The following is a 141,811-nucleotide window of genomic DNA, read 5'->3' on the forward strand; positions in this document are numbered from 1 at the left end:
AAAAAATGAGGTTTCGACACAGAAACCTGTAGGAAACCGAAGTGGGTCAACGCTTTCCAAGGACGCAGTTGTGTAGGATGAAAGCAATATATTTTAATACTAGGTAACTTGAAGAGCTTAAATCTTTAGTACTAATACACATGCATAGACATGGTAAGTATGGTGATTTGGGAAGATTTTGGTATATGCGCCTAACATGTACAGAAAGCTACATATTTTATCTGACAAGGTCGATGGTTAACTATAATCAATTCATCTCATGGGGATCAACTGGTCTATGTCCAAGCTGGGCGTACATCCTGTTAAAAAAAAAAACTAGTCTATGTCCAACCTCTCAATAACCATAAAAAAGGTTATTTGATTCTTCATGGTTTTAGCTTTCTTTGGAGCAATCAATTTTGCTTAATCTGTACATTTTTGGCGTGGTTGTGGTTGTGATGGTTGTGATGTTTGTTGAGAAGTCAACATCATTTCATCCTTTGTTGTTGTATTAAATGAGTCTTTTCCCCCCATTTTTGCAGCCCGTAGGCGTTGTTGGTGCAATTGCACCCTGGAATTTTCCCTTGGCAATGATTACTCGAAAGGTGGGTTATTTCGGATTTCTTACCTTCCATAATTGTCCAGTGGTGCATGATATATAGCATTTTGGAAGTAAACAACCTGTTTGATGCATGTCTCTGTGACTTTTTCCCCTCCACCATTGTAACAGGTTGGTCCTGCCCTTGCTTGTGGCTGTACTGTGGTCGTAAAGCCCTCTGAACTTACACCCCTGACTGCTCTAGCGGCAGCTGAGCTCTCCCTTCAAGCTGGAATACCACCGGTAATCCTCTATATAAGCATGACAAATGTATGTGTCCCGATGCATTGGTATGCATGCATGAATGTATTGGCATTGGAAGAGTTCATTTTTTTTCTTCTTTTGGTGAATAAGAGATGGAATGATCACAAGTATACCAAATGGATAAGACTAAGCCCACCCATGGTGAGTGGTTGTATAAATCAAGGAATATTCAACAATACTTGTCAAGTCTAGCTCACCCATATCGAGTGGCTACATTGGAACTTGGAAGAGTTCATTGTTCATCACTTTGTATTACCAACTATATCCTTTTGAGGGAGAATGGGATTTGATTTTGAACTTCTCGTTCTACAAATATCACACCATTTTAAATAGGGAATGTGAACTGACATTATGCGATTCTAATATGGAGGGCTGATATCTCCTTTAATAGCGTGTACTGTTCCTGAACTTTATCATAACGATTATAAAGGAAATGAGAAATCACACCAACTATCTCCCTCTTGTGGATTCTCTGTACTTATCATTTAATAGTTTCTGTTTTCTGCCAAACATGACAATATGTTAAAGTTAATAACTTAATAGCCAGGATAAGCATGGGATTTTATTACTGCAGTTCCACAGTGATTGACCCTCCATATCAATATATTCTGTTTTACTGGGGCCCATAAAAAGCAGCTAGAAAAGAGGAAACCAAGTTGTGGAAATTGATGGGTGGACCGACCCCCTTATATTGTTTTTCTGTTGTCTTAAATTCCTTTATTTTGTCAGCACATTGTTTGTTAAGTTAATCTGATGGTTTGACAGACAATGCCCATCTCATACAAGGTTGCTCTCTTTTCCAATTTGCTAGAAGTAATCTTGCTGAATATGCATCATGTCATTGCTGAGCTAAAGAAGCATAATATCATATTAATCCTGAAATAAATACAGATGCATCTGTATTGTGTGTGGAAGCAAATCGTGGGGTATATTTCTTGTTATATCTGGAAATGCTTTTGAATCATTGTTAACAGCTGTAAATTCAAACTTGTTATTTTGTATTTTCCGTCTGTCTGTGGTACTTACTGTGTGTCATGACCTATTTGTACGGTAACCATTTGACGTCAAAAGAATTAGTACGTCAGAGGAAGGCAACATCCATGAGTAGTTTGATGATTAGGGGTGGTCGATGCACCTGACCGATGATGTTATTGTATGTTGCTGAAGTAGAGGAATGATGTTTCAGTTCTTCTCGCTACTGCTGTTGTATCATATTGATCAGTGGTGTTGATTTGTTTTCTCTAATGGTGTTCTGTGCAAAAAAATGTAATAGGGTGCTGTCAATGTTGTCATGGGAAATGCTTCTGCTATTGGGGATGCTTTGCTTGCAAGTCCAGAGGTTTCTACTTTATGTATCTGTGTCCTTTCTTTGTGTGGCATTTTTATGATTCTTTTTATTATTTGTAATTACATATGGCAAAACAGTTGTTACTTGTTCTGTCTTAAAACTTAGGTAAGGAAGATTACATTCACTGGTTCAACCGCTGTTGGGAAGAAATTGATGGCAGGTGCTGCTGGGACCGTTAAGAAGGTATGCACAAGAAACTAAGTGACTGCAACATGGATTCAGAATTTAAGATGACATATCTATCATACCCCTAAATACGTTTAGCCTGACTTTGTTAGATTTCACTGGAACTTGGTGGGAATGCTCCTTGCATAATCTTTGACGATGCAGACCTGGATGTCGCAATAAAAGGAACCGTAAGTCAGGACCTGTCTAAACAGAATGATTGTGATGTGATATTATTCAGTCACTAATGATGACTGTCATGTGTAATTGGGTTGACTGTGTACCAACTGATGTGTCTGATTTTGAAAAAGCAAGGGTGTAGAAAATGATGTGACGTGATCATCCTCAGGGTCCTTTCTATTGTTTGGAAGATTATCATACCTGTTAACCCCCCCCCCCCCCTCTCTGATGGAAAAGGTTTATTATTGTCCCTGGACATCCTAATCTTTTTTGGTGTGACTCTGATTTGTGAGCCTGTTTAGTCCCACACTGGAGCTGTTTGAATAGATATTGCATTGCATATGGAAGTGGAAAGAATGAGCACATTTAATATTAGCTCTTTAGGGGAAGGACTTCGGGTTATTCACAATATCCTGGTTAAAACATTCAAACGGTGATATGGGCTGGGGAATCCATAGCATGAGGTCACTCTGTAGCCTGTTGTTCATGTCCAGTGGGCCTTGACTAGGCTTAAGAGTTTGCCGAGTCCCGAAGTTGGAATGTGGGAGGAGGTGTTAGGTATATATGTGGCTGTAAAAACATTCAAAACACCATATGTTTGCTTGGTTGCTGGGTAGATGTGAGGTACTCTTTTTTGGTGCCATTCTGTTTATGGCTATAGTTCTTTTGCGGTGTTTCAATTTAAATTCCTTGTTTTTTTTTTTTGGAGAAACAGCTGGAAATGTAATAGCTGGGGATTAGTTGGTTTGAGATCTTTTGAGCTAGAAATGTAGTAAGATTATAGTAGTAACTTTTGTACAGAATTGAAGCCATTGTTTTAACTGGAACATTTAAAGCCGTCATAGCACGAAGGTTCCATTCTGTTACGCTCAACCTTGGACAGAATTTACCCACAGAATGAGTCCTGAACAATGTGACTGCAGTAAATCTGAAGTCCACAGTGTGAAAGAACATAGCCTTGCTCTTGGAAGCTAAGGTCTCTTGGTGAATCTTTCCAACATGCCGAAAAGAGGTTTGGAACTGAAATGTGCAGATCCCTTCTAGTTGAATTTTATTAGCAGATATGGTTGTACAGCTGTGAAACTGCAAATGTCTGGTTCTTGATATAGTATGAATCATTGGAAGCTTCTGCTTTGTTAAGGTTTGATAGAGGTAAAAGTTATTGACCAGAAGTTCCAGGACTCTTCAGCTCCTGCCAGATTCTAACAATTTACTTTTGGATGTTTGTTATTAATGTGGAAGTATACCAATGCAATCTTTTGAAGTTTGTGGACAAATCCATGATCATCAACCAGTTGGCTAGATGGTCTTCCCAGATCCTTGATGGCGTCTTCTTAGTTTACCGCTAGATTAGATGATACCTGTCCAACTTCATTGAAAGCATATGTATTGGCTGCTCTTCTGTGACGTAATTTTCTGAACCATAGAGTCGCAGTATTCTTTGCAATGCAAGTAATGGCTAATCAATACATCATCACACAAAACAGAATCCTCATAGCCGTAACTGTTCTGATAGAAGCTGTTTCATCCTTTGTTCATAAATTTAGTGTAATTAGTTCTTGAAAGACTCTTTCGCAGCGTGATTACTAGTTTGAGGAGGTCCACCAGGTTTTGGGATGAATTTTATTTTAGCTACTGCTGCCAAGTAATTCTCTGTACTTCTTGCTGCAACTTTAAGTTTTCCTCTGGAAATAGTTGTGCATTACTATTTCTTTTTTCCCAAGCATGTGGATTTCCCAGGGTAGCCGGTAGTGGGACTCATGTGGAAGAAGAGAAGTGGCTTCTCTTTTATCTCCCTGTTATGTTTCTCCTAGCACTCGCATACTGCCGTGTTCAAGTGCTTTGTGATTTTTTAGCAAAAGTTCTCTGTTTTGTTAGCTTTCTGTTTTTGTTTGAGTGAACTGTTTACATCTAATTTTTCGATGCAGTTGGCAACAAAGTTCCGCAATAGTGGACAAACATGCGTCTGTGCTAATAGAATAATTGTGCAAGAAGGTATAAGTCAGTACACTCAGCCTATTTCTTTTGAATTTTTGTTCTACAGATCCAGATATTATGCCATTCACATCAGACACATTGTTTTGGCAATTCATCTTAACATGATGGAAAACCAAAATACATGGACCAAGGGAGTATCCTTGAGAGTCCAGCACAAAATAAGCGAGTGCACAACAGAAACAAAAACAAAAACAAGAGAGAAAAGCCCAACGAACGGCAGGACAAACACCTCCACCCCCTACACACCCAATTCTCTAGACAAGAAAACAACTCCAGCACCAGAACTAGGAATGAGGAAACAAAAACACCAAAACCAGAAAACAGAAACAGAAAATCAGTGTCTTAAGCATGCTGCAGATACTCCCCATACTGCAAGAATATGCCGAGAGTTGTTGGTACTAAATCAGTGGATAAATGCTGGTATTAAGATGGCTTTTTTCAGAGTCTATATGGAATATTATGCGGACAAATGTTTTAGGACAATGGTCAAGAGAGAAATGAACAATGTGAGCGATACCTGTGAACATTACTTTTAATGCAATTTGTTGAATGTTCAAGCACTGACATGGGGATTGAGCTTGTTGTAACAGGGAGTGTTTGTACTGTTAAAAGAAGTATAATTGATATGGTAATGGAGTTTAAGGTCCTCAAGGAACACAAAATTATGGACAAGAACGAGAAGAAAAAGAAAATTATTGGTATCAGACCTAGATTTCATTAGTGTCATAACTGGGTTTGAAATGCACCATACAAAACGAAAGCTTGAAATGTTATATTATTAATGAATTAGAGAGGATTAGATTTGTACTTTCATAGGGTTGTAAAATGAGCCAATCTACTGGATCTTGACTACTATTCAGCTCACTTAAAACCTTGGTGTAATACAACCTATCAAGTAAACAACCATGCTTGAATACATTTTGGAAACTAGCTTTTAAGCTTGAAAACTACATAATAAACCAAGATATGAAGCTTGGCTTGTGAACTAGTCAATTCAAGTTGTGTTAAGGTTGGTTTAAAAGATGAACTAGTTGGATGCTTTGCCACATGTTTTAAGCTCATTCCTTGACAATCCGAGCTTGAACCTTGTACCACTTGTCTTGGCTCAACTCGTTTGTAGCCTTATACTATTAGCTTTTTGAGACTCTGAGAACTCTTGTACTAAGATTCTTGTCTGGAAAAGTAAACTTTGGCATCCTTAACTTTGAATTTTAAACCAAATAAGACCCACAATTAAAAACCAATTATGGCTCGTAGAATGATCCATGCCCTCTACGACATATCTCCAAAATAGTAGATTAAACAAACCAACAAGAAGACTCTACTAAGACTAGTAGCTTGACTATTTGTGGTTCTTATTACAAAAATTACTTTTAAATCTTGTCAACTTCCATATACCTCTGCATATTAGATGTACGTTTCCTTTGAAAAAATGGCTTTTCAATTTGTTGGAATTTGTCCCCACATGGCGGCCTCTCCCTTTATTGCCAATTGGTTCTGAGTTAGATGTTTTAACATGGTATCAGAGCTAGGTTTTCGGAGGCTTTTCCTTTTGTTTGTACCATAGTTGCACTTTGTTTCGTTTTGATCTGAATGTTTTGACCTCTCCACGTGCGAGTTGGGGTTGCACATGTGGGTGAGTGTTAGAATTTGTCCCACATCGGTTAATTATCACCTCGAAGACTAGTATATGAGCCTAGGCGGCCTCTCCTCTCGTTGCCAATTGGTTCTGAGTTGGATGCTTTAACACAATCCCTAGGTTTTTTTGAACTGCTGCCTCTGTAGTCAATTTTGATCTACTCATGCCCTTATTGCTACCATCTACCAACAACCATATCACTCCTAGTACCAACAACCATATCACTCCTAGTACCTCATCGACCAATCTATGACAGGCATTTCCAAACCACCTTAATCTATTCTCGCTTATCTTCTATGGTCCTAGTTGCTTCCTTTTTCTTCTTTTCTTTATTTTGGTATTTGATGGAATGAACTGGTCTACAGGTATTTACGATAAATTTGCAAGTGCTTTATCAAATGCTGTCCAGAAAATGCAAGTCGGGGATGGTTTTCATGAAGGTGTATTACAGGTAATCAGTTGTGCACCATATGTTACCCTCGTTTTTCCTGGAAGAATAGATGGTACTATTGTCATCTTTGAGACACTTGTTTTAGATTTATTCGTATCAAGTTATGATGGGATCAATGTCGAGTGGAGCCCAAAACCTGTACTGTAGGATCAAATTTGTTTGGCTTTGGGCTTTACTCTTGGGGGTTAATGGTTGAAAATCTAGATTGGGGTTGGTTCCAAATAAGTCATTGCTTTCAGATCAAATTTCTTCCCCACATTTCCAAAAAGATATCCTGTTCCAATCAACTTCATTTTAAGGCAACTTCTCCATTCCAGATACAAGAGAACAAGTCTACTTGACAAACTTGGTTAGAAGTTAAATCATTTGTTTGTTGCAGGGCCCACTAATCAATGAAGCTGCAATGCAAAAGGTACATTTTACTTTGCTGTTTCATGAAGCAATGACCTATGATGCTGCAATTTCTAACATCTATTTTGGTACTTTTTGACCCTTTTGGCTTTGTCTTGCAGGTTGAATCTTTTCTGGAAGATGCTACGTCAAAGGTTTGTTTATCAATTATGTCAATGAAACTATTAAATGTTGATTTAGATAAACATCATGAGTCAACACTAGTGCACTAGCAAGTAGCAAAGGTGGATAGCCCTCCAACTTCCCACAACCCTCTGATCCCAGGTGAAGACAACATTAGTCTTGTTGAAGCTTGTTAGAATAGTTAGTCTTTGTCCCACATCGGATAGTTGGAGTTATGTAATAATTCACTAAGTAATATAAATAAAAGCTCTCTCTTGTGTTAGGGTTAATTAACACCCTAAAACACTTTTCTCTTTCTCAATCATCATGGTATCAGAGCGTAACCCACCATAGAGACTAACCGTAACCCTGATATCATCACCCACCACTCTAGCAGTCGTGAACAGTAACCACACAGCTGTGAATAGTGTTTTCTGCAAACCCTAGATCCAAATCCCTCATCTTTACGCCTTAAAACCCAAACCCATTCACCGGCTACCCTCGCCGGACGTCGCCCAGTCAACGGCGACCATTGCCGGCCATCGCCAATCACCGGCAACTCTCCGGCGACCCTTGTCTGTACCAAACCTGCAGTCCTATGACTCCGAAAACCCTTGAAATCCCTCAAAATTACTAAACCAGTGCTCAAAATCCCTCGTCTGTACCGGCGCTTGAAATCCCTTGTCTGCTGATATTTTTTTTGTGATTTCCAGTCGTGTTTATGGCTCTCTGGCTCGTAGATGTTCAGATCTGTTACTAGTTCCCTGTTCAGATCTGTTCAAGTCATGTTATTGGCTTCTTCGCACTCTCCTGTGATAGTTCTTGTATCCTGGTAATTGTTTCTCATGCTATTGGCTGTTGTTATGTCTGCTTTGTTAATCACATGTGGTCCTTGCAGCTGTTGATGGAGTTATTGTTGGGTTTATCGTTCTCTATGGTGTTGGTGATTGATAGGTGTTGTTATTAATACTCCACTATTGTTGATTTCGTTGTTTCTTGGTGGTTGTTAATTCGGTGTAATGACTGAAACCGATAAGCTTGTGTCTGCTTCTAGCTCCACTATTGTTGGTAGTTCTGCTCGTTCTTCTCGGTTTCGGGAGAGGCTGTCTATTACCTCTACACTCTTGAATGGCAAAAATTATGCTCTTTGGGCCAAAGCAGTTGAGGTCTATTATTTGGGTGAGACACTGTATTATTTTTTGATTGATGACCCCCCCGCAGTGACTGCTGCCACATATGGGGCATGGGTGCCTGAGGATATGCCCGGATTCGATCTGAGCTATGGAATAGTATGGAAGACCATATTTCTAGCACATTGGTCTTCTTACCTACAGCCAAGCAAGTATGGACACAGGCTCAGGAGATGTATTTTGGTGTTAACAATCTCCGTCGCACATATGATCTTCATCAGTCCTTCTTTTCTATCGCACAGGGTGATTTATCCTTGGAGTCTTATTATTCCAAGTTTCGCGGTATTTGTGAGGAGCTCAATATTTGTGAGCCTATTTCTGCTGATGTTCAGGTTATGAAGCGCCAACGTGAGCGTATGCAGGTGACTCGGTTTATATCTGGCGTGTCATCGACTACTTATGGTCCTGTCTGTAATCAGCTTTTGGGGTCTCGAGATTTACCTTCTCTTAGCGAAGTTTTTAGTTGACTTCGTTAGTCTTCTGTATCTGTGCCTGTGCCATCTCCTGATCGTTCAGCATTAGCTTCCGCTGTATTTGGTGGTTCTAGCTCTTCCTTCAGTCGCGGCCGTGATTCTGGGTTTAGTGGTCGTGATTCTGGGTTCAGTGGGGATAGTGGCCGTGGTTTCGGTCGTGGTTCCGGTGGTCGCGACTCTGGTTTTGGTACTCGTGGTGGTCGCATATCCGGGGGAGGTAGCCGTGGTCACGGCCGTGATTCCAGGTTTTGTACTCATTGTCAAGGAACCAATCATACGGTGGAGTTCTGTTATGACCTTCACGGTTTCCCTCAGGCTCATCAGGTTGCTATCTCTCATGATGCTGGCCAACTTACTCATTTTTCTGCCGACAATGTGGTGACTATCTCTGCGGAGGAGTACCAGCGCCTTATGTCATTTTAGTCTCCTGCTGCGGGTTCTTCCTCCAATGCTACGCTTGCTCAGAAAGGTCCATCCGCTGCTTGTGTTGCATCTTCCTCCACTCCTACTCCTTGGGTTATCGATTCTGGTGCCTCTGATTATATGACTGGTACTTCTACTCTGTTTTCTCACCGCCAGTCTGTTGGTAAACCATCTCATGTTACCTTAGCAGATGGTTCTACCACAAAACTTATTGGTTTGGGTTCTGTTCCTGTCACTTCATCTCTTACTTTGGACTCTGTGTTACATGTTCCTAGTTTTCCTTTTAATCTTACGTTTGTTACTAAACTTACAAAGTCCTTAAACTGCTCTGTCACATTTCTTCCTCATGGTTGCGTGTTTCAGGATCTGAAGACGGGGAGGCAGATTGGTGGGGGTACTGAACGTGGAGGCCTATATTACTTTGCCAATGACATCTATCCTGCATTTGCTGCCCTTCGGTCATCAGTATCACCATATCAACAACACTGTCGTTTGGGTCATCCTTCTCTTTCCAATTTGAAGCGTCTAGTTCCATCATGTAGCAATATTAAAGATTTGCAATGTGAGGTCTGTGAGTTTAGTAAACACCGTCGAGTGTCTTTTTATCCTAGGATTGAGCGTCGTGTGTCGCGTCCTTTTCAGTTAGTACATTCGGATATTTGGGGTCCTATTCATGTTCCCACTATCACTGGTTTTCAGTATTATGTTATTTTCGATTTTTCTTGTGTTACATTTCTTTATCTTATGAAAACGAGATCAGAATTGTCTTCTGTTTTTAAGTCATTTTATACCGAAATAAAGATTCGGTTTGATACTTGCATCCGTATACTTCGTTCAGATAATGCACGAGAATATTTTCATAATGCTCTTTCTCGCTTTTTTGATGATCATGGGATACTTCACCAATCTTCTTGCGCTCGGACTCCACAACAAAATGGGGTCACTGAACGTAAGATCAGACACATATCTAAGATTATGCGTGCCATGTTCATACAGATGCAAGTCCCTAAATCTTATTGGAGTGATGCTGTTCTTACAGCTTGTTACTTGATTAACCGTATGCCCTCCACTGTTCTTGGTGGTCAGATACCACACAAAGTTTTATTTCCTGGTCGTCCTCTCCACTCATTACCCCTCGAGTATTCGGGTGCACATGTTATGTTCATGCGCTTGATCCTGATCGGGACAAACTTGACCCCCGGTCGATCCGGTGTGTCTTTCTTGGTTATTCGCGCACTCAAAAAGGGTATAAGTGTTACTCACCTTCTCTTCATCGTCACTTTGTGTGTGCTGATGTCACCCTTAATGAGTCATTGCCTTTATTCTCGAGTACGCCTGAGTCTGAGTATGTTATTCCTATCGATATTCCTCCTATTCCTGTGCCACCTATGCAGGTATATGTTCGTCGGCAGCATGTGTTAACAGCCCCACCGGTGCCTACCACTGCGCCTCCTTCGTCCCAAGATCCGGTTCCTTCACCGCCGCCGCCACCACCACCACCACCTCCTATCGCTCTTCGCAAAGGTATTCGGTCTTGCACTCCTCATCCTATTGCTCGGTTTGTTTCCTATGATCATCTGTCTCTATCTCTTCATGCTTTTACTACTTCTGTTTTGTCCATTTCTGTTCCTCACACTGTTCCAGAGGCCTTATCTGTTTCTGAGTGGCGGACAACAATGGAGGCTGAGATGTCTGCTCTTCATGACAATGGCACTTGGGACCTGGTTCCTCTTCCGCCAGGAAAGTCTCCCGTTGGATGTCGATGGGTCTTTACCGTCAAGTATAATCCGGATGGCATAGTCGAATGGTACAAGGCCCGTCTTGTGGCCAAAGGCTATACCCAGACGTATGGCATTGATTATGCAGAGACTTTTTCTCCAGTGGCCAAAATTTCCTCTGTTCGGGTTCTTATTTCTATGGCCGCAAATCTTGGTTGGCCCTTACTTCAGTTGGATGTCAAGAATGCGTTTCTCCATGGTGATCTGCTCGAAGAGGTATATATGGAGCAACCTCCTGGATTCATTGCTCAGGGGGAGCGTTCTCAGGTGTGTCGCTTTCGCAAAGCTCTTTATGGTCTTAAGCAGTCACCTCGAGCTTGGTTTGGCAGGTTTAGTGATGCTGTGTTGTAGTTTGGTATGCGTCGCTCTCATTCTGATCATTCTGTTTTTTCCATTCAGTCCGATCGGGGAAAAGTAGTGTTGATTGTGTATGTGGATGATATCATTATTACTGGGGATGATCAGAAAGGTATTGATGAGCTAAAACACTTTCTACAACGTCAGTTTCACACCAAAGATTTGGGTAAGCTGCGATATTTCTTGGGTATTGAGGTAGCAAGATCCAAGGAGGGGATTAGTCTATCCCAAAGAAAGTATACATTGGATATTCTAGAGGAGACTGGTTTATTGGGAGCAAAACCCGTGGAGACTCCAATGGATCCAAACATCAAACTGTGTGTCGATCAGGGGGAGATATTTCCTCATCCAGACCGTTATTGTCGCTTGGTAGGCAAATTGAATTATCTCACCAATACATGGCCTGATATCTCATTTGCTGTCAATATGATAAGTCAGTTCATGTCAGCCCCTCGTCTTCCTCATTGGGAAGCTTGTCTTCGTGTTGTGAAGTATCTCAAGGCTAATCCTGGACGTGGTCTATTCTATCGTTCAAATGGTCATTTGCGTGTTGAGGCCTTTACCGATGCTGATTGGGCAGGATCACCGTCTGATAGACGGTCAACAACTGGATACTGTACTTTTGTTGGTGGAAATCTAGTTACCTGGAAGAGCAAGAAACAAACTGTTGTTGCTCGGTCCAGTGCTGAAGCAGAATATCGTGCCATGGCTCATACTACATGCGAGGTTGTATGGTTGAGAGCTTTGCTCGAGGAGTTGGGGTTTAGCGTACAATTACCTATTCCTATGTATTGTGATAATCAGGCAGCAATACATATCGCTTCGAATCCGGTATTTCATGAGAGAACCAAACATATCGAAGTAGATTGTCATATTGTTTGGGAGAAGATAGACAATGGCGTGTTGGCTACCCCTTTTGTGTCTACAGGGCTCAATTGGCAGATATTTTTACCAAACCGTTATTTAAATCACGTTTAGAGTTATTATGTAACAAGCTGGGATTCTGTGATATTTATTCTCTAGCTTGAGGGGGAGTGTTAGAATAGTTAGTCTTTGTCCCACATCGGATAGTTGGAGTTATGTAATAAGTCACTAAGTAATATAAATAAAAACTCTCTCTTGTGTTAGGGTTAATTAACACCCTAAAACACTTTTCTCTTTCTCAATCATCAAAGCTGTCAAAGAAGACAATGTATTTTAACCTTGTGTCTGTGAGGGTACTACTTTCTGAAACAGAAGGTAAGCATGTGGCCGTTACTTTGTTACGGACTCCGTCTGACTTGTCAAAGTCAGTGAGACTTTTAGGATTGTATTCTCAAGATTTCACAACTTCGTCTCGTGGCATAACCTGTCGAAGTTGCCATTTCTAGCTCTCGAGCCACAAGTCCAAAGTCCACGGTATGTGCTAATGACTTCAGCATACATTGGCTCTGCCATTTGGGTGCTGGGTCCCTTGGGTTTTCTCTTTGGTTGGCATCTTGCCAATCAAGGGATTGGGTCTTGGATGGGCATTTGTTGCCCTTCTCCTTGCTCCCTTTGGTCTTTGTATCCACATTCAAAGATTAATAAAAAAAAATTCGCCGTTCAAAAAAAAATACATAGGCTCTGCCTCTTGGCATAGATAGGTAAGTGTCGTGGTTGGAATAATATGATGAGCCATGTGGTATGTTCACCATGATGATCAGGCATATAATTATGACACTGCTGTCATGAAATTGTCTTGACTTCAAACTTCAACAGGATGTCAGTTTGGGAAGAAAATTACGAGATGCTTGCGGATCATCTGATCCGCACAGTAAGGACTGAACATTTCTAAAATGTAATACAGTTCTAACTTCCTCGAAAAGTGCAGATGTCTCCAATTTGGTTGCACCTAAACCAACTATGCACTTGAAAACTAGTTTGAGCCAGGAAATATACAATAGGACTGAATAAGAACACTCAAACAACTAGAATAATCGTAGCCAAAAGAGCAATTTGATCAATCATAGAGGACCTTATACCTGGTTCTCCTTGGTACACAACAACAACTAGCCTCACCTCTCAACTGAGCTCGGCGGCTTATTCGGTTTGTATCGGGCAGGCTCTCGGCCGGCCCACTCGTTACGTGTACTAAGTGGTTTTGCATTCAACCATAATATATCGAATTCGATAGAGGTTAATGATAAATCACAATTGCAATAAAGATACCATGGGATCGAATGACATACGTCATCAAATGGGGTACAAAATGGGAATACCGAAGAAGATACTCTGGAGATTTGAGCGTATTTTATAGAATCTAGTTTGCCTCAAATGATAATGGTGACCGTTTGACATAAAGATTCAACAACCCCCGGTTTGACGGTGGAAATTATCAACTAATTGTAGAGAGAAGTTATGATTCTCAAATCATAATTTTGCATTCAGAGGTAAAATTAACTTCAAAATGAATTCAGCATGGCAAAGAACATAGGGTAAGGTCATTCATGTGTTCAAGGGCTCTTCCGATAAAGCTCGATCGCATTAGAGTGCCTATAGCTAACGTTGATGTGACCACACTGGATCACATCCCTGCTCCACCTTATTCTAGCAATTAGACAACGATACAGAGAGAGCAAAACTCTCCCTTCTCCTCTCAATACCTAGCCATTAATGGGTACATAAGTACAAACTTTGCTTTTATTCCTCCGTTATCGTAATTTCCAACCAATATTTTGCACCCATAGCATACGCTATCGACCAATTATCACTAATGTGCTAAGTGCTGACACAATCAACACTATTGCAAGTCTATCAGAAATAATACCAACACTTGAGAATGATAATTCACTACTTTGCAATCCATGATTTAATCAAAAGCCAAATAAATAGTCGTATATCCACAATCAAGCTACCAAGACCTGCCCAAATTTAGCCCTCCAATGCACCATAACCCCTATCTACCTCTCCACCGACTACCTCACCCATGCCTCCTGCTTTATTTTATCCTTTTCCTTAAACTATAGCCCAAACGAACAATATAAACGTCTTCATGGATTTAGTTTCTCCCATATTCTAACTATCAAAAATTAGGTTTTTACATGTGGACTAGACATGTGCCACTTGAAGGCTGATACGTCTAGGTTCTTTTATGAATATGAAAGGCACATCTTTGTGTGAGTGCCGCGCACCAAACAAAAGAGATGCAAAGACGGTTGACCACCTTCTTATTCATTGCCCGGTGGCTTGGGAATTCTGGACTATGGTATTTCCGTGGTTTGGGATATAGTGGGCTATGTCGAAGAACATTATGGAACTCTTAATTGCTTGGAGAGGTGTTAGAGTGGGAAAGAGAAAGAAGCGAGTTGGGGCTTTGATTCTGCTTTGTTTGATGTAGATATTATGGCGGGAAAGAAACTGGAGATGTTTTGAAGGGGTCAAAAAGTCCTTGATTAGAATTAAAAGTTTTTTGATGAATAGCTTGTATAGTAGGGACAAGAGAGAATGTAATCCTTCGATTGCCCAATTTTTAGAATGGTTTGAACTTCTCCTTCCTTAGGAGAGTGTATAGGGCCTTTTAGTCTTGTGGCATTTCTTGTATACTGGCGGCATTTCCTTTTTGCCTTTTTGTTAATAAATTACGTAACAAAAAAAAAAACAAACAAACAAAAAACCCATGTGCAGAGGGGTAGTCCAAAGTCCGCGATGCAGTAGGATTTAGGGGCGTTTGTGTCTATTTACCGTCCTTAGTATTGTTAGGGTCTTGAGTCTATATATAGGTAAGTTGTCTTTAATTTTGGTAGCTTTTTATTATTAAAAATATTGAATATATTGATTGAGACATAGTCTCTCTCTACCCTTTGGGGGTTTATCCCTTTGAATGAGATTTTTCTCATTTCTTACGATCTTGGATTCCCTTCGAAATTTTGATTGCATCATTTGGTATCAGAGCTTCTAGGCTTGATCTCCACCGTTCTTCTCGCCGGAATTTTCCGAAGCTCATCAATGATATCTTGGTGTATAGTCGGTGTTTTGAAGATCACTCATCCCACCTCCAACAAGTCTTTGAAATCTTGAGAAGAGAGAAATTTTATGGGAACTTGAAGAAATGTAGTTTTGCCGTTGATATTGTGGTATTTTTGGGATATGTGGTGTCTTCAAAAGGGGTTCACATGGATGAAGACAAGATTAAGGCCATTGTGGAATGGCCAACGCCTACAAGTGTTCATGAGGTGAGGAGTTTTCATTCTCAAGGAAAGTCATGAAACTGGGTATGTTCTAGTGTTGGTTCCTATGGCGGATATGGCTGTGTCGGATGTTCCCGAGGCGATTTCTAAACTTTTGAAGGAGTATGTTGATGTGTTTCCTCAAGAGTTGCCTCCCGAATTGCCTCCTTTGCTAGATATTCAACATTGCATCGACTTGGTAGCCGGGGCGCCCCTTCCGAACAAGCCCGCATATAAAATGTCTCCAAGGGAGAGGGAAGAGATTCAAAGGCAAGTTAAGGATCTTTTAGAGAAAGACTACATAAGGGCAAGCCTTAGCCCTTGTTCGGTGCCGACTCTTTTGACTCTGAAGAAGGATGGTTCGTGGAGGATGTGTGGATAGTAGAGCTATCCACAAGATCACTACCAAGTACCGCTTTCCCATTCCGAGGCTAGATGATATGTTGGATTGCCTTGCCGGTTCAAAGGTCTTCTCAAAGATTGATCTAAGAAGTGGTTATCATCAAATTCGAGTTCGCCCGGCAGATGAATGGAAAACGGCTTTCAAGACCCCTCATGGCCTCTTTGAATGGCTTATGATGCCTTTTGGTCTTACCAATGCTCTAAGCACTTTTATGTGGGTAATGACTCAAATGCTTCAACCTCTATTGGGTATATGTGTAGTTGTGTACTTTGATGATATCTTGGTATATAGTCGGTGTTTTGAAGATCACTTATCCCGCCTCCAACAAGTCTTTGAAATCTTGAGAATAGAGAAATTTTATGGGAACTTGAAGAAATGTAGTTTTGCCGTTGATAAGGTGGTATTTTTGAGGTATGTGGTGTCTTCAAAAGGGGTTCATATGGATGAAGACAAGATTAAGGCCAGTGTGGAATGGCCAATGCCTACAAGTGTTCATGAAGTGAGGAGTTTTTATGGGTTTTGCCAACTTTAGTAGTATCGCGGCTCCTCTTACCGATTGCCTCAAGCAAAGGGGGTTCATATGGTCCGAAGAAGTTGCCGAGAGTTTCAAATTGTTGAAGTCCAAGCTCACTGAAGCTCCTATCTTGGCCTTACCCGACTTTGACAAAACTTTTGAGCTTGATTGTGATGCTTCGGGAGTGAGAATTGGTGGAGTCTTAAGCCAAGGTGGTCAACCTATTTCTTTCTTTAGCGAGAAGTTGAACGGTGCTAAACTCAAGTACTCTACTGATGACTTGGAATTCTATGCCATTGTCCAAGCCATCAAGTATTGGAGTTATTATCTTGCCTACAAGGAATTTGTTCTCAACACCGATCATGAAGGCCTTAAGTACATCAATAGCCAACAACGCCTTAATAAACGGCATGCAAAGTGGGTGGCTTATCTACAACAATTCACATTCCCTTTGAGGCACAAATCGGAGATTCTCAACAAAGTGGCTGATGGTTTGAGTAGAAGAGTGGCTCTCTTGGTGGAAATGAAGAACAAGGTTGTTGGGTTTGAAGAATTTCGCATTTTCTATGTCGAAGATCCTTACTTTAGTAAGATAATCGATGCTTTGCAAAGGGGTGATAAGGTTATCGATTCATGTTTCATGTTGAAGGATGGATTTATCTTCAAAGAACTCAAGTTGTGTGTCCCTACATGCTATTTAAAGGAGCAATTGTTGGCCGAAAGTCACAAGTTGGTTCATTTTGGCAAGGATAAGACTCTAGCGTTGCTTCAAGATGTATACTATTGGCCAGGGATGAGTAAAGATGTGGGGGGCTATGTGCAAAAGTGCCAAACTTTCCAACGGAGTAAGGGGACAGCAACTAATGTGGGGTTGTGTTTGCCTTTACCGGTGCCGAAAAGTCCTTGGAAGTGCGTGAGTATGGATTTTGTCTTGGGGCTTCCTCCTAGGCAAAGGCGGAGTGATTCTATCATGGTGGTAGTGGATCGGTTCTCAAAAATGGCTCATTTCATACCTTGTAAGAAGACTATGGATGCGACTAACATTGCCAATCTCTATTTCAAGGAGGTCTACAAGTTGCATGGCGTCCCTACTTCTTTTGTCTTCGATAGAAATGCTAAGTTCCTTGCCTACTTTTGGAGGACCTTGTGGAGGAAGATTGGCACCAACTTATGTTTTAGTACTTCTTTTCACCCTCAAACCGATGGCCAAACGGAAGTGGTAAATCGGAGTCTGAGGAATTTGTTGCGATGCTTAGTTGGTGAACATCCGAAAAGTTGGGATGTAATTCTTCCCTTGGCGGAGTTTGCTTACAATTCTTCTCTAAACTGCACCATCCACACTTCCCCATTTGAAGTGGTTTACGGGTTGAAACCTTCTAGTGTGGTTGACCTCGTTCTTTTGCCAACCCCTAAGAAGGGATACTCCAAGGCGGAAGATATGGCTACGTTTATGAAGAATATCTACTCTCAAGTTAAGCTCAACATTGAGAAGTCTAATGCGAAGTATAAGGCGGTCGTTGATGCACACAACATGGAAGTTTTGTTCAAAGAAGGGGATCTTGTTTGGGTTATCTTGAGCAAGGATAGACATCCTCACTGTGCTCACATGAAGTACGATCGGAAAGTGGGTCCTTGTGAAGTTTTGCGCAAGATCAATGACAACGCTTATCAAGTCCGCTTACCCTCTCATTTGAGCATCTCCAACACATTCAACGTGCAACACTTGGTACCCTATTTGCCGGAGGACACTACCGTAACTTGAGGGCAAGTTTCTTTTTAATAGGGGAGTATGATGTAGTATGTAGTAAGGGTATTTATGTCTTTTGTATTGGGTCTATATATAAGTGTTGGAGTCCTTTCTTTTGGTAAGTGTTGGAGTTCTTTCTTTTGGTAGCTTTTATCATTTTGAACAAATATTATCAAGAGCTAGTCTCTTTTGTATTCGATTTGAGAGTTTCTCTCTTTCCACCGCTCTGATACCAAATGATAATTGGTCAAAGTATATTTTGGGAGTATGTGCTCAGAGATCTTTTGATAGTGTTTTGTTGTACCGAAGACATGCCAAATGGATTGCTTATTTACACCTAAGTATGGCCACAGTGGATGTATACAAGAAGCAGCTCATATTGAAGATTGGTTGTGCTGAGGGTGATGCGGTGATCAAGGAATGCAGCCACGCGTCTAATTCGGGGCTGCAGGATAATCACTTCTATGTTTTCTTTATTTAGTTGTCTTGTGTCCAACTTGAGGACAAGTTATTTTCTTTAGAGGGGGTGTATGATGCAGTAGAATTTAGGGGCGTTTGTTTCTTTTTACTGTCCTTAGTATTGTTAGGTCTTGCGTTTATAAATAGGTAAGTTGTCTTTCATTTTGATAGCTTTTGATTGTTAAGAATATTGAATATATTGATTGAGACATAGTTTCTCTCTCTACCCTTTGGGGTTTATCCCCTTGAATGGGATTTTGCTCATTTCTTTCAATCTTGGATACCCTTTGATATTTTGATTGCATTATTTGGTATTAGAGCTTCTAGCCTCGATCTTCACCATTCATCTCGCAGAAATTTTTGCCGGAATCTTAAAATGGCGCTAGAAAACTCGCCGAAGCCCCTATTTCCCTCAAAACCCACATATCTACCCATTTCACACTCGATCCAATCTTATCTAACCATATTCACCCTTAAATCGAACCCAAAACCAACTGTATGAACCTAAATCAACCTGTATAGCCTCGAAACCCTGCAAATCGACCTTGTCAAGCTTCGATCAAAGCTGTCGAGCACCATACAGCACTCGGTTTAGCATTTCGGAAGAGACCCAGTCATTTTCGAGCCTTAATATAACAATACGAGCCTAGATCTACCTTCGAACCTCAACAGGTGATTTCGCCCTGACATAGCCTTATTCGAACTCGATTCAGCCATTTTTGAGCTCGGATTAGTTACCTAGACCTGCGAAATGCCTCTATAGTGTTCAAACCCTTCGATTAAGGCTCGAACAGCCTTCGACTGAGCTTGAAACAGTCGATTGGTCCATTTTGACCCACGAAACAGAGGTAAAAGCTTTCGAACTGCTCTTTTGGCACTTGAATCTGTGTTTTCGTGTTCAATTTCAGCTGGGTTTGTCTCGTTTGTTGCTATTTGCTTCGATTTCTTGCGGTTTGTTGTTGGGTTGTCACTATTTGTGTCAATTTTGGTTGAGTTAATTGGGTTTGATTAATTTTGGTTGAGTTGGTTGAGTTTTTGCACGGAGTTGACTAAGTTTGGGTCTAAAATCACTGAGTTGACTGGGTGCATGTTCTTTGGGGTTAATTTACTTGTTGGGAGTTGATTGTTGGTGTTGTAATGGCTCAAAGAGGCAGAGGAAGAAGAGGCAGAGGTAGAGATGTTATGGGAGATTTTGGTGATGAAATTGATACTTATGGCAATTCAAATGAAAATAGGAATGAGATTAAAGAGTTGAGTGAACAAGTTGCTACCTTGTATGATAAGGTGCAACTAATGTTATTGAAAAGAGAAGTTGCTACTTTAGAGAAAAAGTTGTGACGTTTGTTTGTTTCATTCAAGAATATTGATGGTTACTATGATTCCAAGTCCTATGAAAATCTCAAACCGGATGTGCTAGAGGAAGAGACGAGCCTTAACCCGGATGCATTTGAGAAGGACGAGGAGCAATGTTATTGTGATGAGTTCTCACATGATATTCCTATCTTTGATGAGCTCTCATGTGAAGAGCTTGGAGCTGATTTTGAAGATGGTGGTTTCGAAGTCCTTCCCGTCTTTGATGAGTTCCCAAATGAGGAACTTAGAAATTATCTTGAAGGCGACTCCATATTGGAGATTGGAGAAGATCTTAAGGTTGATAATGCCTACGAGATTAGAAGTAATTTTGAAGATGATCTCGTCTTTAAGAGTGGTGAACCGGAAGATGTTCCCATCTGACAAGTTTGAAGAAGAGTATTGTGTTGACAGTGAAGAGGGAACACTTATTGATATGCTCAAGGAAAGTTTCCTTAGGCCTAGACAAGATGGAGACGAACTTTTGGGGGAGGGTTATGGAGAAGAAGGAAGTCGCGACCTTGAGATTGAATATTGCTCTCAAGAATTGAGTTTCAAGTTGCCTTTGGTACAAGACACTCAACTTGAAGAGTATGGGAATGATATGAAAGGTCCTATATTTGATGAAGAGTTGGTTGAACCAAAGGTCGAGGGTTGCTTCCAAGTGTTGCCTTATGAGGTGCCTCAATTGCAAGTGTTCAAGTTTGTGGTACATTGGTGGCCCAAGTCAACACTTCTTTCTACACTCATCCTATGGACTTCACCAAAAGAAGTGGAAGCACTCGTGGGACAATTTGAAGACCCCTTGGGTATGATGTTCACTCGAGCGAGTCTTAGGTATGATGTGGTGCACGTTCTTAAATCTTTGAATGATGATTGGTCAAAGTATATTTTGGGAGTTTGTGCTCAGAGATCTTTTGATAGTGTTTTGTTGTACTGAAGACATGCCAAATGGATTACTTATTCACACCTAAGTATGGCCGCAGTGGATGTATACAAGAAAAAGCTCATATTGAAGATTGGTTGTGCTGAGGGTGATGCATTGATCAAGGAATGCAGCCACACGTCTAATTCAAAGTTGCATGATAATCACTTCTATGTTTTCTTTATTTAGTTGTCTTGTGTCCAACTTGAGGACAAGTTATTTTCTTTAGAGGGGGTGTATGATGCAGTAGGATTTAGGGGTGTTTGTGTCTTTTTACTATCCTTAGTATTGTTTGGGTCTTGAGTCTATAAATACGTAAGTCTTTCATTTTGGTACCTTTTGATTATTAAGAATATTGAATATATTGATTGAGACATAGTTTCTCTCTCTACCCTTTGGGGTTTATCCCCTTGAATGAGATTTTGCTCATTTCTTTCAATCTTGGATTCCTTTTGATATTTTGATTGCATCAGTCCGGATTCTGCGTGTATGACTTTGCTATGATGCACCCATGGTTTTGGATTACTCAATTGTCCTAGCTTCATCAGTTGGCACTTCAATAGAAAGGCAATAGATATCACGATCATTATTTTGAGTTACTAAGGTCCTAATATTGGGTGGTTTATTCTTGTGTTGTCCTCTGTCTTGATTTTAGGGGTATCGATTACTTGTTCAAAAATACTGTTGAGTGATTTTAGGGGTTTTGGTCACAACAAGAAAGCGATGGCATTAGGAATTTGGTAAGATTCTCACTCTTTTGAGTTATTTGGGTGGACTAGAGTGCAAAAGTTGTTTTATGACAAGTTCGAGGACATCGAGTCATTATGAGATAGACTGGCACGATATGAAGCACCGACACCTTTAGGGGTCGACGTTTCACAGTGTCTGGACACGGGGACACGTATGGGACACACTACGTGGCGTGTCCCATAATTTAATATAAGTTTTTGAGGGGGACACGGCAGGGGTCAAAGTGTAATTTTTAAAAAATTTAGGGTCAAATTGTAATTTTTAAAATTTTGGAGGTCGAACTGTAATTTTTTTTTTTAAAATTCAGGGGTTAAACTGTAATTTTTCAATAGGGTTTTATTGAACTTATGAATGTCTTGTTTTGTTTAAATGGTATTGGAACTATGGAATTTTCGTTTTATCCACATTTTGCCATTAAATTTGGAAAAAAATTGAAAAATAAATAAATAAATAAATAAATAAATAAATATACACATGGCATGTACCCCGCCGTGTCCATGTTCCCATTTTTTTAGAATTCCAGTGTCAGTGTCCGTGCATCATAACGGCACTTGTTATCTTTTTATGAAGGGGATACCACTTTAATTTTTTCTTGCTTTTTGTAGAGATTGGAGTACGAGGTGTTAAACAGGGATCCTGTCAAATAGGGACAGAGCCTGTGTGGACCAGACCCAAAAGAATTGATAACACCTAGGAGGTTTCGAACGTGAGATGTCATAGTCTTATCTCGTCTTCCCCTTCATTTCTGTTTAATAAATTACATTTTTGTGGTTGAGAAAAGAAATAATGATCATGATATTTGGTGAGAGTGGTAGGAATTTTTCCTTATCACAAACTCACAATGATGTTGGCTGTTAGCTATTTTAGTAAGGTTATTTATTTTTTGTTCTCTCATGTTGCTTTGATGCAACATGTGCCCATGGAAGGTTTGTGTGGACATGTGTGTGTCTATCTTGGTCGTTGTTATGTGCTGGTTTGATAAAGTCAGAAACTACAATTTAGTTTATTACAATGTTTCTTGCTAAATTATTCTGCATAATTGTGAATCCTTATTTTGTCACGTGAAGGGAGCGAAAGTCCTTCTCGGGGGAAAGAGACACAGCCTTGGAATGAATTTTTTTGAGCCTACTGTAATAGCTGATGTCAATAGTGAGATGCTCATGTCAAGGTAAAGCTCTAGAAGCGAAACAATAATTCCTTAAAAATGTTTGCTGTTAAACTTTGATCTCTTGAGAATAAGATTCAAAACTTTGTACATTGTTATTTTGGAGAGTTGGGACATTCTCATGTATGATTCAAACCTTGTTATGTTATGTTGGCGTGTTGTAATGCTCTCATGTATGTGTAATTTCAAAGTGTTGGTACACTCGTTATGTTTTTCCTATGTAGTTGCATGAGAGAATTGTGAACAACGCACATTAGAAACTTGTTGGAAGATATTGGTTGCTATTTGGTGCATGTTCGCGGTTTATACATTGGATGATGACTTGCTAGAGACACTCATTTCTAACTATGTATATGTTGCACGATCAAGGAAAGTTGAGTTGGCAAGCTGGTGTTGGTTGATTTGGAGTTTCTTGTTAAAGCCCGAGAACCTTAGAGATGGTCCTCGTTGATTGGGGGTGCTTTGAAAAGGGTAGACTAGTTACAGGTCTGACTGAAGGCAAGGTTTCAATGACATTGTCATGCTCATTTTGAACTCGTTACGTCAACTTTTAGAACTGCACCAAGCAATAGCCCTAGAATAGAGTTATTTTGATCACTTAGAGTTTGTGAAATGTTTTTTCTTTGAATGTCAATGTCTCACAACTACTATGGCAGATACATGTCAATTGATATTAATAGGGTGAAGTAAACGTATGAAAAGTGGACTATACTATTGTGGAAAAATGTGTACATGACTTTATGTGCCCATGGGATCAGAAGCACATTGTATAGGTCAAATTTAAGGTCAATGCTTTGTTAGGTTTCCTTTCTCTGTTCCAAGAGTCAGCTATAAATCAGAATGGTAGCATATGGCCATTGGCGGTTAATATAGCTTACATCTGCTATAATTTGAGAAAACATGCAGTTGTATGGCAATTTGTTGTTTAGTGGTTCTCAAGGTAGGTGCTGCTTGATAAACCAAAAAGTGGAAGCTGAAATTAAGTGTTGAAAACTAAATTTTGAATATTTTAAGTTGACAAGCTATTTGATTAAAAAAAGATTAAACTGAATTAAAAAATAGAACGATTCATAGAACAATAAATTTTGAGTGTATTATTTTTATTGTTCTCTTTTGAATTTGTTATTGCTCACCATGTGTTGGTGGTAGTGGTGAAAAGATGGTGACTGCATGTTATGGTGCGATGGAGAGATAGTGGTCATAGTGGCCTGGGTGGTGAAGAGGTTGTAGAAGAGGTGGTGGCTGCATGGAGCCATGGAGTGCTCTGGTTGAAGTAGATGGTTGGCATGGTGGCTGGTGGTGGAGAGGTAGAGAGGTGGGAGACTGCACGAGGTGGTTTGGTTGAGAGAAGGCGTTGATGATGCTAGACAGGGGGTGGTGGTTGTACAGAGTAGGTGGTGGCAACAGAGAGTGTTGCTGGTGATGACAATGGTGACTGGCTGTACCGTCGTGGTAGTAAAGAGGTGGGTGGTTGTAGTGGTGGAAGGTGGTGATCATTGTGAATGGTGGTGGTGTGTTGGTGGTGGAGAGTGGTAGTGGTTGTAGCAGCGGTAGTGGTGGTGGAAGGATGGTGTTGACGTGAAGTGGTGCTGACGATGATGACGACAATGAGGAGTGGTTGGTAGTCATAGTGGTGAAGACTTGGGGTAGTTGTAGCGGTGGAAGGTGGTGGAGAGATGGCGTTTTTTGTATTGGTGGTGGTGGAATGATGTTAGTAGTGCAGTGGTGGAGGGTGGTTGTGGTTGGAGTGGTGGAGAAATTGTGCGGAAGTGGAGTGGTTGAGGTCGCGGGTGGGTGGTGGTGGAGAGGTAGACTGACAGCGATGGTGGTAGTTGTGATATTGATGGTGGCAATGGTAGTGGAGACAAAGAAAAGACGTGGTATACAAATATTGGTAAATTCAGTCAGAATTAAGTAAGCACTAGTGGCTACTTAGTTTTTATATAGATTTAAGCCTGCATTTTAGGAGGCACTTAAAATTTTAGGTATTGTGAAATATGGTTATCATATCTACTTCATAGATTATTGCTTAATACATTCTGTTTCAAGTGCTAAATTGGGTTATCAAACAATCCCCAGTTGAGCTATGATTTCTCTTGTTGGGGGAAAAAGTTCATGCGCTTCTACATTTAAGCTTGAATGTTTTAGGTGACATCACCCAAGACATATTTACACTATGAGTACCTGATGGCTGATATCTAATGCTCTGTTGATGTAGTTTCCTCATAGCTTGCATTTGCTATCATTCCATGCCATTTTTGGCACCAAGGGAAGTTTATTTTTGAGGGCCAAAATGATCCTCTACAGGGCACTTTACAAAAATGATCTTCCACAATCATTTAGTGACTGTTTTCTGCACTATATTTCCTTGCGTAATTGATTTTTCATAGCACAATACTTGAGACGGAGATAATTGGCCTGGACATTTAGATTGACTGTTGGTATCGTGGTCATTAAAATGGAGCATTGTCCTCTTTCTTCACTATATAGTTTCATGGTCACTGGTAAAGTATATCTTTCTCTCTTCTTCTTTTTTTTATCCCTTTTTACTTTTTTTTGAATGGCTTTCTCTTTTTACTTGTGTCGTCAGTACTGCCTATTTTGAAATTGCTTCGGTGAGTACTGCCGGGGATTGGTTTAGCCATTGCCGCTGTTAGCTTTTAGGTTATTAGTTATCCATTGATACTTTTGTCTGACTATTTTGATCCGATTGTGATTGGTTTTTCATCTTTGATGCATGAAATATATTACTCTTTTTTAGTCTTCTTTTATGCTTAACCATTGTTGCTAATCGTGTCTCTCCAGGGAGGAAGTATTTGGACCTGTTGCACCCCTTATGAGATTTAAAACTGAGGAGGAAGCTATTCGCATTGCTAATGACACAAATGCAGGTTTGTGTTCCAAGTAGTCTAGATTTTTTAGGGTTGATACTACTCGATGGACATATAGTACATTGTAGGGCAATTTTCTTAGAACTTAAGCTTTCAAAACTATAGGTGACCTAACATTGTAGATAAGCTTTGAATCCTGGGAGGCCTTGGGTTCGTATCTCTCTATTTGCATTGGTTAACCATGCATTCTGTTTTGTACATGTATGGGCCTTTGCATTTCCATATGCATGATCGGATTGTTAGTGAGGTGAGAGCATTGGATAGCTTTTTAAACATCGTAAGGTTCATTTAATCAGGTACCATGGGGACACGTTAGGAGGTAAGTATGCATTATGCAATTTCAAAAAGTTGAGGTATGGTCAGAATTGCCATGCTCGCCTAGTTCTTGAATACTTATTGAATTGTTGTCTTTTTTATGTCTTCACAATGTTAATTTTACCTGTTATTCTATGTTCCTAATTTGATAGTAGAGTTTTTTTTTAATTTTTTTTTATCCCCTAAACTATGCACATTTTTCCTACTTCGTCCCTAAACTACCAGTTTAACGATTTCATCCCCTCAACTATCATATTATTACCTACTTTGTCCATTTGGTCGGGAAAGGTCCAAATTTTAGTCGGGATTCCTGATTTTTAATAATTTTCTCACTACTCATCCTAGGATACTAATTTTTTCATGGAGTAGAAAAAAAATGCATAGTTTAGCAGATAAAAGCAAAAAAAAAAACTCTTGATAGTAACAATGTTTTAATTTCTTATTTGGACTCTTGACATTTCCCTAATGCGTGGCCAATGTGTCCGTAACCTGAATTTGAAACGTGTTCATGTTTCCCTGCCCATGTGTCCGTGCCCCGTGTCCATGTATATGCTTCTCAGTATAGAATATCTGAACCACACAGTTTTTTTTTTATCAGCCACACAGTTGTTTATTGCATGTTTGCTTTAGTTGAATATGGAAATAAATTCAAAGTTTTTAGTAGTTAACAAAACCAGAAATCTCCTTGAGTTAACTCTCACAGACATTTATTTCATAACCTCTTAAACTGCTTTCTCGAATCTTTTCTGCATATAGATCTCTGTGGATTCATTTAAAAGACGACAAGGTAGGGGATTCTCCTGTACATTTTATTATCTGTACTTGCAGGATTAGCTGCTTATTTATTCACGACAAATATGCAACGTTCCTGGCGTGTTTCTGAAGCTCTTGAGTATGGAATCGTTGGAGTCAATGAAGGACTTGTTTCGACTGAGGTAGGTCTAATGCTGCATTTGCAATGGGCTTACAACTGGGAGGAAAAGGTGTTATGGACTGCATTTAGAGCTTGTTTGCTTTCTTTGCAGGTGGCTCCATTTGGAGGTGTTAAGCAGTCTGGTCTTGGACGGGAAGGTTCCAAATATGGAATGGATGAATACTTGGAGGTAAAATTATTGAAAAGACTTACTTTTCCCTGTTTATAAAAGTGGGAAAAAAGATAAGAGAAGAGTGGGACGTTTGCTTTGTCCCAATATATTCATTGTACTCCTTTGCCTTAACTACTTGTGTGAAAGCATCTAACTAAGTAGGTGTTGTTTTACCTATGTGGAACAAGCTCTAGCATCATTATTTATGGATTCTAAGTTGTATTCTTTTGCAGATTAAGTACGTGTGTTTGGGAAACATGAGCAGTAACTGACTTTAAAGGTTTATATTTCAAACCTAAGCAAGGTTCCCACACCAGGTGATGAAAAATCAAGACGATCTTGTGACTCTGCCTTACGATTTTGAAGTGGAAAGTGGTGTTGAGTTACAGGTGCAGGGTTCTGCCGTTCTCAAGCCTCATATAAAATGAGTCCAAATAAGTGTCAGAGCACCTTTCAGCGTCAAAATTTAACTGTTACATGATTTTGTGGTGGAAACCTCTTGTTTTTGTTAACCTTTCTGTAAATGGTTTGGACGATTGCCTTTCTTGTGCAAACCGAGAGAATCGTCGTTGAATTTCTCTGAGAATCCTTCCCATCTAAAACCATGTCTGTTGTTTGCATATCCTTTTTCGTGTTACTTTGGAAAAACGTAGTTCTGTGCTGATGATACCGGTAGAAGGGAAATATCAGACGTACAGCACCAAAATATTCAACAACTTAAAAAGAATTTTGTTGTGGAAATGTTTTTTGCCTCCACTTTTTGAAGAAGGCACTTCATTTCATGTCTTTTAATAAAACTTTTCTATGCAATTTGTTACTACACAAGAAATTGAGTGCATTCATCAAAAAAGGGGAGTGAGCGGCAATCATTACCCTTTTGTTTTCCTCACGACAGAAGAACATTTACTTAGAGAAGAAAATGGATGCCTTCGGTAGCAATACTGTACGGAGTTGGAAGGTATGAGGGTCGGGCTTAGATATTAGGCCGGGCTCTTGTCTGTGAGGTGTGAGGTTTGATTTTTGAATCATATGTTATTGTGGGCTCGTGCCAATGGAAAATATCCGAATGAAATGAAAGAAACTGGCCCTATTACTTGACTTCACATACTCCCCTAAACGTTGCATGCAATGGTAATAAGTAAAAACCACATGAGAACTAAAAGCGCGCATGCACACACACGAAATCGGAACTCCAACTTGAAATTGCCCAGACCCAAATTCACTTGCAAAAGTTATTATTAGCAAATCTTTGCAGTGGCATTTCTTGGTCCAACAACGACCCACTCGGCTTAGAGCATCTGCAATGGGAATAATCAAAATCAATAACTAAAATGTGTCACGTCAGCATTTGATTATCCGTTTAGTTCATAATCAAACTTAACAAACTTTACCTCCACATTAGTTATTTTTGCATCCCTATAAAAAAAAACCCCCCACAATATGCAATGCACATATGTCCAATTGCAAACGAGTTTTAATCACGCACCCGACCACACTAAATGATTCGTCTTGATGAGACGATTCTAATGTGGGGTGTTTTTTAATTTTTTAGTTTTGAGTTGGGTTATTGGGTTTGGTTATTGAGTTTTGGTTATTGGTAAAAGTTGTTAAGTTTGGTTATGGAATGGATGGAATTTGATTATTTGCTAAAAGACTTGTAACTTTGCTTATTACAATGTGAGGTGTTTTTTTAGCATTGTTAAATTTGCTTATCCTTACCAATTTGCTTATTACAATGTGGATGCTCGGCTTAGGAGTGATACTCTTGTTGGTTGGCTACCTACAAGGGAGGACTTTGTCAAACTCAATAGTGATGGCTCCTTTGATCCGGCATCGGGTACAGCATGTACAGGGGGCTTTTAGCGATCACTTTGGCCGTTGGTTGGGGGGTTTCCATAGAAATATGACAGCAAATTCTAGTCTGATGGTGGAGCTTTGGGCCTTGCGAGATGGACTTAGTCTTGCTAAGGCCGAGAACGCAAGGAAATTGGAAATAGAGGTGGATGCTCTGGGGGTGGTTCAACTACTCAATGAGCAAACTAAAAATCATCCTATGGGTAATATTCTTCTTGATTGTAGGTAACTAATGGTGGAGCATGAGGCGGTTTCTATCAAGCATGTTTACTGTGAAGAAAATTATTGTGCAGATGCATTAGCAAATGACGCACCGATTTCGGTGAAAGATTTATATATCTACCCTTGTTTTCCTAATTGTATTTCTAATATTTTTTATGTGGATTTGATTGGGGTTGTAAACCCCTGGCCCGGTTTGTAAACTCTATGTAGTTGTTTAATGCATCATGTTTTACAAAAAAAAGAAAAAAGAAAAGAAAAGAATAGAAAAGAAAGAAGAAGAGTAGAGAGAATCAGATTCTTGCTGTCAACTAGTTATGAGCCGACTCGGTTATCATTTGCATCCCAATTTGCTCTCTTCCACGCTTGAGAACCCTTAAATTGTCAGGTGACATTGGTAATTAGGAGTACTAAAACTAGACACCATTTACAATATCAAAAGAAAAGGAAGAAGCTGGCTAAGTCTTGTAAAAAAATATTCTACTCTCTTTGTACAAAGATGATGGATAGGTCCCACTGGCACACCATCAAAAGGAGGAATATATTCATTTCTGAGAATTTATTCTCTAAAGAAAGGATATAAAGATGCTTGAGATTTAAGCAATCATACATGCCCTTAAGCATAAGCCAACTATATACCTATCCTATCACTTTTGTACTCCTTCTGGTTAGTTTATTGTTTACAAGTTGGGATTACGAACTAAAGGTTAAACACAAGCTTTTCCTAATTTTGCTTTTATTCATAGATCTACCACTAGTATATCTATCTATAATTTCTATATTATAGAACATTATGCATATAAACGAAAGCATGCAACTTCTACAACTGTTAGATTTCTTCACGTTAAATTTTTATCCTTATATCGTTTCTTTTTTAAAAAGATACAAAAAATATTATTCACATAAATCTATCTTTCTCTATCCTTTCTTTTTAGGCAATGTATCTCTATATAAATGTTGTCTTTAATGATCAAATAGGAAAATATCTCAAAATGATAATTGACGCTTTATAGAGATTACGTTTATTGCGTATAAAAATTGGATAAAACAAATAATTTATTTAAGTTGAAATTATGTTACATTCTGTCGTGCCTTGGGGCACGAGCATCCGCTAGTAATATAATAATATATATAAGACGTTATTATATGTTATAACAGCTTAACTCTTATCGATGATCCCCTAGGGAATCTTGATCAATATTAATATTTTCTTTTCTTGCTAATGGATGAAGAGCCAAAGATATGAAGGGTCGCTTGAATATCTTCGTGGCATGCAGGCATTGGTAACGAGAGAGAGAGAGAGAGAGAGAGAGAGAGAGAGAGAGAGAGAGAGAGAGAGAGAGAGAGAGAGAGAATGGAAATGGAAATGGAAATGGCAATGGCAATGGTGGGGACCAAATCTCTCGTATGATGGTGATGATTGGAAATCAACACATCCAACTTAGAAATCAAAAATGCAATGCATATGATTATGTGAATTAATTTTGGCACTCCAAATATTGATAATTATATTTTAATATTTTTATTTTAGTGTTTATGTGATGTGTATTTTGAACATAAAATACAAATATTGGAGTGTGGTTATCAAAAAATAGAGTGCCAAAATCAATTACCCATGATTATTCATATAAATACCACAAATACCACAATTTACAGGTCTTTAATGTAAAGCCTCAAGTATACCACTGTCTTAATACCTTGATTTTGATCCACTAACCACACCACTTGGCCCAAAAGCTTAAGCCCAAGGTACTAGTTGTAGCCCACAAGGATTGTTACATGCCTAAGATCATCCATGTAGACTTTCGATGTGGGACGGGGTGTTACAATCTTCCCAATTTTATAACCTCGCGCCATCGCAAGGGGTTGAGCACTATAATCACCGATACTAATCAAACCAACAACTAAATCCAACCAAACTTCAAGGCCCACATGGTCGTGTAAATGGATTACTCTGATACCACTTGTGTATGGATAGCCTCTGAAACCTCTTGTAGATTAACGTACTAACTCACCTTTAACCCCGAATATATATATATATATATATATATATATATATATATATATATATATATATAACCCCTTTAACAAGTAGATCTTTGTAGTTTAATTATACATTTTGGAAGAGAATCTTCCTTTGATTGTCCAAAAAGAAAGCATTTATTCCTTCCAAGATTCGGGTGATCAAATAGGAGAATACCAGTTTTCCCTCTTTAGATTTGGTGTTCAGCATTTGAATTTTCAGTGAGAAACCCGTTACATGACAAATAAGCTCAATTCAAATCTTTACTCACCAGAGAGAGAGAGAGAGATGTAAATATATACGTACCTTTATAATGTTCTTTTTTTTTTAATTTTTTGTCCGCCCTTTATAATGTTCTCACTCATCCTCGATACTACTTTTACAAGCGATGTCATGTTTTGGGTTTGACCCCTTTTTCCAAGTTGCTTTGTTTGTCTTTGATGAGCTGGAGATCTGCCACGATATAGGGATCCCGCATTTTAAAATGCGGGACTCCCCTTCCCGATTGAATTTCGATGATCCGAGCCGCTCAAAGTGATCAGAACGTGATTTTAAGGGTCCTCGCGAGAAATCAGCAAAAAAAATGACCGGGAAGGGCTTCATCCGAGCAGTTTTCATTGAACGGTTCAAAAAAAACTGCTCGGATGAAGCTCTTCCCGGTTATTTTTTTCGCTGATTTCTCACGGAGACCCTTAAAATCACGTTTTGCACACATTGAACGGTTCGGATTTTCAAAATTTGATCGGGAAATGAAAGTCCCGCATTTTAACAAAGTGAGGGATCCCTCACTTGATAATTTGTGTTTGTGTGTATATATATATGCACACGCATAAATTACTCCATATACTGGGATACATACGGGAGCGGAGTAAGTGCAATTTTGTTCACCTTGCAATAACATTTTTGGGTAAGTATGATATCATTTTGTGGTGGGATTCACACCATTTCAACCAATAGGAAGAAGGGTAATGTTCACCATCTTAAGTGGAGGGTGAACAAAACTCAACTCGAGCAGAGCTATGTTGAGCTTGGCCCCCGGCTCCCCAAGCATCCGAGTTTTAAATTTTTTATTTTATATATTTTTAAATTAAATATTATTAATAAATATTCATGTATAACTACTTATAATCTTAATAATTTGGTTTGATTTGATAAAAAAATCAGTTATCTTACATTCTCATTTCTCAATTTCTTTTATAAATAAAAAATAAGCACGTGACAGTTGAAGTAGCTTAAAGAAAAAAATTAAATGATTGGTATATTTTAATTGTATTAGACTAGAATCATTTTAATGTATAAATGTAATACTAATGTATTGGAAAGCAAAACCTTATTATATATAATAAGTATATATTTTGATAAAAAAAATTACTCCTATATGTCTATTAAGCTAACCCCAGGTTTAAAGTCATGGCTCCTGTATTGAATACATATATGTAAGTAATTAACGCATGCATATATGCATGCATGCATTGGGAGAGGGGGCCAGCTAGCTAGCTATTAGTAGAAGACAATCTTCTATTCCACAAAAGTAGTAGTACTGGCATAAGATCAGGATGGTTAAGAGCCACGGGTAGCTAGCAAGTAGCAAGTACCAAGCTTTTGAACAAAAAGAGAGGTCCCCTCCCACCTTCCATGCCATGAAAAGCTTCACAATTGGAACCACCTTTTTTTTTTTTTACTTTGGTCTTCACGTCCTCACCTCGCCCTTATATAACACCAACAACAGAATCTAAAGTTATGTAAGTTGTCTTTTTTGTTTTGTCCTTTTTAATAACTCAGGGTACGTGCCAGGGCAACGCACCAGACATCCAGTAATCTTTAAGGGACTAACTCCATGGCTTCCACCATTTTCTAGCAGCGAATTCGATTAAAGTCAGGACAAAAACTCTTGCTTTACCGAGGAATTAGTTTCAAAACTAAGACCTTGAGAGAGTAAACCCCTTGCAAATTGCAATTGTTTTGGTCTGTTTCTTCTATGTAGATCTTGGAGGCTTGTTTTGGTCTTCTTTTTTTTTTTTTTTTGTGTGTTGTTTTTTTTTATGTAATTTGTTTCCTTGATTAATTGGTTGGATTCTTGCCAACCGGTTTTCTTTGTTTCCTTGAAGTCTTGGGTGACATATGATTGTGTTTTTTTTTGTTTGGCGGTGACATATGATTGTTGGGGCCGTGAATGCCAACCTTGTTGGGATGCTTGTTCCTAGTAGTGTAGTAATACCGTCATGCCCTTGCTCCATTAAATCCTTGGAACTCTTATCCAAGATTAATAAAATTCCCTTTTTTTTTTTGAATAAAAAAAACCCTTGCGGTATTGTTCCCTAGTGCTTTAACATTTTCCTTTTTATTTTCTTAATTTCAGTTTTTCTTTTTTGGTATAAAACAACGTCATGATCAAAGTTTGCAGCCACTTCTGATGAATTGTCTTCAAAGACTATTTATGCACTAAAAATTCCTTTACTTTTTTTTTCCCGAGTGAACGTCCTTGGTTGATTAGTAATGAAATGCACGTAGTGGCATCCCTTGTAGGATATGTGGAATGGTTCAAATTAAAGGGTAAATAATAACTGAAGAATCCAAGGCAGAGCTACATGTGTTGTTGGAATTGATTTAGAATTGCTAATTATGTTAGATACGTCGTTAATAGAGATTCGTGCGTACCTGAACGGTCAAGAGTCATTTATTAGTTCAAGAGTCGATCATTGGTGTTTTTATGTACGAAGTAAAGAGCCCATTCTAGAAAGGGAAAAAAATCTTTATTTTTTAAGAAGACAATTTCAAGCTAAAAAATTATGAGTTTATTAAAATCTAAAAATATGCAATATAAATCTTGTTTGAAAGATCTCATCGAGATCTTTTATACGATGCAAAAAAAATTGAAAAATTATTTTTCATTTACATTATTTTTGAGTTTGAAAATGTGAAATAAACTGCTCATTTTTTAAGAAGGTTTTTGGAACGGGCTGGTCATACATGGACTTATTTATTGTCTAGGTTTGCACACTTGACTAAATATGTGATAGGGAGTCCTATAAATAGTTCGACAATTGTTTGAGTTAGTTCGTAATATATCAGTTAATTTCAGAAAATATATAAGGAGAATTGTTGAGTTTTTAGGCACGCGTGCTCTTTGAGAGCTCTATGTACAACGTGCGGGTTGTACACTTCCATTAGATTCGTTGTTATCTCCTACACACACACACACACACACACACACACACACACACATATATATATATATATATATATATATATATATATATGATTGTTTGAGTTGGTTAGAGCCCGTTCCAGAATGCCTTTTTAAAAAATAAGTATTTTTTTCACATTTTTAAACTAAAAAATAATGCAAATGAAAAATAATTTTTCAATTTTTTTTTGCACCGTATTAAAGATCTCAATGAGATCTTTCAAATAAGATCCATATTGCATATTTTTATATTTCAATAAACTTATCATTTTTTAGCTTGAAATTACCTTATTAAAAAATAAAAGTGCTACACACACAACGGTTGTGTAAAACACAACACACAACCAATCTCTAACCATCCATGGCTGTAATGAATGGTTAGAATTCGCTCAAACTCTTCCCCATAAAAGTTAAACTTATCCTTGAAAGAGTTTTTTTAAAATCTAGACCGTCCAAATACATTTGGATGGTCAGAATTACACATACAACCAACATAACGGTTGTGCAAGTAGCATTTTAAAAAAAATAAGTACTTATTTCGCATTGCGAAATGGGTATTGAGTATTCCAACGTACGTATTTGGCTGTGCTTCCCAAACATAGCAAATGTGCATGCATGTGACAAATCCTTCAGTATTTGTTTCATGGAAAATGCAAATTAACTAAATGGGCATTGAATAATAACTAACAAAAAGGTGTATTGATATCTGCAAATTAAAATGCATATATGTATCTGCCAAACTACATTGATATCTATGAAAACTATATTAGAGTTAATTCTGGAGTAATTGTTTTGTCTTTTTGTGTGTATTATCCGTGCCTAATGGATTCATGTTAGCTAGACTTTTTACATACTCCCTCCGTCCCAAAATGGATGACAATTTTTGAAACTCGTGTCATTTTTCATCGCTTATATCTTTCAATCTATAATATTTTTCATGAGTTTGAAAATTTCGTATAATAGAACTAATCAAGAACTATCAAACAAGATCCATATTGCATATATTTTGAGATCCATATTGAAATATATAAGTAATTGAAATTGGCACAGATATCAAAAATTGACATCCAATTTGGGACGGAGGGAGTACTATTTTTTGCTCGGCTCTACGTACTATTGTTTCCTAGCTAGCTAACAAAAAACACCAATAATTATATTTTCTTTTTCTTTTATCGGCAACACTAAGGAGTATATTGTTACCAAGTAGTACGTTAATATGAAAACGAAACATACGAATTAACTTGTGTAGGATAGGTCCGATTTCTGAGTGGACAAATATCCCTTAGGATAGATGTACCGGAGAGGTTAGAATAGTCTATGGAAAAGAATGAGAGGAGTGATCTAGAAGGGTGAAGAAGAAGAGCAGGGGTAAACAGAGAGGGTAGGCAGTGGAGACTCAAACCCAGAGATCCCCAAGAGGAAAGACAATAGAGCCCCTGAAAGAGGATAAAACCTTCTTTAAAATCATTGCTCACCAACTTTCTCTCTCTAGGGAATGTTCACAATGTGCTCTATCTCTGTGGAATTCAATGAAGAGACGTTTCATATTTATAGACCACACGAGCTAATGCTTGGGCACCAAGTGACGCACTGATAAAATGACACGTGTCCCTTCTGTCCCCCCTGACCGCCGAGGTGTCGCTACCCTCGCGATGACCACGAGTATGACGGTATGCGTATCCTCTTATTCGCGGAGATCCTCTTCTTCTTTTACAGCCATCGAGCCACTAGATCCCCTTCATTCCCGTAGGGCAAGGTCGTGACCTACTCGGTCGCGCCAATACCGCTGCCAAGCCTCAAGGGGCCCCTCGGGTCCTGCCTAAAGACCGGAGCAGACATAAGAGTCTGGGCAAATCATTGGTGTCTTGGTTAAACTGCGTTATCGTCTCCATTAGATCGGGACCACGCCAAGCATCCACCTGAATAAATATAATTCTCTCCTTAAGGGAGGAATGTAAGCTTACGACCCTTACATGGACGCTGCAAAGCTATGGGTAGCCCACGCGCGGGGCCACATGTCGCGCGACTGAGGGGCCACGTGGCAAGCTAGGGTTCGTTAGTCAAATTGTCAATCCCGCGAGGACGAGTACAAGGGTTGCATGCTCATTGACAAGTCAAACGGTCAACGGTCGCGCCTATTGACCTTTCTTACAACTTGCATATTTACGAACAAATTGAGCTTATCGGGGAACATGATTGACTGGGGAGTATATGTAACCATTGCATATCCCAAATCGAGGTATATAAGGAGGACCTTACGCCTAAAGGCTATGTCTGGAATTTCTATAAAAGATGCAGATTTCTTTCTTGATTCGCTTTGACAAGATAAATAAAAAAATAAAAAAACATGGCATAAACATTAAGAAAATCATCTAAGGAAAGAAACTCGTTTGTTTATGGTTTTTATTTTATTTTATTTTATTTTCAAATTTAATTTACTTTCACTTTCATGTACTCTCTAGTTGAGACAAACTGAAACAGAATTTTTTTTTTATACCAAAAGTAACAATGGGATTTCATAAAAAAAAAAGTTTCGGCGTCATCGATCGCATGTCCTTTCACCCTTCATTCCACTAGCTAGGCTTACGAGTACAAGTCCTCCATGCCCATTGCAGTGGACGCGCGGACCCTCTTGACCAAGGTGGCTTTTTTGAGAATCTGGTCTATGGGATTAACCGATTGCGTCAATTTATAAATTAACCTTGTGTTCGGCCTACTACAACTACTGCGCTTCTAGGGTATTCAAAATACACAAATGGGGTGTAATTGAGTTCTTATAGCTTATGTTTACATACTTTTATAACTTGAGGTTGCAAAGCATTAAAATTCATCTAATTTTTAGCATATTGTAAGGCCAAGGCCGGCTCATGAGGTAAGTCAGGGAAGCGGTCACTTTCGGCCCCCGAATTTTGGTTAAAAATTGAGGTCCCACTGTAATGTAATTTATATATTAATATTAGAATGTTTTTAAATAAAAATACAATTGCATATTATTTTCTTCAAAAACTCTTGCAATAATATATTTTTACATTTATATTGTCATAATTGTATCCTTTTAGTTTTTTTTTTTTTTTGTTATTTTTGTACTTTTATCATTTTAAATAAAATCATGAATATATAAGGGTCTCAATATAAGAAATTCGCTTCAAGCCTCCAAAATATATGAACCGGCCATGTGCAAGGGTAAACAAAATTTCCCATTGGTGGGATTGTCCTGCTTCACCATTACGTCCATCACTGTTTACATACGATATGCAAAGTTGGGCATGGTAGTGCGGTCCCAATAAAGAAGCTAGAAGGATCACAAGCTCATCCTGACCACACATAGATTCCACGCAAAATTTGTGTCAAATGTTGTGTCAAATGTAGTGTGAGGGGAACCGGCCCCTATATATATGTGTGTGTGTGTGTGTGTGTGTGTGTGTGTGTTTTGTATGTATCTGTGTATGTAAGAACGTGAATGAATGATTGGGAGTCGTCTCCTCTGTAATGAGTTTGTTAACTAGTGTGTATTAACACTTAGCAAACAAAAATGTATTTTTTGTGTCACAATGCTTATTTGCTAGAGTATGCTAAATGTAGTAGTGTGTTAGTATGTGTGTCAAATTTGGCAAAGATGCTAACATATAATAAATGGGTTCAATCGTTATATAGTAAAACTCCAACTATAAACATAAAGGCCCACAACTCCTTTTTTTTTTTTTAAACTTTCCGTTGCTTGTATTACCGTTGCATTTTTTGATATGTTTTTTTTTTTATATGCGTTGATCACCAAAGGGCTACAATCCACCTCTTCCATCAATGGAAATAATTGAAATCATCATTAATAGGATTATATGCAATGAAAAAGGCAGAAGCTATCAGAATTTGGGCAAAATAGAGAAGGCACTAGAGTTTCATGCAAGAAATTACTACAAAAATGAGCTCGTGGAGTGGAAGGAGAACATGACCGTTGCTTTTGACATTATTTTAAAGAGTTAATATTAAAAAAATAATACGCTCCTAACTAATCCATTGAGGTACTCATATATATATATATATATATATATATATATATACACACACACACACTAACACACTTCTAAGTTAACAATATCTAACACACACCTGTGAGATTCATTTTTTATCTTAATACACACTTTAACACATAAATATAACAAACCCCACTGCGGATGCTTAGTCTTAGTGATCATATCTTAATATAACCCAAAAGGACTTCACAGTGTACTTTGAAGAAGAATAACGCTACCACTGCTTTAATTTAGTTCTCTCTCTCTCTCTCTCCCTCTCTCTCTCTCTCTCTCTCTCTCTCTCTCTCTCTCTCCCTGCGCGTAATTAGAGGTGGCGGTGTGTTTACCAATTTTTCCCTCGATCGAAATCGACGGAGATTTTAGGAAACAAAGCCAACAACAAAAATAAAGGCGAATTCGGCTTGTCTCCACAAACGGATTTGAGGTTCCTTGCCGTATTTCAGGACTTCACCGGAAAAGAAATGGCGAATGAATCAAATGCTATTTTTTGGTGGTGATGAATTGACTCGTAAAAGAAGACCGTCACCCGCCAATCTTCAAGAACGGAATCGACCCATCGATTGGGCAGAGTGGATTGATGGTTTAGTGAAGTGGGGTGGAGCGGAAGAAAAATAACAAATGGACTTTGTTATTTTTCCAAGGTAGATTTACAATCAAAAAGGACGGATCCCCATTGAAAGTAAGAGAGTTAAGTTAATCCTACTCCTAGGAAGACAAAAATAAGAACAAAGTGAAGACTTTGATTTGTTTGAAGGAGTTTACAATGAAGCCAAAAGAGGCTATTTATAGGAAATACAATGTGTAGGAAATAACTTCCTAACTTCTCACTACTCTTCATCATCTTCCAAGTGTCAAATAACTTTCCACAAACTCCAAAGTGTGTAAGAGCATGCCACTTGTCCAAATAACTTCTCTTCAACTTCAAAGTGTGTGGGACAATGACAAGTATCTTTTTAACTTCCAAATGTATAGGAGCATGTCAAGTGTCCTGCACTTTATTAAAATACAAACAAATAAAAACTAGTTATATTATTAATACAAAATAATAAAATAGGAATCATTCCCATAAACGCCACCTTTCAGTCGATCGACAGGCAGTGAAATATGATACAAACACGGTGTGTAAGTGGTTTAGGAAGGTTTTTTTACAATGCGTACGAATTACCATGGTACTGTCTTTGTTATTTGTAATTAGAGGTGGCGGTGTGTAAGTGGTTTAGGAAGTTTTTTTTACAATGCGTACGAATTACCATGGGACTGTCTTTGTTATTTGTGGGGAGAGAGAGAGAGAGAGAGAGAGAGAGAGAGAGAGAGAGAGAGAGAGAGAGACTATCTTTAGGGAAAGAAAGGGAACTAGGGCCGCATAGAAGAGTCGGTTCACTTTATTCTTTTGAGCAACAAGAAATTTCTTTTCTCTAATTTCTTTGAAATTTTAGTTAGAGGGGTTTCCTTGTCCCGCATGCCGTGCTTTCTTGTGTGTAAGTAAGTAGTATTTGAGGAACCAAAGAGGCATCTTCTCTTCTTGCAAAATTAAAACGCACCCTATTCTCTTCTTCCCCCTATTCGATCGCATTTGTTCTACTTGAATCTCTTCCTAGAATTCCAGATAGAACACACACACACTCTTGTGTGTGAGAGAGAGAGAGAGAGAGATCTAGAGAGAGAGAGAGAATGTTCCAATCCAAGAAGCCCGCGAGTATGAATAATAATAGTAATCATAATCATGAAAGAGTAGTAGTACCTCCTATGTGCGTTCAAGGAGACTCCGGACTTGTACTCACCACAGACCCAAAACCACGCCTCCGCTGGACCGTTGAGCTTCATGAGCGCTTTGTCGATGCTGTTACTCAGCTCGGTGGACCAGATAGTTACTACTCCAGTCTCCTACTCCTACCACTACTTGTTCATGATTTTAATTCCTTGCTAGCTAGCTAGGTTTTAATTGGTTTCTATATATATTAATTGCTTTCCTATATATATTTTCCGGTCTTAGTATTTTTCTATCTGTTTGCAGAGGCGACCCCAAAGACTATCATGAGAGTTATGGGTGTCAAGGGTCTCACTCTTTACCATCTCAAGAGCCACCTTCAGGTTTCTTCTATCTGTGCTCGGCTGTTTCTAGTATCTTTTCCTCCTTATTTTGTCTCCTTTTAAAATAACGAACTATGATATCTGATTTCCAGAAATTTAGGCTGGGAAAGCAACCTCACAAGGAATTCAATGATCACTCTACCGCCAAAGATGGTGAGAGACTAGGTGACTTTCCTAATTATACTACTTTCTTTTTTAAATTAATTTCCCTACCTTAACCAATTTCGATAGGTTATTAATAACTATGGCCTGTCCACACAAGTACTTTCATTACATACAATTTTGATTATATTTATCTCAATGATCTCCATGGCCGCTTCAGCTCTAGAACTCCAAAGAAATACAGCATCTGGCTCTGGGATTATCGGCCGTAGCATGAACGAGTACGTAATTCCTAGCTCAAATTCTTTTGGACTTTGGTCATGTGCGTGTGTGTTGTGCGAGCGAGCATGTGTGTCAGTGGGGTGCCACGGTGAATAAAACTCTTAAGAATAATTTGTGCGCTGCTTCTTCTTCTTTTTGTTTTTTGTTTTACTTTTGTATTTTCCTTCTTACGTACGTTTTGGGGGGTTTTGATTTTTCTTGTGAAACTATCATATCAATCGGTACCCAGTAACGTTCACTTCATGACTGATGGAATTAGGATGCAAATGGAGGTGCAGAGAAGGCTGCATGAACAATTAGAGGTAAGCAATTAATTAATTAAAAATGATTTTAATGTTTTCGGCATACATATATGTGGATGTCTAATGCAAGTACGCAACTCATTTGGTAAAAAATAGTTCTCATAAAAGAGAGAGCCAAGCGTGCATCAAAATGGAGCTCCCATTTTGCTTTCGGGTTCTTTTTGGGTTATTTCTTTGTGTTTGGGTGACAAGAATGAATGTCAATATATGTAAATGTGTGTATGTGTGCAGGTGCAGAGACACCTTCAATTGCGGATAGAGGCTCAAGGGAAGTACATGCAAACTATACTGGAGAAAGCCTGTCAAACACTTGCGGGAGAAAACATGGCCGCCGCTTCAGCAACACCTGGAGGAGGAAGCAGCAACAACTACAATAATAAACAAGGAGGAGGAGGAGTACATCTACTTCCAGGGGACGTGAAGGATTTTGGTTCTCCACTTGTCAACTTCCCTTCAATTCAAGACCTAAACATATATGGAGGAAGTGATCACGATCATGATGATCAGCATCATCATCATGTTCAACACAACATGGACAAATCTCCGCTTGATGATCATGGATTTCACATGATGCCAAATACTAGTACTCATCATCATGAAAGTACCATGAATTGTCCTCCTCCTCCGGCTCCAGGAAAGAACAAGAGGCCAAATCCATATGGTAGTACTGGTACTTCTAGTACCAGTACAAGTATTACTGCTGCAGGCAAAAGCCCCTTAATGTGGTCAGATGATTTCCGTTTGCAAGAATTGGCAACAGGTGGTGGATCTTCTAGTACTCTCGGCTCTCAAGATCTACATGATCACGATCCTTTCAAAGCTGCTGATCATCATCATCATATGATTCAAGAGTCCTCTAATTTCTCACCAGCTGAAATGTTTGAAACAAAGCCAGTCCTCTCTGGAGATATTCATCATCATCATGAAAAGAAGTTTGACGCAACATCTTCTTCAAGGCTTGAAAGGCCCTCTCCACGAAGAGCACCAGTTTCGTCTGATCATCATCATCTTCCTCATAGGACAATTAACCCCCCTCCTCATCTCATTACTACTACTACTACTACTACCGGTTCTACTGCTGCCATGGCACAAGGAAGAAATTCTCCGTTTTGTTGAATTTAGCTGCAGTCGTTCTCTTCCCTTACACACAGTTAGTTGATGATTAGCATAGAGCTCACTATTAAGTATCATTGCATGCATCTATGGTTTTGGATCTTAAATTAGAGTAATGCCATCTACATAATTTCCATTCCTCAGCCTCATTTTGTTCCCAGTAGTACTTTAGACACAAGGTGGATCCTTTTTGGTTACTGGATATGAGACCCTGATAATTATACTTGCGCTTGTATTAAGAGTACTGAGAAAACGTATTGAGAAATTGGAATCTGGTTTAGCATGCGATTTTCCTTTAAAATAAAGTAAGAGGCACACATTGAAGCTTGCGCTTACGTACGTGTGACATATGCCAATGCATGTTTGAAGTTATATCCTAGCCTCACTACAACAAAATAGGGATTTAGGGCCTTTTTTGTTGTAGTGCCTTTAACTGGCGTATACATATTTTTACTTCAAAGTGCTTATGCCTGTAAGTCCTGAATCCTGATGATGCTTCTTCTTGAAATGCTTAAACTCAATGTGTGAATAGTACCCCAGGTGCTTATTCATATTGAAATGGGATTGTATTAATTCAAGTCATGTTGCGAGTTTGTACGTACTACGTATGCTACTGCTGCATTTTAAGCTTATGGTGGGGTTTATCTTCATCCTAGAATAATGCCATCTTTGGGTAAAAAATGCCTGGCCCTTTTTAGTTAGTTACCATAATTAATATGGCATTCTTATTGGTATTGCATAAACTTACTTCTTGAACCTCGTGCTTCTAAGATACTCCCATATCAATTACCCAATCATTGAGAGTACTAGCTAGTCTTAATAATTTTGAGTAATTTTTTTTATATGCAACAAGATTTTATTAAAAACTCGACAACTGGTACACCGAGGTGAGACCAACTACTAGCCATCGAGGAGAGGCATAGTAAAAGGCCAAGGAAAAAAGCAAAAGAAGAGAAAATTACATCCAATGGGAAAATTGAATGAGCTATGTTAATTATTAATCATTAACTCTTCTAAAAGATTAAGCGTTAGAGATCGAGAAAGAGGTAACTTTTATTATTTGCCAAGCTCTCCTCCATATGCGGGCTAAAGCCCAAACACATGCAAATATCAAATGAATATAAAGTAGAAGGCGTGGTTCGAATACATGATCCATTGCCTGCTTTGATACCATATTAAGTTGTTTACCAATAACTCATCTAAAAACTTAAGCCGTTAGATAGCGGTATCTTTATATGAACAATAATCAAGGACCGATAGATGATTTCTAAGTACAAGAGAAGCCGACAGGAAGTATATAACTTTGTTATCCTTTACCTTCTTTACTCCATATTCCTTGGGCATACTGGCTGGAAACTCAGCCGCTAGCTCTTTCTCAAAGCCATTTCCAATTTAGGAGTATTTATTTATTTATGTTTTTTTTTGCAGACCTTTCTTTAATTTCTTATGACTTATCTCTGGGGCTATTATCAAAGTTATGGGACAGGTCCAGCAAAAGACTGACTTAGTTATGTCTTCTGTATTGAAATTCTCCTGTGAATTGTTGATTTGTTTTTTTATGATGATCTTCCCTTCTATTAAAAAACAAAAAACAAAAAACTCCAGCTGTTTTTTTCTTAACCACTTGAATACTAACTGGCGTATTTTTCGTTATCAGTTTCCTTGGCTGTCTAGTCTTAGTTAACATCAAATGGCATAAAATAGCTATCTCACAATTTGCAAAATTAAGACCATGTAGTGGCATGCATTTGCATATATATCCAATCTCTCTCTCTCTCTCCAGATATACACAATGATTCATGCATGTATGCTTCATCGACAAGCTAGAGGATGATTTTGCAAAAGCATTTTCATATGAAAAACGTGTCGAGATCGAATGATATACGTGTGTCATGTTTGAAATGAATAATCGCAATGGTATCTATATTCGATATTTAATTTACTGAAACGCATGCAAAAGTTCATATTCAACATGAAAAGTAAATTTCGATCGGTACAAATTTCTAATTTCTAGTCTATGCTATAAGATATTGATTTATGATTTGGGGATATGGACCATGATCTGTTATGGTACGGTTACTTAGCTTTGATGAGCGGCCAATTATTAGCTAGGTCCTATATGCATAATGATTCGTGGGCACGTAGTTTTTACTCTTTCTATCTTTCTCTCCTTCTATGTTTCTATCACATGATCAATTATACTATATGCAACGAAGGGGGTATGTACGTTGGTTTTGTGAGGAACATGCCAGTCCTGAGGCAAGGCGAGCAAGGCCTAGGTTTTGAGGCCCCAAAACTGGGGAGCGGGGGCAAATCTCTTAGAGCATCTCCAACAGGAGTGGTCAAAAGTGGAGATGTCAAATTATTTTGAAGGCTTATGTGGCAATTTGACATCTTTAATTTGACATCACACTCCCCCTCTCCAACCTTTATGTCAAATTATTAAAAGCTTATGGTCAATTTTTGAAAATTGACAGTCTAGAGGTTGATGTCAAAGTTGACAAGTTGGGACTTCCCTTCAAAACCACGTCACCTCCCTTCAAAGCCACGTCACTTTTGGCATGATAGAAGGCATCATGGTTGGATGGCGACTTAATGTCAAAACTAGCCGTTTGATTGTCCACCTCAGCTTTGACATCTCCCATTGAAGATGCTCTTAGTGTTATACCAAAAATATAGTAAAATTGTTTTACTTTCAGTAAGTCCATAAATAAACAAGGAGAGAAACTTATTCATGGAGCGGCGCAATCGCAGCCATTTATTCGCGCAATCAATAACTGATATTCATTTTTAATTTTGACCGGTCACAATTAATTATTACCGGTTACAATTGATTTTCAATCCGGACCGTCCAAAAATACTTTGAACTTGTGCAATTGGCCCCCATAAAGCCTTCTTTACGGAATGGTCCGTGTTGAAAGTATAAATGATAAAGTTGCCCCTCTCTATAATAGTTTAAACTTTTAAATGAGTTGATAGTTAACAATCTAATATGGTAGAGCGGGCAATAGATCTACCATATTGCTTAGGTTTTTGTGGTACTTTTAGGTTTTTGTAATAATCACTATTTTTTGGAAATTAGGCTGTCTTTCTTTTTTTTTTCTTTTTTAGGATAAATTCCTTACACCGATAGCGGAAATTATGGATTTTCCTCCACCATAATTTTGGACTCTACGGCATGTTAATTACCGATCTGAACCGTTCATCTTATATGGTCCAGAGAGTACTATTCTCATTCAAAAAATTATCTTCATCGGACATCGATAGGTGTATAAAAATTTAAATTTCGGTTTATAAAATGGATGGCCATAGACAGTTTAACTCGACAGAATCATACCGTCCATTTTATAAACTAAAATTCAACTTTAGATTTATCTATCGATATTCAATTAAGCTGATTTTTTGCGTGAACATACTATACTATGGGTCCTATAAGATGAACGGTCAGATTATAATAATAAATGCATGGTGGGATCCACAATGGGCGGTGGTGGAAAATCCACCGTTTCCACCGCCAGCGGAAAGAATTTAATTTCTTCCCTTTTTGCTAAAAAAAATCAACTTTGTTAGTTGTAGTTAGCACTCCACGCGTTGGAAAGGAAAGGTTATCTCTAGATGAATGAGCTTTTGATTTTTTAAGTACATGAGGTCCTCTAGTTTGAAGTTCGCATCGGGCTCCCAAATTATTAGGGATGAGTGAGGAAAAGATGGTGGACAGTGGCGTAGCCAGGAATGTGTATTAGTGATGGCACTATGTCACAAGAACTTCAACGACAGTTAAGCTCCGACAACAGCCGACACACTCATGATTTAATGGTTTTTAGAGATGCAAAGGTAGCTTGCGTCTTGCGGTGTGAGAAATGAAGGGGAGCTTTAGGCTTGTGTAAAGTGTTATTTTTTGTAAAAATTACTCAAATTTGCATAGTCCACCTTTGATTTTTTATTTGATATTAAAAAACATCTATTGCAGGGCTAGCTTGATTTTTAAACTATTCAAGAAAAAATTAGTTAATCCCTATATCTGTTACTAGTTGATTGAATAACATGTGTCTTGCTTTCAAATTATGGTTTAGATTTTCGACAAATTTTTTTTGTAGAATTTGCTCAAACATTTATGAATGTGCAATTCATATGATATTTCTGAGGATTGATCAAAGGATTAATAAGGCTTACAAAATGAACAATTTAGATCATTTGAATGGGACCAAATATGAATGCCAAATAACTAATGTTCATCCTACTTTTTAGTCGGGGAACAAAATATCCTATTGGATATGTGCGTATTTGTACGAAAAATAGTTATTACTTTAATTAAAAACTAAAACTCAAATTTTATTTTCTTCCCTCCCCCGCCAATGGTGGGGGATTCACTTTAACTACGAACCCTTTATTGATTGAGCCAGATATATCTTCATCCACACTCACACACACACACACAGAGAGAGAGAGAGAACGCACTCCCATTGGGTGCAAACACCAAGGAAGCTTCTGACTTTATGCTGGCAAAGTTGAGCCTGCATATATATACACATTTACATATATATGCCATCAAAAGCTGACGGGCCCTGGCTACTCATTTGACACTTTACATTACATGCAGCTAGCTAGCATATGTATGAATGGTATAATGACTATATTTTAGTACTAAAAATGTACTGACTGACTAGAGTACTAGTTATTATATATTAACGGAATAACGGTAACGGAGAGCCATGTTATAAAAGTTGAGAGTACGAAATTCTACTGATTTGGCGCGTTCTTTAATGTTAATTAAGTACGTATTGATTTGGATCTATAAGGAGCTATATAGCCCCGACCAATAATGTCCTAGGAACAACTCTAGGGCTGAAAACGAGCCGAGCCGAGTCGAACTTTACAGTGTTCAAGCTTATTTATTAAAATTTTAACGAATTCGAGCTCGAGTTCGAGCTCAGTAAAAACTTAACAAGTCGAGCTCGAGCTGAGCAGGCTTTGGCTTGACTTGAGCTCGAGTTTGTTCACGAGTTTCAACGGACCAACGAAAAATGTATATATATCCTCGCATAGGCCTAATATAACCAAAAATATTTTGAATGTGAAGGTATATATCTTTTATTTTCCTATGGAGCGGGAGTGTATTAGTGTGCGTGTATCGTCCCCTCTCTTGGTTGACTGGAAAGTGAAAACGGAAAGAACAAATTATGAAATAACAATAAAAATCTTAAATTTAAGTATATATAGCCCGGCTTGCGAGCCGACTCGAGCCGAGCTTATCCTTGCTCGAGTTCGGCTCGTTTACAAAACGAGCTGAAAAAATCAGTTCAAGCTCGTCCGTTTAACTTCCGAACTGAACTTAAACGAGCTACTAACGAGCCGAGTTATGAGCCACTCTCGTTTGCAGCCCTAAACAACTCTAGTCTAGACATACATATAGTAGTAAATTTTGTGAGCACATTGGATTCTGTTTCTTTGTTTTTTTATTCATCGTCATTTCTTTAGCAGTTTGCAGGGCTAGCTTTTGTTTTCCGAAAGAAATTCTCTTTCTTAAAAGTACATGCACTCAATCAGAAGCTTCTTTTGTTCCTCCAGGCCTCTTCACATACACACTCTCTCCCTCTCTCTCTCTCTCTCTCTCTCAGATTTTCCCCTTCACACATAGTACTAATTAACTTTTTGGGTTCTGACTTGGCAACATGACAACTGTGTCAACTGTCATGTACTTCGTCATGCATGAGCAATTATTCATAGTTATCATTCACTTTAGTTGAATAATCATTATAAGACAAGGAGTCACGATTTTTTATTTGCGAGTACTATCACGTGGTTATGTCACATGATATTTCGGAAGTACTCAATAATTGACAGTCATACATGCCTCTTATCAATTGCCGAATTGGATGATATGAAAACGATTTAACCCCGGTCAATAAACCAATTCTATCGTAGATGATTACTTATCAAATTTGAAAGACTATTCTCAGTGTACTCACAAGTCAACAGGAGAGGGTGGAGGAGCCTAAGGAAATCCAGAAAAGAAAATTTGGGGTATTACCAACAAGGGTGGAGACAGTGAATGAGCGGGGGTCACGTGCCCCTCTTGGATTTTTATCACCGACAGCATATTTGTTTTACACCCAGTACAGATTCACATTTCCACCTATCCAATATTAGACACGTGTATGCTAAATGTCTTCATGGAACAACGTTTTAGGGTGGAGGCCTGTATATTCCAGTAATATATGAGCTACCATTGGCCCCTGTTGAATTAGCTACAGGCCTAGTGCTTGACCGATTTCTAAACCTAAAATAATGGGTTGCCCTAAGCGTAGGGCTGAGACCGATGTAGCACAATATCCGGTAAGACCGGAGTCAAATCCACAAAGACGGTGATGTGTGCTGACTAAAAACTCGGATTGTTACTAATTAAACTGGCTCTTAGGTAGCCACCCCTTGTTGTTTTGATTTAGATGAATTAAAACCTAAGAAAGTGATTGTTCTTTACAAATAATTATAAAGAGGTACTGCCATAGGGTTTATAGTACTCGTAACCAGATCGGATTAACCTGCTCCATTCGGTATTCTTAAAAACGTTCAACTTTGGATTGAAAAAGATACCCCGCAAGATGCGAAACCCTATGGTGGCCATTTACCCATGCGCAGCGGAGAATGAGTTTTGAACCCCCATTCTCCCGTTCACATGGGCTCCGACAATGCCCGGGTTGGTCTGCGGGAAGTATTTTTTTTCAATCTAAAATTATCTTTTTCAATGTTTGAAAATAGGAGCAGTGCCCGAACTAGCCACGGCGTGCTAATCACCCCGCGACCCTACCTGAACGACTACTCACTAATCATTACGCAAGAAACGAAAGAAACCCTAATTTAAAATATGCTTCCGAATACGAATTAAACAGAAGAAATAGATTAACAAGTTCCAACGAACAACTTTAATAAATGATGAAAATTAATACGAATTACCGGAGCGCAAATAATTGAATAATACTTTAAATAACTTGAAGGAAAAAGTAGGAAGAAAAATACACAATATTCAGAATCAAAGCTTCACAGCCCCCGTTCTTTATTTTCTGTCGATTTCCCATTCTTATCCACGGCAGCCGCTTCCTTTCTTTCTCTGAAGTCAGTACCATTGACTTTATAGGAGTAGGGTTTTAACTTTTAATCCCCTAATAACATAAAAACCCCTTGAACTTCACATTTATAACACATTAGTCATTCAACTTCGAAGGACTTTGCATTTTGATCCAAAACTTCTATAAATTCTTTTCTTTACCCAAAGTCTCGGACAACAGGCCCGAACAACCTATAAACATAAAACCACACAATAAAAATCAGTTAAAAAAATAAAGAACTAATAAATATAGATTGAAGGGTCAAAATATGTATATTTTGTCACTTATTACCTAGTATTAGGGACAGATGCATATGTAGGAGTATATAATAGTTACAAGCCTAATATTTTTTTTGATGTATTATGGAACTCCTGTAACATATATAGTTACTATTTAATATATTCATTAAAAATACTTGGTAACAGTTAAATACACATATAAAAAATAGTCCCATAAATCAATTTTGAATATATTTTAATAAAAATAGATTTTACCGTTATTTTTTTAGTTTACTTGTGAAAATTGCCCCATCTGAATGGTATTTCTGGCTCCGCCACTGATTATCAGAGTTTGTTGAGAAAATGTTTTAAAACGAAGAAAATGCCAAAGTTGACTTACTTATCCATGGCCATTAAGACTTTAAGAATAAGGTCCCCCAGACCCAAAATGCCAAAGCTAATGGTTTGATCAACCTTGTTACTGATCTGGAGATTGTGTATGTATTTATGTTTGTATAAATTTTTTTGTTTGCTTGCCTTTTTATTTAAATAGAGCAACACATTTTGGATCATGAGGTAAAAAAAGAAGCCATGGAACTCGTACGTATCGCATAAGCCAAACATAAGGCATTAGGGAATGGGCCCGCTACAGTACCTCATAAGCCCATGTCTACCAAAAAAACCAAGACATCTCAAAACTTCTTGTTAACAAGAAGTCTCTTTCTAGTTGATGGGAGATGGTTCCAAGTTAATTTTCCTTTCAACAACATGACAGTTGGCCATGTGAACCCAAACTCCACCCATAAGCTTCAGCAGTAAGAGTGAAATTTGGCAGTGCCAAGCGAACCCATTGATGGGCTTCATGCACAGTGTTAGAACATGTATGAATGTGAAGTCCCACATCCGACAAACTCCAAATAAGTGGTATTAGAGCCGATGGCTAGTAATCTATAGGAAGACTCTCAGCACACAATAAATGGGCTTGCACGGAGAACACCCAGTCCCAATATTTAGCCCAAAAAAACACCCAGTCCCAATGCAGTGGGAAAAATCCAAGGTGACCCCCGATGAAGCAAGGTGGCTCGATGTTAGAGTGTTTGTAGATATCTCTCAAACGGGGCATCGCCATACAGATATCCTCTAATACTTGTTTCCCTTCCAACTTGTTAAAATCATGGATATTTTCATGGTTAGGAACATTTCCATATGGTGACAACCTATACTAAAGAGTGGCCACTTAGTTTATTAAAACTAAGAAAACACGACAGAGATTTCGGGTACGGAAGCCAAAAGTACAACGAGAGGAAGGTGTTAGGCACTCCTCTTTGCCCGGTCGAGAGACCGGCCCTTAATTATTCAACATACAATTAACATTTGCTTTATTTAATTCTAAACAAATAATCTGATTTTATCCTTTAAACAGTTAATATGGTGAGCCAGGACAATAGGTAAAACATGCATCAGAATAAGCAGGAAACAACACGCTGTCCCAACAAATGGATTCCACAGTCGGTGAATGGATTTCATGGCCGTGGGTAGGGCTGCAAATGAACCGAGCCTCTCGCGAGCGGCTCGCAGCTCGGTTCGGTAGTAGCTCGTTCCAGCTCGGCTTGGAAGTTAAACGAACAAGCTTGAGCCGATTTTTTCAGCTCGTTTGGTAAACGAGCCGAGCTCGAGTTAAGATAAGCTGGGGCTCGAGTCGGCTCGCGAGCCGGGGTATATATACTTAAGTTTAGAATTTTTATTGTTATTTCATAATTTATTCTTTCCGTTTTCACTTTCCAATCAACCAAGGGAAGCTAGAGCACATGCATACCAATACACCCCTGCTCCATAGGAAAATGAAAAATATATACCTTCACAATCAAAATATTTTTGATTGTATTAGGCCTATGCGAGGATATATATACATTTTTCGTTGGTTCGTTGAGGCTCGTGAACAAACTCGAACTCGAGTCAAGCCAAGGCCGGCTCGGCTCGAGCTCGACTCGTTAAGTTTTCATTGAGCTCGAGCTCGAACTTGTGTTCGTTAAAAACTTAATAAACAAGTTTGAATATTGTAAAGCTCAGCTCGACACGGCTCGTCTGCAGCCCTAGCCGTGGGATCCCGCTGGGTTGATATACCGGTTGCGGGAACGATGTCACAGCTGATGTTCTTCCTCACACCAGAATACGAACAGTTGATTTACCGGTTGCGGGAATGATGTCACAGCTGATGTTCTTCCTCACACCATAATACGAACAGTTAATCAGAAAACTATGATTAAAACATGGAAACAGAAAATAAATCGAACCATAGGCCCTTGATCCCTCTGTAGCTTGATTGCTTCGGATTGAGGGTGACGGACTAATTTGCTTCTCGCAACCCTAGGTTTACAACTTTTATAGAGAGAATGTGGGAGATGATTTCTACAGAGTATTGTGGCTAAAGATGGTGTATTCAATTGTTTATTTCAGAACCTTATGGCCTCTTTATATAGGCATGGGGTGACTCACTCCGACCAATCAAATGACGTGAATCGAAATGGAATTATAGGGTTAGAAGATCTCTGCTCGGAATCTATTTCGTAGCCCCGAAGAATCGAAAAAAGGCTACTAGGGTTTTGGTGCGTCGATCAAACGAATGACAGAACATTCCAGAATTGTGGAAAAAGACGATCTGGCGGCCGAGGAATGCATCTCACGGGCGAGGAATTGATCTCTCTGAGAGAATTTCAAACACCATATGCCACGGGTGAAAGAAAGATGTGGGGGCCGTGAGATAGATCTTGTGGCCAATAGATGTATTTTCCTAAGATGCTGTATTTTTGTCTGAAAGACTGTTTGACTCTGAATTAGGGCTGTTACTCGAAACCGGAAAATCGATCGAAACCGAAAAAATCGGACCGGACCGGATTTTTTAAACCGGTTGAATAATTTCGATCCGGTTCCGGTTTATAAAATTTTATAAACCGAAAAAATAATTTCGATCCGGTTTATGTGTTTTAAAAACCGGTTGAAACCGGACCGGTTATATATATGTATAATATATACATATATATATATATACATATATATATATACATATATATATATATATATAAACATAGAGGAGGGGTTGAATTATGGATTTTTGGTTGATATTTTGTGGTGTATATTGGTCTAATAAATATATTTATTATATAAAAACTATTTTTATGGGCTTAATTATGTTTTTATGGGATTTTTTTTAATGTATTGAGCTAAAAATTGATCCTTTTTTGTTGGGGCCCAAAAAAAAGGGGTTAAATTATAGATTTTTGGTTGATATTTTATGGGTTGAATTGTAAATTTTTTGATATGTTGAGCAAAAAATATGGCCCATGAATGAAAACCGGATAAACCGGACCGAAACCAGTTGAGCCGGTCGAAACCGGACCGGTTTTATCTCAACCGGTTCCGATTTCTAAAAATCTCAAACCGGATATCCGGTTTCGATCGAAAAATACACCCAAACCGGTCGAAACCGGACCGGTATCACCCCTACTTTGAATTGGGTCCTCTAAGTAGCTAAAAGTACTTACCAAAGTCTATGGACTTATGAGAAGTCGATCAACAATCACTTTATCCATTTATCATCGAGACAGTCTCCAAGATGGGATTTGAAATAATCGTTAGGCCAAATTGGAGTGTCTACAGTATTGTATTGGATGACTCATTATCGATGGAGTGGGTATCCCAAGTGACTCCTGATGAAGCAAGATGACTCGATGATGGAGTGTTGTGATGGGTGGCTCCAAATCGATGGAGTGTTGTAGTGGTTGGCTCATTATCAATGCAGCGTTGTGATAATGGAGTGTTGTGGTAGGGTTAGAGAGTAGTAGATCAAAATCAATGGGAAGTTTGGATGCAAAGAGAGAGATCAAGGTTCAATGGACGGTTTACACATGGGGGGATTTGTTATAACATGTGTGAATGTTAAGTTCCACATCAAATAAATAGAAAAATGGTTGGACCTTAGTATGCGGATTGGGTATTAAGCACGTAATAATAGGTCGATGCATCGTACAAACTCCCAACAAACAACTTGCCAAAAGCATGATGATTGAGTATCAATAGAGATATGAACCAAATACATTTTGTCTTGAAAAAATTTAACGGCTACCGTAAATTTGATAGTATAAAATTTCTACATTTCATCATTTTACAAAGCAAACCTGAGAGTCTTTTAGCTTTTTGTTTCTTTAATGGGCTCCAAATCAAAATGAAGGAAAGAACGAACATCCCAAAGTTAAATGGTGAAGTGAATGTAGCCTGTTCTGTTTATGCTCGATTTGTTGGCATGAGGATATATACATATATATGCAGTGCTGATGCGTATATATGATGGAGGGATCTAGCTAGGAGATGCATGGCTGAGTGACCATCATCAGAATTACTCCAATAATCATACTAGTACAATATCGGAAGGAGGGATGAAGGAATCGAGGGAGAGACCAGGGACGTTGAAGACCACATCGTCTATTCTCCAAATCTCTTCCATTCGAGTCCTACTATAGTGGTAGTACTGTTCCGTTGAGGCAGAGGGAGTGGCAGTGGCAGAGGAGGATTGCTCCCCAAAGCGGAAAATGGTAGCAATTGTCCTACCCCCGTGAGCTATCAACACTCCATCCACCTCTCTGTAGTCTCCAATGGTACTCCCGATCGTCGTCTCCCAATACACCGTCCTCGTCTCCTTATTATGACTACTACTAGTATTGCTTTTGCTATTCTTGTTAAAGTTTGCTGCTTCATCTGGTGGTGTAATTGGTTGGACTCTAGTGAGGTGAGAGTCCTCCAGATATATTAGAAGCCCAGTCTTTTGGGAGAAGTAGCCATAGAGAACGTGCCTAATCACTTCCGCAGGGCCCTCGTTCCTCTCCATCACAGCCGTCCGATCAGCTGCCACTCTTAGGACAAAGCAATCTTCCTCTCCTATTCTTTTCTCCCCCAAGCATTGTGCTTCCCCAAATAGATTTGCTGTGCTCTTCGGATCTAGTCCCTGCATGCAGCTTAATTGGTTCAAAATAAATAAATAAACCACCTAGCTCGATCTTATCTTAGGATGGAAAACAAAAAATGATCGGTACTTAAACAGATTACTTTTGAACCCTAGCTAGGACATGCATGGTTATCATTGGAGTTCACGTAGACTATCTACGAGTTTAAATAAACAAACTTACAGGCAGGATTGGACATTTGTGGTCATAAAACCTACACATGCAGACGTATTATCCCAAAAAGGTGTTGAAGAAACGGCCCTCAGCAATGATCGAGAAACTTCTCCATGTCTTTTAATTCTTTATATACGGCTGTACTCGTCTTAGTAGTCCAGCTATTGTAATGTGTTTGTGAATGTTCAATTTGTGAAGAGATTTTGTCCAAAAAGAGATTGGATATATTTGTTTGTTTCCTTTACAAATTCAATATCCAAACACAACCTATAAATGTCATAGGATTCTAAACCTAAGTAACAGACTGCATTGAACGCAACTCTCTTCCCTTCTTTAATTAAGGAGTATAATTTATTAAGTTCTGATTTCATAAACCAGAATTGGTAAGATCATTTTACTCTCTTTCCTTTTCTCTTTTTTCTGCTAATAAGTACGTTTTGGATCGGTGGGAGCATTCAGAAAGGCAAAAAGACGAAACCAACACATACAAGATGAAAAGAAGAAATAACTTCAGAAAAGAAAAAAAAAAAGATGACAAGGAAGAATGACATTCATCAATTTATGGAATTCGGGATAGTACTGGAAATGAAGAGAGGAAGTTTAAAAGAAACAAAGTAAGAGGAGCTACTGTGGAATCACTTCACGGTAAAATTCATGTACAAAGCACAGCTTGCATTTGGTGCAAAATTATTATTCATGCATTCTTGAAAAAATTAAAAAAAAACAATCTTATATATAGCTGTTGTTCGAGATCAAGAAGAGAACGGAAAATCACCTGAATAACTAAAAGTACTCCAACAATTGGCAGAGTACGCAAGGGATGGTAATCTTAAATTACTAATTAATACTCCAAAATAATTGATGGATGTGTTGATCGATCCCCTTCGGGCTAACGTCAAATAGTCTTGGCCACATAACAACAGAAAAGGAGATAACGACTAGTGGCCATAATAGGGTGCAGAAGAAGTATAGGGTGCTGTTTGTTTGACAAAAGTATAAGGCGCTGTTTGTTTGACAAAGATATATATATATATATATATATATATATATATATATATATATATATACGAGTCCTCTTCTAATAAGGACCACCTCATTTTAATAAAATGCAGACCTCCCTTTCCCGATCGAATTTCGACAATCCGAGCCGCTCAATGTGTTCAGAACGTAATTTTAAGGACACATTCTAAGAATCAGCAAAAAAAAAGACCGGGAAGGGCTTCATCCGAGCAGTTTTTGTTTGTTTTTTATCGAACGGTTCAAATAAAAACTGCTCAAATCAAGCCCTTCCCGGTCATTTTTTTTTGCCGATTTCTCGCGAGTACCCTTAAAATCACGTTCTGAACACATTGAGCGCCTCGGATCATCGAAATCCGATCGGGAAAGGCGAAAAATGAGGAGGTCCGCATATAAGGTCCGCATTTTAAAATTCTTACCTGAAGATTTCTATATATATATATATATCTTTCATTTCCCGATCAAATTTTGAAAATCCGAACCGTTCAATGTGTGCAGAACGTAATTTTAAGGGTCCCCGCGGGAAATTAGCAAAAAAAATGACCGGAAAGGGCGTCATTCGAGCAGTTTTTTTTGAACCGTTCAATGAAAACTGCTCGGATGATGCACTTTCCGGTCATTTTTTTTGCTGATTTCTCACGGGGACTCTTAAAATCACGTTCTGATCACTTTGAGCGGCTCGGATCATTGAAATTCAATCGGGAAGGAGAGTCCCGCATTTTAATAAAATGAGGGATCCCTCACCGGAACCTAACTATATATATATATATATATATGTATATATATATATGCGGACCTTATATGCGGACCTCCTTATTTTTCGCCTTTTCCAATCGGATTTCGATGATCCGAGGCGCTCAATGTATTCAGAACGTGATTTTAAGGGTACTCGCGAGAAATCGGTAAAAAAATGACCGGGAAGGGTTTGATTTGAGCAGTTTTTATTTGAACCGTTCAATAAAAAAACAAACAAAAACTGCTCGGATGAAGCCCTTCCGGGTCTTTTTTTTTGCTGATTTCTTGCGTATACCCTTAAAATCAGGTTTTGAACACATTGAGCGGCTCGGATCATCGAAATTCAATAAGAAAAGGGAGGTCCGCATTTTATTAAAATAAGGTGATCCTTATAAGAAGGGGACTCTATATTGTGTGTGTGTATATATATATATATATATATATATATATATATATATATATATATATATATATATATATATATATATGCGCCTCGGATGGATTAGACACATATTCATTAATGTTTAATTAACTCTTTACAATTAATTAATAAATTCCTTTTTGCAGTTAAAAAGAAGTAGGTTTTAATTTCACAATATGTGATATATACACTAGGTTGGAGTGTATCAATTTATGAAGTTTCATATATACTAGTATAAAACTATATCTGAATTCCCGATTGACCGAGGAAAAAAAAAAACTAGATCTGTCTTTAACATTTGTCCCGTTAAAGGTGCGATCCTTAAGTTGTGTTTTTCGTGATAAAGCTGGAGGCCGGGGGGTGGGAAAATAGAGAAAGGGAAAAGTAAAAGGGACCCCAACATGATAGGAAGATCCAAATTACTACTTCTAGTTACTATTAGCAGCCTTTGTGAGGTGGCAAATCCCAAGAAGGGCATGCAGTACTGAATATTGGTCTTAAAGTAAACTCGTTTATCAAAGAAGGTAAGGGATGCCTGGGAAAGTAGGGGACAAAGCATGCGCCTTTTAATAATTTCATTGCAATTAAACAAGAGGTAATTAATTACAGATTGCCAATCTTCCCATCCACTTAATTAAGAGTGCTAGGGATAAAGAAAATAAGCAAAAAATTTGACCCTTAAAGTATTCATTTTCTTTGTACTTAGTATTTCTCACTTAATTATTACCCAATTAAGCTTCTTGGGCATGGGGTTTTGTGTATGTGTTACTACTACTGCATGTGTTAATTCGATCGTTTGACAACGGTTGTTTAATTTCCTTTTTCAGGTAGAAATTTATCCATGCCCACCTAGCTACTTGTATAATCCTTAAATATTTCAAGCATTCGGAAAACCCAAAATCATATCATCGTAATTTGTCATATAGAATGAGAATCTCTAATTCTACTGTACCTAACATTGTTATAGTGACATACTTTTTGTATTTCAAGTAAAGGGATCACATAATTAATTATTCTCCCCCGTAATATTTTTACATCGATCCATTTGTAATTGGATGCAAGTTTTTGATCGATGTGGTTACTACTATTAATAATTTTGTGGCGCAAATGACAGTAGTTGAACCTAACTAACCTGGATAATACGGCGTAAAGGACGATGCGGACCTTTTGCAGCATGAGTGCCGAGCCAAGGGGTATGCCTCCAAACGATCTTGCCGTTGCTTCCGGCGATGACTTTTTCTCTACCACCAACGGTACCATTTCCTAAAACCAGCTCCAGTGACCACATCCCTGGACTCATCTGCCACAGCACAAAGCATCCATTCTCCCCTCTTGATCTGGTCCCAATACTCTTCACTCTTCCTCCTCCCGCCTTCCCACTACTAGTAGAACTAGAAGAAGACGGAGATGATGATGATGATGATGATGATGACAACAACGACGACGATGATATTTCTGTCTCGCAACATATCATCTTCACAGTCCCTGTCGTGTACATATTCTTTATCATCATCATACTCTCACCACCACTACTACTACGCTGCTGCTGCTTTATACATCCCGTCGCCGCCAAGTATTGTTCTATTATATAATGCGCGGTAGAAGTCTCCTGAATATAGTTCATTAACACAAACACACAAACAGTTTCCATTTTCTCATTCGCCCCCCAAATTAAAAGGAAAAGTTGGAATATATCTCAAGTTACAAACAAACATCTCTGTATGTGGAGAACAGAAGTAATGAAAAAAAGTACAGTAATCAAAGTCAGCTAGCTTACAATGGGAATGTCCTTAATAATTTGTGGACGGTGAAGAATTGGGAAATTGGTGGTGATAGACTTGAGAGGAATGGGAGCGAGAGGACAGCCCAATACCCCAAGCAGAAGCCTCAAATCCTGCCTTTTGGCCCGAATGTGGGGGATACCACCGCCGCCACCACCGTAGTACATTAATGCTGACATTATTGAGAAGCCATTGCCATTGCCATTTGGGGGGCGGACGTTGTTGTTGTTGTTGTTCTTGTGCACTCGAAACCATTCCCTTAACACTTCCCATGACGACGATGATGAAGCATTATTGTTATTGGAAGAAGAAGAAGAAGAAGTGGTGGTGGTGGTGATCATTAATGTCTCCTCCTTGTTGCTTATAAATTCATCTTGCATTATTAATTCAAGATCCGGCCCTTCCATCAGAGGCTTCAGAGGTTGCACCCACCAATATCCCCCGTTCTCCGCCCTCCTTCGACCTCCTCCTCCTCCACCTCTCGACCCCATTTTGTGTGTATAGATGTGATTAACAAATTAATGCTCCCAAATTTAAGGAGATACTAGTAAAAAGACAAGCCAGTAGTCCGATCGAAATTGGAAAGAAGAGTGATAGTACTCAGGGGTAGTAGCTAGCTAGTGAGGATTGTAATTAACATGAAATAACTTAGGAGTGCTTGTGATCGATCATGTGAAATTAAGAAGACACGTACGTACGGTTGTGGATTCAAATGGGCGATCGATCGAGAATAATGAGGCAAAGACAGAGAGATACATATATACAGTAAATATACTCATTCACAGACGACGTGTGCCGTGCCTGCAGCAGGGAGATCCATCGATCTAATTATTAAGAACCCGGCAATTAATACCAGCCAGTAATCTGAAGAAGCATAATACTAAGGCATAGGTAGGGGTGGGGGACGGAGAGGTAATACAGTACTAACTTTAATTAAGAGGCCGGGAACCAGCTGCAGCCAGAATTGGATTGGATGATTTGTTTTGTGTAGAGAGAGAGAGAGGGGCCAGGAGCTTAAGGGAGAATTAAAACAAAAAAAAAAGGGGCAACCTACTCCATCCGTCCAACGGCACTCCTCCAACTTTTTGTTTTTTCATTTATATATAATAGTACTACTAATAATACTAACAATAATATAAAATGTACTGATATTTTTATGTTTAATTTGTTGGTCTAATAAGTGAATATATATCACATACCCACCTACTAGATACCATCCCACAGTAAGCATAATTTTCTTGGTCCAAGTAATCACCTAATTGATAGGAACGTGATATCTTGGATATGAGCGTCTAAGTAGGGAGATTTAGCGCATTAGAGGCGTGTTTTATTCCATTTTTCACTTGATGCCGTGTTTTGCTTTGGTTTTGTGTTTTTATTATTTTCACAGGTAATAGGGCGGATTTAATGCCAAGGTTGGAATGAGTGGCTTTGAGGCCGGTTCATACGTTGTCGGGATGCCAAAGCGGAGTCATGAATGTCGGGTGATGTCGTTAACATGTCGGGTGGCCAAATCCTATGCAAGGCTCGGGAAATGGCCGTTGACGTGTGCGGTATCGATACTTTCATTTCCTGTATCAATACAATGAAGTATAAAATTGGTCCAAGAAAGAACAGAACAACGGGTATCGATACTTCAATTTACTGTATCGATACCGAAGGCTCCACGGGGGAATTTTGGTCTTCGTTGTTTTTATTTTTATTATTCTTTATTCCATTATAATTGGGGTTTGGTATAAATACCCCCGGAACTCCGTTTTTAGGGTTAGTTCTTTTTATTAGCAGCTTTCTTTTTACGTTCTTTGCTTTTGAGAGCTCTTTTCTTTGAAGTCTTCAAGTTTTGTTCAAGAACACATCTTCCGGTAACTTATTTTACGTTTCGTTCTTAATTAAAGTTGCTCGTGGATCTCAATTTAGTTTTAATCTTTTGTTTAAATTAGATTTCAAGCATGATCGATGCAAGTTAAGGTTTATTTTGCTTTTTGTTTAATAATCTGTGAGTAGTCTTATAGGTAGGGTCGCGGGGTGCGTAGCACACCGTGGCTAATTCGGACACTGCTCCTTTCATCAAACTATTAAATTAAACGATTTTCGATTGGAAAACACTTCCTGCGGACGAACCCAGGCATCGTCGGAGCCTATGTGAACGGGGGAATGGGGGTCCAAAACTCATTCTTCGCTGCGCATGGGTATACGGCGACCATAGGATCTCGCATCTTGCGGGGTATCTTTTTCAATCTAAAATTAAACGTTTTTAAGAACTCCAAACAGAGCAGGTTAATCCGGATTAGTTACAAGTGCTATGAACCCTACGATTTGACCTCCTTTTAATTTTCTAAAAAAAAGCACATTCAATTTTCTTGTTTTAGTTAATCTCTCAATCAAACCGGCAAAGGGTGGCTACCTAAGAGTCCATTAAACTAGTTAAGCCCGAATTTTTAGTTAGCACACATTACCATCTCTGTGGATTCGACTCCGGACTTACCGGATATTGTGCTGCGTCGGTCTCCGCCCTACGCTTGAGACAACCCATTAATTTAGGATTAGGAAATCGTCAAGCACTAATTACTAGTAATATGTAGTGGAGTGTATCTTTAATCAAACGGACCAGCTAGCTAACTAGAGATCAATTCGGATCCAAGTCGGGGAGGCTTTTCTTTGACCATCGCATGCATGCATGTGGTGACTCGTGTGAGTGAGACCAGTTTTCAATCGAAACGTATGTAGAGTGTAATTGGTGGGAAAATCAGTTAAGCATATACTTAAATCAAACTTTAGGGAACTTATCTCCGTTTTCATACTTCATCAAAATAAATCAGATTTCAAAATTTAGACTGAAAAAATAGCTTACCTATTTCAAGCTTATCAAGCCTAATTTGATTTCCATCGATCGTATTTTCATTTATCGTAATTGTAGTGATGAAGGATCAAAGTAGGGTTTTTTTTTTTGCTCTATTCTTCTTCCATTTGACTGAAAAAATAGCTTACATAATTCAAGCCTAATTTGATTTCCATCGATCGTAATTGCGGAGTGATGAAGGATCAAAGTTAATTGGGGGATCTTTGTTTCCATCCTAGTGTTTATTCTTGAGCCCTTCCGAATGATCAGAAGTCCCAGAATGATTATCATGTCGCTTTCCCTTCTCTTATCTTACATCAACTGAACACCATACCTAGGGCCACTCAAAAAATCCGATGAACCACGAAACCAATCCAGATCGAACCGATTCGTACCTTTTGAATTCTGTCCATAAATTAATGATCTGGACATGGATTGAAAAATTTAGAAAATATATCGTGACTTGCGATCGGTTCACGGATTTTCATTACGAAACCGTGGATTAACCGAACTGGACTGTGAGATATTTATTGTATATAAATAATTTCGTTAAAACTTTTTTTTTACTAATTTTAATATTTTACCTTAATAATGGGATATAGTGTAGGTCTACATAAAATCTAAGGATAAAGCGTAGTTCTTTGTAATGGGATAAGTAACCTTAGTTCAGTAGTTCTTTAAATTACTCCGTATTTTCCTATTTTCTATCCCAAGTTCAACTCCGTATGTTCTTATTTTCTATTCCTAGTTCAGAAGCTGCGGCCGCAATGCTCTCCTCCCTCCCTCCCTCTCACTCTCACTCTCTCTCTCTCTCTACACTCCAGTCTCCACAGTCCAAATTTTACACCGGTTGATCTATCTGTCTCTCTCGCTCGCACACCTTTAGGCCTCTATCTCTCTCTCACTCGCACACCGCAGGCTCATAGCTCCATGACCTTTGTCGTGGTGGTATCCGTGACCTCCCACTTTGATGTTTTTTGAACTGTAATGATGTCTAGAAAGTAGAAACCAATTTGGTGTTTGGTTTGGTTGAATGGATATCTAGTTTGGGATAATGCTTCAGCTTCATTTTTTGCTTGCTTATGTAATGTAATCTGTGAATAAAACTGTAACCGATCTGTAAGTCACCGATTAGATTGAAACCGAACCATAGAACTTTTGGTTCGGACACGAATTTCATTTTGTATAAACTGTGATTAACGGTTTGGTTCTCGGATTCCTAAAAATCCGATCCAGACCGCGAGCAGCCCTGCTCCTCTTGGGACCATCGTACCGCAGCTACAGGCTACCTCCTCGAGTCTTTTCACCCTGGAAATTTTACTCCATTAATTTAGCGATAACGCTACTGACACAAACTTTGCACATATTTGTGCACAGATTTTGTGTGTGGCCCACTTTTGGCTCTCTCACAAATGAATCGATTTGTTCATTAATTTAAAATATTTTCGAGGGATCCCATAAAAAATCAGCTCAATAGGATACATGTCCAAAAAATATTGTAAGACTAATGAACAGATTGGATCATTAGTGTGGGATCCAAAAAAATCTGTGCACAAATTTGTGCAATATTATCTGTATCAGTAGCACGTTTGTTAATGGGAGACTTAATTATCCATCCTCAAATCTCATCCAACTTAAGTATTCATCCTCTATTTTTTGAACAGTTATGATTTCATCCCTGTTTTTTTTTTTTACCAAAAGCGCCCCTAATATATATACTAGAAAATGAGACCAAAACATAATCTTTCTCATCCCGTCCCACGATTTCCGTTCAATTCCTAAAATTATGGATCCCAAAAATTCGGGTGGGATTATATATAAATAAGCATCTCTCTCTCTCTCTCTCTCTCTCTCTCTCTCTCTCTCTCTCTCCAAAGTCCTCCATTCGTTCTCCATAAACAACTCTCTCTCTCTCTCTCTCCAAAGTCCTCCATTCGTTCTCCATAAACAACCACCGCCATTCACACGTCCTCGGGTGGGCGGCGATCCATTCGTCGTCCGACGTCTTCCGCTCTATCGCCGCCGTTTCCCTCCTCCCTCTCGCCGATCAATCATCCTCCGTCGTCATCAATGAAGCTGACATAAATCTCCCTTCGGTACCGTTGCTGTCGACCGATTCCCTCCTCCCTTTCGCCAATCAATCATCTTCTATCGTCAAATGAAGTTTAACGGAGAAGTGGGCGTTATTGTTGTCGCCAGAGCAAATCTTCAAGATGTAGTGATTTAAAGTTTTTTTTTTTTGTTTATATGGTTTGGGTATTCATGGTTTATTAACCATGAATTGGCGATTGAATATTCATGTTTTTTTTCTCGTCTTGTTCGTTGATTTTTTTTATTTATGGCTTGTTTGGGTATTCTTACCATGATTATTAATGAAGGTTTCTATGACGATACACAGATTGAATGGTTTTTTGTTTATTTGAACCATTAACCATGAAATATTTGTTCGAATCATGGGATATTAATCGTGTCCATGTGGTAATCGTTATGGTAATTTAACCATGTAACGGTTTGAATATCATGTTATATTTTTTTTTACGGTAATTTAGCCATGTTCCATGTAATAAGATCAATGAAAAATATGACTTTCTGTTATCTGGTTGGCCAACTCGAAGAATGAAGAAAAAATGTAAATATGTGGTCAACTTATCATGTTATATTCCTAAAAATAAGTAATCAATCATATTGAAATTTACCAAATCCCATTGAAGTAGGAAAATAATCCAATCCAATCCCACTAAATTGGGAAAACAATCAAATCCAATCCCACTAAATTAGGAAAGCAATATAACATTGAATTAGAACAATAATCCAATCCAATCCCACTAAATTGGGAAAACAATCAAATCTAATCCCACTAAATTAGGAAAGCAATATAACATAATATATGTATATCATAGTGAAAAGGGTAAGAAAGGTAATTCACACACTAAAAGGATGAAAACATAAGTATGAAAAAAAAGCGGAATGAATTCTTACATGACATGGATAAAGAGGATGAATATTTAAATATTCCTTTGTTAATTTAGTGACCAAGACAATAATTTTTAAAACCGGAAAAGTTGGGGGCATAGATAGTTGTTAAAGAGTAGGCCGTTTGGAGTATCTACTTGTACGCAATGCAAACTCCTCTGGCAAGGCTTGCTTGCCATTTTGCCTTGATCTTTGCTTCATGCGCAGCGCACAGGACTGGAGTAATGGGTTTTAGTTATCCTCCACTTTAACATACTAGTAGAAGTTGGATGATGCTATGGTGTTTTCGGTCATTTTGAAAACACCGTAATTTTTGGCATAACTTCATCATTATGAGCATAACTAAAACTCATTACAAGTATAACAAAATCCAAACAAAGCATAACCAAGAAATATCCAAAAAATCAACCAAGGCATAATAACTAACAAGTTATGCCTTGTTCTGATTTTGTTATGCTTGTAATGAGTTTTGGTTATGCTCATAATAATTTTGTTATGCCAAAAATTACGGTGTCCCCAAAATGCCCGAAAACACCGAGGTCATTCCCGTAGAGGTTAGTATGGTTAATAGTACTAGGTCTTAGGTAAGGAAATATATAGCATAGAGATTTGTCGTACATATAAACACTATAGATAAAGATTCCTCATCAACATAATGAAGTACTAGTACTATTTTTAAATAAATAAATACATACTTTAGGTACTCCATTGGCAATAACTAAAAGTCCAGATGTACTAGGTATTCTAGGTCTCTTTCCCCCCGCCCCCCCTCCCCCTCACGGATTCTAGGTCTCTTAAGAAGCTGGTAGTTTCAGTTTGACGTTCAAATTAGGAACCCACGAAATGGTGGGGCAGTTTTTATTGCTAAAAAATTTCTGTTAGCTCCTGAGTCCTGATTGAGGGATGAATAAGTGAAACAAAACAAGTACAAAAAACGAATTAGAAAAGGAGAAAAAAGGCGCTGGAGAAAATTAATTAAAAGAGCAAGTTGGAGAGTCGGCATCAATGAGGTGGAAGTGGGAATGGTGGGTGGACGAATAAGACTAGTAAAGCTTTCATAGAACTAGAAGTTGATCAACTGTGCCTATCAAAGGTGTGAAGGGTGCTGTGTGGGTATGCTTCCTTGATCAAACAGTGCTTTATCGCCAAGGCAGGAAGGGAAAAAAAAAAATTTCATGACACCAACATTTAGAAAACCGACGACATAAAACCGAACATTGATTACGCACTACAAAAGTTGCTTGTTGATTTTAACCACCAAACAGGCTAAATGTCTGTATTCCAAAACTAAGGAGACCTACTAGTAACGGGTTTGTACTCGTAACAAACAAAATAAACAAAAATAGTCTAAATCTTTTTAGTGTGCATCAGTTGAAGCCACAAGCAGAATGGTAGCAGGAAAACCTTAGTAAGGGAGGATACCATCCCCAGCCAGCTTCAACTCTACTTGGATACCAAACTATAATTTCGACTTCATGACATGGTAATGACCACACTTTGAATACTAGTTACAGTTCTGCCTCCCAACCAGAGGAACCAAAGACAGGAAACTACAATCAGTCGGCAAACAAGTAGCAGAAAACAACTAAAATCCTACAAAAGATAACACTACACCAAGTAATAAAACATAGGGAGACTTGGCCAAAAATCCCTCAAATTTACATTTTCTGAGCTCAAGGACAAGCACCTTTTGCAATCAAATATAAGGACAAATGTGCCTATGAAAGTGCCTAAAATCCTAGGGTACCCTATGAAAGTGCCTAAAATCCTAGGATGCTCTACGAAAGTGCCTAAACCACTAAAATTCTATAATAGGAAAGTGCACCTAAAACCCTATGAAAGTGCACCAAAAACCCTATGAAAGTGCACCAAAAACCCTATGAAAGTGCCTAAACATGTTTTGGCCTTATGGCTAAAAAACTCAAAAAGTTGGAGAACCTCCACTGAAAACTATTTTGCTGGCGTCCTTCCCCTAAATGAAAACTATTTTACCGTCCTTATGGCTAATTTTCCCTAAAACGTAGTGCCGTTGCAAAGTTCAGTTACTCAGCCATCTGCTTGTGTGACATTGCAAATACAACTGGACCACCAAATCAACCATTTTAACTCAAGTTATTCTGAGAATATAACTCCTCAATTTATGAGATGAATACAAAATAAATCCATATCATTTGTAGTCAAAGAAGGAAACAACAAGGATGGTCACCGTCCATCTGCCACCAGCACTTGAAATCCTTCATGATTATCTTCATTGATCAAAATTGTGAACCCTTCCAGTGGAGAACAACCAACAAACCCAACCATACCATGCTTACTTGTACTGCTGTGATACCTCGCCCACCAGTCTATCCATAAACTCGCATTTTTTATCAAATCCCCACCCTGGGTTGCTCTGCATAACATAATTTTTCTTTGTAAGAAATGACAATGCTACCAACATAATATTCCAAATCACACACGTTCCATAAACATTTATGCTGAAGTTTTGATTGCAGAGAAACAATTAAGGGAAACAAAATGAAGTTACAATTTTTCCTCTTTCCATAGATAATTGTCAATAAAATCTGCTCTCTATAGTCATCCATAAAAACTCAAATGGTGTACCTAGCATCATTTTTCCAGCACCCTTAACAGATTCAGAATCCAAACAGAACATGAGGGTACGCACTACACTATTTACTAAAAAAACTGCAACAAATGAAAGTGCCCTAACCTCTAATCTAAAACACACACAGTACTAGGATCATGGAACTATGGAGGGAGGTTCAGAAATATAAGGAAAATGGCAGGGAAACAAAGAAATAGATCTAGCTGCCTCACATATTTCTTTCACCTATCCTTTTTCCACTATGAATTCCTCCATATACCTAAGATCCGCACATTGAATAGAACGACACAGAGGAAAACAATCACCTGACAAAAAGGAAATTCCAGACGACATACACAGTCAACACCAAACAATCACAAAATATTTCTTTTCTTATTAAGTATCAAATACATAATGCTCTCCCATTATTACTTGTAAAAAGGAATCCGAAAATAACGAGAAGAAGAAAAAACTCAAATTAGCAAAATAGAGTAGTTAAGTTAACAAAGCAATGCCTACTCTCCTTCATCGCATTTCCAAACTGGTTTCAAATTCCCTGTCAGTAAACCACTCACACAAACAGTACACCTTTGCATAAACTTCAACCGTTGTTGGAGCCGAGGTTCCGTAAGGGAAATCTAGGAGAGCCATGGAATATGACCTATAAGGGGTAGCGGTTAATTCAGCAACTAACTCGGTAATAAATATAATTTAATTTCACAAGTTCTGAATGCAACACGCAAGTGTGCTTCCATTTTCCACAAAGTTTCTTTTAGCTCTCATTTACTTCCCTAAACAACCACTTAGTCTTCCAACACCCTAAACCAGTCCAAACGATGAAAATACATTGTTCAATTAACCAGATAACATACATTAAAAATTCTTCAAATAACAAGAACAGTAAACTCTTCTCAAAAGTGAACTGTAATTTTCATCAATTAGATAAAATTATTCCATGAACCTAAGTTATTCTGTGTATCATACACAGAATCCCAAACGGTTTCCAATATAAAGCTAACAATAATATCAAAAACCGCGACCTCTTGCAGAAACCAACCATCTTGTGGGTTGACATAAGAGGCACAAAATCTAGCAATAGTACCAGAAAACCCCTGGTATCGACAAGGTAAGATTCTATAGAAACCCACTGAATAACAGAATATACGTAGAAACAACCCCAACCTGAAGTGAAAGAACAGCACGCTCAGTAAACCACTTCACTGAAGCAGGGGCGCTTTCGGGAAGAGTTTTTGCAACTCTTTCCAGCTCTTCATGCTGCTTCTTAGCAGTTACTCTGTCAGGTCCACTGTAGTAATCCACAAGCTCTTTGATAATAGGGACTCTCTCCATTGCTTCTTTCACAACTTCCTGGTGAAGTCAAATAGATAAAAGAGTTACAGGCAACCCTGAATGACAATTGAAAACAGAAACATTATAGATACGAATTATGCCAGACTCCAATAATTAACAAAGGAAAATAGAATTATTACAAACCATGTAATGCATCTGACGAAATCAACCTACAAGGGTTTTTTTAAATGTTATATAAAAAAAGTGAAATAAAAAGATAAAAAATGATAAGGACAAGAAGTCCTCCAAAAAAGGAATGACAAAAAAACTCTTCAAATGACTGCAATCTCTAGAATTAAACAGCGGATCCCCTTTGAGAGGAGAAGATCAAAGCCCGAAAAAATTATTGCAAATCCTATACACATTTTAGAAATCCACATCCTAATAGATTGTTGCAGTCCTTTAAAGCATAGAACTCGTAGCATGCACATACTGCTCATATCTAAGTAGCCTCTGCTTTGGTATTTGACTCAAATCCAGTCACCATACTCTTCTCGAGAGAAAGCAAGAACAAAAAAGACTGAGAGATTTATGTGATTAACATAACCCTAGTTGATCAAATACAAAAACAAACAAGTAGAAATCTTATTCCTGCCACTCTTGTCAGTGCTAACCATCTCTCCTTCACAAACACAACTTACTAGTATAGTAAACTGAATATCACAATCCACAGGAAAGGAGTTGATCATAACAGGGATATCCCTAACAAGGCTTTAATATTCAAATAGCAATGGAAAAGAGAATTATGACCGATGATACTGTCAAGCAAAATGAAACCAATAATTCAACAGCTGACAAGACTAAAATGGTAAAGCAAGACAGCCAAAGCAAAACTAATCGATCAAGATAAGTACATAACAAATGCAAAAAACAAAATAAAGTTCCAGAAGAATATGTAGATAACTAGATATACAAAAATTAGATTACCTATAACAGTTTCAATCAAAGTAACTAAAATAGATGAAAACAGACAACAGTAAGTGATACCTATATATAAAAATAAAAAAAATATTGAACTATAAAAAAACAGTAAGTGATCACCCTTCTGCAATTATCAAACTAACGTATGTTAACTTCTGACAAATATACGACGCCATTAAAGGAAAACGAACAAAAGAGCAAGTTGACATACCTCCCACTCCGATTGGCTTTGAATTCCCTCGTAAGCCATTAGGAAAGGCTTCATCTTCTCAAGTGCATCTCGAAGAGAAACGGGTGGCTTCTCATCAATGTCAGGGTTTGTACCAAAGTCTTCCATCAAGTACTCTGGCTCACACTCTATCTACAAGACCAAAATACATGCAGAAGAAAGACGTCAGATTTCAAACAATCATTTCCAGGAACTGCTCATTCCTGGTTTAATTAATAAGGAATACAACATGCATTTTACCATGTAATTCGTGTGGACAGCGTCCAAATAGGCATCCTCCATGGGAGAAGGCAAGACTCTGCCACTCATCTCTTCAAATGCTTCAACCAGTTGATTCATTTTATCCGGCCCAAGGGTCATAGCCAATTTCTCACCGTCGGCATCGTCACCAAGGTAAAGGTCAGCACCAAAGTCATCGTCCCCATCTTGAACCAGGCTGTCTCTACCTCGACCTCTTCCTCTCCATCCCTGGCTCCCTCTCCCATGATTGCCTCTTCCTCTAAAACCACCTCTCCCCCTTCCACCATCCTCCATTGTGTCTGCAACAAACCCACCCTTGGACAATATCCCCACGGCCTTCTTTACAGCCTCCTCACGGCTCAACTTTGGTTGGGGTAAACTGCCATCACTGGATGTTGAGCCAACACCTATCCCTTTACCTGGTTTCAAGGGCCTTAGGTGTCGGTTTTCTTCCTTAGCCTTCGTATCGGGAACAGATTGTTTTGCGGGCTTTCCACGGCCGGCACCAGAAAGCACAGAGAGAATACCAGAGGGGAGGTCGCTGTCCTGAGCTAGCAGATTTCTAGGGATAATAGGTTTTGTTGAATCAGACGAAGGCTCCTCTTTGGTGAAGAAAATGGGTCTCTTGGGTCCTAATTGCTCGGGCTCCGCTTGCGGATGAGGAGGAGGAGCGGTGGCTCTGCCGTGTCCAGCGCCATCACCATCAATACTGGTACTACTAACAGCGGACATGAAGGAAGAATATGAAGGAAGGGTTGGGGTAGAAGGGAGGGGTTTACCTCGGCCATGGCCCAACCCAGATGGGAAAGGAGAGGAGCTAAAGTCGCCTTTGGGGTCATCACCATCCCCAGCAGCCTCTGTTTTCCCTGGGAGAGGGGGAGTGGAAGCGGCAATTTGAGAGTCAGAAGGGCCAATTATAGACGAGCCTTGTCCACGACCCCTGCCACTGCCACCTCCACCGCCAGAAGAAGTGGAAAAAGTGGAGGAGGATGGGATAAGAGTGTTTTTTGTGGCATTGCCAATTACTGGATTTGACAATTTTCTCAAGCTTCGTCTCATAGCAACTAGGTTTCTGGACGCTTCACCTGTTTCAATGGCCAATAAATGAAATCTATACAAAAGGGCACATACTAACCATAACCTTAAAAACTCATGGCCCCTAACCTACCCAAATTATTAGAAAATAAAAATCAATAAGTAAAATACTTTGAAAAAATTGTACTCACTATTCAACAAATTAAATCTTCCCAGACAATTGAAGGTGTAAAATCTATAATTCTATTTTGAGAATCAACACCTTTAGTTGAAGAAATCAGAACCATCCAATGAGAAACCCTAACAATCACTATATCATAACTCAAAGCCCTAGCTTTGAAGAGCACGACCCAATCAATAGAACTAATACAAAATGGAGCAATCAAAAGTCTAATATCAATCAACTTGGAACACAATTACACAAACAATTCATCATACAAAACAAAAGATATCAAAAAGCCTAGCTTTCGGTTGAAACTAAAAAGATAGTGCGAGAGACAATAGTTACTGAGTTAGTTCTATGGCGCGACAGCGTTGTTGTGTGAGTTTTGGATTTTGAGAGAGAGAGAGAGAGAGAAAGGTTGTCATTAATAGGTCTTGATCGAGATAGGGAGGAGGAACTCGGTAAGGTGCTTTCTCACCGGGTGGGTATTGCTTTTGATTAATAGTCGGTAGGAGGTTCCGAGAAGAAGGATGAAAGAAAGATGCCCTTTTTTATTCCAAGGAAAGCTAGAAATGTTTTCGCTCTCATGAGAGAAAAGCACTTTCGTAAAGATGAGTGGACAAGTTGGGAAGATGTTGTGCAGTAACGACAAAGTCATTGTGAAGTGATTTGAATGGGAAGGAAGGTACGGCTGGAGTGGATAATGAGCCGTTGGAACTTGGAGCACAACGGCCTTATTGAATCATGGGCGAATCATGGACGTTGCAAAGAAGCTAGTGGCATATCTAGGAGCCACAACACACTGAACAAGCTTTTTTTCCATAGCCAATTAAGTTTCTAGTCTAATGCTTTATTCCACCACCCTATTCTTTCACTTCCAAGATTAACTCTCTAAATTTCTATATATGATGACATTCCCATAGTTTCCATACACTACACATACACGACTTAAGACTTGGCTTAGTCAATTGATTTTTTTAATCTTTTTTTGCTCGGTAACAAATTTCCTAATTAATTCCTCTATTCCATGGCCCTATTCCTTCACTCATTACTGGTATTTACTCCTTTCCATGGCTCTAACTATAGCTCAATGTTAGTGGGTTTTGGTGATATTAACAAAACTAGTACTAATATAAGTGTTCGTTTAACTTAGCAATGCAATTCTAAGTATTTTAAATAGTTGATGAGATGATATATCAATTTCAAGCGAATCTTGGTTCAAAACTATAACCGAACTATATATTAATTGTTTGATTCTATGAATTATGCGGGTTAGTTTGGTTCTCCAATTTCATAATCCGTTGGTAGTGGTTTGTTTTTTGGTTTGATCCAATCTAGTCTATGCTCACCCTTACCAGCTAGGCAAAATTACCTAGTCACTGATCGTTCGGCTATTTTGCCCAGGGCTTTGTTGAGGTTCTTTTTTTTTGGCATCAAAAAAGAACTTCATAGATTAATAAAGGTTCATTACAGCCAAAGTTCAAAAATACATAACAGCCAAACTACATAATAACTGAATACATCAAGCAAGAAAGAATACAACTTCCTAAAGAACAAAAAAGATCCACTGAGAACGCTATCCATTGTCGAACAGATAAGATATATCAACTTCCGAGTGGATCCTAGAAGATGCTGCACATTTCGCCAAAACATATGCTTGATGAGAACTGCTTCGATCGCAGAGAAACATACTGCATACATGGACTGACGGGGCTAGGAAACAGAAATCAAAAAACAGTGGAGCTGCAATTGCTGAAAATTCCTTAATGCTTCTCAACTTTGCCGTACGTCATAGGTATAATAGCTAAGAGTCCCATTTAATTCATTTTTTGCTCTTGCCCTAACATATTCTCATAAGTGAATAGATCGAGCTTTGAATTGCAAAACAAGAAGGGCATCGTGAGGGATTGTGCCTCAGCTCAAAATTTGTGGTGTAGGAGTGGGGTTCCGCTTTCAGTTCGGAGTTCTTTTCTTCTTCCTTTTGAGCATTGGGTTCATGTTAATTGTGCATCGATAGTGTTGCATTCTAGTGGGGTTCCTTGGTGTGTTATTTTCCCTCTTGCTCTTCGTTCTATTTGGCTTTCTAGGAATCGTTGTGTCTTTGGTTCTTCTGGCTCTAACCTTTGGCTTACGACTAGAAATGTTATTAACCTTGCCCTTGAATGGAGTTTTACGTGTAACCATGATTGTGATTCCCGTGGCAAAAGAACCGAATTAGTGGGATGGTCTCCTTCATTACAGGGGAGTTTCAAACTCAATACTGATGGTTCCTAATCCTATGATGTGAGCTTGAGAACTGGAAATGCAGGTGGCCTAATTCGTGACTGCCATGGCAGTTGGGTTGTAGGATTTCAAAGGAAAAATGTTGCAACCTTGTCCAGCACTGACATGGAGTGTTGGGCTCTTTCGAGACGGTTTGCAACTTGCATGGGAGCAGAATTTGCAGGGCATTAGTGTGGAAACAAATTCTATGACCTTAGTGCAACTCATTAGCAAGAAAGAGATGGATAGTCATGAGTTAAGTAATATTTTATCTGATTGCAGAGTGTTGTTGGATCGCCTTAAAACGAAGGTGCATCGTGTGTACCAGGAGGCCAATCAAAGTGCGGATGCCATTGCAGAAGCTAATTTTAGTAATATTTGTAATAGCCTTATTATTCAGTCGATTCTGAACTATATTAAATGTAAGGTGAGTTAAGCTCCCTAGGACTATGTATTCTGTTCTATCTATGCCAGTTAAATAAAAAAGAGAGAGAAGGGCATCCTATATTTGCTTATTGAATTGAATCTTGAGAATGGTTGACAAACAGAAGTGTTTATGTGCACAAACAATGTTAGACGGATCATGCACAGAATTTTTTGCGAAGTCCACCTTGTACTTTTGCATAGATGATTCGAACCGCTACCTTTTTTTAGAACTTTTTTTTATGGGTTTCTGTAAAAGATAAATTAAATCGGATATTGATAGGTGCTCTTTTGTAATTCGTAGGGCGAACCACTCAATTTCGCCGCATCAATTTTGAAAAAGCCCCTATCAATATTTGATTGAACAATTTTTTTAATAGAAATGCTATCAACACAGATAGTATGTGCACAGATTGTGCACATACAACTCCATGGGACCCATTACCGTGTCCCCAAAAACAATCCAAGCTGTTCATTAGCTTTAAAATGATTTTCTAAGTCATCACATAAAAAATCAGCTCAATCCGATTTTTTAATTACTTAATGTAATCATTCAAATTTTTGCTTATACTTTAGGATTTTGAAATCTCATTAAACATTTAGCCGATTGAATCAAACACTTAAAGGTATTGGATTGAACTGATTTTTTACATGATGAATTAGAAAGTCATTTTAAAGCTAATGAACGGCTTGGATTATTTTTGGGGACCCCGTAATAGACCCCACGGAATTGTATGTGCACCATTTGTGCACATACTATCTGTGTTGATAGCATTTCTGTTTTTTTAAAGAACCCATAAAAGTATAATAAAAAACATAAGTGGGTTAGATCATCTTTAGCGGACCCAAAGTGGGCCCGCAAAAAGATCGATGCATGACGTGTAATCTTGTTTGTGCAAGTAGACTTTTTGGTTGACAAATGGTAGGATTTGTGTTCCTTTTCCGGTAGCAGCTGGGGCATGAATTTTATTTTAGGCTCAGTTTTGATGACGGCAATCGAGAATCAAGAGATGTAATTTCTGATAATATGCTTCATGGATAATCTCATTCCAGCGTTTGTTTTAGCGCAGGGGTGTTAACTAGGAAAAAAAACCAAATCCTATTCAAGCGTTTGTTTAGTCATTGAAAGCATATGAATGAAATGAAGTTTTAACCTAAGTTTTCAAAACTGCCCTTTTGACATTGCATCATCATTTCTTCAAAAAATACAATTTTGAAATACAGGTTTTCTGCTAAATAAAAAAGTACGTTAAACTCATCACCCTACCCATGATTTGCGTCATTTTTTTGAGTTAATAATTTATCTTGATGTACATAACATAAAAAGTAAAAAAAATTTACCAAAGGCCCTTTATGATTAATCCAATGCGATGATCGATGCATTTGCTTAAGGACATTTGATACACATGGGTCCCTGGACATTTTTACATCATGCATCATGGACTATGGATGATGCTAAGAACATATTCCCCTTTTATATGTGTTGATTATGGAGGATGCTAAAATTTTGCATACTTCTCTAATTCTGCAGCAAGCTGTACATTGGAAACGGATACAGGAGGGAGAATCATTGAAAGTCAAGCGTGAAGCGCTAACAAGCAAGATGAAAAGAAACCGTGAAGCACTAGTGGTGGCGGACACTGCCCGCCAAACACCCCACCCCATCCCAAACTGTGCAAGTCTTTCATGTAAAACACTTTTTCATGTACAAATACTAACAAATTAAGGTAGACTAACCACAATAGCAAAGCTTAATATATATTAACATGTTGAGGAAGAACTGTCCCAAGATCGTAGGTGCAATCAGCCAGTATAAACCCTGAGACGGCTGCTAATCCGCTGGCGGCAAATGGGACAGTTAGACAATCTTGACCCACATTCTCTACAAGTCTGCAACAAACAAATTTGTTTATGACTCTGTATTGTCACAAGACAATTCAATGAATGCAAAAAGACAAAGTACGACGGTATTGGAGGTGCAACTCACCAAGTGTCCACAGCCAAATGCCATATCCTTCCCATTAGTCAAGCAAATGGGGCAGACCTTCGCTCGATTGAGAAACATAAAGAAACCAAACGTCAACTTCTAGAACAAAAAAACAAAAAAAGAAATGATTTGAAAAGTGTGGTCAGCCAAGCTGCCTATTTACAGTGACTTAAAATAAAAGAGAAGACGAGGAGAGTAAGTAAAAGAAAAACAAAGTCTTGCCACAAAACTTAGATGAATAACTGCCCCAAGGGGTTCAATCATTCAAACAGTTGATACGTTGCAATACTCTGGCTTGCTACTCTCCTCTAGTGCTTTCATATCTCTTTATACACCTTGACAAATTTTATGACGTTGACAAATTAAAGGAGGAAATATTGGACTGATCTGGTATCTATATTCCAGCTATATAGGTGTCGGACATAATTTGGAATACGCTCCCCCCAAGCCTTTTTTTTTGCATCCTCTCTTTTTTTTCTTGTCGACTGAGGCTCTTTATGCTTACAAGTACTTTTATCCAAGGGACTAGCAGCATTATGGTCCTTACCTGGCTTTGTTCGTCGCGCATCGGTGGTGATGAAAGGTTGCTTGGTTCACGAAACTGCAGCACTGAGGGGTGAGTGTATGGAACTGGAGGACGGCGTGGAACTATTTTCTTAGCTTTTCCTGTCACTCGTCTTTTGTCCAAACATAACACATGAGAGCATGAATACCAAATGCTATGGAAATGCTTGCATAATGATGCTTTTGGACACTTTGAAGCATAAGTTACTAATTATTGGGATAAGAGCTTCTGGAGAAAGCAAAGTATACCCATCCTAGAATAGAACCATGAACACCTAGGAGATATTATCATCAATGAAAACGATGGTTCACAAGCATAGCCTCCTCACTCATTTCAGGTACAGTCTTTGGTTGTCAGAAATAAAAATAAATATCAATCCAGGTACTCTGTAAGAACCAATGAATATTGCCGACCAAAACCCTTGGAATGACCCCAGTTTCATTTAGTTGCTCTATTTACATATAAAAATTTCACAATGAAGTACAAACAAGGTTAAATTATGCTCCTTACCCCAGAAGACCAAGTTCTAAGGCTGCTAGATATTGAAAGGGGATCTCCATTAGAGCAGCAAGAGCAAATGCTGTTTCTTTCTCTGATGGACTGGCATCTTTAGACATAATTGTGGTGAAGTTAACAAACTGCACAATTGAGCCAACCAAAAAGACAATGCTACATTTCAGCATATGATTAAGTAGCCTAAATATATGCAACATTGCTAAATGCTTCTAGGCTTGTACCTGAAAATTATCAAAATCACGAGTAGGGATCTTGTCATCAAATTTCTTCATGTCTTCCCAGGGTCCATCCCCAACGCCAACAAGAACAATTGATAGCGGATAAGAACTGGTCAAATCAAGTAGAAAGGAGGAGGAGGAGGAGGAAGAAGAGTACATGAATTTATCAGAATATAGTTTTAACTGGCCATTGAAGTGAACTTTGCAAGCTCAAGCCAAAACATCCAAGGCATAGTCAATTACTCAATTCTAATTCAACTCCGGAAGCAATAAATACATAAGAAAAAATAGAAGGACGATAACAATATTAACTGCCTTGATTGGTACTGTACAATAACAATGTTCTTGCTTCCAGATGATTAAACAATACATTGACCTATCCAAACTAGCGACAAAGGGATTGGACATGTTATGTTCCAACAAGACATTGACCTATCCAATGCACAAATTTCACCAGGTCGACTAAAAAACTACTTCTTTATTATGTATATACTGGCCTACGTTTCCTACATAACGGTATCAGTGATATGGCCATATATGGCCGATGTTGGACCATATGGATCATAACAGCAATTACGAAAGCAAATAACGGTATCGGAGGAACAAAAACCCGCTACTCGTATCAGCCTTTATCCAAAACCAGATGCTTCAAAAACATATTTAAGCAGAACAAAAATTGCTGCTATTCTCCAAATCTGAGAAGCGACAAAGTTTGTAGTTAATTGTGCTTGTCAGGTATTTAAGTCTCACCTATGTCATTATCAACGTAGCAGGTATTTTAACTCCTTGTATTCTAGTAGCTTTGATACGTACACAAACTTGAAGTATCAAGATACGAAGAGTTAGATACCAGGATTGCCAATCATAGCATTCAAAAAGTTACGGAGGAAAGCACAGGCCAAATCAACCCGCTCTCTGACATTACCGTATCCGAAGTTTGAGATCCAAGTGCACCAGATGAAGGTACCAAGTAAAACTTCAGCTGATATCAAAGTCCTATACAGTGTGCTAATTGACATTCTAATGGCCTTGATAACTGATAACTCTACCTTAACCTTGACCCAAGCCATTGCTACATCTTTCTTGACAAGTAGTGCCCTTACCACATTAACAATATGCACTGACTTGATTCAACACAAACAATAACAACTAGCACTGATGACAAAGTCGAAGCCTTTAAAACAAGATCTAAAGGGACTAGAAAGTAGTTGATGTTGAAATACCTTGCATATACAATAGAATTAATTGTTTTGTCCTCTTGTGGGCTGAGTTCCCCATCACCTGTGTTGACGCTTCTTGTAACCTTAATGCACATAAATAATGTTTGGGAGGCCAACTGAGTGAGTGTGTTTGTGCCTTTGCTTGAGTATTAGAGAGAGGGTGTGTAAAAGTAACCTGGCCATCTGCTACGATAACCAAAATATGGTACTGCCCACCACTTTTCTCCACAATGTCTACTGCAGCCTCTACAACTGGTGCATAAGATGTTGGCCCTTACATACAATCAGGTTATTATCTGTCAAGTTCCTTGAGATACAAAACATAGTAGGGATGGTATGCTTTGATCAGAAAAACCTATGGGTTAACTAGAAAAGCAGTATGGTCTACAAAAGGCCAATAGAATACTCAGACCACATCGGTTCAGATATAAAAGGAACAAGACACCAACCTGACAGTCGCAAGTTTGGAACAATCTTCTTATAGCAGGCTAAGACTTCTTCAAAACCATGGCAAGGGGAATGATCATTGTGAAAGCTAAACACTTCTTGATCATGGGTAGTAGCTATCAAGCAAAAAAGTACAAGGAATTCAAGACTTTTTAGTGATCCAGAAAGCATTCAGAGTAATATTATTCAAATCCTCGGATATCACAACTTACAATCGCCAAACCCAAAACAGGGAATCAAGTTGTCTTCATCAAAGGGAGCCAAAGTCTTTCCAATGATAGAAATGGCCTTCTCATATGGATTAGGTGTACCACCAATATCATGCAGACTCCTGTTGTTGAATGAGACTTTGCCTTCAGTGATAATGTCAATGTATTAGCTATCAACATACATAAATTCAATACCAAATCTTTCTGGAGAACATAACATGATCACAAGGCAAATGATAGTTGTTAAACCAAATAAAAACTCAAAGGTAGAGCAACCATTGGTGTCAAGCCAATGAATCATGATCAACAATGAAAAGGCCATGTTAGTGTGTAAAACTTAAGTACACATGTTATCCACCCGTACAAACCTGTCCACTCATTACTTTTCGTAAAATCTATTCCAAGAATAAGATTCGATGACTCAAGGCCTGATTCTCTCAAGGCAGCGGTAACCTGAAATAGGAAAAGCATGTCCTTAATTTATAAATACTTGTGTAATTCGGTGAAAGTTTTGATACAGCCAAAAGTCTTATAAACGGGTGAAGCAACATTTCAGCAGTCTATTTAGGGGCTGTTTGATAAAACTGAAAGCTGAAAAGTTAAGTACTGAAGTCTGAAAGCTGAATGCTGAATTTTTTAAGCTGAAGAGCTGTTTGATAAACATATTAAGCACTCAATTAAAATTAATGAATTAATTTTAGTTCTAATTCTCTTTAATTTTGGTGATTGTGGTGGTGGGGGTGATGAAATGGTAGTGGTGAGGGTGGTGGTGGGATGGTGGCGGTGGTGTGATAGTGACGGTGGAATGATGGTGGTGCAGTGGTGGCATTGTGGTGGTGGTGGTGGCGGTGGCGACGGCATGGTAGGGGTGGTGTGGTAGTGGTGGTGGTGGAGTGTACCAGTGGTGGGTGGTAATGGTTGTGGTATCGTGGCAGTGGTGGTGAAGTGATGGTGGTGAGGGGTGGAGTGGAGTGGAGTAGTGGTGGTGGTAATGTTTGTGGTAGTTGTAGCGTTGTGGTGGTGGTAGTGGAGTGGTGGTGGTGGTGGTGGTGGTGGTGGAGCGGTGATGGTGGTGGTGGTGGTGGAGCGGTGATGGTGGTGGTGTTGGTGGAGTGATGGTGGTTATGGTGGTAATAGTTGTGGTGGTGGTAGCATGGTAGTGTAGTGATGGTTGTGGTGGTGGTAGCGTGGTAGTGTGGTAATGGTGGTGGTGGTGGTGACGGCGTGGTAGTAGTGGTGGGTGGTAATGGTTGTGGTGGTGGTGAAGTGATGGCGGTGGGGGTGGAATGGAATGGACTAGTGGTGGTGGTGGTAATAGTTGTGGTAGTGGTAACGTCATGGTGGTGATAGTGTAGTAGTGGTGGTGGTGGCGGTGGCGGTGGCGGCGGCGGTGGTGGTTGTGGTGGTGGTAGCGTGGTAGTGGAATAGTGATGGTTGTGGTGGTGGTAGCGTGGTAGTGGAGTAGTGATGGTGGTGGTGGGGGTGGAAGTGGTGGTGATGTAGTGGTGGTTGAGTGATGACGGTGGTAGTGGTGGTGGTGGTGGTGGTGCTGGTTGAATGCAAGCATATAAGAATTCAGCCAGAATTAAGTAGCTCAAAGCTACTTAATTTTTAAACTTTTTACACTATATTTTAAGTGGCACTTAATCTGTTAAGAAATGTAAAATATGGTTATCAAACCTACTTAATCACTTATTACTTAATTGTTTCAATTTTAAGTGCTGAATATGGGATATCAAACAACCCTTTAGCCTTTGGGGATTTCTAATACACAATGGCAATGATTTTGGTAACAGCCACAACAACATCCTAAGTTAAGACAAAAGTGGTGCAAAAACAAACAAATAAATTATAACATGAAAGATCACTGGTATACACGTATGATGTTGTCATCGGATTTATTGTCGTCATCATGAACGATAGTGTAGCTCCTTCTCGTAGCAGAAGCCTATTTGTAGAAAGTAAAAGCAGGGGAAAAGTCATCCAGCTAGCCCTACATTGATGATCAAGATCCATTCTTGACATCCCTAACCAGAGCTCATCCCATCTGTTAATGCCTAATGTTCTCAGGTCTTACGTATATTTTTCCTCCTTTCTGTTTTTGTAATTAGGTTTGCTGAAATTTCATCATTCTTTTTCCACCTTTTTGTGGATTCACAGAAAAGATACAATATGTACATATAGGACCACGATAACCAGATAGGAGGTGATACTAAGGGGCAGCCACACAAGAGGTGAAGAAATTTGGCAAATGAGAGGGACGGGATGGTGGGGGAGCATCTTGACTTCTATCTCCATAACTCAACCATCTAAAGAAAGACTTACAAACCACAAAGCCACAAAAAAAGGAGAGATGGCAATGAGTGGAGAAACCGCTCAAGCTTATACACAAGTTTTGGAGTTAATAATTACTCCCTCCGTCCCAATTTGCTTGCCTCTTTTGGGGAAGCAAGTTTTTATGAGGAGAATGATGGGAAATATAATTGGTATTGACTTTTCCAATTAGCCCGTACTTTATGCTTTGTTGACATGACCATTAATGTATAAAAGAAAAAGTGAAAGAGTAATGTTGCACAACTTTTTATGTTGACTTTTCAAAAGGGTTAAATATATACTTGCCCCCTAAACTATTCCGAAAATTTTTACTTCCCCCTTCAACTACCAATTGAACACTCTTGCCCCTTCAACTAAAAAAATGTTACGCAGTCAGGACAATCTCTCCATTCCGTCCAAACCATGGACGGAAAACTTAACACCCAACCCAACTCTTCTTTTTTTGGCGCCAACAGAAGGATACATGAGTCATTTACTCCCAAACCTACTCAATCCATGTTTTTCTCACTTGAGCCGCAAACCCTAATTCCTCAACTCTTCAACTCACGACTGGATTACTCCTGAATCAAAGAGAGAGAGAGAGAAGAGAGAGAGAGCGTGCTCCATTGCGCACGACTGGAATGGCGTGGATTTTGAGAGCACCAAATGGATTCAAACTGAAATGTAAGTCGATTTTCTTTTATTGAATCTGAGTTTTTTTATTGCAACTGACCCACTTTGTATAAAATATTCTACTCGCTATATCTAATCCTAGCCTTTACAAATTAAAATATGGGTTTGCAAAGTGATAAACGTGGTTTGTTGTTGTCAAAGGGGCAAGTATACCCTACCAGTTTTGGCGTTTTTCATTTTTTAAAGTATAAAGTGGTCCTATTTTGTATGTTTCTGTATGTCGGTTTTGTTTGGTGAATACAAGACCAATTTTTTTTTTTTTTATACTTGCCCCTTCAACTATCCAATTTCTTTGTTTGGTCAACATAAACTGGTTGTTTATTTCTTTTTTGTTTTGTTTATGACATAATTTTGCAGATTCCAGTCCTGAGTATTTTACTATTAAGTTAAATCATGATGGAAATTTAGTTAAGGAAGATATGATGGAGTATTATGTAAGTGGTACTGTGAACTACTTTGACTTTTGTGATAACGATAGAATTTCTAGAACTGAGTTGCGAGCAATGTGTAAGGAAGTTGGTTACGTGGAAGAAGAGTCTTTGTCCTACAGGGTTTGTCATTTAGATGGGAAATGGGTTTTTAACATTATCAAAACAGATAGTGATGTTACAAGCATGGTTCAATCCCTTAATAATGACTTGTTGGAATTGTACTTAGTTAATAGTCATTTGGAGGGGTCCACTAGTGTTGAACACAATAAATATGTGGATGTGGAGGATGGCCTACTAGATATTGACATCACCAGTTGGGAATGGGATTGTGGCTCATTTTCTCAGGATAATTATACTTGTCTGGATTTGTCAACTCACATACCTTCCACTAGACAAAACCCACCACCCGCCAAAGAACCACCTCCCACCAATGAACCACAACCCACCTCTAGACAAAACCAACCAACCACCACAAGAAGAAGAAGAAGAAGACATCTTGACCATGACTCTAATTCAAAATCTGATTTTGATTTTGATGTCTTTATAGACACTGATTATGAACTCAGTGAAGATGATGATGCCTTGTTTGATGCCAATGTGGATAAAGAAATAGAGTGGACTGGTGTGAGGCAGAAAAGGGTTGTTAAAAGTGATATCCTCCATGATTGTTTGTCTAAAACGGAGTCTGAGGAGAGGGATTCCTCAGATGGTTTCATGAGTTTTGACTCAGCTTCTTCTGATGAAGACGGGAAAAAAAAGGCAAAGTTTAGGAAATACAGGCCTGTATTGGGGAAGGTACAACCTATTATAGAGGAAAAAATGATTTTTAAGAATAGGGCTCAATGTGTAGAAGCAATCAGGCAACATGCAATTGTCAATGGAAAAGAAATTACATTTGAAAAGAATGACACGGACAGAGTTAGAGCTCATTGTGCTACTAATTGCCCATGGAAGATACTAGCCTCAAGCATCACAACTGATAGGATAGCCCTTCAGGTTAAGACATATAACCCCAACCATGATTGTGGCTGGATGCGGACTAACAAGCTACTGAATTCAAGTTGGTTGGCAAACACTTATTTTAAGGAGTTCAAGATCAAGCCCTCATGGCCTCTCACTGAAATTGTGGAACAAGTAATGGGGGATTTTAATGTGAAAATATCATCAGGGATGGCATTCAATGCTAGGAGGAAGGCAACAAAGAAAATGGAGGGTTCTTATGTTGAGCAATATGGGAAGTTATGGGATTATTGTGGAGAGATGGTTAGAACAAATCCAGGGACCTCTGTATACCTGCATTTTAAGAAAGATATGGATGGAATAACCACTGATAAGTTTGAAAGGATGTACATTTGCTGGGCTGCATTAAAGAAGGGGTTCATTGAGGGTTGTAGGCCTATCATTGGAGTAGATGGTTGTCATTTGAAAGGCCCCCATGGTGGGCAATTGTTGGCAGCAGTTGCCATAGATGGGAATAACCAGATATATCCAGTGGCTTATGCAATGGTTGAGGTTGAAGATGAGGCAAGTTGGAGTTGGTTCTTGGAGCATTTGAAGAATGATCTTGAGATACCAAATGAACCAACATTCACAATCATTTCAGATAAACAAAAGGTAAATTTCAGTTCCAATATTTTTGTTACTCTAATTTCCATTTGTATTCAATCTTTCTATTCTCCTATTGCTTTTTTGCTGCTGTAAATGGATCTTACTCTGTTTCTTGCAGGGGCTGATCAATGCAATCAGTAACTTGTTGCCTGTGTGGAACACAGACATAGTGTTAGGCATCTACACAGCAATATGAAGAGAGCTGGCTATACCGGTCAAGCAGTTAAAGATAGGTTGTGGAGTCTTGCTAGAGCTACCTATATAGGGAGGTTTAAAAGCCTAATGGAAGAGTTCAAGAAAGAGGATGGGGCAGCATTCAAGTGGCTTGCTAAGCATGATGCCCACCACTGGTCTAGGTCTCATTTCAGTGAGGCTCCCAAATGTGACATACTCTTGAATAACCTATGTGAGTCTTTTAATGCTGCCATACTAGATGCTAGGGATAAGCCAATACTAACCATGCTAGAGAGGATTAGGATTTATTTGACAAGGCATTTAGTGAGGAGGAGGGCTTCTGTGGAGAAATGGCCTGGTCAGATAGGTCCAAAGATAGTGAAGTTATTGGACAAGAACATTGCACTGTGCCAAGAGTACATTGTTGTCTTAACTGGGGACAACCAATTTGAAGCTAGGGGTTTTTCTGGGAACAACCAGTTCTGCATTGACATGAATGGCCAAACATGCTCTTGTAGAAGATGGGAGTTGACAGGTATTCTTTTTCCATTTTAAGTTACATTTTCAATTACATTTATTCATGCTCTTCTAATCAAACTCATTACATGTTTGACAGGCATCCCTTGTGCACATGCACCTGCTATCTTTAGGGAATCAAAACAGAAAGTTCAAGGCATTGTGCATGACTACTACCAGAAGCAAGCATACACCAACACCTACAAGCATGTGATATACCCCATGAATGAAATGGATAGGTGGGAGAAGACAGATAAACCGCCAATTCAGCCACCACATTACACTAGAAAGTCTGGGAGACCCAAGAAATGCAGGAGGAGGGAAGCAGATGAGCCACCTGCTCAAAGTGAAGATGGAACCAAGAAAATGAGGAGGTATCTTAAGAAATTGAGTTGTAGAAGATGTGGGGAAAAAGGGCACAATGTGAGGACTTGCCCATCTGGTAAAAAGGGAGGTGCAACCAAAGAAAAGCAATGTGAAGATGGAACCAAAGAAAAGCAATGCAGTCAGGTAATCACACAACCAACATTCAGTCAGCCATCACAGCCCACACCCACAATCACAAGAGGTCCGAAGGCCCCAACTAAAAGGGGAGGTTTCCGTTAAGTTTCTATCTTTAAATGTCTTTATCTAAGTTTAAGACCAAATTTTATCTACTATTATGGTGTTTTGTATTGCCCTGGCTTTTGGTGCCTTGTTTGGCATGGTTATTGATGGTTCTTTTGCTTTTGTGATGGCTATTGATGCCTTTTTTGGCTTGTGCACTGTTAGGGCTGAACCTAAGGAGAAAGACTTGTTCTGTTAATGGAGACATTTGTTGGTACTGTTATGCCTTGTTCTGCTTTTGTGGTTGTTGCTACTGGTAATGCCCTTTTCTTTTCTTTTTTTGGCAATTGTAGAGAAGAATGCATGCTTGTGATTGTGCTGCATTTTTACATTTTCAGATGCTATGATTGTTGTGACCAAAGAAAAGAATGCATTTGCTATGATTGTCATTGTATTTGTACAAGCGGAGGAAATTGCGGAAGAAATCCTCACTGCTGTCTGCCTCTCATTATGATGTGTGTGTGTGAGAGAGAGATGAACAGAGTGAGTGAGTTGGAGAGAGAGAGAGAGAGAGGGGGAGGGAGGGAACAGAGTCAGAGTTATGGTAGACCAGATTGTGAGAGAGAGGAAGAAGAGAATAGATACATATACATATATGGTAGGCAAAAGACATTTATATCCTTCAACTAACCCACTTAGGGAGAGGGGATCAAGTGTTCCGTCCAAAAGGAAGAGATTGTCCTGACTGTGTAACATTTTTTAAGTTGAAGGGGCAAGGGTGTTCAATTGGTAGTTGAAAGGGGAAGTAAAAAATTTCGGAATAGTTTAAGGGGCAAGTATATATTTAACCGTTTTGAAAATGGACATTCAATTTCGGACATCCATAAAAGGAAAGGACCAGCAATTTAGCAATTTGGGACGGAGGGAGGGAACAATTTCTAACACATCCTCACTCAATGAGACTTGCACGTGAAGAAGAAAATAATTTAATCCACAATACAAGGACCACAGCAAAACAAATGCATTATGACATAAACAATGTTGCCCAAATTCTCCAAAGTCTAACTAAAACCATATTAGATTGTAATCCTTTGTGTTGGTGGTAGGGATGACTGTACCATGGTTTGAGCAGTTCAAGGGAACCTACACTTATATTTTTCTTTTCCTATAATTTGTTTTTTCTTTAGTATTGTCAGCACTGGGACACTCACATCGAACCAAAGTAAATAAAAGTCCAAATATAAAATTTGTTTGTAAGCCCAACAAAATAAAATAAACCCAGCCCATATTTTTTTTTTATAAATTGAGATGGTGATCAAAATACGAGATTCTTTCATAGAATGGCAAATGCTCGGAGGAGGTGTAACTTTATGGCACTGGTCAGGGTGGGGGATTCCATCTTTGATAGGGAGGAGGACACTAATATGGAGGTGACGGATTTTTATGCTGGTTTGGGGAGGAGGAAGATTGAAGACCCATGGTGGACAGGATGGTGTTTGACAATATCTCAGATAAGGCTGTTGCGTGGTTGGAGAGGGCTTTTTCAGACGAAGAGGTGGTGGCTGCACTCTGTGGGCAGCGTGCTCGGAAAAAAGGGCGGATCGATGAGCGCGTTTTTTTGACAGACGAGCGCTCAATTCAGAGTCGCCACTTGGGTTTGAAGGTCCGACACCCAAGGCATCGAACTTGAAACGCTAGCTGCGCTGTTTGATTTTTGAAAAAGGTGAAGGCACCCGTCCGTCATAACCATATCTGGATTCGGGAGCCAGGTTACGAGAGGGGAAGGGTTTTAAGGCACCCCTCTCGCCTAATCCGGAGATTGGTCTCTACTTAAGCATTTGCAAAAACGTTTACGATTCTGTTTGATTAATCAATTCTTTAGCCAATTAGGGCGGGGGAACAGTTTAATGGGGATTAAAGCTGTAACAGTTTGCAGGATGTGATAGAGAGCATGCATGGATGAAATATTGAAAAATAAATGAGATAAAATCCAAAACTGCGACCGGATATCAAACCAGTGTGCCTTTGTATGAATTTGACACAAACAATGGCCAACTTACATGCATGGATCTACGTGCATGCAAGCCCACCATCGTGAGACAGACCCATACAATCGCACGCGGGTTGACATCCGTCCAACAGGTTGAGTTTTATCCCCTTCTGGGCTCTGGAAGGACCAGTGCACACTCAGGACAAACCAAGCAGTCTATATAGCAGTTGATAAACAGTTAATATACAATTTAAAGGCTGAAAAAGCCCTACAATTTAACAAAACACCCCATAAACAATGTGGGGACAAAATAATGGCCTAAAGCCAAGCTACCCGTGCAAGGCCAGCCACAGGTCAGAGGCAGTCCGGCGCGCGATGGTGGCAATCCAGTGTGCGATTGACTCAATCTGGCGTGCGATTGTCGCGCCCTGGCGCAACCAGACCAGTGCTTGGTTTGCATGTTTCTGGGTTCTGGAACAAGTCCAGAATGATCCCAAGGGTACCCCATAGCAGCAGATATGCATATTGAACTAAGACTAACAGTTTATACTAAGGAAAGTAGTACACTGGTTATTATCATGCTTACAGTATTCTATATGTAAGTAAATACATAAAACAGTAGAAAACCAATCCCCACGTGGACCATTACACACAGCCACAGAGTGTCACGCGCGTATATGGGTCCATCGCGCGCTGGTTCCTACCACGACGATTTTTGAAACATTGCCAGCTTTAGAACCAGGACTAGTATTGATTACCAACCTTGGTCCGGCCAGCCCCCCTCAGGGATCAGAACAGAAAATAGTAGGTATGTTATACCTAAATTGAGTTTGAACGGATGATTGAGGTGTTTGAAAAGGTTGAGATGGAAGAACAAACTTTGTTCTTAGATGTTTGTTGTTTGGCTTTGGAACCCAAGGTGTATGGGTATTTTAACCCTTCAATTTTTTGGAACCCAAGGTGTATATTTTTCTAACCCAAGATGTATGAATTTTTTTAACCTTTTGAAAGAGAAACAAAGGGAGATATATATAGGAGAAGAAGGAAGTGAATCTGGTTGGTGCAAGGAAAGCAACTCAGCCAGTCCACGAGGCTGGTTGAGGTTTACTTGGTGGTTAAGCTTAGCAGCTGATAAAGGTGATGGGGACAGCTTGGACCGTCGCGCGAGGGAATCAGTCTGGTGCGCGATGATCAACGATCAAGCTTTGACTGTTGACCACCACCTGGCAGTTTGACCAGCGCGCGCGGGAGTCAGTCTGGCGCGCGATGGTCGTGGAACAGCGCGCGCGTTTACCACCTACTCACGCGTTGGTCAACAATCAAGCTTTGACCATTGACCAACACCTGTCAAGTTAATCTGCGCGCGCCAGTAAGGTTTTTGGCTTTTGAAGTGGCTTAGGCTAGGTTAGGTTCAAGGGTTTTGCAAACACTCGACATGCCTGGGGTGTTCTTGATCCAATTCATCATCAGAGAATCAAAAACCAAAAGTAAACTAATTTGGAAGCCCAGATTGGGGTGTCTACACACTCAAGTCTATGATTGGAGATAAGGCTCCAGGTCAGGATGAAACCCAACCCAATAAATTTTGCAACCTAAAATTCTTTTTTTCGCTTTTGGGTAAAACAAAAGAAATCCAGTCTTGTCTCTTCCTCTCACATTGGAATAAAATTGCTTATTGGCCACAACACTCCAGAGCACGGCATGGGGTATGAGAAGGTACCGATTCTAAAACAATTTGGACTATTATTTTGTGAAAGAATCTAACTAGTACGTATTTTCCTTTCCTCAGATTTTTTATTTATGAGAGATAGATAATATCCATCTTCAAGTTACAGTTTAAGACGCTATGTTTTTAGGGCTGCAAACGATCCGAGCCGCTCGCGAGCGGCTCGGAGCTCGGCTCGACAACGGCTCGACTCGGCTCGGTTCGAGACACAAACGAACGAGCTCGAGCTCGAGTCCTGGGCTCGTTTCGTAAACGAGCCGAGCTCGAGCTAGTCGAAACTCGGCTCGAATTGGCTCGCGAGCTCAATTATATTATATATATTTATATTTAAATATATATATATATATATTTTTTACATATTTATATTTATTTATATATATATTTATATATATTTGTTTCATAAACGAGCTGAACGAGCCGAGCTCGAGCTCTGTAAATACTTCTCGAGCTGGAGTTCTGCAGCTCGTCACGAGCTCGAGCTCCAACTAAATTTTTGGCGAGCCGAGCTCGAACACTCTAAAACTCGGCTCGGCTCGGCTCGGCTCGTTTGCAGCCCTATATGTTTTTATCGCCTCCAAACTAAAATTATGGGGTGGTCAGTGTGGCTAACAATAAAATAACGACTTCCAACTAGCCGTTCATGAGGCGGATCAAATCAAGATTCAATTGTAATTATTGATCATAATAATAGTAAAAGGGAGCTTACAACAACACAAGCGTGCATGTAATGATGTAAAGATGTTTAAATTAAGTATAAACAATGAGAGAGAGAGAGAGAGAGAGAGAGAGAGAGAGAGAGAGAGGCATAATTAAGACGAAAGAATGGGTACCTGATCGAGGGTAGAGTAGTGGTCGGGTATGAAGTCGTACTTGCTGTTCTTCTTCTTCTTATTATTAATTGCAGCTCTACTGGAGGACTGAGGTAGAGCTCGACTCTCAGCTGGTGCAGAATGGAACGGGGCCGATGACGACGACGTTGACCTTTCCTCGACAGACATGGTTGGGCGGTACAAACTTCTTCCACTTCTTACTCCACCGACGCTGCTGCTGCTCCTACTGCTGCTGTTATCAGAATCCCTGCGGTTCTGCCTCCGTAATTGTAACATATTTCCCATTTCATCTTCTTCCTGTTCCTAAATGATGGAGTATAAAACCTAGTAATTGTACACGAAGATGAAGAAACCCTAATAAAGATGATGGAATCAAAAGATGGAGTAACAAATACTCCTAAATCAAAGAAAGAAACGTCCCTAATAAAAGTAGATGCCCCTACTTTTAGAATTACGCTCCCCTCCACTACATTATCGGACAAATTTTTCATGTATCTAACATTCCTCTATTGTAAATCTACCAGAGAAAGGAGATTACTGCTGCCAAAAATTGTACTATCGAATATAGAGAGTTGTATCAACCGTTCACATTTGCGGACAACAAAATTGACAAATTTTTCATGTATCTAACATTCCTCTATTGTAAATCTACCAGAGAAAGGAGATTACTGCTGCCAAAAATTGTACTATCGAATATAGAGAGTTGTATCAACCGTTCACATTTGCGGACAACAAAATTGACGGTTAAAATAAAAGAATTGTGTGCAAATTTGAAAGAAACCGAAAAGACCACGGAATCAAGAGATTCTACATCGAGTGAAGCAACGTTGCTTATAAAAGTAGATGCCCTACCTTTAGTATGGGAAATTATTATTGCTCGTGGAGCACACTGTAACATAACGCCCTAGATGAAGCATGACAGTGTTCCAAGAGTGATTTGAACAATCACTTTTTAGAGACGCTCTCTCTAATTTTTGGTTGTTGCGAGTCTACAACAAATCCATAACAATGATTTATATTGTTCATATTATAAAACTCACAAAGTATATCCTTATCAAAATAAATTATCTCGATCGAAGATAGAGTTATGTTAATCGTTCACATTTGCGAATGACAAAAATAACCCTTAAAATGTAGCAATCAATTTGTTGCTTATTTTGTTTGACACTTGCACACCTGTTGATGACAAAAATAACCCTTTAAATGAAGTCAAATGTAGTTAGTGAGTTTGGGAATAACTATAATTTTTGAGAGATAACAATAAATTGTAGGTGTCATAGCACACGGTAGAACATACTCTTTTTGTCCCTAAGAGCATCTCCAATCGGAGATGTCAAATTTTTTTTGAAAGTTTATGTGGCATTTTGACATCCAGTAATGCTACACACACAGCATTTATGCACAGATTTTGTGCACAGATTTGTTGTGGGACCCACTACGGATCCCACACAAATAATTCGAGCCGTTCATGAAATGTAAAACATTTTTTCAAGGGCCTCCGCGAAAAATCAGCTCAATCCGATACCTATAAGTGCTTGATTTAATCATCTAACTTTTCATTATCCTGAAATTCGAATGAAAAGTTAAATGATTGAATCGAGCATCTGTAAGTATCGGATTGAGCTGATTTTTCGCGGAGGCCCTTGAAAAAATGTTTTACATTTAATGAATGGCTCGGATTATTTGTGTGGGACCCGTAGTGAGCCCCACAACAAATCTGTGTATAAAATCTGTGCATAAATGTTGTGTGTGTAGCATTACTGTTTGACATCAAGCTCTCTTTCTCCAATCCTTATGTCAAAAAAAAAAAAAAAGGCTCATAAACTTAAAAGGCAAAACAAAAAACTCGAAAGGCAATAGGCAAAATCATGTTCGATCTCAACGGAAAGTTTTCAAACTTTCCTAACAATTACTTTTTGAAATTTGGCAGGCGAGGGGTAGGCTGTCAAAGTTGGCATTCGAGTGGAAGTTGTCAATGTAACGCTCCGTTTTTTCGGAAGCAATATAAAATAAAATCTTAAGAAAATTTGCTAAATAAATATAATTTTTCAAAATAAAGTTTAGCTATTACAGTCACAAGATAAATTTACTGATTCAAAATGCATTAACTTCAGAGCTGACTCTAGGCTTGATACAAATCCGAAGCACATTCGATCTTCGTTCCTGATATTCTTTCCGTGTCGAACTGCACCATCTTTGAATCCTCTCCAGTGAATCCTGCGCCCTCTGGCAAATTAATCGCCGAAGCAAACGATTTGCCAGGATACAGACGTATCCGTGAGTGATAAATCACACAGTAGAATAATCCAACCCAACCACCCCTCTTACTTTATAGCTAACAAGCAACAAGATAATAATAATGCGAAAGAGCAGAATAAGGATTTACAAACACCAATTTATTACTATTCATTATCCTAATGTGAAATCTAAGATCTCTCCGCGAGATCTTTCCTCCCCAACCGCTAGTCATGCTCGGTCCCATGAGATCACTCCCCTTTGCTGTTGCAGATACACCTAAGTTATGTACCGAGTATGCATCCCAATAACTACAACAAGGGGAAAGCTTATCATGCCTGAATCACGACTAGGGTTCGCTTATCTTATGTACCACTTCACAAACCACATCACAATCACCACTGGACACCCGCCAGTATTAATTCATCACTAGACACCCGCCAGTTTCAATCTCATCACAAATCTCATCACAATCACAAAATCCGCCTGCAGGCAATCTAAAAATAAAACTTTTCAATTCGTCCATTATCTAGCATCGTCTAGGTGAATTCTATTCGCATACCATCCCATGTCTTTAGGGTCCAATCTAACATTTCAAATCAAGTATCGGGCAATATGCAATTAAAACGAATAATAATTAAAACAATTAGTAAGCAATGCAATCACGCAACTTTTTATGAATGGGCCGTTGCCCTAAATATCGCATGACCAGATGATAATAAGTTAGAACTTTTTAAAAGAATAAATAAATAAAAAATTCTAAGCTCCTATTAATTATTTTCAAGTAATTAGATTAATTAAAAACTCATTAAATGCATTAATTAGGTAAAATATTAGAATAATTAACATGACCTTAATAAGAGTCCTAAAGGTCCTATGCAACCAGTAGAGTGTCAAAAGTTAGGTTCGGAGAGTCGCGGAATTAATTTAAATAAAGACGTTAAATAAAATGACCGAAAGTGAAGTAAATAGATAATAAATAATCTAATAAATAAAATATGTTGAGATTAACAAATTTTCTTCTTCGGGATGTAAGGAGTCTAAATAAAACTACCCGGGCATTAATAATATGGTTTATAAGGTCGTAAGGAATTTTTGATTGGAAACGCTATAGAAATAACAATAAATGGTAAATTAAATAAAAAAAATATTAATTTAACCAGATATCATCTTTGAGATGCAAGGAGTCCAGAAAAAAATTAGTTTGGGTGTTAAAACGTTGTTTGGAAGGTCGCAAGATTTTTCGTTTGTAAACTTTGATAGATAACTAATAAATAATTTAATAAATAGATAATTAAATAAAAAATATATGATCTTAACAAGTTATGATCTTTCAACTGTGAAAAGTATAGAAAAAATAGTTCGGGCGTCAAAAATGAGGTTTGGAAGGTCGCAAAGTTGTTTCGAAACATTTAAAATCAAGTCAATCTACCAGATAAATTAAACTGATATAATTAATACGTTTTATACTAAGATGATATTATATTGTAAGAAAATAATATCAATTCAGTAGTTTTTAATAATATTAATATCAAAACGATTGTAAAATAAATATCACAAGGGTCATTTTATTCGTAAATAATTACAAATAAAGTGTCAAACTCAAAAAAAATATTAAATTGGTGAATACGGCAGAAAACTCGCGGTAGACTATATTTTTTTCGTTCGGGACATAGGGTTAAGCATATAAACACTTAATATACTTGGAGAAGGGGTTGGAATGGATTGTAATACCTTGAATTGGATCGGATTGATTTAAAAACGAATCTTGAATTTTGGGGAAGAAGATTTCGGGTTCTTTGATCGGGAGACTTTGAGATCGGATTGAGGCTTGTTTGGGGATGCTCTGGGTTGTAGGAGGTGATCGGGATGGTTGAATTGAGTTTCGGTTGGGCGTAGCTATGAAACCCTCTTTTCTCTCTATTTCTTTCTCTCTCTACAACTCCATTGATTGGAGCTTGGGTTTCTTCTGTTTTTCTCTTCTTTTCTGGTCGATGGAGTGTGGAAAATATCGTGGTATTTTTGTGGGTCAATGGGGTGGGGTATTTATAAAAGAATTTTGGTGGAAGAGGATAATGGTGAATTTAATAGGGTTGGGTTCATGGGATTTGGAATAAACGAATTTGACTTGATTTTAGGGTTAGGGAGAATTAGAGACTGAGTAGGAGACGGAGAGACGGCGGAAGGAGTTTGAGGTGAGGGAGGAGAAGGAAGTGTGCATGCAAGCATGTGTGTGTAGAAAAAAAAAATTTTAAAAGAATGCATATATATATTGCATGGATAATTGTATTTTTTTTAAAAAAGAATTGCATTAAGGAAAATAATTCTAATAATATTATATTTAGGAAAAAAATTAGGGTAAAAAATCTAGGTCGTTACAGTCAAAGTCACGTCACCTTTAGCATGAGTGAAGGCAGATGGATTGGACTGTGAGTTGATATAAAAAAATGAATGTTAACTTGTTCACGTCAACTTTGACATCTCCCTTTGGAGATGCTCTAACTATTGTTTCCTTTGACGTTTTTCTTTGTTCCAAAATTTTCCACCCTTTCGAGGTCGAAACATATCTCTTACTCTTTTTATGATTTTATTTTAAATTAAAAAATAGCAATTTTCAAGTATAAACAATAATTCCTTCTTAAATTTTCAAAGGTAATAGAGTTAACAAAAAACATACAAAAATGTCATAGTAATATTCTCAACAAGTTAAAATGCCCAAAAGGAACAAACAATCCATCTCATGAAGCGGTACTTGTCCACGGTCAGGGACGAATCCAGAAATATAGTTTAGTGCGGCACCTGTTAATTATAATAGAGAATTTTTTTTTTAGTCAACCACAGTAAGATTGTACAAAATTAAAATATATATTACTAATTATAAAAGTTTATAATGCATACTTTAAGTTAAATTATGTAAAAATAAGCACAAAATCTCAGACAAAATTTTAAAATATGATTTAAATGAACATTGGCAAGTTTTAGAATGATCAAGCTAGTTTTGTTAATGACTTTATTTTGAAATATTTCTCAAAGGCGGTTAAAAATAAAGAGAATAAAAAAAGAATAACTCAAAATAGACGAATAGTTCGTAAAACAACAAGAATAAATGTATTGTATGATTGAAATTCATGCATAAACTAATTCTATATGAGTATTTTCAAGATATATACAAGTGTGTATGCTCATATATTAGCACACTTTTATAATTATGATAATTTATACAAAAATATAAAAAATAATTTTAATTTCGAGTGGGGGTACGCATTCGAGTGGGGGCATGTGCCCCCGTGTGACTCCCTTTGGGTCTGTCCCTGTCCGCGCCCGCGGATGTTAATTGAGCCAAATAAATCGAGCCCAGTATTGCTCAAGCTTGTCTCTACTTCTTATTACACGTGTTCAAGCTTTGAGACTAAATTGTTCAAACTCAATTAACATTTGAAATTTTGCGATCGCGATAAGTTTGACTTGGCTCATAGAATGTTCAAGTCAATCTCGAGCTCTAAAGCCTGCACTTAAAGCTCTTGAAGTTGCATATGACAAAATTGGATCCTTTCATTACCCTTGTTCCTTTTAATCTTTGTACCTTTTCATGAATTAATAAAATATTTTTTGTCTACAAAAAAAACTGGAGAACAAAAAGTTATACACCTAAATGTTTTTTTGAAAATGTATACACCTAAATGTTGAATGTTGAACTTTCCATGGTAACTTTTCAACCATAGAACAAGAATTTTTGTCCTTTTCTAACTTAGGAATTTCTCCATGAAATACCTCATAGGATTTGATAAAGCCCTAAAATTTCATATCTCATTGATTCTGGTACGGAATAGTATATGAAAACGCACAATAGGAAACATCAATGGAAGATTTAAATAGGGGGCTGCTATTCGCAGCCCTCTATTTTCTCCCGGAGCCCATTAAAAATTTGCAAGTAATTACAACATGACCCCCTAATGTAAAATGACCTACTTACCCTTATACCTATACATGAAATGACCTATATGCCCTTATAACCAAAATCCCTAAATTATCCACTACCCCCTTCCCCTCAAAATCCCTCCAAAATCATCATTCACGTTTGAAAATAAAAAAAACACACACAAGAATCGGGGTTCTTCATTCTCAGCTTTGTACAAGTTCTTCTCTTCTCTCGGCTCTCTAAATCATCATTCTCTTTTTTCCTCTCTCTCAAATTTTTCAATGGAGGAGGAGCAAAGACCATATATTGTATCAATGGAAGGTTTAAGTCCTTCCATTGATCCATTTTTTGACCCACTTGTAGGATTTGATTTTGAAATTGAATCAAATTTTATCGGCAACCATATGATGGCAGAGGAGAAGAATGATATTGTGATGGACATTGTATCTTGGAAGCTGCGTGAGGAGGTAAGTTTTTCCGTTTACAATGCCTCTGTTTTGTAGTTGTGGCGTCTGGGTTTTGTAAACCCAGTTTTTCAAGGGTTTTGTCGATGTCTCTGGTTCGAACAGAATGAACAGAATAAAGTAAGTAATTTCGGTAGCTAACCACTGTAAAATATTATCATATTCGATAGCTAGTTATCGAAATTGAGATACATTTTCAGCATCTAATTACCGAAATATATGTTGCTTGTTTTTTTTTTTGGCATTTTTGACATGTAGTTACTGAAATAGAAGGTTTTTTCAATAGCTACTTACCGAAATGTATGTATGATTTTCCTATATATTAAGTTTAGCAGTTCTTTACCGAAATTTGAACATATTTTCGACATGTATTTACCGAAATATAATCTTTTCTTCAACAGCAATTTATCGAAATGTATGCATGGTTTTTCCCTATATAGATAGTTCGGTAGTTGTTTACTGAAGTTTGAATATATTTTCGACGTGTAGTTACCGAAATATAATCTTATTTTCAATACCTAACTTATGTATAAATTTTGTAGACATAGTTCGGTAGTTGGTTACCGAAATTTGACATGTTTTCGACATGTAGTTACCGAAATCTTATGTATAATTTTTCTATATAGTTCGACAGTTGATTACCGAAATTTGAACATATTTTCAACGTGTAACTACCGAAATATAATCCTGAAAAAACTTTAAGACTACAAATTTGGTCCTTACAAATCCTATTTTCAATACCTACTTACCGAAATGTTATGTTATAATTTTCCTATTCATAGTTCGGCAGTTGGTTATCGAAGTTGGAACATATTTTCGACGTGTAGTTACCGAAATGTAATCTTATTTTCAACAGCTACTTACCGAAATATTGTGTATAATTTTCCTATGCATAGTTCGACAGTTGGTTACCGAAGTTGGAACATATTTTCGATGTGTAGTTACCGAAATGTAATCTTATTTTCAATAGCTACTTACCGAAATGTTATGTATATAATTTTCGCATGCCGAACTTTCGGGCAGTTGGTTACCGATATTTGTATATATTTTTGACATGTGGTTACTGAAAGTGATACTTATGTTCAATAGTTATATACCGAATTCTATGTATTTTTGACATTCACTTACCGAAACAGATCTAGAGAGGTATAAAACTTGTTTTAATGGACTTTTGAATTTTTGATACTTTCTTCAGGGTGATGCTTCAACTTTCTGATCTCCAATTTAGCAGAAGGCACAACACTGTTGCTTACAAACAGTTAATGCCTAAGACATAAACTTCTCCTATTCACATCCTTGAACTCCATTACCAGAAAAAATCTTCCACAAAAAATTACTAGTAATAAAGTTCTTTGTTTTTTTTCCACCTAAACATAGCCACTTTGACTCCGATGCTTTGAACAAAATATTTTGAATACAGTTCTTATTTATCAATTTGGTTGATCATGCCCGTATCCATTATAAACAAACATCATACATACTTCAACGTGGCTCAAATGGTTGAAGTTATCATCATCAATCTTGCGAACAGTGTGCCATCATCAATTTGTACGCCACTTCAGCATGGCAGAACTTAAAGCTAGCTAGTTAATTCACATTTGGTCAAATTGTATTCGTGGATACTAGACAAAAATGCGTAGTCTTTAAAGAGGGAACGATACCCTCATATCGATGAGTCATAACAAGGAATGCTACACATCAAGTAGTATCAAACATTCATGATAAAAAGATCCGAGTTTAAGCGGAGTGGTTTTTTTAGCTTTTTGTACACAAACTAAAATAGTTTTTCGTACATAATGTTTCACACTATTCGTACATGCCCTTTCCACCATATGTGGGACAGATCCGACCTAAGCCGAGTTGTTTTTTTATTGAGTATAAACTCGGGCAGGTATGTCAAGTCTCGTGTTCTCAGGTCGAATACCGCCTATGTGATAAAAACATCAGCTTGTTAAACATCAGACACTACGAAGGAAGATGGCAGAATTTGTCTATGAGAAAGACTTAAGCTATTAAATTTCATTCCAAAAATCAACTATTGAAAGCTTTTTACCTCAGGAGCCTCAGACTCGTCCTGAAGGACACCCCGGGCCCGACCTCGGGCTCGAACTCCACGTGGTGGACGCATAATAACCTGCATATCATAACAATAATACAAATTTACAAGTCTAAAAAGGCAACAAAAAGTAAGATTGCGTATAAGACCATGCACTATCAGTAAGCTAGGGCTTATGGCAAGACAAAATGAAGACTCCATATTAGTACTCTATAGCTTTTCAACCGTTGTCGTAAAAACGTACTCAGACTTCCTCCAATTCAGACAAGCGATGCAAATAGAGACAACCAATGTCCAAAGCAAACTCAATAACATTTTCAAACTCATTTGGCTCACTGCAACAAAGTGTTCATTGCTCTCCCTCCTATATGTTCATTGTTTGGTTGACAAGTCGAGTCTGACAAGTTTTGTACCAAGTTTTCTGCAAAATATATTCCAAAACAGAGAAGGAACAGGAAGAATAGCAAATTACCAAGACAACTTATGATGAAGGCCATACCTTAGCTTTTGATTTCGTCTGGTAATAACTCCTAGTACTATTTTGTTGAGTATGAGGATGCTGTTTGAAATATAATGAGTACGTCTTTCGGAAAAACTAATTCAGTACCCTACATGAGTACGTCTTTCAAAAAGACTAATATCAATACCCTTACTAATATTTTGTCGAGGGACACAAGCTATTGGCGAAGTTGTTTAAAACCTAAATATATCTTTGGGAAAGACCAAAACCAGTTTTGAGGGCCACAAGTTAACTGGTTTTAGTAACTTTTCAACCTCTACAGTATAAGTCACTGGATCCAAAACTATGAGGGATCCACCATTGTTTTGGAAATGAACCAACAACTTAGATGATTTCAAATCAATGAGGGGTGTTTTCTGGAAAAAAAGAAGAAGATAAAATAAATAAATAGGTTACTTAGAGGAAGACTTAAAGGAAGTAGGCTTCACCAAGCTCATTTTCCAGATTATTCTCAATTTTCAGATTATTCAAAGAGCCCTGGCTCAAACTTTTGTCAGCTAGCAACTACACTCCACATATCCAAGACTCGCTATCAACATTTCAAATATTCAGCATTTCATCGACACAAGCTAAAGCAATCCCATTCATGCACAACAATGTAATAAGAAGACAAAATCTTAGGAATCCACCTACGAGCAGAGAAGCTCCAACATGAGCTTCAAATCCTACATGGAGGTATGGATACTTTTGACAAGTACCACAGCTCAAATTCAGCTGCCTCTCATGAAGCCAAATCCACTTGCATTGACATGAGTTTTAGGGCTGTCATTTTTTGCACCAAGAGAGGCGCATGCCAAATGTGAACCAATACAGGATAAAAAAAAAAAAAAAACCCCTAGCATCTCACAGCTTACAGATCTCAACATTCACCGTTTTTGGCTACCAATTTCGGGATCTAGTTACCAACATTTCTGAATAAATACGGGATCTAATTACCAAAATCGCTACAAAAATACGGGATCTAATTACCAAATTCTACACAAATACATGTATGTAAATGGGTGGGCGGGCTGGGGTGGCGGTGGTGAACAACACACACAGAGAGAGAGAGAGAGAGAGAGAGAGAGAGAGAGAGAGAAAAGAACAGAGAGAGAGAAGAACAGAGAGAGAACGGCACCTGCGCTGGTGGTGCGGCGGTGGTGCGGCGGCAGGAGTGGCGGTATTGCAGTGGTGGCTATGGAGGTGGAGGTGGTGGGAGACGGAAATGGAGTGGCGTGGGAGACGTAAATGGTGGGCTGGAGGATTTGGCTGGGTGTTAGGGTTTCTATTTGGATGGGTGGGGGAGTTCAAGTGTAATTTTTTAGAGGGAAGGGTATAATAGGAAGATCAGGTACATTTAATGGCTACATGGAGAAAGTTTTCTTTTTTAAAATATTGGAAATGGGCTACATGGAGTAACAGGCTACGGGAGAAAATACCGGGCTCCGAATAGCAGCCCCCTTTAAATATTTTTGGATAGGGAAAAAAATCGAAATGGTCCCTGTAGTTTAGTGTTGGTGTCAACTTGGTCCCTACAGTTTAAACTGGCTCAATTTACACTCTGTAATTTCCATTTTGTTCCAACTTGATCCAATTACTAACTGCCGTTAGCCTCCGTTAACCCTAGACACAAATGGGTCCCCCTTTCTTCTCGAACCTCGCAAACCTAAAGCTTTTTCCTGAAAAGCAAAATAGAGTCATTTTTTTTTTCTAAAAATCGGGTTCTCTGGCCTGTGTTTTTTTAAAAAAATACTTGAATTATTCTTCCAATATCTAAAAGGTGACCAGACACACCTAAATTCTATGCCCGGTGGAGATAAATTTTTTTCTAAACCCCTTTTGTGGCCTGAACTATGGCCAGACCTGATTTTCCTTTACCCGAAAATATGTAGGCAACTTGATGAAAGCTCAGTCCCTTTTGAAAATAAAACCCACTTCATTTTCTAAAATTCAAACATTTTTCAAAAATATCCGAACCCATTTTATAGAACACAAAACTCCTCATTTTTCCTTTCTTTTCAAGAACTACGTCGCAATCCATAGGAATCGGATTACTTATTCAGGCCCTAATCCCTCACTCCATCCCTCCGAAGGCGAATGAGACCCGTTTCGGTCGAAGGTAAAATCCCGGGCGCGACAAATGGGGAATGGAAACCGTGAAAAAAATGAAGAATGGAACAATGAGGCTCTATGTTATGTTTTGGTTCAGAGGTATATTAGAATAAGAGGAGAATGACATATTATGATTTTAACCCTATAAAAAGGGGTCCATTCGTGTCTGGAGTTAACAGAGTCTAACGACAGTTAGTAATTGGACCAAGTTGGAACAAAATAAAAACTACATAGTGTAAATCGAGTTAATTCAAACTGTAGGGACCAAATTGACAATAATACTTAACTACAAGGACCATTTCAATTTTTTCCCCTTTTGGATATTTCTCAATTTACTCATGTATTTATAATGTTTTATTATAGTTGTGATTCGATCCCTTATTTATGAGCATGTTGAACCAAACACTCAAAAGTCGAATTTATGTAAAAAAACAAAAGTAGTTGAACTTGGCTCATGTTTTTCTTAAGAGTTAAAACGAGTCAAAAGTATAGCCAAACTCAAGCTTTTTGGTGCGTTAAGCAGCCATTCGCAGTCCGCCCCTGAATTGAGGGGGATTTTTGTACTTTAAGATATATACAACTGGGAAGTCAATTGTAATTTACCTTAACAATTAACGTTTGGAATAGTTTGATCCGATGGACGCATCTCAAGTGCCAGTCGTGGCCTTTCTCCCGCGGGTGCGCAACCAAACGGGAGGAAAGAGAACAAGTTGGATTGAGTGACTGTGCGAGAGAGAGAGAGAGAGAGAGAGAGGGGCGGCAACGACACCCCCGCGAACGACCTTTGTGCCGCTCTAAAAATCAAAACCCAGTGCTCCCATCATCCAATATTTAAAAATTTGTATTCCTATGTTGCTGTAAAAATAAACACCACGACGCAACTCCGAGTGAATTTGGAAAATGGGGCAGCCTTCGGTGCCTCCTCCTCCTACGTTGGCCCCACCACCTGCGGCGGCGCTGCCAGGCGGAGGTGGATGCCAAGTTCGTTGCGCCGGTTGCCGAATGATCTTGGCTGTGGGCCCCGGATTGACGGAGTTTGTTTGCCCTACGTGTCAATTACCACAGATGCTGCCGCCGGAGCTGATGCGGGCCCCACCGCGCACCGTTCCGGCTCATGGCATTGATCCTACGAAGATCCAGCTACCTTGCGCTCACTGTAAGGCCATCCTCAACGTTCCTCACGGCCTCTCTCGGTTTGCTTGCCCTCAGTGTGGTGTCGACCTCGCCATTGATCTCTCCAAATCTCAGCATTTCTTCCCTCCCCCTTCTCGACCGCCGCCACCTGAGGAAGTCAACGAGGTTTTGCTTCTAATTAGCTCTCACACTTCTCTTTGTAGTTCTCACACTTCTCTTTGTTTACCTAGTCAGTCTCTAGATCATTGGCCTCAGACCTAAATTATTTCTTTTGAGAACGTTAACCCCATACTTTGAATGCTGGGAAAACTTATACCTTCTCCTCTTCTGCTACAAGATCTCAGTCCGAGTCACTGCAAAAGTGGAGCTGCTGACTGAATTCCCATGGTCTGCCTATTAAATTAAATGCATATCAAGGTTCCGATTGTGTTTTGTACTTCGTGTTGAGAGTAGTGGAAAAGTTAACAACCATTCCAAGTATGGGCAAAGCAACCGGTAATCAGTGTTGTACTAGGCCAAGAATTAAGTGGAGTACTTTCTATATATTCTTCTTCTAGAATTAAGTAATTGAATGAAAAGAGCATCAAAGTGATGTCACCTTAGTCACATATTGTGTGTGTGTGTAGAAGTGTGAGCGCGAAAGTGTCTCTCAAGTACATACTAAAATACTAAATTTGTGAGTACGAGGATTGAGAGTGAAAACGTAGAGCGAGTACCGAGAGCGCGAGTGGAGGGTCCTGCTGGAGTATTATGTGACTAAGGATGCCACCCCTTTACATAAGTTAAAAATGAAACTAGGAACGAGTCATACAAAATAAGTATATCACAACGTATAGATCTCACATTTTATAAGTATGTCAAGAAAATCCAAGTTTGGTCCAGGTTTGGTCTTGCTGCCCATCTCCGAATAGTTATCCTAGATTCCTAGTCCTCCCCCAAGTAACCCACCAGATTCGTAACGGGGTCTAAAGTCACAGTGTCACACTTGTCTTATCTTGTGCCAGACTTGGCCTTTCCGCTAAGCATGCAAGCAATCCACTATTCTTTTAGGGAAGACCGGAAAGCCCATCACATTGCTTCAAATTCGTCTCTAAAGGAATGATCTCCAAGATATCCAAACCAAAAAGAACTTTGTTAAAGCACTTTATCTCAAATGAGCCACGAGTTGAGAGCCATCAAAGCAACATATGCAACTCTTCTGTAAATCTGATGAATCCTAAGATTGAAAGAAGTACATGAATAAGGATAGAGAAACTTCTCTGGAGGAGGAACTCTTATGAATCAAAAATCAACTAAATAGCAAAGAGGTTTACATGTTTATTTTAGTAGGAGCAAACCTAGCATAATAGGAAAAACCAAGTATAGGAATTACTTGCTAAACAATGATATAGTGAGATAATTACAACTTTGGATATGAGAGACCAAATGAAACATACCAATATAGTCAAAATGGATTTGTTTGGGTACATGTAAATTGTAATTGATACTCCCTCTGTCCAACTTTGATAGTCTCATATTCCATATTGGAATGTCACAAAATACATGTCCACTTTCCAAAATCAACCACAAAACTTGGTAAAATTCCATTATGACCCTTATGTTTAAATTGAAGTGCAACTAACTACATAATCAAATCATAGGGCATAATTGGAAAGTTAAATACTTATGATGTAATCATTACGCTCCCTTAAAAGGTTGGAATCCCCAAATGGGACTATCAAAATGGGATGGAGGGAGTACAAAGAAACTTCCATAAGTAGCAAAAACACTAGATTTAAGGTCTAATCCTCGGCTTGGTTCAAAGCACAGCTGAGTTGTGTTCATTGGATTGTTTCCAATTGAACATCTGACTTTTGAAGCATATCAAACAATGTCCCCGAGCCTCTGCATCATTCCATCTTATGTAGAACACTTGTGTCTAATTCTCTTTGGTTTCTATAGAAATTGTCCCCATTTAAACTGTGCTATGACGACCTGATCAAAATGCCACTAATATCAGCTCACTGCGCAACCCTATTATTGAGTGCTGCAACTCTTTGAGCGACCAACATTTCAGTGTCATGCTTATTGCTATGCATTTTATTGGTACTGAATTTCGAGACTATAACGTGTGAGATGTCTTTAAATCCAAGACTCTTCCAGTGTTTCATTTCAGTCTTAGTTATGTGTAGCTCTCCCACCCGTGTAGACTCTATGTGGACGCTCTGATTCCTTTAGGGTGACTGACTTTGACATAACAGTTTATTAGAGAATAAAGATGATTTGAATAAATTTGTTTTTGATGCCTATCCGGAAAACTTGATTTGAACTTCAGTGTGTCCAGATTTATTCACAAGAGGAACAGCATATCAATTCCATATTCTGTTAGAATTGCTCATGATAGTGAACTAGCGCAGCAGTTCATTTCCTTTCTCATCAGGTGCAGAGTTATTGATAGGAGTTTTGCACCTATTATATGTAGTGTATTTCAAGCCTTGGCTGTCATATCTCTGCCCTCTCACCCTGATACCCCTTCTACCCCTAGGGCCCACACCACCAACTTCCCCTCCCTTCTTTTGGAACCCTAACCTGGTACCTTTTCTCCTGCACCCCTTTGAAACCTAAAACTTTCCACCCCTCCTGCCTCCGTGCCGTCAAAACTGTCCCATTCGCGCTGATGTCTTGCCGTTTTTGGTGGTGGTGGATGGATGGGAAGTGAGGGAAGGAGACAGAAGGAGGGAGGAAGGAGAGAGAAAGATTGTGGGTGTAGATAAGGGTGTGGTTATGAGTGGGGGGTTAAGTTTGGAAATATGGTGATGTGGAAAGAGAAACCAAAGCTTTTAAATGTTTTCAAGTGGGTGTGAAGAGAATGCAGTTGCGAAAAGATATAAAGGGGTTAACTATGTTACATGGATCCTCTTAAGTGATACCCGAGTCGAACACTCGACACTCAGATAAGGGTGTGGGATTCGTGTCCAACACATTTAATTTGAATTTACCATGAACTATGCGTGGAACTTGTCCACTTTGCATCAAATGCCATACGCCACTTTGTAAACAGTATTTATCTAAGGAAAAAAAAGAATACACTATGTTTTTGTGTGGATATTTTGGCTTATCCCGGAATCCTTTGGATGGCTTTTGGATGAAATGGACACTTAAGACTCATACCCTTAATTTCATTCAGAAGGCTGCTAAAAGTCCTTTAAACTGAAGGAATTAAGTTTCACCCTAAGAATGAACCCCCGGAGGAGAATAAGAGCCCTAATACTCGTATCCGAGTCCATCTAACATAAGGGGTTAATCATTTATATGTGGACCCTTTGGCACTTTATTCATTGATTTGTGAAAATTTCAATTTGCCCTCTTGGTTTTGGATCAAAAGGCAATGCTAACTTCACTAGCAAAGATGTTTAATTAGCTAACTCCATTAGCAAAGATGTTTAATTACCAATTTTTCCTATTTGCCATTCCCCCCCCTCCCCCCCATATTCTCTCTTTCCTCTCTTAGTGTCACGCACTAATTAAAAATTATGTTATAGAATTCTAAAGATATCTAGCTTAACAATATATCAATCTCAATAATTTCCTAGCTGATTTGTTGAAGTACAATTGATCAAAAATGTTTTCATAGATGCATATGTACAGCAAAGTTTTACTCTTAATGCTTTGGGATTTGTGAAGTTATTACCTGTCACTTACCTATGGGGATTTGCTATAAGCATGGACTTGTACTACCATTCTTTTTTTCTACATTAAAAACCTTCAGGTAGCCATTGAAGTGGAACGGGAAGAAGATGAAGGTGGCTTGGTGGGAGAAACATTTACAGACTATGTGAGTGTTTTGTTTATTTTATCTTACATTTTGTGATTTTGATTTTTTTCTGAAAGGGCTCTGTCTTGACTTCCGTATAGACTAGTGGAAAATAGTATTGCAGCTGAGGTTACCATTTTGGTTATTTATCTGTAATTATGCAGCGCCCTCCCAAAATATCTATTGGTCCTCCCCATCCGGATCCTATAGTGGAGACATCGTCCTTATCTGCAGTACAGCCACCTGAACCTACATATGATCTTAAAATTAAAGATGAGCTGGAAAGTTCAAAAGTGTTGTCATGCTTGCAGATAGAGACATTGGTGTATGCATGTCAGGTTGTTTTAACAACTCAACTTGTCATTTTCCTCACGAGCAAGCTTCACCATTTTCATCTTCATTTGGTTATCTTAACAGAGACACCTTCAACACCTTCAGAATGGTGCAAGGGCTGGATTTTTCATTGGTGATGGAGCTGGTGTCGGAAAAGGAAGAACAATTGCAGGGTTAATCTGGGAGAATTGGCACCATGGGAGGAGGAAAGCATTGTAAGATTTTGGTTGATGTAATTGTTGCATGGAATTAAATCTGTGTTAATTCTTGTATAAAACTGCATTATACAACATATAGGAGATGTCTTTAACTCATGTAATCATATTCTTCCTTCTAATGATCTTACGCAGGTGGATTTCTGTTGGTTCAGACTTGAAGTTCGATGCGAGAAGAGACTTAGATGACGTCAATGCGATGTGTATTGAAGGTAGACAATTTAATGTTCGTATTTGGAGGAGTACCATTAAAAGTGTATGTTGCCTCTCAAATACTACACAATTGGGTCCATGTGTTGTATGTTGCGTCTTAGGATTGTCTCTCACTTGTCAAATTTGGACTTCAAGGAATTACTGTAATCACTCTTTGATGATAGATATATTTTTTGTTCTTCATATGTGGGCTTCCTCAGTGCTCACATGGTTGTAGTTTTCGTTAACTGGATTTTATATTTTGTTGAGCCGACGCTAGGTGATTTAGGATTGAAGGTGTCGCTTCGTTCTCATTTTTTTTTGCAGTGCATGCTTTGAACAAGCTGCCTTATTCAAAGCTTGATTCAAAGTCCGTCGGTGTCAGGGAGGGAGTTGTTTTTATGACATATAGCAGCCTTATAGCATCTTCAGAGAAAGGTCGTTCTCGTTTGCAGCAGCTCGTGCAATGGTGTGGACCAGAATATGATGGTCTTCTCATATTTGATGAGGTACTAGCTATGTTTTCCAGGGAAAGAAATGAACTGACTTGATATGTTACGTAGTGTGTAATCAGTGGGAGACTCGATGTGGTCTTCTCATACTTGTAGAGTCGTAAACTCTAGTTTGATACCTAGTGCGTAATCAATGGGAGAACCGCTCCACACCTGCAATTTCTTCTCTACACGTTTTTGATGTTCCAATGGATTGATTGTAGTGTCACAAAGCCAAAAATTTGGTACCTGAAGCTGGAGGTCAACCAACGCGAACAGGAGAAGCTGTTCTTGAGATTCAGGTTTGTTCTACAGAGTTAATTGTTGGAACTTGTGCCTATCATTTTTTTCCATATTTGTTGGATGTGTTTTTGTCTTTGAATTTTGCAGTTCACTATTTAACAGTGCAGAGTCTTGACTAAACTGATCCTCCAATTCCATTGAATCCATTCACTAGCTTTCTATGCCTAACCTCCTTATTGTACGGATTTTGCTGATGCAGAAGATCACACTAGATCTTATTCTGTTCAACTTTCAGTTTTCGTTTTTCTTTCATAGCTCATTGAACATTGTTTTTGTTATCATCTTTTATAAGGAGTCTTGTACCACTCGTAGGGAGACAGGTAACAGAAGTGAATGGGAGAGGGGTAAATGAGCGGAAACTGACTTAGGCTGTTGCTAAGATTATGCAGATATTAGCAACCATATGTTCTGCCTCCTCTTCACTATATTCAGTCTTAGTTTCTCCTATTTGATTCTCTTATGCACATACGATTTGCTTGTGGGGTCAGTTTTTCTACGGGGTTCATCAAACTGCTGTCGCAGCAAGTGGGTCACTTGGCCTGCTTTTTTCTGTTTGTTATGTTTATTTCCAGGCTATTTTTAATTCCAGCAAGCTATGTAGCACGGACACTTCGTTGGAGGCCACATACCCTCATCGGACTCTGATACTCCCCTGACATGCATCTGACACTCTAATCCGAAGTGTCCTCTTCTCAATGTATTTGGTTTGGACACTTCAGAGCACCCTAAAAATGCTTCAGACACTTTGAGGACACTCGCAATACACATCGGGGGTGTTAAATGAAGTGGTAGACTCTTGTTAAAGAGCAGTCTTCTTTTTTGTGAGATACGTGATTGCTTATTAGTAATAAAGACACAGAGAGATGAAATGCTTCTGATTCGAATACTTCTGTTGATATGATGAGAATATATGATTAAGGTACATATTGTAAAATTGAAGCCTTTTTAATTTGAATAATTTAATAATACATATTTCTTAATAAGTGTCCCCCACGTGTTGTGTCCTCTATTTTTTGGAACTTTCATGTCATTGTCGTGTCACATGTCCATATTGGTGCTCTATAGCCAGTAAGTATCTGTTTTAGTCTTGTAAGATTACTGCTTGCTGGCCTAAAGTGTGTTGTAGAAGTGGTTGCCCCAAGCGTAGGCTAGGTCAGTTGCAGCATAATACCCAGAAGTCCGGGATCGAATCCATAGGGAGCTCGGTGCAATAAGGCCCAGAGGTTTGTTTCATGTAGGGTTTTAGCGTTAGGATCGCCAACCTTTGGGTTTGAATTGCGTGTGGAATTCTCTATTTCTACCTCCTAAATTACTTAAAAATGTAGTTTGCGCTAAAGATTAAAAGCGGCAAGATCTAGGGGATTAATCTAACCTTGACTCGGGCCATTTAACGCTTCTCATTTATAACTCAAGTGAGAGTCAAAGCCGTTTGCTCTCACTCAGAGGATTAAGCCATTAAAATCAAGTTTAACTCATAAGAAGGGTTTGTCAATGGAAGAAAACTTATTTAGGCATTTTATCGAATACAAAGAGAGCCAGGGTTCCAAGCATTGTGTGTGCCAAGAGACTTGTCTGCACACAATCAAAGAAGTTAACATCTCTCGGTTTAGACCAAAATTAGGGTTTTCATCCATTCACAAGCCTAGATTCAGCACAAACAAGAGAAGCCATTATAGTACGCAAGTCATGGGGTAAAAATCACCCTATGACCAAGCCTTGATCACTACTCACCCATGGTAGGTGTAAACACAAGGCAAAACGGAAAGAGAAATTGAAACATGGACGAAAACTTAAATAAAAGCAAGATCTTGATTAATAAGACGAGTATTTACAACTTTAATGAAGGGAAAAGCTCCAAAACCCTAGGATTTCTTGCTCTTTTGAAGAGAGAGGGAGAACTAGAGAAGAGGAGAGAAGAGGGAGGCAGAGAGAGTGCTAAAAGATAGATCCTTACTAAAATGAGGTTTGAAGGTATTTATACCCCCTTACAATTGTGCTACAAAAGTCCTAAATGCCCCTAAGTTGTTGCTTGGACGGGCACAAAAATATCGGAATTTTCCAGCCGGGTACCGGTGCTGGCATTTTCGGAGTACCGGTACTGATCTCGGCTTGAAAAGGATGTTGGCCACTGGACAAAGGGTACCGGTACTGAGGTTTTGGCCAGCACCGGTACTCATCTGGAAATTTGCTATTTACTTGCTTCTTCTTCAAATCACCCTTTGCCGTCCCGTGTACTCTTTGAGGCTTCTTCCAATGACTTGTTGAGCTCAGCCACGGGGTACCATGTGGCCTTGGGGTCTTGGACACTCTCCGGACTATCCATAGCGTTCAAACACGCCTTATTAACACGATTTACGTGAAAATGCCAAAAACACACCTTTTGCACAATATCATTCAAATCAAGCAAGCTGTGTGTGTATGTGTGACAAAATAAGAGAGATAAGCCCCATTGTATACTTTCTAGGGCTTATCAATTACCATACCCTTAACTTGCCTGATTTGTGTAGTATTATCACTGATCCTTTTTTTTTTCTTTTACGGGAATTTTGACATCTCAGAGCTTTTAAGGGTTTTGGGAATTCAAAGAATTAGAGTGGCCAATAGCTTCTAGTTCTTGTTTCTGTGTAAAAACTTACTTGTTTGTGATTGTTAATTGAAGTTTTGCTTCAACTCTTTCTGTATAATGAATGAATGATGCAGTTTGAAAGACATGCAGGAAAAAGTAAATCCAAGGAAGCAGTAAAAATTGAAAGTTCGAATCATTTTAATATTGTGTCTAATAGCTTGGCCACTCCTTGTCAGTCATACTGATTTATAAAGGATCCTTCCTACTTTTTTTTTCCTTCCTGCTTTTAGCTATCTCCGTTTCTTGATATTATATATAGTTCCTCATAGAACTTCAAGGGATTTTGCACTTCTAACTCCACTTACGAAACTTTGTGGCCCCGCCCATTTCACCAATGTTATGAATTCGAAGTGTATAAATGATGAGAACATTAACAAGCGATGCTAAGGTGGAATATTAAGTTTATGTAATCACATGTAGAACTACAGAATACATATGTTCAGAAACTTGTCTACGTATGTACAATTATCTGTTTGTTTGTATTAAGACGGTGTTACAGCTCTTGATTTTTGGGTTGCATACTTAGCACCTAGATTTCGTATTTACACTTGGCACCTGTGTATAACTACAAACGGTTGCTTTCTGTTGGTATCCTGAATTTGGTCAACAGTTGCTTAATGCCATAATGTGTTCTCCCAGAAACACTTTGACCGGAATAAGGGTTGCTAACATATAGTTTTGTGACTTTTTTTGGACAATGAAGGTTGGGTCTGCTAAGGTTGATTGATTTCCCTTTCGGATTTTTGTTGTTGACGTGTTTTGGCTTTTATATGTCTTGGTACTGGGACACCTTATTTCTAATGTATTGTGGAGGATGCTATGTCATTCCTTGTAATTTTTGTGCTTCTTGGTTCATTATTTGGTCTGTCAGACACACACACATTCATGCTCTGAGTTGCTATCGTAGTTCTCATGTCCCATGCTTCAACGTTTTCTGATTTTGTGAAACTCACTTGCAAGTGTTTATGTGCATCCACAGATATGTAGGAACGTGCATGATTGCTCATGCTTCTATTACCAACTTGGTTTATTGCTAAATGCTCTGTTCATATTGTTTCAGTGAACCAATTCTACAATTTCCGCATTAGCTTTGCACAGTTTACTACCCACTACCTAATTGTTTTTTTTCCCAATATTTTGCATTACAGGCTCGACTTCCCCAAGCTCGTGTTATTTATTGCTCAGCAACTGGTGCATCAGAACCCCGCAATTTGGGTTATATGGTTCGGCTTGGTCTTTGGGGAGCTGGAACGTGTTTCTCTAATTTCCATGAATTTTTAGGTCTGATTCTTGTTAGCTGGTACTATGATGTACACTGTCTCCTGTTTTTTTTTTTTTTGATCATACACACTGTCTCCTGTCTATTACTGGTATTTTTTGCTTCTGAATCCTTAATGGAGATGTTTTCTTCTTTTGTAACAATTCTGGTCCCTAATCTTCAATTTCCTTGGAACAAATTAAATGTTGCATTCAGGATGGTGAATGATAGCATAACTGGAGCTGTTATACGGGTCTTCCTGATCAGTAATGGGAAAAAAACCAATAGTTAACTTGATTGATTTGTCCTTTAATCTTCTCACATGTTTAGCTAAAACACTTCATTACCACTTTTGCTCCTCTAGAATCTCAATGGAAGGACCTTTAAAACTGTGGGAAGACTCATTACACTGCAGACATATATAAATCACTTAAATGACATCAACATGATGCAATACGAGCTATGCTAAGCTTGTGCAGATATTGGGGAGAGGAGAAAATTTGGTAGTAGTTTGAAATGTGATACTACCTAATAAAGATCTGGTGGTTTGTGAATCTTTCTTTCATAATAAATACTCACTTGATATATTCTTTGTGGTATCAAGTAGAAATTCTACTTTGGTTATTGCATTTTCTAAAAATTGTTGTTCTCTGATGTATATGTGTGAGTTGTCATATGACCATTTTGTACTGCACTTGTTTTATGTAGAATGATATAGAAATTGATATTTTTCTATTTTAGGTGCTCTTGAAAAAGGAGGTGTTGGAGCACTAGAACTTGTGGCCATGGACATGAAAGCAAGGTCCGGGGTTATACTATTCATATGCACTGATTTTGTTTAAGTACTATCAATCTAACTGTTACCGTTAGCTTTCCAGGGGAATGTATGTATGTCGTACGCTTAGCTATGAAGGGGTGGAGTTTGAAGTCATTGAAGCACCATTAGAGGCCAAAATGATGGTATGACGCACTTCGTTTGCTCCACTATGTTGCAAGAAAAAAATAACTCTCCATTTTAGTATCACGCTTACGAGAACCTAGCTACAAGGAAAGAGCAGCCCTTATCACAGTGGCGTAGCCAGAAAACATGACTAGTGGGGGCACCTTTTAATACACTTCAATAAAAAATTGTGATAAGCAATATTCCTAGAATAATAATAAAAATCTCTAAAAATAATTAAAAAAACCCAACATATTTATTAAGAAAGTCACTTACAATACAAACCAATTGCTTGAATTGTTTAAGCGGATCAAGTCTAAGAACAATTTAATACAGGAACTAAAATGTAATTATTATTAGAAAGAGTATCTTTTCTTCAAATTTTATTCCAAAATCTCCAAATTTGAATTGCGTTGTGGGTTCTATCAACAGAGAAAAAGAAACAAGACTATCGTAAACATTCTAAACAATTGCTAAAGTATACTGTTTATAGCCCATGGTTTAGCCACTTATAAAATTTTGGACATGTATTAGAAAGTTTCAAATCGTAACCGGTGGCTATGTTTTTCCTTAGACATCTCATGTCGCCAGTGTAATAAAATTGTTCTAATTTTGAAATGAAAAGTTGAGAATGAAATGATGTACAAAATATATGAGAGTGATTAACAAGAAATCTAGAATAATACTTGGAAAAAAATATTAAAATTTTTTTTTTTGCAAGACTAAAAAAAAAAAATATTGAGTGGGCCCCCGGCCTCTCTCCGCCGTTTTGACACTCCATCTTAACCCTTGAAATGGGGGGCTGAGATTAGATCATAAAAGTGTACCCTCTCTCTCCTCCCTTCCCGTCTCACCTAATCTTTTCCTCTCCCCTTCCCAACTCTGACACCCCACATCCGGCAACTAGACCTCCATCGAACCCCTTACCCCATCTCCGTCGAGCCCCATCTCTGGGGACTCATTCATTTCTGCAACTTCATCCTAAACGCATTTGAACCTCAATCAATAGTCTAAACGCATCCTATCTAATTCAAAAAATAAACCCAAAAGCTGTGTACACGTTTATTCCCTTCACACGTCCTTGACACCCGTTCCCTTCTAGTTGCATCTCATGGATTTTCTTGAATTATAGTTGAAGCCTTGTTTAGGGATAGAGGTGGTATAATATTGAACTTGAACTACTAATTTTTTATTCCATTGCTTTTGCTAGATTTCGTGCAATTTTGTTTGACCTAGCAATTTACAGCTTTTTTCTTACAAGTAGAATTTGTATATATTTTGTGCAATTTTATTAGATTTTCAACTATAAATCAAGAAAATCCATGTAGTGGTTCGTAGGGTGCCTGTGAAGGGAACGGGTTGTCAGAGATGGGGATCGATGGAGATGGGGTCCCCAGATAAGGGGCTCGACGGAGGTTGGGTCGCCGGAGAGTGGGGTTGCCAGAGGTGGAGTGCCATTGTGGGGAAGGGGAGAGGAAGAGATTAGGTGGGATGGGAAGAGAGGAGAGAGAAGGGGCCATTTATGCTTTTTAATCTCAGCCCTCCATTTCAAGGGTTTAGATGGAGTGTCAAAACTTATGTTTAAGTTTGTGTCCCTGGAATTGGCCCTTATATATATATCCACACACACAGATATATGAGTGTGTAGGTATGTGCATACAACTATACAGTATCCCACTTGCTGTTGGATATATCTCCACAGTCCACACACACACGAGTGTGTAGGTATGTGCATGCAGCTATACCACTATACAGTATCCCGCTTGCTGTTGGAAGATGATACCGATTCTTCTCTTTGGTTATCCTCTTTTCGCTTTTGGTAAGGAGAATAACATGGTTAAGTTTTTAATTTAAGAATGATTGAGATGATCACAAAGTCGAAGATTTATTTGACTAAGTTGCCATTGTTGCCAAGAGGCATCTGGCCAAAAGGCATCAGGAGTGCACTTAGGTGCTAGGAGAAAGGAAGTTAGGAGTTCAACTCGTATTCCAAGGTGCTAATCTAACTATTCTAACAATATTGACTTTCTCTGATAAAAAATAGAGCTTCCATTGTTGGTATCTATGTTGCCTAAAAAACGAGATCAGAATGATCGAGGAATTTGAAAGGGAAGGTGGTACGCTGCATGCCCTAAATTGTGGTATGCCAGCAGATTGCTCTGTAAATTGCAAGGAAAACCATTGGAGCTAAGTTACACTATAGAAGCATTAAGTCCAGTTATATTTTCTCCTCAGGAAAATGTTAAGAGGTGTTCCATGGTTTGTAAGCCCCTAGGATATTTGCATTTTTTGGGAAAATAGTTTGGGAAAACTTTTCCAAAGGACATTATTGGCTGTCCCCTTGAGTCTTTACCAATTAAGTATTTGGGGTTCCCATTGGTGGGCAATCCCATGGAAGAAATATTTTTGGTCTCTGATCTGGGGAAAGATGTTGAAGTATTGGATGAGGGAAAGATGGAGTACCGTTGGACGTGAACCACAGGATTGATAAGTTGAATATAGATTTTTCTGCAAGTGTGGTGACGAAGGTTTAAAGAACGTTTGTGAGGATATAATCTTCTTCTAAAGCATAAGGGTTTGCTTGGTCTATTATCTAAGTACATGTTTACGAAGACTCCTTATTGAGTTTAATTCTTTGTGCATGCTATAATTATGAGCAAGCATGCTCAGGAAAAAACTAGAGCAAGCTTAGGATTTAGCAATTCTTTTCAGGATAGAGTAATTGATTTGCATGGGAGCTCATTTATCTCAAAATCTTCCATGTTCGCTCAGTATCCTCCTGTTGGGATGGCAAATAAGCTTGGAACCTCACTCATGAGCTCCCAAGTCACAATCTCGAAGAAACTTTCTTCCCATAGAGAAAGAATCACATTCCCAACTAGGATAGAATCTCTTAGGCATGAATTCCAAAAGAAACAAATGATGAGCTATCAAGCAAGAGAGAATATGTAGCAACGATAAGATACTAGAAAACATTAATTCAAGTAGTTGCTATAAATATAATAGTTACTTTAGTTTTGGAAAAATTAAAGTTGACTTTAATTACTTATATTTGTTTAAGCATTAACATTTACAGAAGAACTAACAAGAAAATAATAAAAGACTTATATTTTTGCCCCTAACCAAACCAAACCAAACAAACCGAGCCTTACGTCCCAATCACTTGGGGTCGACTGCATGAATCTGTTTCCTCCATTGAGCTTTGTCAAGGGCCACTTGCCCATATATATATATATATATAAAATTATTTTTACACATGGGCTCCCATAGATGCTCTCAACCTTAAATTAATAAATTCTTCTATATCTTCTAGTTTCCTGCTCTTGCTTCGGGCAACTGAGCTCAATCTAGATCTCTTAGTGTGGATGGGCAGAGAGTTTTGTTTCAGTTATACGTTTGGTTAGTAGGTTTCAGAAATCGTATCTCGTCGATGCCTTTCTTATATCTATGGGGATCAGTTATTTTACTCACATGGAGTACATTCGTTGGATTTTGTTCAAAACCTGTTAACCCTATGTTGCCAGGAAATGTATATAAAAGCTGCAGAGTTCTGGGCAGAGTTGCGGGTGGAATTACTATCAGCAAGTGCATTTCTTTCGACTGAGAAGCCTAATTCTAGTCAGCTATGGCGCTTATACTGGGCGAACCATCAGGTTCAAATGTTTAAGATTATCTATATGGCGATTATCCATTTGAATATAGTGTCTCCAAAAAGTATCATTTCTAAAATTTTTGCATTCAGGTTTTCTCAAATATGTTTCATATCTTTTCATTTTTTCCTTTTTGACAATGCTATTGCAGCGTTTCTTTAGACACATGTGTATGTCAGCTAAGGTGCCCGCTGTTGTAAGACTTGCCACAAAAGCATTAGTGGAAAATAAGTGTGTGGTCATTGGCCTTCAGAGTACTGGAGAGGCACGGACCGAGGAAGCTGTGACGAAATATGTGAGATTCTTTTTCCTGCATTTTTTGTATCCTTTTTTCTTTTGAGTACAACGAAGGAAAATGTTTAATCTCATTTCATATGTTCGTTTGCTTTTCTGTTATTGATGATTTATTTTTGTCCTTTTGGATAATGAATCTTATCTCTTCCATAGGGTCTTGAACTTGATGATTTTATTTCGGGGCCTCGTGAGCTGTTGCTTAAATTTGTTGAAGAAAATTATCCTTTACCTGAAAAACCTGAGGTCCTTCCAGGTTTATATGTTTCTATACTGGGTCGTCTATGCTGAAATGTCTATGGTGAAATCTCTTTGCTTAAAGTTCACTGGCCAGTTTTGTTATAGGTGAGGAAAGTGTCAAGGAGCTTCAACGAAAAAGGCATTTAGCAACACCTGGTGTTTCATTTAAAGGCAGAGTTAGGAAAGTTGCTAAGTGGAGAGCTGCAAGCGATGCTGAAAGCGAGGACGAATCTGAAAGTAAGTTTCTTAGAAGCGGAAGTGACCATAAGATACTGATTGCGTGAATGACAGTCTTTCTTTCATTTCCTTAGTTAATCTAAATCCCTTACTCTGAATGATATTGCGTCAGTGCTTTCGTCATATGCGATGTAATTGTGGGATGGTTTAGTTCAAAATATATAGTTTCTTAGGACGTATTGCTGCTGGGGCCTGGGTGGGTTTGCTTAAAAGATCTATATTAATTGTAGGGAATATGAGGGAATTTTGTCTCTTCTAGTTGAGCACATTTGTTGGCTATGGCTCTTTCTTTTTCTAAATATCCTTTCGATCTATGCAGCTGATTCTGGAAATGAATCTACCGAATCTGATGATGAGTTTCAGATCTGTGAGATATGCAATTCTGAAGAGGTATTTATTCCTTCTCTTTCTGCCCTTTCCCTTCCCCTGTTCCTTGACATTATTCAGTGTTTGAATGCCTGCATTCTGTTACTATCTCGTATTTTTTTCAATGTAGGAAAGAAAGAAATTGCTCAAATGTTCCTGTTGCGGTCAACTGGTACATCCTGCTTGTTTAGTTCCACCTGTAGTAGATGCAGTAGCTGTTGATTGGTCCTGTCATTCGTGCAAGGAAAAAACTGATGAATATCTCCATGCAAAACAAGCCTATGTAGCTGAACTGTTGAAGAGGTTTTGATATCTCAACATAGAATTTCTTTTCTCCCTTAAATCTTTTCGGTAGAATGCGCCATAAGAACCCGTTTGGTTTGACCCTAGCAGCAAATTACACTCCAAGTTTCTGATTTCTCTCATTGAACGTAGACTTATGATTGGATTAATCTGAGCCATTTGTCTGTATACGTTTAGATCCACTGATGGAGTGGGTATTATTTTCAATTTACACCTCCCTCTCCTCTGTAGCCACCACCATACTTTCTTTCTTTCTCATCTCTTTCCTTTTCTCCCACAGTTGGTGGCCCTTCAAGACAAACCTGCACAAGAGAACCCACAACCTTCAAACTTCACACCACTCTCTCTCTCTCTCTCTCAACTCAAAGCCTCCCAACCTTAACCAACACCACTTCTGTCTGTCTAGATCTGCCGATAGCCTTATTTAATTATTTCCATCCCCAAAGCCTCCAATCCTCCACAACCTTCACCCCCTAGCACTGCCACAAAAAAATCTGGCATCACCCCTCCAACTGGTGTCAATGAAAATTAGAGAATAGCAGGTTTTTTGTTTGCTGGTGCCCATGACCCCTTACTGCCTCACTGATTTTGATATTCATTGTGGTGTGCAATTTTCCGATTCTGATTTGGTTTAAGCTGCTTTTGTTCAATTTTCTGGCATTCAACTTTGGGTTCAATTTCGGTGTTCAAGTTCTGTAATTCTAGTGTTCTTTAATGCCCATTCTTGATTTTGGGTCGTTGGGTGTGTTTTCAATGGGTGGGATTTGGGGCTAAGGAGCTGCTTGTGAGTGCTGGTTGCGGCGGATCAGTGAAAAGAGATTGGTCTGAGTTTGGAGTCGGAGTATCTGTAGGTGGTGGCACATGGGAAGTTCACATGGTAGAGGATCTGGTGTTGGTGGTTGTGCGGGGAGTAGATAGAAGGAAAGAAGAGAGTAAAACAAAAGAAGAGGAGAGAGTGTTGTGCTGCAAGTGGAGAATAAGAGAGTTGGGTAGAAAGAGGCCAAAGAGAAAGTGCCACCTAGTTGCATAAAATATCTTCCATTAGTCAATGTAATTAGATGTAGGAGGGTTCGAAATTGATATCAACAACAATTTGAAGCCGTATGGTTTGATTGTGATAAAGGTAACATATAGAGTTGAATAAGTAACAGGGTCAGACCCTGGGGTTTACTTTGTAACTTTTCCAATGTTGTGTCAATTCAAGACTGGATGTATCAATCTAACAAACTTGCTGGGGGTGGAGATTACTAGCTCTTGATTCAACAATTTGGAGTTCTAGTTTGAATACATTAAATCCTGGCTTTTGATTAGCTTCAAAACAAATATACTTTATCTTAGTGGCTCTGTTCTATATTTTCAAATATTTGATTGCAAGGTTGGGAAGTTTCATGTATTCCACATTTCTGCACTTGGTAACCCAAACGATCTCCCTAGGAAATGCACTTTCTCATTACATAACCAGCGTCACTTCCACAGCTGCCCCTGCATAGATGTATGAAGCACTGCGATGACAATTTGCAGATTAGTGATAGAAACCACTTCTATGACCTGGTTGTACTTTCCCTTTTATTTGGATTCAGTAGCGACTGGCTGTAGCATTTTGGAGAGTTATAAGCAGTGATTTGAATCCTGTACCATAACCAGTGATTTGATTCCGGTACCATACCAGCCATTATGTACCACTTTTTAGCAAATTCGGTACCTTAGAATTGTAATTCTTTTTCGGCTCAAACACCTATTGGTACCGGACGGTCCCCATGTATTTTTTAGTTTTATTTCCTTTTAGGTAAATGTACACTTTTCGAGGTGAAAAAATAACAATAATGGCGATTAGTCCGAAATAGTACCCGGTATCTCACCAGTACTCTAACCGGTACGGTATTCTAACTGGTTACCCTTGGAGGCTAGGATACTAATGTAATTTGCTTGAGGGTAGTAAGGTAGATTTATACATCACTTTGAACAAGAAGGTATATTTAATATTTATACCTGAAGAGCATAAAACGAAGGAAGGGTCAAAGCGTGGTCGGTCGTATTCGGAAAGCAAACATTGATGAATAATAGATGGAAGTGGTTTTTTGCTTAACTTAGTCAGGGTCTTTTTTTGTGAAAAGGTAGAAGGTCCTTTCCTTTAAAACTGTTGTGGTTTCTCATTTTTTATGTGGTGAAATGTTCCATATCTATGGTTGGCTTGCAGAGTTGACGACATATTTTTTCTCTTAATATAATATTACCGTTAGAATTTAACTTGGTTTATTTTCACATGGGGATAGGTATGAAGGAGCAATGGAGCGCAAGTTGAAAATTCTTGAGATAATTCGTTCTTTAGATCTTCCCAACAATCCATTGGATGACATTATTGATCAGGTACCTGCAGAAGGATAGCTGGTCCCTCCTTTCTAGTTATCATTTGACTTGTATGTACTAATAAGAGTAGTTTATTTTAGTTATGCCTTGCCACAAACTAGCATTTTACATGTGCGATGCACAGGTGATGTTTAGAGTTTCTTTGCGAGTACGGTACATTTTTAGAATGAGTAATGTTTGAAACTTAAATGCAATAGTAAAAGTGCACTTTCAAAGGATGAATCAAATATACAGTAAAATAAAAAAACTTTTAAATAGTTTTAAATTCAACTTATATTCTCATAAAAAATCGATATGAACAACTTGTCACTCTATAATTGCATGTCTTAACATTCCAAACTCGTTTTACGAATCACTATGAAATACGGGTTTTGAACAAAATAGGTTGAGTTCTCAAGCATCTAGTTGGTAGACATATTACTAACTAAAGTGAGTCTTGGACCTAACTAAAAGTGATTAGGTCAGCTTTTCAAAAAGACAAAATAAAACCCTCATAAAAGTTGACTACTTGACTTATCATATATTGTTGTTTTCGTACTATTGAAGCAAGTAAACTATATAATGCTTAGAATAAGTAGCTAGTTTAATTGCATATTCATAGTTTCTAATTTCGGACTCTTCAAAGAATCTACTGCTGAAGTCTATTATAGTCTTAAAATATTATTCTTTTGTAAAAGGGGTTTTAAATGGAGACATCATGATTACACTCTAAAAGTTATAAATTTCCCTACTTACCATCTATGGAGACATCATCATTACTCTTTTACTCGCTAACTTTTTAGACTGAAATCTAATTTTAGGGGCAAAATGAAAAATGTACCAACTTTTATCTACTAACTTTGCAAAATGGACACTTATGAAGGGATAGCCTAAAATAATGGACTCTAAAAAAGGGACAGAGGGAGTAATATTTATACCAATGCTTATCACGTATCTATTTCACTATTTATTTAGTTAAAAAATATAATTTTACTCATGCAAAATGTGATAACAATGTGATATCGTAGGAGGGAGCAATATTTTTGTGGGGGAATAGCAAGAGACTCGAAGAAGTAATAGAAAAGAGGAAGAATGAAGAGAGAGAGCTGGAAGATGAAGAGGGGAAGTCAAGGACATGGAAGTGTTTTTATTTATTTATTTAGTGAAAAAAATAATTTTATTCATGCAAATTGTGATAACAATGTGATATCGTTGGAGGGAACAATATTTTTGTGGGGGAATAGGAAGAGACTCAAAGAAATGATAGAAAAGGGGAAGAATGAGGAGAAAGAGAGCTGGAAGATGAAGAGGGGAAGTCTAGGACATGGAAGTGTTTTTTTACAACACTTTGAATATGCTAGGAATTCCGGCAAAAGCTTTTGGTTTACTTGTGTATTTTATGAATATGTTCTCAAGTTATTTATGTTAATTACCTGTGATGTTTGTGCAGCTTGGGGGCCCTGATAAAGTTGCAGAAATTACAGGGAGGCGAGGCATGCTTGTTAGAGCCTCTGGTGGAAAAGGTGTTACTTATCAGGCGCGGAACACGTGAGTTTGGACAATTTTTCTTTGTATAACCCTTGATTAGCTCTTGGTGTTGCTAAAACAGAACTTCCTCTGCTACTTTAGCAAGGATGTGACCATGGAAATGGTCAATATGCATGAGAAGCAGCTCTTCATGGACGGTAAGAAGCTGGTTGCTATCATTTCTGAAGCTGGATCAGCTGGTGTCTCTTTGCAAGCAGACCGAAGGGCAGTAAATCAGGTATACCTATTTTTGTGGTTTTATTTGAGATTGTCATTGCCTGATTTGATCATGGTAGCTATTGCTGAATGCTTCTGGGCACTGATGATGTATTGAGAGAAAGCTCTCAAAATATGTTTTGGACCTTTTGGTACACAATGGGTTTTAAAATTGGCTCATTTTTCAATTCCTGCAAATTAACTTTTTGTTGTGGTGGTTGTTCTGATGCCAGAAAAGAAGAGTCCATTTAACTCTGGAATTACCTTGGAGTGCAGACCGAGCTATTCAACAATTTGGAAGAACACATCGGTCAAATCAAGCTTCTGCACCTGAGTATAGGTTGAATTGGCATCCTAGTCCTATTCATTGTAAATATGTAGCCTTTCTTTTATTTATTTATTATTATTTTTTATGTTGTGTTATTGGGTAAGAGCAGTTACCATAGTGTATAGCTTAATCAAAATTAGTGTGACGCTAATGGTTGCTTATCAAAAGAAACTATAGTAAAATTTAATAAACTCAACGAGCCAGTCTAAGTAACCCTTTCTGAAAATTTCCGAAATTGGTGAATGTCAGAAATCACAAAATGGGTTTCAAAAATAAGTTTTCTCTCACTCCTCCCTTCCCCACAACCCCTAGCCACCACATCCCTCCATCACCTGCTATTATCATAATAGACGGTTGATTCGCTAAAGCAATGACGCATCGGTAGCTGCTCTTGAGACAATGGCCAAGAGGTCCTTCTCTAACTTAATCAGGCTTGACCTCCTCAGCCCTCCACCTCCTGTCACCAGCCACTACTTGCGGCGAACCTCTGGCAACTCCCTTTTGTCACCTCCTCTGGTGAATCCATTCCCTCGTGTAACCCCACCATTGACTGTCCACTTCTGGCCACTACCTATGATGACCCTTCGTCTATTGCCCTTCCAGCCACCATTTCCAACAGCACTCCAGCAACTCCCTCTACCTCCAGCGTCCTCCTTGGTGACTTTCTTTTCTCTCGTAACTCATCCGGCAGTCCAACCACCCTCTCACTTGCTTTCTAAACAAGTTTATGCACCAAATATATATGTTTCTCTTTTCCACCTAAGGAACAAAAACTTGTTTATTGTACATAGAATCAAGAAAACAGTAGAGTGGAAATCTACCAAACAAAGCCTTAGTTGACCCCTCTTCTATATTTAGCCCTAGTTAATTGCTTAAATTATATCGGGTTATGTCCGTGATTGATTATTAGACAATCATTCCCCCTTCTCTAGGAGATGACTTGGCTTACGTTATTATTACTTAAATCATATGGGTGTTCTTTTCTTATATCCTTGATAAGTTAATCATGTTGCTGTCTGTTCTATTATATACTTTACAGGCTACTCTTTACTAATCTTGGGGGTGAGCGCCGATTTGCATCCATTGTTGCCAAGAGATTGGAATCTCTTGGAGCATTAACGCAGGGAGACCGCAGGTTGGATGTATTTATTTTTGGCGTTCAGTAAATTATCGACTCAGAAGATAACTATTGTTGCAAATCAGGACAAGATCGGCCTCAAAGCTGTTCTCTGTGTCACAGGGCTGGACCATCTCTGAGTGCTTACAATTATGACAGTGCTTATGGAAAAAGGGCCCTAATGGTGATGTATAGAGGAATCATGGAGCAGGTTTTTGCTACACGTGCTCTCTCGGCTTCTTTTTACTCTTGTCCCTACCTTGCTCGCCCCTGTTCCAAGCGACAAGCGAGTCTCTGTCCATTTCGCAAAGCGGTTGGGGTTGGGCTGTGGGTGGATTGTCAGATTTATGAAAATTAATTCTAGGTTTTATTCAGGATGCTTTGCCAGTTCTACCTCCAGGTTGTTCATCAGATAAACCAGATACTATTCAGGAGTTTATGATCAAGGGAAAAGCTGCTCTTGTTTCTGTTGGCATAGTTAGAGATACAAGTTGGGGTAATTATTTTGGCATTCTTGTCCGATGCAGTTGACTTAAATGAGTGTTAAGAATTCTATTTGTCCTTGTTTTGATAATAGTTGAGACACTTATAATATGTTACTCTACAAGCCTTAATGCCAAAGTCCCAAGTACTCGGGATGGACGAATAGTCCCAAAAGCTTCTAGTGTTAGGAAATGAACCCAACAGGTATATCAAGCTATCTAATACCCTCCCTAACATGCAACTCTGTCTTGCATGTAGAGATGCAAACATACACACTTATTGCGGTAGAATGCAGAGGGGAGAAACAAAATACAAACGGGTAACAAATGCAAATAGAGAGACTTTAACCCAAGACCTCTCCCAACACGAGCTTTGATACCATGTTAAGTTATCAATTGTCCTAAAAGCTTAAGCTGTTAGGAAATGCCCCCAAAAATTTATATCAAACTATCAAACGACGTTAATTGCCCCCGGTATTTTTTACTGTCAACTTCTATATGCTCAGTTATATTCAAGGCAACCGTGTTCTGCCCCATGGCTTCAACTCATGCCTTTCTGACTTACCTCTTGGAGCACCCTAAACTTGGATTGGATCACTCGTTTTTTTTCTAGTGTATGAGTTGATTTCATTTGGTCTAAACATCTCCATTGACTTGTCCTCATTTTTTGTCCCATGGTTCCACTTCTAATGCCTTGTGAAAACTTTCATTTCTTAGTTTGTCTTCACATTTTTTGAAGTGTACTTCGTCTTTTTGGCTTATTCTTTGTACATTCAACGTGCACAACATTTCGCCAATCGTTTGCAGCATTTTGAAGAACTTTTCTTCTCATCTGTCTTTCTGTAACAACCTTCTCACTCCTCAGTCTTATTTATTGTTGAGCCAAGTTGACGTTGGGCCACCTGAGGGGTTACCGGGTCATCATGTTTCCATTTTGCTCAGACTGCAGTATATATATTTTTCTTTACTTCTTTAGTCCAAGATAACCTAATACTGACTCTATCATGTTCCCTAAAGTGTAACTTAAGCCCTTGTGTTTGTGATTACCATCTTATCAACAAACAATATGTATCAGGTACGTTCTATTGAACGTGCCAGCTAATTTCATCGAGTTCTATTGCACTTTGAGGATGAATCTCACGGGCATCAAATTGGAGAGCTACCCACTTACTATTCATGAAGATGTAGACTGGAGAGAGTTGAGATAGTCTCAATTCAGTAGGATTTTCTTTATTAGAGTTTCCGTAATTTGATTTATGTCATGATTATAGGAACATTCTATAAACATAAGGCGTAAATTATTTTAAAGTATGCTCCCTCTCCCTACCGGTAGACGTTTCTCTCTGTGCCCTTCTCCTTGTTCCATCCCCTTTCGTTCTTCCGTTTTCTGTCTCTCGCTAAGGGAACTACACTTCCCTTTCTGAAATTTTGTCAGGAAATGGGAAGGACTCAGGAAAGCTTTCTGGTCGTATAGTTGATTCAGACATGCATGATGTTGGACGTTTCCTTAATCGGCTTTTGGGACTGCCCCCTGAAATCCAAAACAGGTCTGCACTTTATGCTCTCGTTGAAATTTGATAGACTTTATCTAGGTACTTGGCTTATAATGGTCATTTGAAACACAGGCTCTTTGAGTTATTTGTTAGCATCCTTGAACTTCTCATTCAAAATGCGCGTGTTGAAGGGCATTTTGATTCTGGCATTGTTGACATGAAAGCCAACATTATCGAACAACAAGGGACTCCAAAGGTTAAGCTTGTCCTGAAGCTCGTCTTGGTTCCATAGTATTCAATTATAATTAACCTCAATCTTTCTGCAGACTGTTCATGTCGATCATTTGTCTGGTGCATCCACTGTACTATTTACTTTCACTCTGGATCGTGGTATCACATGGGAGGTATTCCTTTATCCAAATTAGAAAAAAAGGAAAAGCATAAATAAAAGCTCTAGACACTTTTCCAAAATAAAATATATTAAAGTTTTTTACTTCTTTCTTTCTCCTGATGACCAGGGATTTTCTAACTTGTGTCTTTATGTATAGTCTGCATCTGTCTTGCTTGAGGAGAAGCAAAAAGATGGACTTGGTTCACCTAATGATGGATTCTTTGAATCTAAGAGGGAATGGCTGGGAAGGCGGCATTTTCTTCTAGCATTTGAAGGGTATGGAAGTTGTTCTCGTAGTCCTCCCATAGAATTATTTTGTAATTTATTCATTTGTAGTGGCATCTAATCATCAACTTAAAGATTATTTATATGATCTTTTATGTAGTCTGCTTAAGTGACGGTTTCATGGTGGATTCACTGGGTTTCCTAGTGTGGGTTTATATACGTACAGATTCTGCTGGAGGATGGTGTGTGTGTGTGTGAGAGAGAGAGAGCATGCTTGGTTAATGATTGTGAACCTACAGCCTTGGCAAGTGGCGTAGCTGCTATTTCAAAGGTGTCTCTTTAGGCTGAAGTGTGATTTCCGGAATCCCCTTCATGGAAAGTGCTTCTTAGTTCTTTCAGTGCTGGTTATTTAAGATCGCATGGATATATTGAATTTCTCTTTCTTTACTGATGATTTGTGTGCTGCTCTTTTAGGTTTATCCAATTTTTGGCTCTTTGTTTCTTAAAAGGTGTTGAAATATTAACTCGTTTTCGATGTCATTTATCTCTAGAATCAATGCCTATCTGACTTACTATTCTAATGTTTCTTCCGCGAGTTGTGCTCAGTTCTGCCTCTGGGTTGTATAAGATAGTCCGTCCTGCTGTGGGGGAGGCACTAAGGTATGAAAACTTGTGGTTAAGGTTTTCAGTTCCTGGAGCTCCCTTTTCACTGAGTTTCCCATTCAATCTCCAGGGAGATGCCTCTAGCAGAACTTAAAAACAAGTACAGAAGAATTTCAGAATTAGAGAAAGCTCGTAGTGGCTGGGAAGATGAATACGAGGTTTCATCTAAGCAGGTAACTGTGAATATTTTTCTTTTTGATCAAAAGGTAACCTTAAATAAGAATTATATCTCCAAGGAGGTCGCCTCATATGAGAAGCCATTGCAATAGCACATGGATTTTTAATTTTGTAACCATAAATGCAACACAATCACACAATCACCGGGGTTTCATTTTATATAACTATATGGGCAGGAAAAGTAATAAGGATTAGATGGATCATCATGTCATGATCAAGCCAGACTGGAATTGATGCAACCAAATCAAATGGTTAATTGATTGAGAGAGAAATCCTAAAAGGGATACAGAGTCTAAGCTCTCAAATATTTGTTAGTCATCTATATATCTGTCCATTTGATCGCAAACTGTTTCATTTATTGTTGTGAGGTAACTATGCCGTATTGCTTATGTTACCTTCATTTAAATTTTTCATAGCTCACAATTTCCTTGACATGCAGTGCATGCATGGCCCCAAGTGTAAGATTGGTAGCTTCTGTACGGTTGGCAGAAGACTACAGGAGGTAAATATTCTGGGTGGTCTGATTCTTCCTGTTTGGGGAACTATTGAGAGGGCCCTTGCTAAGCAGGTAACTTGGTCTCATATTCTGCTTCATTCGTTTGTGATGTGGTTCATGAATTCCACACACTAGATTCTTTTTTCTGTTGCCTTTTGATTGGGTGATTAAATTGGCTTCAATTTTGAGGTGAAAAAATCTAGTATTCCTACTTACGAAACTACCTCAAAGTTAACAAGGCTTCTAGTACAGTTTTTATTTTGTTAGTGTGTTAGTTATTTTACATTGGGAGGAGGTAAATAAGGGAGGGAGAACCTAACCAGTATATGCTCCTAGGTAACTGTAATTGGAATCCATTTGTCAGAACCAAGGGCTTTTTCTGTGGAAACCTCTACAACAATTGTCGTTCATGTGGGAGTGCTGCTCAATTGGAAAAAAGAAGAGTAGCCTCATAGAACCTTGCAAAGTAATTGTCAATGAATTCGTGTCCTTTAGGTCAATCTGGTTTTTATTGTGATCTTCAATCTCCTTGTATTTGGGGTTTTTGAGCCAGTTCTATGTTTAGGGGACTAATATAGTCCAATAACCCCCATAATTTTGCTGCTCCGAACATGATATTTGAGGGCTCACATGATTGTGAGTCCAGTCCCATCCCCTACAGGTAGTAAATCTCTCCCTTGAAACTCTTTTGGATTTTATTTACAAGTAGATCAAATCATGCATACTGATATTTCTCCTTTTTACGATATTGGGTACATGGGATGCCCCATTGGTGCTTCTTAGTGATTGTTACATATAAAAACTACGGAAATTATCCACCTATTGTTTCTGTTGATATCATTCTAGTTCGGATATCGCCTTGGACTTTAATAAGATAAGCTTAATAGGTCATTGGAAAAAGCTGTATTCATCCTGGCTAAGTATAACAGTCGACTATCATATAACATCCTTTTCAGGCCCGCCAAAGTCATAAACGACTTCGAGTTGTGCGCATAGAGACTACAACTGAAAATCAGCGCATTGTTGGGCTTCTTATCCCAAATGCTGCAGTTGAGTCCGTACTTCAAGGTTTGATACTCTCTTATTCTCGTGCATGTAGATGAACAAATGTCGCCTAGCTTATTAACTCGTATTTGTATCGTAGTTATAAATTGTGCCGTTTGGTTTTATTCACAGAGGAAAATTAAAAACTACAAATCTTGTTTGCGCACATACAAAATATATACTAAAGAAGTGTTGGCCGTACCTCTTTTTCTATAAAATAAAAAAAATTTCACACAATTCCACATCACCCTCTTCACTTCTCTCATTTCACATTCTTTCTTCTTCTACTTCCATTTTCCCGAGTCACTTATTTACTGCCCATCGCTTCTTGTTATTTTTGTGATTTAAAAAAATAATATTAAAAGGTGTAGGCATGGTAAAATTAATAACTTAAAACCTTTTCATGCTCCCGTGCATCTATGTTTGTTTGCTTCATTGCTTGTATTGATGCCGCATAAATGGGTACTCTTAACAGAGAATCATAGATTTATGATAAAAGGACATTGCAACTTGCACAAGCTTTGTTGGTTCTATGTTGAAATATACTGATTAGACAAGGATGTTGCTTCCTGTTCTTTGCATTGGGAATTCAATGTAACTGTCATGAACACTTCGCTGGCAGATTTAGCTTGGGTTCAAGATATTGATGATTGAGATGAAACGACAGCAGTGGACATTTCTTTCACTGTGATGACCAGTTTGGTGGCCTTCAGTATTTTGGCGCTAGGAAAACAGTTCGACCAAGAAAACTCAAGTGTCAGATTGACACAGGAAAAAAACATTGTCTTCATCCAAGGGAATTGTACAGTCATACAAATCCTGATATATATTTTTGGGATCCATTATCCTTGCTTCATAATTTATTTTTTATTTTCTGTAATTATTAGCATGATCAAGTATGTTGTCCATCATGAACGAATTTGTGCCTGGAAAAGGGATATATGCAGAGTGTCTGCTGAATACCAATAACTTGGCAGACACTCCTTAGGCTTACATACCTTGGCATGTCGTCGGCGTCCTCTATCTTAGGTGATAGCACAGTTGTGTTATGTTTTATAATTGTTAAACCCTTGTAATATTTCTTCTCATTTATATATATGATGTTCTTCTTTGATGCCAAAAAAAAAAAAAAAAAAGTTTGCCAAAGTTATTGGTATTCGGCTCAAACAGATGTTATTAGTTTCTTGTTATTGTTTTCTTTTGTTTGTATCCCTTGTGAGAAATAGCTGCCGAACAACATAGGTTTTGGTTGAGAAATTGTTACTAGATCGTCTCACTTTTCAGGTCACTCCATAGTTCAAAAGCAGGCCCTTAGGATCATCCGTTGGGGGTTTAGTTTGTTTTTGTTTGCAAAGGGCGAAGGTATCTCTTATTAAAAGAAGCATGCCATTTAATTAAGAAAATTAGTTCATAACACTATGTTAGGGGATATTTTCAGTACAGTGATGAACTTAATCTAAGTCCTTCAAATCACAACAAAAAGAGAATTTCAATGAATACTATTGTCTCGCAAACAAAAAAGATGCAAATACCCAAAATTTCACTTAATATATATTGCATTTTATAAGGATCTAGCTAATCATCACACACTAGGTAGTGAAGGAGTAATATATATATATATATATATATATATATATATATATGGGCAGGTTTCGCTCACAAAATATTTGACACAACACTAATTGGAGCCCCACACGAATAATTAGAGTCGTTCAATTTGTTTAAAACATGTTTTTAAAGAGTCCCGTAAAAAATCAACTCATTCGGATATCGGTAAGGACTTGATTAGCTCATTCAATTTTATGCTGTCAAATTTGACTGGAACCAATTGAATGAACAGATCAAACAATTTCCGATATCCGAATGAGTTACTCCAATTTTTTACAGAAACCTTTAAAAAAACGTTTTAAACAAATTGAACGGTCGATCATTTGAGTGGGACTCCAAAATGGGTCCCACAAAAAACTTGTGTCAACTATTTTGTGAGCGGAACCGGCCATAAGGGGATTCTTTTTAAATGCATATATTATGATGTGTCAGCCAATAAGTTAACTTGACTCCATATATGGATTATTTCGGAAATTAATCTCATTGTTCACTATCGAAAAATTGTGCTAAAATTAGAAAAGGAAAAAAAAAAAAAACCTTCGAACATTGTTCAACACAAAAATTGATGGCACGCAGATGAGAGTTACGCGACAACCAAGAATCTAAAAAACTTTTTGGTCGGCTTCAAGAGTGTCTTATTTATAATATATACGAGGTGAAAGTGAATTGCATTTGGGAAATGATTTTGCCACTCCCTTTTTTGTTAACGTTACTCCCCTGCAAGTGTATTTTTGCACCCTTTTTTTGTTAACTCCACTCCCCTGCAAGTGTATTTTTGTACAAAAATACATTTACATGGGAGTAGAGTTAACAAAAAAGGGAGTGACAAAATCAGTAGCATTGCATTTTCAGTCTTAAGAAACAATTTTGGCAAGTCCTACACTTGTCCCTAACTACTTGGCAAAAAAAAAAAAAAATTTAAGAAAAACAATCTGGTCTACAAGTGTTACCACTTGTTTCCTTTCATCTTTATCTGCTTCACAATCAATCACCTTCCCATGACACGACAAGAGGTCAAAGATGATTGTGCAAACCCCTTCACTTGATTCATAGATGACCAATAAAATGCTGGTTTGTTTTTTCTTAATAACATAGGTGTCTAGGCCAACTTTTTTTGTTTACTAGGCATGTCCGGGCCAACTTACGCGCATTTCGATTAAACATGGGAAAATCTTGGCAAGTTCCCGCAATGTAACTAGTCCGTTCCGAATTCATAGACCAATTCACGGTTTTTGTTTACTAGGCATGTTCGAGCCAACTTACGCGCATTTCGATTAAACATGGGAAAATCTTGGCAAGTTCCCGCAATGTTACTAGTCCGTTTCCGAATTCTTAGACCAATTCACGGCCGTTACAGCCAATACTCGACAGTTATGGGTGAATTCAACATTTCTCTTCTTTTTTCTTTGAAATTGGAGAAATTCATGACCACTACACTAATCCCCGTTACGTGCCCCGAAACTGTTACTTAAAGCCTTTGTGGGAACAAGAAGAGAAATAGTTGAGAAGTGTGAGAAGTAGAGAATGAAACACACAATTAATCAATTTTAGAACAAAGTAACAAAGTTTAACTGCACTATGGAAATAAACATTTAATCAGTTTCTAAATTAACACTGTTAAGTTTTAACACACAAAAATGGGTCCCAATTTTTTTTTTGGGTCATAAAATACATTTTACCTAATATTTTTAACGGTAGGATTACCATCACTTCTCAACAGCAATAACAACATAATATAACCCATCTAGTCCCCAATCATAGGATTACCATCACTTCTAAGGTTCGAAAATAGAAATGCACCAGAACACAGCACCCAAACTACCATGTTACTACATTAGAATACTCAGGAGTTTCCATCACCATAATCTGAAACTTTACAGGCCTGAACCATCGTACTGGAGCGATTCAAGAAGAGCGATTAGGTTCATATTCAAGTTTAGTCTGACAACTGAAATGCACAACTGACTACAAACACAAAAGTCTGTACTGCTGCAAATGCCTCAGCCTCTTTATTCTTCCTCTCACTTTTTGTTTAATGATCCAGACACTTTTCTATTGATAAACAGTGTTTCACAAACAAAAAAAGGATGCAAACCACCAAAATTTCACAAAAGCACTCATGTTCCATATATGAAAGTGCTGCATAATGACTATCAATACGCAAAAACCATGTGTGTCACCAACGTATCACATTCATCGATCTTCTATCCAGTTACGCAACCAAGGTAAGTTTAAACTACAATATCAGACGCCATAACTTTGTTTCCTAAGTTTGTTTGGGACTCAATGAGTTCACTTTAAGGCAGTTGTTGATATTCCCAGGTAAATCTTACAGGCAAAAAAGTAATGGAAACTTCTATAAAAATCCTTTTCCCAGCCCTACTTTATACTACTCCAAGACCTCTTGATACTTCAAAACTAATTTACGCATTATGAAGTGTTCAAATTCCCGTCTGTTGCCAAAGGTTATCGATGTCAACCAGAGCTCTGTCCACGACCACCACCCTGCCCACCACGACCACGAGCTGCTGTTCCACGACCTCTAATCAGAGAAGAAGGAACACTTGGGGGACTACTGGGATAACTGGTTTGCTTCTTGAGTTTCTTCTGCGACACTTGGGGGACTACTTTGTTTCGAGACACCACCTTCTGCACCAGTACCTGTTGATCTTCTCTCACTAGTAGGATCTAGAAGAGGTAGAGCTTCAAGGTTCTGATCCGCTTCCATTGCAACCGAGCTGTTACCTTCATTGGAATCGTCTGCTGCACCCTCATCAGCATTTGCTCCCATCACATCAGCTTCATCAACCAGAACATGGGGAGAACTAGTGTCTCCAGAGTCCATGGTAGCAGAAACTAGACCTTCCTCATCAGCAACTACAGGAGGTGAACTCACAGTAGGCTCAGTCTGGTTTTCTCCAATTTCTTGGCTCTCCATTAGGCTAGACATATTACCACCACTTTCAACATCTGCGAAGTCGGGAACCAGCTCTCCCTCTTCTCGTTCACTTCCTGATATGTCCTGCTCAGCAGCAACTTCCTTGGTCTCATCATCAAAGATCCCCTCTGATTCATTCTGCTTATAACCTATATCCTCCAAAAAATCATTGCTCTCATTCTGCAACTCGATTTGATTTGTGCCACCTATCTTTGGCTCCTCATCCTGCTCCCCAACCGTCTCCACGTCATCCTTCTCGGTAGCATCAATCATTTCTGCATCTGAAGGTTCTTCCATGACAGGGCAAGTTTCCACGTTTTCAAAAGCAGCAGCAGTTTGTCCTTCAGCACCTTCTTGTGGAAAATCTAAGGCTTTGGACTTCTTCAGTGCTGGCGCTGCCACATCAGATGTGGTGCCATGTTGAATGAGTGTCTCTCCTTGTAACTCAGAAGAGGTGGAAGAAGCAAGGCATTTACAGACAGTAGCATTTGTCACTAGCATGAGGCTTCCTTGAGTTTCTAAATTATGAGAGGATGCAGGCTTCCCATCATTATTTGACCCCTCAACTTCTGGCATTTCTCTGTCTCCCATGGGCTCGTCAGGCTTTCCAATACGAGGCCGGATCAACCTCCTCAGTTTACGGCTATCAACATTTAATTTGGGCAATGTAGATCTCCTCTCTCTATCTTCAGTTGGTTTAACTGATGGCAGACTTGATTTGCTGACCACTGCAGATAAGATAATTGGGCCCTGAGAAGGAACTGCTTGATCTGCATTCAAATAAAGGGTACTCATGTTGCGATTTCACAAAAAAAGAAGAAGAAGGGGAAAAATAGATCCAATAGTCAGTATTTGACCTGTAGTGACTTCTGACGATGAAGCCTCCACAACGGGAGAAACACCTGCCACAGGAGTTCCCAGTTTGCTGGAAACTAAACGGGCAGCATGCTTAAAATGTTCTACAGCCAGAAAATAAGCAACAGAAAGGTCATCGGTCCCAGAAAGGCTCTGAACAACTGATGTACCCTATATATAATCAACAGTTTGAAGATCAAGATGCAGTTACAACCAAAAATGTACACAAACAGCAAAGGTAACAAGATGGTACTCATGCTGTACAGGCATTGATGTGTTTTTTTTGAGAGGTTTGCCCTTAAATACACGAACACAGGAAAAGTAAGAAGGCATTCCCTCACAGCCTATCAACAGGACCACTGAATGCAAAATCCTCCTACTTGCTGTTTCAAGAATCACAGGAAATACAGGGACAAATAGAATAGGAATGTACTACCTTTCAAGTCATTTCATTTCATCTCATTACTAGGAACGACCAAGATTAGAGGAATCACTTGGGGGGTTTAAGGGAAAACACACTAAATAATATCAGAGAAAACCAGCAGCATCAGAAACTTCAGAGGCAAAGATGCCAGTAGAGAGAGATTCCATGAAAGAGGAAAATCGAAGAGCAATTAGTGTAAGACCCACAATGCTCTACTAGTCAAAATCTATCTAAAGTATTCCAATAAAAGAAGGAAGGCAGCCAACAGATTTGTAGTTTAACAAAACAGATTATCTCTGGAAGACTGCTTTTGTCATGCTTAAGCTTCTCAACTTCATCTGAAAGCCTCCTTAGGGATTGTTTATGCTTCTCAAGCTCATCTACCAGCTTGGCCTTCTCCTACATTAACAGATGCAATTAAGGATACAACAAGCAGTAAATTTAGCTAAATGCTAACAAAAAGTTGAGAAAAGAGCAAGCACAATGGTCAACCAAGAGAAAAGAATGTGATAATGCATATTACCACCGTTCAACAAAAGTCTTCATACGCTAAACTACTGAGGATGTGGAATTACTCTATGTAATTGAAAGAACAACATTAGTTTGAGTGCAATTTTTACCAGACCAGAAGGAAAAGAAAATGAGATGCCTTTTGGGAAACTCTGACTCCCAAAGAAATATCACTTCAAACTACCACAGTACTACAGTACCCAAATTTACTTTTATCATGTGTTTGTAGTTTGTACAGTTGATACTTGATTTTAACAAATTACCGATCAAGCACGTGCATTGGTACAAGTACAGGTACTGGTACGAGATATAGAATTTGATAAGACAAAACCTAGAAGTAGGGTCCTGGTACGGGTAAGGCAAAGATACATCTATAAAATAAAATAACACACTGCATTCATTAAGTACAAACAAAAGAAGTAGTTAAATTGCTTAGCTCTTAGGGATCCAACATACAAATGCAGTGTTCTAAAAATTGCTAGGCAAGAGTCGGGTGGAAGAGAGGCGCCTAGCGCCTAAGCTGACTAGTTGGCCAGTTGACGGTGATTAGGGGCCTAGAGACAAGTCAGTTGTCATATTTTTTTTGAAAAATATCTCTCCACCTCCCCCAAAGCTTGAGTAAGAAATAACAAAAGACTAGAAAGAAAGCATTAAGACTAAAGTAACAACTAAAAGTTAGTAGTAACTAGCAACAAAAAAAAAATAGTCAAATGCAAAGTTCAATGTTCACAATTCAAAACAAAATAAAAGTTTGTAGTAACTAGTAACAAAAAAAGTTAGTCAAATGCAAAGTTCAATGTTTACATTTCAAAACAAAATAAAACTAAGTATATCAATGTGTGTGTGTGTATGAGAGTGTTTACAGATTTAGGGACTAGGGTTGAATCGTTCATATGTAAACTTGAGAGGCAAACTAGTTATGTATATAGGTACATTATAAAGGCCATTGCTATTCGCAGTGTAGTTCCTGCTACCTGCAGCCAATTGCTACCTACAAACCACCACCTTATAAAGATTTGCTACTTGCAGCCAAAAGAATATCCTTGAACTCTCCTTTTTGCCCTTGTATACATTATACATACAACCCAACAAAAGAATCCCAACACCTTTGTCCTTCTCTTCTCCTGTCCGTTCCTTTTCTCTCTCTTTTCCCTCGTTCTGCTGCAGATCTCCACCTCCCCACCCCACAGCGCCACCACTCACCCACCCACCCCCACGCCACCCTGTCTCTCTCTCTCTCTCCCTACCTCCCCACCCCGTCTGTCTCTCTCTCTCTTCCTCGTTTCTTCTTCTGTACAATCCCTACCACAGAACCACTCCCACCACACCACGACAGTAGCGCAACTTTGAGGCGAAGGAGGTGTGAGAAGAAAACACACCTCGCCGGCATCACCAATGATTTCGAAGTTGAACATCGGTAAAATTTTGAATATTATTATTGCGCGAGTTTTTTTTTTTTCGTTTGATTTTTGTTTTTTTTCCTGAGAAACGCATAGTATGCTATTTTGTGTATTTAAAATTTAATCGGACATTAGAGTCCGATTGTTTTTCACAGTTTCGGATAGATGATTGTTTGCCCCCTATTCGGATTTTAATATCTGAAATTGATTGCCTCATTCGAATTTTAATTTTCGATTGACCCCCAAGTTGAATATTATAAAAGTTGAATTATTAGCTCATTCAGAATTTAATATCCAAAATTTATTGTTTCATTCGGATTTTAATATCCAAATCTTTATACCCCATTCGGACATTACAGTCTGATTAGTCCCTTCTATTTCGGTTTTTAGTTTTATTGTATTTGTGCCAGTAACCTTTAGATTTCTTTGTTAGTCAAATAGTGAAAGAGTCTTAGATGACCTATGAGTGCATATCATTTGGAACCAGAAAGCATTTAAAATGGCAGTTAGTTATGTTACCATGTACCAGCTGTACGTAGAGCACTATATAAGTGTTGAAAGTCATGTAGTAGGTGCTAAAAATAATTTTCTCAGCAGAAGGAATACGAATTAAGAAGAAATCCTATATTAATCCTATTTTGTCTATGCTCACAATCTCACGACTCCGACCGAAACATTGGTCTCCATCAAAAGTCGGTTGTGATAATTATAGATTCATGCATAATTACATTCGAGATGTGCTTAACAACAAGAATGTAAGTCTCATCAACGACGGGGGTGAGTATCAACAGGAGTTCGATGCTGGCAATATCTCGGCAGCATTTCTTGAGATCCCTTTAGGGTTTAGGGATGGGGGTTTAGGGCTTAGGGTTTAAAGGTTAGGGTTTAGGGTTTTAGGATTTAAAGTTTACGGTTTGGGTTTAGGGTTCGGGGCTCGGGGTTTAGGGTTTAGGGTTTAGGGTTTAGGGTTTAGGGTTTAGGGTTTAGGGTTTAGGGTTTAGGGTTTAGGGTTTAGGGTTTAGGGTTTAGGGTTTAGGGTTTAGGGTTTAGGGTTTAGGGTTTAGGGTTTAGGGTTTAGGGTTTAGGGTTTAGGGTTTAGGGTTTAGGGTTTAGGGTTTAGGGTTTTTAGGGTTTAGGGTTTATGGTTTTTAGGGTTTAGGGTTTTTAGGGTTTAGGGGTTTAGGGTTTTTAGGGTTTAGGGTTTTTAGGGTTTAGGGTGTTTAGGGTTTAGGGTTTAGGGTTTTTAGGGTTTAAGGTTTTTAGGGTTTAGGGTTTAGGGTTTAGGGTTTAGGGTTTAGGGTTTAAGGGTTTAGGGTTTAGGGTTTAGGGTTTAGGGTTTAGGGTTTAGGGTTTAGGGTTTAGGGTTTAGGGTTTAGGGTTAAGGGTTTAGGGTTTTTAGGGTTTAGGGTTTAGGGTTTAGGGTTTAGGGTTTAGGGTTTAGGGTTTAGGGTTTAGGGTTTAGGGTTTAGGGTTTAGGGTTTAGGGTTTAGGGTTTAGGGTTTAGGGTTTAGGGTTTAGGGTTTAGGGTTTAGGGTTTAGGGTTTAGGGTTTAGGGTTTAGGGTTTAGGGTTTAGGGTTTAGGGTTTAGGGTTTAGGGTTTAGGGTTTAGGGTTTAGGGTTTAGGGTTTAGGGTTTAGGGTTTAGGGTTTAGGGTTTAGGGTTTAGGGTTTAGGGTTTAGGGTTTAGGGTTTAGGGTTTAGGGTTTAGGGTTTAGGGTTTAGGGTTTAGGGTTTAGGGTTTAGGGTTTAGGGTTTAGGGTTTAGGGTTTAGGGTTTAGGGTTTAGGGTTTAGGGTTTAGGGTTTAGGGTTTAGGGTTTAGGGTTTAGGGTTTAGGGTTTAGGGTTTAGGGTTTAGGGTTTAGGGTTTAGGGTTTAGGGTTTAGGGTTTAGGGTTTAGGGTTTAGGGTTTAGGGTTTAGGGTTTAGGGTTTAGGGTTTAGGGTTTAGGGTTTAGGGTTTAGGGTTTAGGGTTTAGGGTTTAGGGTTTAGGGTTTAGGGTTTAGGGTTTAGGGTTTAGGGTTTAGGGTTTAGGGTTTAGGGTTTAGGGTTTAGGGTTTAGGGTTTAGGGTTTAGGGTTTAGGGTTTAGGGTTTAGGGTTTAGGGTTTAGGGTTTAGGGTTTAGGGTTTAGGGTTTAGGGTTTAGGGTTTAGGGTTTAGGGTTTAGGGTTTAGGGTTTAGGGTTTAGGGTTTAGGGTTTAGGGTTTAGGGTTTAGGGTTTAGGGTTTAGGGTTTAGGGTTTAGGGTTTAGGGTTTAGGGTTTAGGGTTTAGGGTTTAGGGTTTAGGGTTTAGGGTTTAGGGTTTAGGGTTTAGGGTTTAGGGTTTAGGGTTTAGGGTTTAGGGTTTAGGGTTTAGGGTTTAGGGTTTAGGGTTTAGGGTTTAGGGTTTAGGGTTTAGGGTTTAGGGTTTAGGGTTTAGGGTTTAGGGTTTAGGGTTTAGGGTTTAGGGTTTAGGGTTTAGGGTTTAGGGTTTAGGGTTTAGGGTTTAGGGTTTAGGGTTTAGGGTTTAGGGTTTAGGGTTTAGGGTTTAGGGTTTAGGGTTTAGGGTTTAGGGTTTAGGGTTTAGGGTTTAGGGTTTAGGGTTTAGGGTTTAGGGTTTAGGGTTTAGGGTTTAGGGTTTAGGGTTTAGGGTTTAGGGTTTAGGGTTTAGGGTTTAGGGTTTAGGGTTTAGGGTTTAGGGTTTAGGGTTTAGGGTTTAGGGTTTAGGGTTTAGGGTTTAGGGTTTAGGGTTTAGGGTTTAGGGTTTAGGGTTTAGGGTTTAGGGTTTAGGGTTTAGGGTTTAGGGTTTAGGGTTTAGGGTTTAGGGTTTAGGGTTTAGGGTTTAGGGTTTAGGGTTTAGGGTTTAGGGTTTAGGGTTTAGGGTTTAGGGTTTAGGGTTTAGGGTTTAGGGTTTAGGGTTTAGGGTTTAGGGTTTAGGGTTTAGGGTTTAGGGTTTAGGGTTTAGGGTTTAGGGTTTAGGGTTTAGGGTTTAGGGTTTAGGGTTTAGGGTTTAGGGTTTAGGGTTTAGGGTTTAGGGTTTAGGGTTTAGGGTTTAGGGTTTAGGGTTTAGGGTTTAGGGTTTAGGGTTTAGGGTTTAGGGTTTAGGGTTTAGGGTTTAGGGTTTAGGGTTTAGGGTTTAGGGTTTAGGGTTTAGGGTTTAGGGTTTAGGGTTTAGGGTTTAGGGTTTAGGGTTTAGGGTTTAGGGTTTAGGGTTTAGGGTTTAGGGTTTAGGGTTTAGGGTTTAGGGTTTAGGGTTTAGGGTTTAGGGTTTAGGGTTTAGGGTTTAGGGTTTAGGGTTTAGGGTTTAGGGTTTAGGGTTTAGGGTTTAGGGTTTAGGGTTTAGGGTTTAGGGTTTAGGGTTTAGGGTTTAGGGTTTAGGGTTTAGGGTTTAGGGTTTAGGGTTTAGGGTTTAGGGTTTAGGGTTTAGGGTTTAGGGTTTAGGGTTTAGGGTTTAGGGTTTAGGGTTTAGGGTTTAGGGTTTAGGGTTTAGGGTTTAGGGTTTAGGGTTTAGGGTTTAGGGTTTAGGGTTTAGGGTTTAGGGTTTAGGGTTTAGGGTTTAGGGTTTAGGGTTTAGGGTTTAGGGTTTAGGGTTTAGGGTTTAGGGTTTAGGGTTTAGGGTTTAGGGTTTAGGGTTTAGGGTTTAGGGTTTAGGGTTTAGGGTTTAGGGTTTAGGGTTTAGGGTTTAGGGTTTAGGGTTTAGGGTTTAGGGTTTAGGGTTTAGGGTTTAGGGTTTAGGGTTTAGGGTTTAGGGTTTAGGGTTTAGGGTTTAGGGTTTAGGGTTTAGGGTTTAGGGTTTAGGGTTTAGGGTTTAGGGTTTAGGGTTTAGGGTTTAGGGTTTAGGGTTTAGGGTTTAGGGTTTAGGGTTTAGGGTTTAGGGTTTAGGGTTTAGGGTTTAGGGTTTAGGGTTTAGGGTTTAGGGTTTAGGGTTTAGGGTTTAGGGTTTAGGGTTTAGGGTTTAGGGTTTAGGGTTTAGGGTTTAGGGTTTAGGGTTTAGGGTTTAGGGTTTAGGGTTTAGGGTTTAGGGTTTAGGGTTTAGGGTTTAGGGTTTAGGGTTTAGGGTTTAGGGTTTAGGGTTTAGGGTTTAGGGTTTAGGGTTTAGGGTTTAGGGTTTAGGGTTTAGGGTTTAGGGTTTAGGGTTTAGGGTTTAGGGTTTAGGGTTTAGGGTTTAGGGTTTAGGGTTTAGGGTTTAGGGTTTAGGGTTTAGGGTTTAGGGTTTAGGGTTTAGGGTTTAGGGTTTAGGGTTTAGGGTTTAGGGTTTAGGGTTTAGGGTTTAGGGTTTAGGGTTTAGGGTTTAGGGTTTAGGGTTTAGGGTTTAGGGTTTAGGGTTTAGGGTTTAGGGTTTAGGGTTTAGGGTTTAGGGTTTAGGGTTTAGGGTTTAGGGTTTAGGGTTTAGGGTTTAGGGTTTAGGGTTTAGGGTTTAGGGTTTAGGGTTTAGGGTTTAGGGTTTAGGGTTTAGGGTTTAGGGTTTAGGGTTTAGGGTTTAGGGTTTAGGGTTTAGGGTTTAGGGTTTAGGGTTTAGGGTTTAGGGTTTAGGGTTTAGGGTTTAGGGTTTAGGGTTTAGGGTTTAGGGTTTAGGGTTTAGGGCTTAGGGTTTAGGGTTTAGGGTTTAGGGTTTAGGGTTTAGGGTTTAGGGTTTAGGGTTTAGGGTTTAGGGTTTAGGGTTTAGGGTTTAGGGTTTAGGGTTTAGGGTTTAGGGTTTAGGGTTTAGGGTTTAGGGTTTAGGGTTTAGGGTTTAGGGTTTAGGGTTTAGGGTTTAGGGTTTAGGGTTTAGGGTTTAGGGTTTAGGGTTTAGGGTTTAGGGTTTAGGGTTTAGGGTTTAGGGTTTAGGGTTTAGGGTTTAGGGTTTAGGGTTTAGGGTTTAGGGTTTAGGGTTTAGGGTTTAGGGTTTAGGGTTTAGGGTTTAGGGTTTAGGGTTTAGGGTTTAGGGTTTAGGGTTTAGGGTTTAGGGTTTAGGGTTTAGGGTTTAGGGTTTAGGGTTTAGGGTTTAGGGTTTAGGGTTTAGGGTTTAGGGTTTAGGGTTTAGGGTTTAGGGTTTAGGGTTTAGGGTTTAGGGTTTAGGGTTTAGGGTTTAGGGTTTAGGGTTTAGGGTTTAGGGTTTAGGGTTTAGGGTTTAGGGTTTAGGGTTTAGGGTTTAGGGTTTAGGGTTTAGGGTTTAGGGTTTAGCGTTTAGGGTTTAGGGTTTAGGGTTTAGGGTTTAGGGTTTAGGGTTTAGGGTTTACGGTTTAGGGTTTAGGGTTTAGGGTTTAGGGTTTAGGGTTTAGGGTTTAGGGTTTAGGGTTTAGGGTTTAGGGTTTAGGGTTTAGGGTTTAGGGTTTAGGGTTTAGGGTTTAGGGTTTAGGGTTTAGGGTTTAGGGTTTAGGGTTTAGGGTTTAGGGTTTAGGGTTTAGGGTTTAGGGTTTAGGGTTTAGGGTTTAGGGTTTAGGGTTTAGGGTTTAGGGTTTAGGGTTTAGGGTTTAGGGTTTAGGGTTTAGGGTTTAGGGTTTAGGGTTTAGGGTTTAGGGTTTAGGGTTTAGGGTTTAGGGTTTAGGGTTTAGGGTTTAGGGTTTAGGGTTTAGGGTTTAGGGTTTAGGGTTTAGGGTTTAGGGTTTAGGGTTTAGGGTTTAGGGTTTAGGGTTTAGGGTTTAGGGTTTAGGGTTTAGGGTTTAGGGTTTAGGGTTTAGGGTTTAGGGTTTAGGGTTTAGGGTTTAGGGTTTAGGGTTTAGGGTTTAGGGTTTAGGGTTTAGGGTTTAGGGTTTAGGGTTTAGGGTTTAGGGTTTAGGGTTTAGGGTTTAGGGTTTAGGGTTTAGGGTTTAGGGTTTAGGGTTTAGGGTTTAGGGTTTAGGCTTTAGGGTTTAGGGTTTAGGGTTTAGGGTTTAGGGTTTAGGGTTTAGGGTTTAGCGTTTAGGGTTTAGGGTTTACGGTTTAGGGTTTAGGGTTTAGGGTTTAGGGTTTAGGGTTTAGGGTTTAGGGTTTAGGGTTTAGGGTTTAGGGTTTAGGGTTTAGGGTTTAGGGTTTAGGGTTTAGGGTTTAGGGTTTAGGGTTTAGGGTTTAGGGTTTAGGGTTTAGGGTTTAGGCTTTAGGGTTTAGGGTTTAGGGTTTAGGGTTTAGGGTTTAGGGTTTAGGGTTTAGGGTTTAGGGTTTAGGGTTTAG

At 38.7% G+C, this 141,811-nt stretch overlaps 9 protein-coding genes and 1 long non-coding RNA gene across 19 annotated transcripts in view; 6 read left to right on the forward strand and 4 right to left on the reverse strand.

The window, feature by feature from the left end:
- LOC131328783 (succinate-semialdehyde dehydrogenase, mitochondrial) overlaps positions 1-27,767 on the forward strand; it is a 41,259-nt gene extending 13,492 nt beyond the window's left edge. Inside the window, exons 7-20 of the mRNA XM_058361684.1 lie at positions 522-584; positions 710-820; positions 2,115-2,180; positions 2,295-2,372; positions 2,468-2,545; positions 4,463-4,529; positions 6,537-6,622; positions 7,002-7,034; positions 7,135-7,167; positions 22,759-22,859; positions 25,662-25,747; positions 26,891-26,997; positions 27,088-27,165; positions 27,381-27,767. Coding sequence (XP_058217667.1) covers positions 522-584; positions 710-820; positions 2,115-2,180; positions 2,295-2,372; positions 2,468-2,545; positions 4,463-4,529; positions 6,537-6,622; positions 7,002-7,034; positions 7,135-7,167; positions 22,759-22,859; positions 25,662-25,747; positions 26,891-26,997; positions 27,088-27,165; positions 27,381-27,419 — 1,026 coding nt within the window. The 3' untranslated portion in view covers positions 27,420-27,767. The remainder of the gene's footprint in view (positions 1-521; positions 585-709; positions 821-2,114; positions 2,181-2,294; positions 2,373-2,467; positions 2,546-4,462; positions 4,530-6,536; positions 6,623-7,001; positions 7,035-7,134; positions 7,168-22,758; positions 22,860-25,661; positions 25,748-26,890; positions 26,998-27,087; positions 27,166-27,380) is intronic.
- LOC131328784 (uncharacterized) lies at positions 7,175-16,530 on the forward strand. The gene is made up of 3 exons (XR_009200507.1): positions 7,175-7,336; positions 12,544-16,210; positions 16,513-16,530. It is a non-coding gene; the product is annotated as an uncharacterized LOC131328784 (long non-coding RNA).
- Positions 27,768-39,855: 12,088 nt separating the features above from the next.
- Positions 39,856-42,634, forward strand: LOC131329876 (myb family transcription factor IPN2). 4 transcript variants are annotated; one of them, XM_058363290.1, is made up of 6 exons: positions 39,856-40,328; positions 40,476-40,552; positions 40,645-40,705; positions 40,875-40,935; positions 41,166-41,238; positions 41,470-42,634. In XM_058363290.1, exons 1-6 carry the CDS (start codon positions 40,133-40,135, stop codon positions 42,352-42,354), a joined length of 1,353 nt encoding a protein of 450 aa, XP_058219273.1. In that variant the 5' UTR covers positions 39,856-40,132; the 3' UTR covers positions 42,355-42,634. The 4 variants fall into 4 exon arrangements, with proteins under 4 accessions (XP_058219273.1, XP_058219272.1, XP_058219275.1 ...); XM_058363289.1 differs by having other exon boundaries at positions 39,857-40,328; positions 40,645-40,717; XM_058363292.1 differs by having other exon boundaries at positions 39,859-40,328; positions 41,196-41,238.
- Positions 42,635-53,722: 11,088 nt separating this feature from the next.
- On the reverse strand, positions 53,723-59,789 carry LOC131329284 (uncharacterized). Its single transcript, XM_058362377.1, has 3 exons — positions 58,797-59,789; positions 58,152-58,628; positions 53,723-54,674 (listed from the first exon to the last, which is right to left on the reverse strand). The coding sequence occupies exons 1-3, from the start codon at positions 59,289-59,291 to the stop codon at positions 54,081-54,083; spliced, it is 1,566 nt and encodes a 521-aa protein (XP_058218360.1). The 5' UTR covers positions 59,292-59,789; the 3' UTR covers positions 53,723-54,080.
- Positions 59,790-66,693: 6,904 nt separating this feature from the next.
- On the reverse strand, positions 66,694-71,491 carry LOC131329811 (uncharacterized). Of its 2 annotated transcripts, none has more exons than XM_058363185.1 (4): positions 69,940-71,491; positions 69,682-69,831; positions 68,382-68,567; positions 66,694-67,004 (listed from the first exon to the last, which is right to left on the reverse strand). In XM_058363185.1, the coding sequence occupies exons 1-4, from the start codon at positions 70,996-70,998 to the stop codon at positions 66,924-66,926; spliced, it is 1,476 nt and encodes a 491-aa protein (XP_058219168.1). In that variant the 5' UTR covers positions 70,999-71,491; the 3' UTR covers positions 66,694-66,923. The 2 variants fall into 2 exon arrangements, with proteins under 2 accessions (XP_058219168.1, XP_058219169.1); XM_058363186.1 differs by lacking the exon at positions 66,694-67,004 and adding an exon at positions 67,573-67,860 and having other exon boundaries at positions 69,940-71,482.
- A 3,818-nt stretch (positions 71,492-75,309) lies between these two features.
- Positions 75,310-90,597, reverse strand: LOC131329342 (E3 ubiquitin-protein ligase RGLG4). Of its 4 annotated transcripts, XM_058362431.1 has the most exons (12): positions 90,255-90,422; positions 89,812-90,135; positions 79,353-79,437; positions 78,988-79,128; positions 78,778-78,891; positions 78,504-78,601; positions 78,332-78,411; positions 77,112-77,217; positions 76,885-77,012; positions 76,357-76,486; positions 75,810-75,866; positions 75,310-75,712 (listed from the first exon to the last, which is right to left on the reverse strand). In XM_058362431.1, exons 2-12 carry the CDS (start codon positions 90,094-90,096, stop codon positions 75,626-75,628), a joined length of 1,311 nt encoding a protein of 436 aa, XP_058218414.1. In that variant the 5' UTR covers positions 90,097-90,135; positions 90,255-90,422; the 3' UTR covers positions 75,310-75,625. The 4 variants fall into 4 exon arrangements, with proteins under 4 accessions (XP_058218414.1, XP_058218415.1, XP_058218413.1 ...); XM_058362432.1 differs by having other exon boundaries at positions 78,504-78,580; positions 89,812-90,596; XM_058362430.1 differs by having other exon boundaries at positions 89,812-90,590.
- Positions 81,865-84,932, forward strand: LOC131329341 (uncharacterized). The gene is made up of 4 exons (XM_058362429.1): positions 81,865-81,981; positions 82,348-84,035; positions 84,148-84,435; positions 84,820-84,932. Exons 1-3 carry the CDS (start codon positions 81,939-81,941, stop codon positions 84,223-84,225), a joined length of 1,809 nt encoding a protein of 602 aa, XP_058218412.1. The 5' UTR covers positions 81,865-81,938; the 3' UTR covers positions 84,226-84,435; positions 84,820-84,932.
- On the forward strand, positions 84,601-85,480 carry LOC131329344 (uncharacterized). Its single transcript, XM_058362435.1, has 2 exons — positions 84,601-84,738; positions 84,854-85,480. Exons 1-2 carry the CDS (start codon positions 84,725-84,727, stop codon positions 85,323-85,325), a joined length of 486 nt encoding a protein of 161 aa, XP_058218418.1. The 5' UTR covers positions 84,601-84,724; the 3' UTR covers positions 85,326-85,480.
- Positions 90,598-101,720: 11,123 nt separating the features above from the next.
- LOC131328844 (protein FORGETTER 1) lies at positions 101,721-129,042 on the forward strand. 3 transcript variants are annotated; one of them, XM_058361796.1, is made up of 32 exons: positions 101,723-102,395; positions 105,979-106,044; positions 106,188-106,361; positions 106,462-106,571; positions 106,707-106,783; positions 107,091-107,272; positions 107,479-107,556; positions 111,332-111,464; positions 112,183-112,243; positions 112,320-112,401; positions 115,906-116,034; positions 116,183-116,326; positions 116,479-116,578; positions 116,668-116,799; positions 117,119-117,189; positions 117,296-117,468; positions 119,742-119,835; positions 121,265-121,362; positions 121,444-121,579; positions 121,791-121,897; positions 122,925-123,020; positions 123,126-123,213; positions 123,378-123,498; positions 124,920-125,031; positions 125,110-125,233; positions 125,304-125,381; positions 125,526-125,644; positions 126,200-126,253; positions 126,327-126,429; positions 126,873-127,001; positions 127,886-127,997; positions 128,596-129,042. In XM_058361796.1, the coding sequence occupies exons 1-32, from the start codon at positions 101,997-101,999 to the stop codon at positions 128,625-128,627; spliced, it is 3,714 nt and encodes a 1,237-aa protein (XP_058217779.1). In that variant the 5' UTR covers positions 101,723-101,996; the 3' UTR covers positions 128,628-129,042. The 3 variants fall into 3 exon arrangements, 2 of the variants coding, with proteins under 2 accessions (XP_058217779.1, XP_058217778.1); XM_058361795.1 differs by having other exon boundaries at positions 101,724-102,395; positions 106,441-106,571; XR_009200557.1 differs by lacking the exons at positions 126,200-126,253; positions 126,327-126,429; positions 128,596-129,042 and having other exon boundaries at positions 101,721-102,395; positions 106,441-106,571.
- Positions 129,043-131,756: 2,714 nt separating this feature from the next.
- Positions 131,757-133,509, reverse strand: LOC131329163 (uncharacterized). The gene is made up of 2 exons (XM_058362245.1): positions 133,377-133,509; positions 131,757-133,289 (listed from the first exon to the last, which is right to left on the reverse strand). Exon 2 carries the CDS (start codon positions 133,108-133,110, stop codon positions 132,154-132,156), a length of 957 nt encoding a protein of 318 aa, XP_058218228.1. The 5' UTR covers positions 133,111-133,289; positions 133,377-133,509; the 3' UTR covers positions 131,757-132,153.
- Positions 133,510-141,811: the final 8,302 nt, after the last annotated feature.

This window comes from Rhododendron vialii, chromosome 6a (assembly GCF_030253575.1).
Source record: "Rhododendron vialii isolate Sample 1 chromosome 6a, ASM3025357v1".
NCBI lineage: Eukaryota > Viridiplantae > Streptophyta > Magnoliopsida > Ericales > Ericaceae > Rhododendron > Rhododendron vialii.

What these genes read in the sequence shown, in the direction of transcription:
- LOC131329163 (XM_058362245.1), bottom strand. Translation starts at nt 133,110, where the DNA reads ATGGGAGACAGAGAAATGCCAGAAGTTGAGGGGTCAAATAATGATGGG.
- LOC131329342 (XM_058362430.1), bottom strand. Translation starts at nt 90,096, where the DNA reads ATGGGAAATATGTTACAATTACGGAGGCAGAACCGCAGGGATTCTGAT. An exon ending in AATTCTATTGTATATGCAAG is followed by an intron (nt 77,218 to 78,331) that starts GTATTTCAACAT and finishes TGATTTGACCAG; the next exon opens with TTCTTATCCGCTATCAATTG. An exon ending in CATTTGGCTGTGGACACTTG is followed by an intron (nt 75,713 to 75,809) that starts GTGAGTTGCACC and finishes TGTTTGTTGCAG; the next exon opens with ACTTGTAGAGAATGTGGGTC.
- LOC131328844 (XM_058361795.1), top strand. Translation starts at nt 101,997, where the DNA reads ATGGGGCAGCCTTCGGTGCCTCCTCCTCCTACGTTGGCCCCACCACCT. An exon ending in AAAACCTGAGGTCCTTCCAG is followed by an intron (nt 116,579 to 116,667) that starts GTTTATATGTTT and finishes GTTTTGTTATAG; the next exon opens with GTGAGGAAAGTGTCAAGGAG. An exon ending in AGAGGGCCCTTGCTAAGCAG is followed by an intron (nt 127,002 to 127,885) that starts GTAACTTGGTCT and finishes CATCCTTTTCAG; the next exon opens with GCCCGCCAAAGTCATAAACG.
- LOC131329811 (XM_058363185.1), bottom strand. Translation starts at nt 70,998, where the DNA reads ATGAGACGAAGCTTGAGAAAATTGTCAAATCCAGTAATTGGCAATGCC. An exon ending in CTGTCCACACGAATTACATG is followed by an intron (nt 69,832 to 69,939) that starts GTAAAATGCATG and finishes TTGGTCTTGTAG; the next exon opens with ATAGAGTGTGAGCCAGAGTA. An exon ending in GTGCTGTTCTTTCACTTCAG is followed by an intron (nt 67,005 to 68,381) that starts GTTGGGGTTGTT and finishes TATGTTATGCAG; the next exon opens with AGCAACCCAGGGTGGGGATT.
- LOC131329876 (XM_058363289.1), top strand. Translation starts at nt 40,133, where the DNA reads ATGTTCCAATCCAAGAAGCCCGCGAGTATGAATAATAATAGTAATCAT. An exon ending in CAAAGATGGTGAGAGACTAG is followed by an intron (nt 40,718 to 40,874) that starts GTGACTTTCCTA and finishes TGGCCGCTTCAG; the next exon opens with CTCTAGAACTCCAAAGAAAT. An exon ending in GGCTGCATGAACAATTAGAG is followed by an intron (nt 41,239 to 41,469) that starts GTAAGCAATTAA and finishes GTATGTGTGCAG; the next exon opens with GTGCAGAGACACCTTCAATT.
- LOC131329341 (XM_058362429.1), top strand. Translation starts at nt 81,939, where the DNA reads ATGGCGTGGATTTTGAGAGCACCAAATGGATTCAAACTGAAAT. An exon ending in AAATGGATTCAAACTGAAAT is followed by an intron (nt 81,982 to 82,347) that starts GTAAGTCGATTT and finishes ATAATTTTGCAG; the next exon opens with ATTCCAGTCCTGAGTATTTT. An exon ending in TCATTTCAGATAAACAAAAG is followed by an intron (nt 84,036 to 84,147) that starts GTAAATTTCAGT and finishes TGTTTCTTGCAG; the next exon opens with GGGCTGATCAATGCAATCAG.
- LOC131329284 (XM_058362377.1), bottom strand. Translation starts at nt 59,291, where the DNA reads ATGGGGTCGAGAGGTGGAGGAGGAGGAGGTCGAAGGAGGGCGGAGAAC. An exon ending in TTATTAAGGACATTCCCATT is followed by an intron (nt 58,629 to 58,796) that starts GTAAGCTAGCTG and finishes AACTATATTCAG; the next exon opens with GAGACTTCTACCGCGCATTA. An exon ending in CTTTACGCCGTATTATCCAG is followed by an intron (nt 54,675 to 58,151) that starts GTTAGTTAGGTT and finishes AGCTGCATGCAG; the next exon opens with GGACTAGATCCGAAGAGCAC.